Source organism: Apium graveolens, chromosome 4, assembly GCF_009905375.1.
Source record: "Apium graveolens cultivar Ventura chromosome 4, ASM990537v1, whole genome shotgun sequence".
Lineage (NCBI taxonomy): Eukaryota > Viridiplantae > Streptophyta > Magnoliopsida > Apiales > Apiaceae > Apium > Apium graveolens.
In genome coordinates this window covers 8776101-8920279 of record NC_133650.1, presented here as the reverse complement: position 1 = coordinate 8920279, position 144179 = coordinate 8776101, and the positions used below count along the sequence as shown (strand labels likewise).

At 35.1% G+C, this 144179-nt stretch overlaps 9 protein-coding genes and 2 non-coding genes across 14 annotated transcripts; 4 read left to right on the top strand and 7 right to left on the bottom strand.

Moving 5' to 3' along the window:
• The first annotated feature begins 52625 nt into the window (after nt 1–52625).
• Nucleotides 52626–58787, top strand: LOC141718290 (uncharacterized). The gene is made up of 7 exons (XM_074520675.1): nt 52626–52652; nt 52759–52811; nt 52894–52926; nt 53134–53447; nt 53569–53724; nt 57409–57466; nt 58457–58787. Exons 1-7 carry the CDS (start codon nt 52626–52628, stop codon nt 58785–58787), a joined length of 972 nt encoding a protein of 323 aa, XP_074376776.1.
• A 634-nt stretch (nt 58788–59421) lies between these two features.
• On the top strand, nt 59422–62522 carry LOC141717677 (uncharacterized). Its single transcript, XM_074519853.1, has 2 exons — nt 59422–59599; nt 61255–62522. Exons 1-2 carry the CDS (start codon nt 59485–59487, stop codon nt 62238–62240), a joined length of 1101 nt encoding a protein of 366 aa, XP_074375954.1. The 5' UTR covers nt 59422–59484; the 3' UTR covers nt 62241–62522.
• Nucleotides 62523–66794: 4272 nt separating this feature from the next.
• Nucleotides 66795–68960, top strand: LOC141718289 (uncharacterized). The gene is made up of 3 exons (XM_074520673.1): nt 66795–66803; nt 66920–66984; nt 68540–68960. The coding sequence occupies exons 1-3, from the start codon at nt 66795–66797 to the stop codon at nt 68958–68960; spliced, it is 495 nt and encodes a 164-aa protein (XP_074376774.1).
• Nucleotides 68961–70536: 1576 nt separating this feature from the next.
• Nucleotides 70537–75350, bottom strand: LOC141717676 (uncharacterized). The gene is made up of 9 exons (XM_074519852.1): nt 75201–75350; nt 74970–75044; nt 74553–74639; nt 72729–72785; nt 71820–71912; nt 71352–71424; nt 71145–71220; nt 70912–71002; nt 70537–70798 (listed from the first exon to the last, which is right to left on the bottom strand). The coding sequence occupies exons 1-9, from the start codon at nt 75252–75254 to the stop codon at nt 70679–70681; spliced, it is 726 nt and encodes a 241-aa protein (XP_074375953.1). The 5' UTR covers nt 75255–75350; the 3' UTR covers nt 70537–70678.
• LOC141722799 (small nucleolar RNA snoR103) lies at nt 73368–73471 on the bottom strand. The gene has a single exon (XR_012575801.1). It is a non-coding gene; the product is annotated as a small nucleolar RNA snoR103 (small nucleolar RNA).
• On the bottom strand, nt 73923–74026 carry LOC141722801 (small nucleolar RNA snoR103). The gene has a single exon (XR_012575803.1). It is a non-coding gene; the product is annotated as a small nucleolar RNA snoR103 (small nucleolar RNA).
• Nucleotides 75351–81163: 5813 nt separating the features above from the next.
• LOC141717675 (protein KINESIN LIGHT CHAIN-RELATED 3-like) lies at nt 81164–85311 on the bottom strand. Of its 2 annotated transcripts, none has more exons than XM_074519850.1 (3): nt 85012–85311; nt 82418–84462; nt 81164–81591 (listed from the first exon to the last, which is right to left on the bottom strand). In XM_074519850.1, exons 2-3 carry the CDS (start codon nt 84409–84411, stop codon nt 81381–81383), a joined length of 2205 nt encoding a protein of 734 aa, XP_074375951.1. In that variant the 5' UTR covers nt 84412–84462; nt 85012–85311; the 3' UTR covers nt 81164–81380. The 2 variants fall into 2 exon arrangements, with proteins under 2 accessions (XP_074375951.1, XP_074375952.1); XM_074519851.1 differs by having other exon boundaries at nt 82418–84458.
• A 2702-nt stretch (nt 85312–88013) lies between these two features.
• Nucleotides 88014–93764, bottom strand: LOC141717674 (serine/threonine/tyrosine-protein kinase HT1-like). 3 transcript variants are annotated; one of them, XM_074519849.1, is made up of 4 exons: nt 93463–93764; nt 92675–93067; nt 90518–90973; nt 88014–88581 (listed from the first exon to the last, which is right to left on the bottom strand). In XM_074519849.1, the coding sequence occupies exons 2-4, from the start codon at nt 93032–93034 to the stop codon at nt 88345–88347; spliced, it is 1053 nt and encodes a 350-aa protein (XP_074375950.1). In that variant the 5' UTR covers nt 93035–93067; nt 93463–93764; the 3' UTR covers nt 88014–88344. The 3 variants fall into 3 exon arrangements, with proteins under 3 accessions (XP_074375950.1, XP_074375949.1, XP_074375948.1); XM_074519848.1 differs by lacking the exon at nt 93463–93764 and adding an exon at nt 93200–93300 and having other exon boundaries at nt 92675–93073; XM_074519847.1 differs by having other exon boundaries at nt 88015–88581; nt 92675–93073.
• A 6521-nt stretch (nt 93765–100285) lies between these two features.
• LOC141717673 (polygalacturonase 1 beta-like protein 2) lies at nt 100286–102851 on the top strand. Its single transcript, XM_074519846.1, has 2 exons — nt 100286–100469; nt 100612–102851. The coding sequence occupies exons 1-2, from the start codon at nt 100326–100328 to the stop codon at nt 102427–102429; spliced, it is 1962 nt and encodes a 653-aa protein (XP_074375947.1). The 5' UTR covers nt 100286–100325; the 3' UTR covers nt 102430–102851.
• Nucleotides 102852–108579: 5728 nt separating this feature from the next.
• Nucleotides 108580–110523, bottom strand: LOC141716644 (bidirectional sugar transporter SWEET5-like). Its single transcript, XM_074518836.1, has 6 exons — nt 110286–110523; nt 110136–110172; nt 109728–109944; nt 109489–109650; nt 109283–109402; nt 108580–108968 (listed from the first exon to the last, which is right to left on the bottom strand). Exons 1-6 carry the CDS (start codon nt 110326–110328, stop codon nt 108840–108842), a joined length of 708 nt encoding a protein of 235 aa, XP_074374937.1. The 5' UTR covers nt 110329–110523; the 3' UTR covers nt 108580–108839.
• Nucleotides 110524–115030: 4507 nt separating this feature from the next.
• LOC141716643 (protein DELETION OF SUV3 SUPPRESSOR 1(I)-like) lies at nt 115031–116077 on the bottom strand. Its single transcript, XM_074518835.1, has 3 exons — nt 115958–116077; nt 115714–115816; nt 115031–115317 (listed from the first exon to the last, which is right to left on the bottom strand). Exons 2-3 carry the CDS (start codon nt 115808–115810, stop codon nt 115181–115183), a joined length of 234 nt encoding a protein of 77 aa, XP_074374936.1. The 5' UTR covers nt 115811–115816; nt 115958–116077; the 3' UTR covers nt 115031–115180.
• Between the last annotated feature and the right edge of the window lie 28102 nt (nt 116078–144179).

The window sequence follows — 144179 nt, the reverse complement described above, 5'->3', positions numbered from 1 at the left end:
CACAATGTGGAAGCTGGATCAAATGCACACTGTAAGATACACTCCTTCACATTTGGTTATGGATGACATTCAGAAATATGTGCAAGCTACATTTGGACCATCTACTGCTATCTCTAATTCAAGCTCCTCTACATAAGACTTTCAAGATCTCAAGACACAAGTGGCTTCTCTAGAGACCTAAAATGCCTCTCTCAATGCTCAAGTTCAAGCTTTGACTTCTCTAGGTAAAAAGTCAACAATCAGATATCAAAACCCTGGTAGACTCTCACAAGTATCACCAAATGCAAAATTATGTTGCTTTGGGAGCCATCATGGGGAAGCTCAACATACCAGTGCCCACACTACCTGAACAAATAAGGCCAGAAATTCCAACTCCCCTACTCATGCCTGTCACCAAGACTAAGGGGGAGATTGAGGCTAGGATTCAATAATCCATGGATGCTAAAGCTAAATCTAAAGAGCCTATTCAGGTTGGTCAAAGTTCTTCACATAATCAAGTCTCTCATGATGTTAGAAAAGAAAGACTTCTAAAGGCTCCAGAAGGACAAAATCAAGACCAAGAATTCAGTGAACTTCTTGCAGTACTAAGAATGTCTCTTCAAAATAACAACATGACCTACAAGAAAGTTTTGGAAAAGAACATCAACTTCATCAGGGCAGTGGTTGTAAAAATTGATGATTTCTTGGAGAAAAAGATTATTATAAATATCAATGATGAAGGTATAGACAGATGTCTTCTTCAGGCGTCTCTTCCAAATCTTAAAACTTTAAGAGCATCTGAACTGGATGTAATGATTGACAGAGTAAATCGAGTTATTCTAGAAGACACTCAACTTCTTTATGAGTTCAAAATTGCACATATAGCAGCTTTTCCTGAAGCTTATCTGTATCCAAACAAAGGAGTAGTCTACATCTGTCCAACAACAAAGAAATGCAAGCACTTCCTTGTTTCTAAAAACTGTGTCTGATCAAACATGAGGCTGATCATGACTTTGCAGTCTGATCTAAAGTATAAAAGGAGCAAGGAGATGATACAAATCCTAGACAGATATCTAACAAATTCTGATACCATGTTGCCACACACTCAATTCAATCTAAGGAATGATAAGGATGATGATGAGCAGAAAGATAATCAAATTTTTTTTGGCTCAAATCCAAGTCAAACCTCTAAGGCAACTGGTAGCAAGGATAAGAAGCAGGATGGGAAGAAGGATGGTGACAAGAAAAGGAGGGAAGAAAGGAGAAGCAAACAAAGGCAAGATGGCTCAGAACCACAACAAACCCTAAAAATCCAAATAACTCTAGCTCAACCTTCAAAGCCATCAAACTCAAACATCAACCCACTTCAAACCTATAAGCCTAAATTCCTATACAAACAAACTGCTAACACCTTTCTAAAAATACCAATCACATCAAGCCAAACATCTCTCAGGAAAATCACAAACTTATCTTATATCAAGCCTTCACTCAAAATTCACGACAAGTTTGTTGGGAGGAAACCTAAGAAAGCTAAGGATGTTGAAAAAGTACAAGTTAATGAAAGGGCCATCTGGAATTGTTTCAAGTAAAGTGATTTTCTACCTTTAAATTGGTGCATCTCAGATGAAGATTATTTTTAACAACTAGCTGAGGAAATAGTTAGAGTCTGGGTTGTAACTCTGAGGGAAGTAAGAATCTACTATGAAGATGGTTCCTTCACATTTCTTAGCAACAACTTAATGGACTCTTTCTCTCCCACAAAAATTAAAAGAGTGATAAGCTTACTAAAGGATAAGGTTACCTCTACAAGAGCATGGAGATCTGTTTTAGCTGAATGGTTAATTGCAAGGGAGGAAAAAAGAGCAAGGAATCAAGCTGAATATGAGGAGAAGAAGAGAAAGAATGATGAGGAGATTGAAATGTATATTAAAAGATAAGAAGAACTCAAGGCAAAAGGGATGAGCAGAATTTCCAAGGATGGAAGATTTCTAAATGTAAAATTTGGCTCATTCTCAAAATTAAGGATTGAAATGTTAGATGGTTATCCAAAGAAAGATAGACTCAAACTTATTGAAGCTCTAACAAGAACACCAATCATAGAGGAACTTGAAATTCTTGTATACCTAAAGGACCTCATTAGAGAAGAATCAAAAGTTCCAGTTTTTTTCTGATGAATGTAACTGCTTAACCTCAAGAAATCATCTGATGAATAAATGATGTATTTGTGTCATTTATATGTTTAGTTTAATTTTCCATTGTAACTTGGTTTAGTCTTGTTAACAGGCATGAATTTCTGTTAAGCAATTTTCTCACAAATTGGGGGAGATTGTTGTGCAAGACATTCCTATACTATAACAAGACTAAGTCAAATTGACAACCCTAAGTAAGTTGTATTGTAATCTAAGTTTGCATTTTGTATTATATCATTTAAGTCTGTAAAAATGTTCTAGGGCGGACTGGAGTATTTTTCTGTAAACAGTATCAAGCCTAAGAATCCTATCTGGAAGAAGATCAAAAAGTTCATGCCTCATAAGAATTATGAAGAAGCTTAGAGTTGAATAAATCTGTTTTGAGAAAAGTATTCTAAGTCAAGATCTCTACAAGTCATAGATTAAGTGCTATAGAGAAGTCATTCGAGAACTCCAGAATGACTTATAGAGAAGTCAGGAAAGCTACTAGAGAACTCGGATATCAACAAGCCAAATTGAAGACATGAAGATTGGAGATAGCGATAAGTCATTTCTTCACTTCTCACTCTAGAGATATCGACAAGTCAAAATATCACTAGAGATCTCTGAGATATCGACAAGTCAAAATATCACTAGAGATCTCTGAGATATCGATAAGTCTATTTGCCACTAGAGAACTCAGAGATATTGATAAGCCAAAGTGAAGACATGAAGATGAGAGATCTCGACAAGCTAAATTCACTTATAGAGAACTTAGAGACCTCTACAATTCAAAACAACTATAGAGTGATTAGAGATCTCGATAAGCCAATATACTTATCGAGATGTCAAGTTCTCTATATGCAAAACTGGAGATCTCGAGGTAAATCTCAAAGTACAAATTGCAGATCCGTTCAATATCCAAGATTATCAAGCAATTAACAATCTAATCAATTGGATTGACAAGTCTACAAAAGCAGCTTGAAGAGTATAAGATCAAGGGCCAAGATTAACTGGCAAAGTAAAGTCACAGGCGTGCAAGATTAGCAAAGATACATTAAGCCAAAATAGAAATATTTGATTATCCAAAAATAGGCTTTGGTACTTGCTGTTGCATGCTGTGTAATAACCAGTGTTTACTGTTCTATAAAGTAAACACTGGCTGCTTTGTTTAGTTGTAACAATTTAGATCAAAAAATTTGTATTCTCTCAAGGAAACAGCTAAGCTATTTATTATAAAAGAGCCTAGAAATTTTGTAGCAAGACTTTCTTAATTTTAATATAAAATAAGTGAGTTTTGAAGATCTGTGATCTTTATTGTTAAATGCTTAATTCCAGTATTAACATAGTTCACTATAAGATTCAATTTACTTTGTTCACCACTATAAACAAATCAAGAAAATCTCAAAAACACTTAAACACATTCACCCCCTGTGTGTTATTGATTACCTAACATTTCAGTTCATAATAATCATAATAAAAACCGTGATACTCTTTACATGTGTGAATTGAATTCCAAACACTACCATAATGAAAGTATGGGTTCTATGGTTTATATCTAACTGTTCTATTCCTAAATCTGACTTAGGAGGAACAGTGTTTATCCTTTTATTCTTTCTGCAAACAACAATAATATGATTAACACTACTACAGTTAAAACATGCATTTCTAGGTGTATTAGGAATGGGTTTGTATTTGTTCTTCGTATGTAAACCTACTTTTCCATTTCTTTTCTTTTTAGGTTGTTTCTCCTTTTTTCATCTTGACTTCCTTCAATTTTTGCTTAAGTTGTTTCTGAGTCATTAAACCAACATTTATTGATTTGGTATGAACTTGTTCACACTTATCAATTTTTAAGTTTGACTTAAATGTTGATGTTGGCCTTTTTTCATTTATTGACTTAAGAACATCAACACTTAAATTAAACTTAATAGGTCTTAACTGAGACATGTTCAGTTTTACCTTCTTATCAGTACTTATTGGTTTAATTTTCTCAATTTCTTTTTCATTTAACTTAATAGAATTAGATTTATCAGCATATCTTAATCCTGATCCCCAATAGCCATTTTTTTATTAAACCCAGAGTTATTTTTCCTGAATTAGTCCAAAGCTTAATGACCTCTCTTTCTTTAGCTAATTCTTTTTCAAGGTAAGCATTATTTTCTAATAGTTTTTCTTTAACATACAAAGCATCATCTCTTTCTTTTTAAGTTTCTAGCATGAAAATCAACTCAGCTTCTAGGTGATCATTCCTTTTCTTTATATCAGAGTTTTTAATTATAATCCTAGAATTTTCAAGTGTTTGATCCCTATAACTTACATGCAATGTTTTAAGATGTAGCCTTGATTCATAGATATCATCAGTATCAAAAGCAAGTGTAGTTTGAGGTACCTTCATCTCAGTAGTCTCAGCCTCACTATCAGCATTTGCCACGAGAGCATAGTTGACACCCTAATCTGATTCTGATGAATCATCCTGGTTCTTATTCTTGGTGATCAAGGCTTGTTTCTTGCCAGCTCTTGGCTTTCTGCGGACAGCTGCAAAATGTCATACTCCATCACAGTTGTAGCATTTTGTCTTTGACTTGTCATATTTCACAAATTTTGACTCCTTCTTATCGGAGTTTCTTCTGTAACTCCTCCTATCAGTATTTGAGGAACTAGAGCCTTTCCTGGAAAACCTTTTTCCCTTCTTGAAGTCTTTGTAGACCATTCTCTTGAAGCTTTTCATCAATAGAGCAGCTATTTGTTGAATGTCGTAATCATTGACATGATCACTTTCCATGTCTGAGTCACTTTCAGATTATGAGTCATCATCAGAGTTTGATGACTCAGTATCAAACTTTAAAATCATAGCCTTTCCTTTGAAATGGCTTTTTCCCTTAGCTTTCTCTCTTGGTTTTTCATCAACCTTCAATTTAACTTGTCTTGCTCTTGCTTCTTTTTCCCTTTCCTCTTGCTTCTTTTTCCCTTTCCTCTTGCTTCTTTGCTCCATTTCCAGTTCATGAGTCTTCAACATACCATAGATCTCATCTAGAGATATTTCATTAAGACCATAATTTTCCCTTATTGATGTGACCTTTAAGTCCCACTTTTTAGGGAGTTCAAGAAGAAACTTCAAGTTAGAATTTTCTGGATCATATTCATTATCAACCAGTGACAAGTCATTCATTAGATTGTGAAACCTGTCATAGATTTCAGTTAATGACTCATCAGCTTTTGAGTCAAAGTGTCCATACTCCTGAGTGAGTATTGTCCTTCTATTCTTCTTGATAACAATGGTGCCTTGACACTTGATCTCCAAAGTGTCCCAAATTTCCTTGGCAGTTTTGCATCCAATGACTCTATTGCACATTACAGTGTCAAGACTTCTATGCAAAATATGTCTAACTTTTGCATCTTTCATAATAGATGAAAGATCCTCAGGAGAACAATCCTTCTTCTCTTTATCAACCATCTTTTCCTCTTGGCCAGCAACAGCAACAACTAGCTTCATTGGACTGTGAGGACCATCATAAATCATGTTCAGATATTCAGGATTTGTTGCTTCCAGACACGTGGCCATCTCCATTTTCCAAATTGGATATTCATTTACCATCATAATTGGAACCTTGATAGCCTCATATCTACTCATGTTGTGGCTGATTTGATTTATGTCTTGTAACACCCCCAGATCCGGGGTCGGGGATCCGGGTCGTCACGGTCTTTCTTTCCACAATATCACTTCACTTAATTATAATAAATAACCTTATGCTGTGACCCCACACTAACACACACCACAACCCGTTATAGTCTCAGAGATGAAATTTAAATAAGTACAAGTCTTTGAATCCACAATTTAAAAGTTATTACAACCCAAAATGATTACTTGATAAATTTACAGTTAATTGTCATTATCTGCCACAAGTTATAATTATACATAATTGATTCTCAAAAGTAGATGGTCTGATCTACAATAGATCTACCTCTGCAGCTATAGCAGCTACAACATCAACGGGAAGACGCGGGACGCTTCCCACGCGCTTGCGCTGGGTCTGCTGGAGTCTGGCCATCTTTCCTAACTGTTGTTGTGTGATGAAGAAATAAAGCAAGGGTGAGCAGCAAGCCCACCAAAATAATATGTATAATGATTTACAAAATATGAGCCTACTCATAATACTCATGAAAGTCTTGGTCAAAAGAAATGAACCAAGTTTGATATCTTAATGCGATGAAGTCGCAAAATATTCAGTATATATACATATATACTTTTCAAAATATTGGAAGTCCTCTTCCATGCATAATATACACAAAGTTCCAGTGTATAACTGTATAAAAATATCGTTGCAAGGTGATCTCATATATCTAACCTTGTCTCAACGTTTTTCTGAAAATCTTTGTCATGCATAAGACAATTATTAATTAGATATAAGTTTAAAAGATGAGGTTACCAAATACCCCAATATACTTATATCTTTCCCAATACTACTTGAACTACCACCGTTCAAGTTATAATCAGTTTCAAAAGTTCATCACATAGATGAGACTACAAGACAAGATTTGAATAGATTCAATCTTTGAAATATTATTGAATGAAATAAAGTTACGAGATACTTTATTTAGTCCCGATATATATATATCCACATATATATATCTCTTAAACATTTCCTGGAACCTCTGTTATGTAAAGTATGAACAGAGTTTGAAACATCCAATGAATTTTGGAAAGGAAAAGAATTTTGGCATAAACCAGATATCTTGCTGATCAGGCAAAGATACCAATAAGTAACCTTTTCTACTAGTAGATGGATGAATCCCCCACCGGTCATCACCCTGGCCTCATAAGGACCTTGTGCTGGACCGCCACCCGGCCTCTTACGCGTTGATGGACTGCCACCCAGCCACTTACACAATAATAGACCGTACCCCGGCCTGTCGCTTATGCCGACTCAATTAGATGGGCTTACTTCCCGAACATTGGGCAAGTAATCAATTCATTTACCAAAACTGCAACCTCGTTGCGAATATAAAATACACCACAGAGCCGGATTCCCCAGGTTTTGAGCGAGTATTTAAATCCCCTTAAAAAAAGGAAGATCTTAAATATAAAAATAAGTTTTGGGATCCGCTCTAACTTTAAAAATCATTTTGAAGACTCGAAAACACTTTATAGAGTGTTTGGAGTAAAGCTGATTTAATGAAGTAAATCAGTCCCCAGAATATTTAGAAAATGACTGAATATTATTATTTAAATAATATTCCCATAAAGAATAATCTTTATAAAAATAATTGAAGTAGAAGTATTAAAACTTATACTTGAAACGAGTATTAAATAACCAAAGATATACTTATATGAAAGTATTATCTTTATTTGAATAATCGAAAATAAGTTTGATTATTGACATCTTATTCTTTAATAAAATAAAGAATATACCTCAGCAAATAATCGGAGTCATAGATCCTCAAATGAATATTCAAATAATATTCAATAAATAATATAAACTGAGTCATAAGCCTTCGAATGAATATTCAAATAATATTCAAATAAATAATAAAAGGAGTCATACGCCTTCGAATAATATTCGAAATAATATTCAATAATAAAATAAAGTTAAAGTTATCGAATAAACCTTATTCGATTAATAGTTTGGAAAACTATAACCATATATATATATAAATATATATATATATCCATATCCATATATACAAAATCTACTCGGGATCCTCGACTCCCGGTTTTAGAAAATATTTTCACCTTTGGGTCCCTATACTAAGGGTATATGCAAGTTACCGCTATTCTCTAGCATAGGTATTATCAACTGAACCAACAGATATATATTTCAAGAATATGAAACAGGCATGCATATATACCATATCACATGCTACAATATATCGCAAGAATTTGCTAAATAACCAATATGCATTTATCGCAAGATCATGCATATACAAATGTATACATCACAACAACAGTATAACGGATAGAATACTTGCCTGAGCGACTTGGGGTGATAAAAGGCTCGGGACGAGTCTGGTAACCTATAAATAACAAGTAAGTTGGAATTAAACCAAAATCACTTGTAAATCTTTACTTTAACTAACTTAGACTCTAACGCTTGTTTTGCGCTCACTGATTTGCTTAAGTCACTCGGGTACCCTCGGCTCCATCATTTTTAATAATTTAACCTTTACGAGTTTTAAAGCGATTCCTTCGCGAGTGTCTTACCAACTGCCTAACACACTTACCATAAATGTTTCATACATTAATTAACCCTTTTTGGTCTTTAACCTATGTTTCAAAGTAAGGCGAGGGAAAAAGTTTCGTTCGCGAAACGCCGTTACTTGAAACGGTCGTTTCTCCTAAACCGTGCATCGGAATCGAACGAACTACATATCAAAACGAATCTCGTAACATGAGCTATCTAAACATGGCAGTGGTCATAATCTAGCAGGGGGTTCTCGGGTCCTAATGCTATGCACAAAAACAGTCCAAAGAAAATCGGACGTTACGACGGCTATGTTTACGCGATTTCCAATATTATAAATCATTCAAAACCCTCCCAATTCAACCTCAAATCCAACATACAACCAACATCCATCCTTATCACATCATAACAACCCCAACCAATTCAATTTAATCATTTATACTTATGCCTAAGCTTAATTTAACCATACTTAAGTTCTTTTCATCAAAACCTCAACATTTACCATTCCATTTCACTACCATTTCAAATCCCAAACTCTAATCACAACAACAAGCTACAATATCATCCTACTAATCAAAATCATCTTATAATATATAGGAATCTAGGGTTTGGAGATGGTATACCTTCCTTGAAGTGGTGGGAGGAGCTAGGAAGCCTTAAGAAGCTTTGAGAAGTCTTAGGAAAGCTTGGATCTTCAAGAAAAACAAGAAAAACTTCAAGTTAAAAACTTGAAAACACTATTCATTGTCTTCTTCTTTGTTTAAATGAAGAAGATTGAGAAGGAATTAATGGCTTAAACTCATGATATAGTCCTAACTAAGCATGAAGATGATTAGGGAATTATCTTACCAATTTAGGAAGCTTGGATCTTTGATTTTGAATTTCTCCTCCATTTGCAATAGTAAAAGCCGAGAGCAAGCTTGCTTGGATGAGAGAATGGTTTTTGTGTTTTGATGAAAATGATTTGCTTGGCTTGGTTGGCTTGTTTTTTTGTGTTTGATTTAGTAAATTACCTAGTTGCCCTTGATCTTGTGTGGTTAAAAAGTCACCACATCTCCTTCCTTTCTTGTCATGCTTATGTCATCCTCATGATGTAATCCTCCCTTCCTTGTCCTCTTTCTATTGGTTGGATGACATCATTCCCACTAATCCCTTTGATTAACTTCCTAATCGTTTGCCTAATGACCGCTGATCTATTATACGGTTCGCTTAACTTTCGTTCTCGTTTATCGTTTGAAGGATCATACCCGGGATCTTATTACTTAGGTTCCCTTAACCTTTCTCAATACATTATATTCCTTTTTATGATCCTCTATTATAATCCTTTAATTTAAATCCTTTTTATCCTGTTACCTTATACTCAATTCTCTCCGTATCTTGTGGATTTTCGGGAAAAACCAAAGTGTTCGGAATTGGATTCTGACGATCTTTACATACACTTATATACTACATAGAGTACTAATAATATCCCATAAGATCAATAACAGAACCCCTACATAGCGTGGCATGAAAAGTTTTCTCGTTCAGCAAAAACACTATTCATAAGGGTTTCAAAATTTCTCAAAAATTGGGGTTATTACAGTCTCCCCTCCTTGAAAGGATTCCGTCCCGGAATCAGATAGAAAACAAATGGGGATACTTTCTTAGCATTACACTTTCTAACTCTCGAGTCAATTTTCCCACATTGTGGTTCTACCACCAAACTCTGCCTAGTTTGATAATCCTTCTCCTAAGCACTTGTTCCTTTTCATTCTATAACCCTTCGTGGTTGCTCCATATAGGTTACGTCGGGTTGCATATCTATGCACTCATATGCCTCTATTTATCTGGCATCTGAATTACACTTCCTTAACATTGATACGTGAAACACGTTACGACCTGCTACATGTTCGGGGGTAGGGCTAGCTCATATGCTATCTTCCCAATATGTCTTAATATATCCAAGGGTCCAACAATTCGTGGACTTAGCTTCCCTTTCTTTCCGAACCTCATCCTTCCTTTCCAAGGGAATACCTATAACAACACTAGGTCCCCCACTTCCTATTCCTTGTCCTTTCGTGTCAAATCAACATACTTCGTGTTCCTATCTTGGGCTACTACCAGCCGTCCTCTGATTAGACCTATTATATCCTTGGTCCTTTGGACCACTACTGGTCTGAGCATCTTGCGCTCTACAACTTCATCCTAACATAAGGTAGATCGACATTATCTTCCCTCAAGGATCTCATAAGGTGACACCTCGATAATGACATATGATCTATTGTTGTGATATAACTAAATCCGCGTTAAGTGATCATTCCAAATTCTTTCAAGTCTATTGCACAGACTCTCATTATAGCGTTTAGCATTAGAGCTTTTGCTTCTCAATACCCATTCTTTTCTAGTTCGTAATCGCTACAACCTTCCGTTCCTAATATTATACTAGTTATACTTTTGCTCGTTAGCGTTCTATAACCTTTTAATAACCACTTCAACCTTAGTATCACGAATGTGTTTCCATTTCGAATACTACCACAACTTTATTACTCCTTTTTCTGCTGTTTCTATTTCCCAAAGTTTGATCAATCATATAGAAGTAAAGGAATTTGTTGAGAGATCACTATGATCATGAACACTTGTTATATTGCATAGTTAGTACAGAAGGTGGCCAGCCTTTAGTACTTGACAAGCAATTAAACAATAGATGGTATCCTACTAGGCTTCTATCACACAGATAGATAGTCATTCGGCAATACCTCCCCTTCTGGAAGGGTTGTTCTTCTCAGATTACATGAAATGAAAAGAAGAGAAAAGAACGAACTGAAGAGAATTGTATATAAAAAAATATATATATACTGCCACAAAATATCTGGCTTGGAACCTACCTCTGAATTATAGAGGTTTGTCATAGGAGAACAAAACATAAACGTATTTATATCAGCATCAAGTATTATAGCATCGTATTTCCCATGCCTAAATATTTCTATTCCGTTCATCATTCTATGGACCCATGCTCTTCCTCGAGCTTATACACAATCACCTTTAAAACTCCCTCGACATCGAAAATCGAATCTGGGATCTCATTCTAGACCTCATCGTTACTAGAACCCATTTCTATACCGCAACCTTCTTCATATAATAATACGACTCTCTATTGATAAGAAAGAATAAATATACAATAGGTAGATACTCTACTTAATTAGTCTATCAACGATAACTTATACACTACCACGACCCGATTAGTGGTACTCAATCTCAACACCCATTCCAATACAACTCTCACGGTTGTAATCAGCTCATTACTCGCAGAATCATTGCTGCCTTACTATGGTCCACCACTGACCTACTGTCGTCATTCACTTTTCCATAAAATCTTAATATCTAACCATACGGAGTCCATACATCTCGTATCTAATTCTCCTAAGGAGTTAACATAACCACCCATCACAATTCATGAAGAACACTCCAAACTCTGACGTACTTTCATGACATGAAGTAGATAAAATTACAGAAGAGTTTCAATCAAAGCAACGATAGCAGGTTAATACCATTCTTAGTCATATGCCTTAAATAGAAGACTTAACTCAAAGGTTCGTTTAGTCCTTTTTGAAACATGGTCCTGGATTATTCTCAAGATAGTACCTCCTAAGATAGATAGCCCGCTCATGGCGATTACACGAATTAAACCTTTACCAACTACTATTACGGCTGGGTATTGCACAGTCATCAGAAGGAATGTCAATCTTCCAAACCATAATACAACCTTCAGCTTTTAACCATCATCACTGTATCCTTTGGCACAAGCGCCTACAATTATCCTTTTACCGTTAAAGTGTCGGCCACCTCTTTGGCCTTTCCTGATAGTAATAGTTCCTTACAGTCAATGTCATTTTAACCACCTCCAAATAAATTTTCTACCTTATTTCAATCACAGCTTATGTGAAAATGCTTTTCTTTAATATCTGATGAGTAAATAAAAAAAAATATCACCATTTTTCCATAAGTTATTGCCTCAATCTTTAGAGGCTAATCACTGTCAAGACTGACTCTCAATCATACTTAGAACATTTTTTTTTATCTTAAGTCCTAATTGCCCTGAACAATTTCGACCATTACTGGTTCGATCCATACTTTCTCGTGGTTTAACACGTGCCCCACTTGGCAACATTATAATTACATCATATTTTCTTTATCAACATTTCTATTCTTGAGAATTTTGAATATTACATTTCTCCTTGTAAAACCTCTAAGGTTATCCTTCAATCGTTCCTCCTGTATTCCCTAGATACAGGGCATATCAAGATACCATTTATTAATACCAGAATCATTGTCTATATACTTCTGAAAAATTTCTCCACTGATTCTTAAAGGTTGTTGTTACCTTAACCCTTTCCCAATCATTCTGTCAAAACTCATACTGTCCCTATTAAGGGTGAAATGCCAACCTTTATGCATTCCCCTAGGATTCATTTTAAGTTACCGATGTTCTATCCTTAATTCCACCTTTAAAAGGTACCTGCATCCTTCCATGGATAAATCAAGTCATATATCCCTGATAAGGGTGTCTTATTCAATCATTCCCACCTCGATAGTATATACCTAATTTCACAATGACATATGTATTCAAAATGGGGTCAATCAATATGGCCTCCAAAAGATAACAACGGTTGTCCGCTTGACTCGCCTAATTTGGTAACGATAACAAGGATGTTCTGGAGAATATTGGTCGTGTTCAACGTGAACTTCTTCTTAATAATTCCGTGTTTACTTTTGTTGTTTATCTCAACAGTCACCTCAATGTTGGGATATCTTTCATACCTGGCGTATCCCTTTCTGGGTATCAAGCCACCGGTCTTACACTTCACATTCTTGAAGGTCACTTCCTTCATCCAATTTTCCTAATTTCTTACGTTTTTGTCTTCTCAGTCTATCCGCGTCTCATTATTTATCCTTCGAACTATCTCAAGGTTTTCCTCGAATCCTCCCAACTTAAAGGGGATAAAATATACATAACTCTTATGCCTTCAACCATCAATTTTAACTCATGGTGAATCACCCTCATCCTGACGATTACATACTCTTCTATTTCTATTTCTACGAGTCTTTAGGGTTTCCTCATACCCAACTCCCTTATCATTCCTCAAACTCTCTTGCCTTTATATTCCTTTCTCTTATCGTTATTTCATGAACCAACACAACATAAGCATTGATTTCAAACATCCCGTCATTCTGGATTCGTGTCTTCAGAACGAATCTTGATAACTTTTACAACTTAGATTCATAATTCATCATACTCGTCTGCCTTTGTTCTGGCTCTAAAGCTTTTACACTATTCCATAACCTTGGGAATTACTTTCCCAAAAACAATTGGCTGAACTTTAATCAGTTTATTATAATCTCTTGCTCCGTGCCTTCCTTGGCCTTTCACCAGCAGGTGGTCTCTCTCTTAGGAGGGTGAGTGATAAAAACAGTCTTTTGTGATTCGTCAATCATTTAGAATCTCAAATGATTCCTAAATTTCCTTTAGCCAGGCTCTTGCCTCGATTGGGCCAGCTTGTTCCTTGGAACTCTGAGAGCTTAGCGACTTAGAGGTCCTGAAAGAATTTCACACCACATTGTTTCCTCAAGGTGGTGGTTGGGGATAATAGTCTAAGTTCTGTCTAGACAGGTCCATGAATTGCCGTATAGGAGTACCGTCTCGGGTCTCCTTTCCTTACTCGACTTTCTGTTTCCTTAGTATGAAATGTTTCATCCCACTCCCCATAATTGGGGTCATCTTTTAATTTAAAATCCTCATTTTCCACTCCATTATGTCATGGGTTCCTTCTATCTTGATGGCGACCTCCCTGACTATCACGTTCAAGGTTTGCTCTAAATCTTATTCCTCAAACTATGGCTCTCATCTAAGTTCTCATCCTTACGCTCTTGAACTTTCGGAACCCAAATTCTATAGGAATACCTCATTATTCCCTTATCATCTTTCTCTGGCACCATATACTCTTTTCCAATAATTCGGTCTCTATTGCAATCTCAAACAGCTTTTCGGTACCGGCTCCGGTTACCTTCACTACTATTTCCAAAATCTCTTATAAACTCTCCCAAAGACATTATCATCTTGAGTCTCTCCTTTTTACTAAGGGCATCAGCCACCACATTGGCTTTCCCCGAATGATAAAGAATCTCATAATCGTAGTCCTTGATTAGTTCTAACCATCTCCTCTGGCGCATGTTGAGCTTTTTCTTCGGGAAAATGTACTAGAGCACTTATGGCTTGTGCAAATCTCGCACTTCTCTCCATACAAGTAGTGCCTCAAATCTTTTAGGGCAAAACTATTGCCACGAGCCCAAGCTCATGGGTGGGGATATCAATTTCATATTACCTTAATTGTCTTGACGCAGACGCGATCATCTTGCTGTGCTAAGAAGCACCCTAATTCCTTATACGAAGCGTCAATACAAATCACAAAATCTTATTTTCCATCTGGCGATGCCATCATAGGGGCCGTCACCAATCTTTGCTTCAGTTCTTGAAAGCTGTTCTCGCATTTCTCTGTCCATTCGAACTTCTCAGTCTTACGAGTAAGCCGCGTTAAAGGGGGCTACTATCTTTACAAACTTGAACGAACCTCTGGTAGTGACCAGCCAATCCTACCTCTGGTAGTTGCCCTAACCATGGTCATCAATTCCTCAGTGGTCCTTTATTCATTCTTGTCAGTATCTTCCATGGGATCCTCCTCAGCAATTATCCCTTCTAGGACAACATCCTCAACCGCTATATCCTCAATATGAACATCATCCGATCCCGCGTTAGGACGCTCTATCGGATCCATAATCTGATCTCTAATAAGTAATAAAATATCATCGCGATGTTGCTCCTCAACCTCAGGGTTCGGAGTCCCGCTACCATATACGATAACGAACTACGCTCCTATCACGATATTTATAAGGGTTCCCATAAGGGTTTTAACTGTCAGTACTACGTTAGGTAGCCCGACTATGAACTTGGCAAGAGTTCTTATTATCTTAGTGAACTTATTATCTTAACGTCCCATCATCTCTGAGGTTTATAACGCTTAGCTCTGATACCATTTCTGTAACACCCCCAGATCCGGGGTCGGGGATCCGGGTCGTCACGGTCTTTCTTTCCACAATATCACTTCACTTAATTAATAATAAATAACCTTATGCTGTGACCCCACACTAACACACACCACAACCCGTTATAGTCTCAGAGATGAAATTTAAATAAGTACAAGTCTTTGAATCCACAATTTAAAAGTTATTACAACCCAAAATGATTACTTGATAAATTTACAGTTAATTGCCATTATCTGCCACAAGTTATAATTATACATAATTGATTCTCAAAAGTAGATGGTCTGATCTACAATAGATCTACCTCTGCAGCTATAGCAGCTACAACATCAACGGGAAGACGCGGGACGCTTCCCACGCGCTTGCGCTGGGTCTGCTGGAGTCTGGCCATCTTTCCTAACTGTTGTTGTGTAATGAAGAAATAAAGCAAGGGTGAGCAGCAAGCCCACCAAAATAATATGTATAATGATTTACAATATATGAGCCTACTCATAATACTCATGAAAGTCTTGGTCAAAAGAAATGAACCAAGTTTGATATCTTAATGCGATGAAGTCGCAAAATATTCAGTATATATACATATATACTTTTCAAAATATTGGAAGTCCTCTTCCATGCATAATATACACAAAGTTCCAGTGTATAACTGTATAAAAATATCGTTGCAAGGTGATCTCATATATCTAACCTTGTCTCAACGTTTTTCTGAAAATCTTTGTCATGCATAAGACAATTATTAATTAGATATAAGTTTAAAAGATGAGGTTACCAAATACCCCAATATACTTATATCTTTCCCAATACTACTTGAACTACCACCGTTCAAGTTATAATCAGTTTCAAAAGTTCATCACATAGATGAGACTACAAGACAAGATTTGAATAGATTCAATCTTTGAAATATTATTGAATGAAATAAAGTTACGAGATACTTTATTTAGTCCCGATATATATATATATCCACATATATATATCTCTTAAACATTTCCTGGAACCTCTGTTATGTAAAGTATGAACAGAGTTTGAAACATCCAATGAATTTTGGAAAGGAAAAGAATTTTGGCATAAACCAGATATCTTGCTGATCAGGCAAAGATACCAATAAGTAACCTTTTCTACTAGTAGATGGATGAATCCCCCACCGGTCATCACCCTGGCCTCATAAGGACCTTGTGCTGGACCGCCACCCGGCCTCTTACGCGTTGATGGACTGCCACCCAGCCACTTACACAATAATAGACCGTACCCCGGCCTGTCGCTTATGCCGACTCAATTAGATGGGCTTACTTCCCGAACATTGGGCAAGTAATCAATTCATTTACCAAAACTGCAACCTCGTTGCGAATATAAAATACACCACAGAGCCGGATTCCCCAGGTTTTGAGCGAGTATTTAAATCCCCTTAAAAAAAAGGAAGATCTTAAATATAAAAATGAGTTTTGGGATCCGCTCTAACTTTAAAAATCATTTTGAAGACTCGAAAACACTTTATAGAGTGTTTGGAGTAAAGCTGATTTAATGAAGTAAATCAGTCCCCAGAATATTTAGAAAATGACTGAATATTATTATTTAAATAATATTCCCATAAAGAATAATATTTATAAAAATAATTGAAGTAGAAGTATTAAAACTTATACTTGAAACGAGTATTAAATAACCAAAGATATACTTATATGAAAGTATTATCTTTATTTGAATAATCGAAAATAAGTTTGATTATTGACATCTTATTCTTTAATAAAATAAAGAATATACCTCAGCAAATAATCGGAGTCATAGATCCTCAAATGAATATTCAAATAATATTCAATAAATAATATAAACTGAGTCATAAGCCTTCGAATGAATATTCAAATAATATTCAAATAAATAATAAAAGGAGTCATACGCCTTCGAATAATATTCGAAATAATATTCAATAATAAAATAAAGTTAAAGTTATCGAATAAACCTTATTCGATTAATAGTTTGGAAGACTATAACCATATATATATATAAATATATATATATATATATATCCATATCCATATATATAAAATCTACTCGGGATCCTCGACTCCCGGTTTTAGAAAATATTTTCACCTTTGGGTCCCTATACTAAGGGTATATGCAAGTTACCGCTATTCTCTAGCATAGGTATTATCAACTGAACCAACAGATATATATTTCAAGAATATGAAACAGGCATGCATAAATACCATATCACATGCTACAATATATCGCAAGAATTTGTAAAATAACCAATATGCATTTATCGCAAGATCATGCATATACAAATGTATACATCACAACAACAGTATAACGGATAGAATACTTGCCTGAGCGACTTGGGGTGATAAAAGGCTCGGGACGAGTCTGGTAACCTATAAACAACAAGTAAGTTGGAATTAAACCAAAATCACTTGTAAATCTTTACTTTAACTAACTTAGACTCTAACGCTTGTTTTGCGCTCACTGATTTGCTTAAGTCACTCGGGTACCCTCGGCTCCACCATTTTTAATAATTTAACCTTTACGAATTTTAAAGCGATTCCTTCGCTAGTGTCTTACCAACTGCCTAACACACTTACCATAAATGTTTCATACATTAATTAACCCTTTTTGGTCTTTAACCTATGTTTCAAAGTAAGGCAAGGGAAAAAGTTTCGTTCGCGAAACGCCGTTACTTGAAACGGTCGTTTCTCCTAAACCGTGCATCGGAATCGAACGAACTACATATCAAAACGAAGCTCGTAACATGAGCTATCTAAACATGGCAGTGGTCATAATCTAGCAGGGGGTTCTCGGGTCCTAATGCTATGCACAAAAACAGTCCAAAGAAAATCGGACGTTACGACGGCTATGTTTACGCGATTTCCAATATTTTAAATCATTCAAAACCCTCCCAATTCAACCTCAAATCCAACATACAACCAACATCCATCCTTATCACATCATAACAACCCCAACCAATTCAATTTAATCATTTATACTTATGCCTAAGCTTAATTTAACCATACTTAAGTTCTTTTCATCAAAACCTCAACATTTACCATTCCATTTCACTACCATTTCAAATCCCAAACTCTAATCACAACAACAAGCTACAATATCATCCTACTAATCAAAATTATCTTATAATATATAGGAATCTAGGGTTTGGAGATGGTATACCTTCCTTGAAGTGGTGGGAGGAGCTAGGAAGCCTTAAGAAGCTTTGAGAAGTCTTAGGAAATGCTTGGATCTTCAAGAAAAACAAGAAAAACTTCAAGTTAAAAACTTGAAAACACTATTCATTGTCTTCTTCTTTGATTAAATGAAGAAGATTGAGAAGGAATTAATGGCTTAAACTCATGATATAGTCCTAACTAAGCATGAAGATGATTAGGGAATTATCTTACCAATTTAGGAAGCTTGGATCTTTGATTTTGAATTTCTCCTCCATTTGCAATAGTAAAAGCCGAGAGCAAGCTTGCTTGGATGAGAGAATGGTTTTTGTGTTTTGATGAAAATGATTTGCTTGGCTTGGTTGGCTTGTTTTTTTGTGTTTAATTTAGTAAATTACCTAGTTGCCCTTGATTTTGTGTGGTTAAAAAGTCACCACATCTCCTTCCTTTCTTGTCATGCTTATGTCATCCTCATGATGTAATCCTCCCTTCCTTGTCCTCTTTCTATTGGTTGGATGACATCATTCCCACTAATCCCTTTGATTAACTTCCTAATCGTTTGCCTAATGACCGATGATCTGTTATACGGTTCGCTTAACTTTCGTTCTCGTTTATCGTTTGAAGGATCATACCCGGGATCTTATTACTTAGGTTCCCTTAACCTTTCTCAATACATTATATTCCTTTGTATGATCCTCTATTATAATCCTTTAATTTAAATCCTTTTTATCCTGTTACCTTATACTCAATTCTCTCCGTATCTTGTGGATTTCCGGGAAGAACCAAAGTGTTCGGAATTGGATTCTGACGATCTTTACATACACTTATATACTACATAGAGTACTAATAATATCCCATAAGATCAATAACAGAACCCCTACATAGCGTGGCATGAAAAGTTTTCTCGTTCAGCAAAAACACTATTCATAAGGGTTTCAAAATTTCTCAAAAATTGGGGTTATTACATGTCTGGTGGTGGAAGGGGATTTTGTTGAGCTTCTGCCATTATAGATTTTTTTGTGGATCTTAAATTGTCTGTGTATCAACACATTTGCTCTGATACCAATTGTTAGACCTTTAATCAACTGCAGAGGGGGGTGAATACAGTTTGAACAATCAAATCGAAATAACAGACTCAACTGAAGGAACAATTTTTATTATTAATGGACAAAAACTGATTACAATACTCTCTCAAAGGATGAATAGATATCATTGAGAGCTACTAGGTTATGTGTATGATATATCTCTTGAATACAACTACTTAAAGTGTAAACCTAACATGTGCTTATATACTGCACAGCTGGATAATCAATCCAGAATATGTGTAACAATAAAATAAGGACTCCTAATACATATCCATCTATTGATTGCTATAATAAGTAAAGTCATACACCGATATATCTCTGCAAATTTTTCTTCCTTTGATATCTCCTGATTTCCAGATTGACAAATACTGATGTGAGTAAATCCAGATGAGAAAAGCTGATCAACAAATATTGATGGTAAATGTTGATGACATCATCTCTGTCAAACTCTGATATCAAATACTGATTGGTAAACTCTGATATTTAAACACTGATATCATCAATTTCTTCTAACACCAAATATAACAAGTTTCAATTACCGTACACCCATAAATATTTGCCCTACACAAACTATAAATAGTATGGACAAGTCTTTAACTCAAAGTTTACATCTACCCAAAATATCTACATAGTCAGAATCATCAAAGACTAAAAAGAAAAAAACCGAAACACTACAAAATATTTCTTCACTAAAAAGTGTAAACAATCATTGGGCATAAGCTTTTTCGAGTTATATTTTTACTACACTTCAAATAAATTATTAAGTATTGTATATTTTCTTTTCTAACAAAGCCCGTACTAAAGTTTTTTAAAAAATAAAAGTAACTTTTTTGTCTTTTTTATGATAAAATGAACAAAACTTTGTATATAATTTTAATAGCCATATTTTTTTCTTATTTTTTATTTTTTAAATATATCTACATCTATTTTAAAATTGAAAGATGAAAAAATTGATAATTAGACCACCTTAAGTGACTGTATATGATAACTTGTTAAGATCGGCGAACAAAATAATATACGGGCTCCATTTTAGTGATCAATTTAATATTTAACACACTGAAAATATTATAAAAATATTTGATGTTGTACCAAGAATATCATTCCTATTATATTTCGTTATCCAACACTTTGAGAAATATATTGTCATGTGTGTCTTGTAGTGCATACCGCTGACAAAAGTTGACAATGATAATGATTCCAGTATAAAGTTGAAAAAACAGAAAGATCCTGAATCGCCCGCAAAGATGGTTTTCCTTTTAATATAAAAAATATTATGTGTTCTACATCCATACTTTAGAACTTTGCATTTTATAATTTATTTTTCTTTTCGTAAAATATATATAAATATAATTGTATGTCATGGATAATTGCAATTTTAAGTTTTCGGTTTTATCCTACGTCTTGCACATTCAGCTTGCATGATGAAGAACATAGAAATTTCATTACAAAATGGATGTTTTTATTTAACATCTCACATCCAAAATGACAGTCGACGGGTATTTTAATGGGTACTAGAGAATGGCCCGTGCCTCGCACATGCTATTATGCTAGTTTAGTTATATAATAGAAATGTCATTGGAGTTAAAGTCATATTTGAGAACCAAACTAAACTTCTTGGTCTTACATTATAACAATAGTTATAGTCATTTTAACTTTAGTATTGGACTTGCTCTAACGTGTTCCGTTAAATTTTACATTATTAAATCTGTAAATTGATCGGGTATATCCAGTATCTCTGATTATGCCTGGCTCGTAAATATGATAAATAACTTTTTTAGTTTTATATATGATCAAAATCTGACGGGAAAATCATACTTAGATAAAATATGATCCTAAATACAAACACTTATATCCGCTCTCAAATTTTCTTTCATATTATTTTTTTATAAATGATCTTACCCTGAATATGATCCATGGTTCGTATTCAGTTACAACCCGAATGTAAATTATGTTTTGAGCTTTTTAGAAAAATAACTGATTCCAAAAATATTTTTACAAAGTTATAGTCACTTTTTTAAAAAACTTGCAAAAATACCTTTTTATTCATAACAATACCTTTTTCATATTTTTTTTTGCAAAAATACGATTTTCTACAATTTTATTCAACTAGATGCAATCTCGAAGAGTTTTTGCAACTCCGTGCAATCTTAAATGCAACAAAATAAACTCGATGCAACTAGTTGAGTATATGGTTGATTTTGGTTGCACCGTATTTTTACAAATATTTTTTGAATATTTTTGATAATTATTTTTGACTCATTACATTTTTATGTAAATAGAAATTTATAATTTGTTAAAACCTTATATTTTAAACCAATGATTATGTTTTACCCCCCCTTAAAATGAAAATTTTATAATCATATATATATATATATTTAATTAATCATATATTGAAATTTTTGATTTGTGATTTTTATACTCTTATAATGTTATCCCTATTTTAAAATAAATTGATAATTATATAATTAAAATTATTATAATTTTTTTTAATATTGATAGATCATATTCGACTCAGATTCGATGGATAACAAAATATCTAGTGAGAAAAAGAAAAATACGATATTGTTCCATATCCGATTTGGATACGGACTAACAATACCCATAATCGCTTTATGTTCGAATAAAATAATACTAAATCCAAATATGGACATTACAAACTCAATATTCTACACTCTCACTCCCAAACTCAAATCTCTTCCCCCCGTCTGATCAAACCCCAAACATATTATATCATTCTTTTCCACCTACAATTGACCCTCCACTTTCATCATATCGACCAAACCTACCTCATCTCTCATGGGAGGAGTATGTTACTTTCGAGAATGCACGAATAAAATCATTAAATCCTAATAAAGGAGGCGGCTCCTCCTCCTCATCTAAATTTCTTCATACCAACAATTGGCCTTGTCGAAACCGGTGCAAAAGCTTCCTTGTATCAGGCAAGGGAAAGCTATAGTGATGACGTTAGACGACCTACTTAACAATGATCACCACAATATCTCCGGCTACGTGAAATGTCGTTATTGTAAAAAAACCTACCCGATGACCTTTAATGTCTTGGAAAAGCTAAATGATTTGAAAATGTCTTTGGAAACTAATAAAGCACAGACTCATATGCAGCTTACTCCACAACATTTGGGTGTTCCTTATGGTATTTCGTGCACAATGTGTGTGGATGGAACTGTATTTCCTGTTGTAACAGCTGAAAAAAGAAAATTAATTGGTTGCTGTTTTTTCTTACACAGACTTTAGGTTATTTGACCGTTAATCAGCTACAATATTTATTAATTGGTTGTTGTTTTTTCATTGTTATTTTATATGTAAATTTCATTATGTCTTTATGTCTTTTGACTCTTTATTTATTATTGTCATAAAAGTAATGATCTGAAAAAAGGCTAAAAAATGATTTGTTTTTAAAATATGCTTTCAAAATATCGTTAATCAAGTCGCCACCTTGTTCATAACAACAAGCCCTTTTCATTTTCAATTTATCATTAACGTAAAAGTGCAAGGCACGAGCCTTCGTACTAAATCTTACACAGATAATTTATACAGACATGATTGCAAATTGTTTGTAGCAAAAATAAATTTGGATGATGCAATCATATTACTAAATGTCACAACCATTTTCTAAACCTGATATATCTATTAAATCTTTTTTAACAAGAAAAAATACTCAAATTTAAGATACAACTTGTATGTATAACTTGGAAAGTAGTTAACGATTCTCTGGCATCAAATTCTATCAGTTCCTACATATTCTCAAGTTTTGCAATCCTGTAGTCATCACCTTCTTTTTCCCTCTGTACCTCTACTTTCGTCCATATATATAAAGATCGACGATTAAGTGAAATTTAACAAACATTCAGGTTCTCATAGAATTAAATTATTGAATATTCTTTGTTGTAACATAAAATTTTCTCAACACCTTTCATTAGACATCCAATATTTTTAAACTGAGCAGAACTCAAAATTGACTAAGTAAGACTCAAAAGAATGACTTGCTGTTTTTAACTTTTCGACTTCAATCTGTATCCAAGTTCAAAATAAAGTCGTATGCTCATGATTTAATCTGGCTATTTAGGCAACCGGTTCATCTAAATGCATGAGCACAAAATTAATTTTCATAGTGCTTTTGGAAAAAGAACTATGATTTTATTTATTTTTTTGTACTGTTTCATTTTAGAAAATAGCTAAATTCTGTGATTTTGATTTTGAAATATATAAGTTATTTATAGAAATTCATAACTTTAATTACGTTAAAACAATAACGAACCATATCTTATAATTTTTTTATTAATTTACCATTTTTTCACTCAAACAACGAGGGCTATATATGTGGTATAACTCAATAATAATTTTAGATTCACCCATTGATATGGATAGAAAATACTTCCTAAAGACACATTAAATGTCGCATTAATTACACTTGGGATTTTTTTCAGATGTTCAGTACAGGCTTGTCTGGTCCGAGCTCATAGCAGACTCAAGACTACCCGTGTAGACAAGACCCATTAGCTGAGGTCATCAAGGTCCACAAACATAAGATGTTCACGGACTAGGACTAATACGGCTGGAATAGCAGAGACGTGTGTTCTAAACAGACTCAAAGTCCTACACAGAAGGTTCTGGAGTTCCTTCCCTTATAGGACTCCTAATTACCATCTAAGTTGGAGACTTGTCCACCAAGTCTCCCAACAGAAGTCTAACCCTAGACTCACCTCTATATAAAGGGCTCTACCCCTCAACCTAGAACTACATTTTTGGCTTGATTCTCTACAACACAGAGATACATAGGCATCTTGCAAGGACCGATAGTCCCGAACGTAATAGCAGCCATTAAAGCTCAAAGCTCACAAACCCTAACATTAAATACTAACGCATTCAGGTTTTTATTCCACAACATTTGGCGCCGTCTGTGGGAAAACTACAACAACTATGGTGAATACACGGAGCAGAAACAATAGTGGAATAGACACTCATGTCCCATCACGAACGATCACATCAGTGGTGGAAGTACCACCGCACTCAACCTATGCCTCCACCCAAGGAGGTACCCCGGTAGGGGCAACTGAGGCTGAGCCACAAGGGACGAATCCCCCGGGTCCTCAAGGGACGAATCCCCAATTTCAGTAGCTACATGCACCTACGAACTCTCAACCCGTTGGGTATGAGTACTCGACGATTGTGACTACTAACCCCCCTTACAGGATGCCTTTATACTCCGAAGTTAGAGGGAGTGGACACTCTAATAGGATTAAAGTACAAGGTTGGACGTCCGAATATATACGTGGCTTGGCTCATATTCTGGAGGATCAAGAATCCTATGGACCTTATACTGATAGAGACTCTGAATCATCGGATGATGATATTGCTCTGAGAAGGAGGCGTGCTGGCAAAAAGCCGATGGCTGATCCTGAGCAACGCCCCAGGATCACTCAATGGATGAACCCCCAACATGTTCAAGAGAGGATCAGGGCTCATGAAGATGAGATCCAAAGGCTGAAGCGTGACCTGGAGACGCATCTAGCCCCAAGACCTCCACTCGCTCCGAGGCGGAGAAATCATCCTCCAATCATAGACCTGGATGGTCCAATACCAAGAAGGGTTGTTGCCCCAAGGGCTGATCCAAGTGATCTTATGCCCCTAGGAGATCCTGATGATCCGAACCCACCATTCACTGATGAGATAATGAATGCCCGCATCTCAAGGAAGTTCAAAATATCCACCATCAAAGCATATGATGGTACTGACAACCCTGCTAATCATGTTAGGACGTTCTCTAACGCCCTATTTCTACAGCCCATGAACGACGCTATTAAGTGTTGGGCCTTCCCTCAAACCCTATCGGGTATGGCTCAAAGGTGGTACAGCCTTCTGCACCCAAACTCTATTGGATCATTTAAGGACTTGATCCAAGCTTTTATGAAACAGCTCATAAGTGGCAGAGTACACGAGAAGAGTTTAACCTCTCTCATGGGCATAGTCCAAGGAGCGAAGGAGTCCCTGAGAGAATATCTGAATCAATTTACGAAGGAGGCTTTGAAGGTCCCTGATCTTGTTGATAAGGTAGCTATGATAACCCCACATCAAGGGACTAGAGATGAGTTCTTTAAGATGTCCCTGGCTAAGCGCCCTCCCGAAAGCATGTTGCAGCTCCAGGATAGAATTGGAAAGTATATCAAGGTGGAGGAGAGTATGAAAAAGACGATTGTAAAATAATAAACCTACTGGAAATAAGAAGACAGATCAGGAGTATGATGCCAAGGACAAGTATCCACGAATTAACAAAAACTCTGACTCCTCCTCTTCTAAGAAGAATCAGCAACCAAGATTTACTGAATATGTGAGGCTGAACGCTACAATGAACCAAATCCTCATGGAAATTGAGAAGGACAAAGAGTTCAAATGGTCGAAGCCACTAAGGGGAGACCCCGAGAAGAGAGATAAGATTCGGTACTGCAGGTTTCATAAAGATGTTGGTCATGATACTGACGATTATAGGCAACTCAAGGATGAGATTGAGTATTTGATCCGAAGGGGAAAATTCAGACGTTTCACCAAGGGTGAAAAGGTTGGAGGCTAAAGAAGAGACAATGATCGAAGAGATGACGATCAAAGGGGTTATGATAGAGATCGTAACCCACATCCCCGGGGGCCAGTGATCAATATGATCTCAGGTGGACCTACAGCAACTGATTCTACAAGGAAATCCCGAAAAGCTTATGCGAGAGAAGTAATGAGCATAGCCGGAGAGCCATCTAAGCGTTCTAAGTCAGAGATGATATTTGAATTTGGTGACCCAGACCTTGAAGGTTTGAAATTTCCTCAGGATGATCCTCTGGTTATCACTCCGATAATTGGAAATTATCATGTTATGAGGGTCCTAGTGGACAATGGAGCTTTCGTGGATATTTTGTTCCATGACACATTCATAAGGATGGGCTACAATGATTCTCAACTAACTCCATCTGACGCACCCATCTACGGGTTTAACCATGTGGAATGCAAAGTTGAAGGAGCAATACAACTTCTTGTAACTATTGGGGAAGAGCCCATGAAGGCCAAACAGATGTTAAACTTTTAGGTTATTAAGGCGGCCTCTACTTATATTGCTATCATGGGTAGAACAGGGATCCATGTTTCTAAGGTTGTGCCCTCAACCTACCACATGGTACTGAAGTTCCCAGATAAGAATGGTATTGGAGGAGCGAAAGGAGATCAGAAAATGGCCCGCAGTTGTTATGTTGCAGCACTTAGGCCCGATGGAACCAGGGGTGGGTCCTCCACATAGAAGACACGGATGTCTGAGAGAACGAAGAACTGTGAGGGAAGCTAGCTGAGGACTTGGTCCCAATTCCCTTAGACCCCATGACCCGGAGAAGGTCATGCATATTGGGGCATCTCTGGACAAGCCCTTGATGGGCCAAATGATAACTTTCCTACAAGAGAACAGTGATGTATTTTCTTGGACAACAGCTGGTATGCCTGGGATTGACCTGAACCTTATAACTCATAGGTTCAACGTTGACCCAACCCGAAAGGTTGTGAAGCAAAAGAAGAGAACTTATGCTCCTGATATGCTGGAAGCCATTAATCAAGAGGTCGAGAAGCTTTTAGAAGATGGGTTCATTGAGGAAGTGCAATTCCCTGAATGGTTGATCAAACCCGTAATGGTTAAGAAGGCCAATGGGAAGTGAAGGATGTGCATTGACTTCACTAACTTGAATGATGCTTGTCCCAAGGACTGTTACCCCCTACCAAGGATTGATACCCTGATCGATGCCACTACTGGACACGAGATGCTAAGCTTTATGGATGGTTTCAATGGTTACAATCAGATTAGAATGCATAAGGATGACACCCCCAAGGTATCTTTCATAACTGACTTCGGTGTATTTTATTATCTTGTTATGGCTTTTGGACTTAAGAATGCAGGAGCTACTTACCAAAGATTGGTAAACAAGATATTTGCCCATCTAATTGGGAAGACCATGGAGGCCTATGTTGATGACATGTTAGTCAAAAGTCTAAGCAAGGTTGATCATATTAATCACCTCATAGAGGCATTTAAAGTGCTGAGGCACCACAAGATGATGTTAAATCCAGCAAAATGTGCTTTTGGCATTAGGTCTGGAAAATTTTTGGGTCACATGGTCTCTAAAAGGGGAATAGAGGCCAACCCCGACAAGATCAAAGACATCCTAGATATGGAGCCACCACGCTCCATCAAGCACGTTCAGAAGCTGACAGGAAGAATCGCACCTCTAGGGAGGTTCATCTCTAAGTATGGAGACAAATGTCTGCCCTTTTTCAAAACCCTTAAGAAGGTGGAGGACTTTGAATGGATAGCTGAGAGCCAAGAGGCCTTTGAACAGATAAATAAGTACATGATTGAAGCCCCATTATTGGCCAAACCAATTTTGGAGGACACTTTTTATTTGTAACTCACGGTATCTGAACAAGCCGTGAGTGTAGTCCTTGTGAAGGAAGAACGGAAGCTCCAGAAGCCTGTATATTATGTAAGCAAGGTGCTCCATGGAGAAGAATTGAATTACTCCACCAAGGAGAAGTTCACGATTGCTCTCATCACAACCTCGAGGAAGTTGAGACCATACTTTCAGGCTCATAAGATCGAAATCATGATGGACCAACCGTTGAGGAACATTCTTCATAGCCTGAAGGCTGGTGAAAGGCTCATCAAGTGGGCAATTGAGTTAGGAGAATTTGTTATCAAGTACAAGCCTCGAACAACCATCAAGGCTCAGGCCTTACCAGACTTCGTGGTCGAATGTACCATTAACGACCAAGAAGTCGGGGGACAAGAGATAGTAACCCCAGAAGGAGGAGAGAAAGAGAAGGATAAAGAAACAACCCTGAAAGAGTATTGGGTTCTCCATTTTGACGGAGCATCCAAAATAAAATCTAGTGGTGCAGGCCTAGTCTTGCAAAGCCCTGATGGGTTTATGATTGAGTATACTTTGAAAATGGATTTCCCAACTATGAACAATGAAGCAGAATATGAAGCATTGATAGCTGGCTTAGGCTTGGCTAGAGCTGTGAGGGCCAAAAACCTGAAGTTTTGTGGAGACTCAAGACTTGTAGTTGCTCAAGTTAATGGAGAATTTGAGGCCAAGGATGATACTATGGCCAAGTACCTGAGAGTCATAAAGGGAATACTGACTCAATTTGTTGAATGGTACACAGAACATATTTTGAGAGAGGAGAACACTACGGCGGATGCCCTATCTCAGTTCGCCTCATCTGAAATCAAGAACTATCCGAGAAGTATCTACTTCTAGGTCTTGAAGACCCCTATTTTTCATGTCATAAATCTGATAGCACCGATTGGTGTGATAAGCTGTTGGATAGACCCGATCAAGAGCCTGTTAGAAACTGGGTGGCTCCTCGACGATGCCCAGGAGGCATGCAAGCAGTCGATTAGAGCATTGAGATACTCATTGATTGAAGGCCTTCTCTACAAAAGGTCATTTGTTATTTCGTACCTGAAGTGCTTAAGACCTCTTAAAGCAGAGGATCCACTTAAATAAGCCCATGAAGGGATTTGTGGACAACACTTGGGGGCAGGGCCCTCGCTCACAAGGTAACTCAGTTGGGATTTTACTGGCCAACTATGCTAGCCGATGCAAAGGCTTATGTAATGAAATGTGACAGATGCCAGAGGCACTCTCCAATAGTGCGATAGCCCCCAAAAAGGCTTACATCGATCAGCACACCCATCTTTATTGCAATGTGGGGAATTGACATACTTGGACCATTTCATGTAGTATCGGGACAGAGGAAGTTCATTGTGGTAGCCATAGACTACTTTACAAAGTGGGTTGAGGCTAAAACACTAGCCAAGATAACCACCAAGCAAATTGCCCAATTTTTCTGGGAGAATGTGATATGCCGATATGGAATCCCACGCATCCTTGTCACGAATAATGTGAAACAATTTGATAATACAGAGTTCAGGGAGTACTGCGATGATGACAGTATAGAACTTTGCTTCACCTCGGTTGCACATCCTCAGGAAAACGGGAAAGCGGAAGTGGCTAATAGAATCATCATTGATGGACTTAAAAAGAGGGTCAAACGCTCGAGAAATACTTGGGTAGATGAGTTGATGCCTATACTATGGGCATATCGTACCACCTGTAAAGTGACTACTGAAGCTACCCCGTTTATGCTGGCTTATAGATGCGAAGCCGTGGTGCCCCTTCAAATCACACATGTATCCCCTAAGATCGAAGCTTATGAATCGAAAACCAATGAATAAGGCATGCGGCTCGCTCTTGATCTTATTGAAGAGGTCAGAGATGAGGCCAGCGCCCGCAATGCAGAGCATCAACGAAGAGCCTCCCTCTATTATAATAGAAGGGTTAAAGAAAGGTTCTTTTACCAAGGAGACTTGATCTTAAGAAAGTTTGAGGCATCAGGAGTTGAAATAAAGAAGAGCTAACCCCTAACTAGAAAAGGCTGTATAAGGTCAAGAAAATATTAGGACGAGGATCCTACAAGTTGGAAACCCTGAGCGGTGATAAAGTGCCTCATACATGGCACATTTCGAACCTGAAGGTTTATTATGTTTAGGAAATGAAAGACATGTTCCTAGTACATAGTATTAAATGAAGGAATAAGGTCGACCAGTGCACGAGTATCTAATGAATAAAAGTCCCGAAGGACCAAAGTACCGAAAATAAAAGATGAGTATGAAATCAAACTACAAATACAAGAGATCCTGAAGGATCATAAATCAAATCATGATGAACAATTAGGTTACACTCCAAAGATGTTCAAGTCCATGAAGGACCGCAAATAGATAACCGCTGAATAAAAGCCACACACGGAAAACTAAGCCATGCAATGCCTAAACACTGAAGGATGATCTATAGTCCAAAATCAGATGATTGGTCAATAGTGGAAACCTCAGAAACAACCCAAAGGCTAGGAAAGCCCCATCAATTTACCACATCCGGGTAAGAGCTATGAATAGAGCCAATTGACATGTTAACAGAGCGCACCTCATCATCATGGGTGTCCATCATCTTGAAAAAGTCTTCTGACAGTTGATAAACGCTAAGAGAGCTCTAGAATCCAATCCTAAAACTTTCTCTCAAGTTTCTTCATCAATGCTTCCAAGGCCATGTGCTCACTCCTCCATTTTGCACTCTTAGTGAAATAAGCTGTAAAGTAGGTGTTAGCCTAATAAGAAAAAGATATTAGAAAGTTAACTTCACGTAATGTATTTGGTCGACTAAAGTCTACACTACAGACTCCATCCTACCAAAGAAGGTTGATCAGCCTCCAGAGAAGGCCTTTGACCAACTGGATATCCCTCGGAAAGGGCTCCAGCAGACCGGCCTCCAAGGGAGGCCTTAAGCCAGCCAGGCTCCTCCTAAAATTTGAAGTATTGAAAGTTCTAAAAGGAAGAGATGTACCTAATAAAAGGCATGAGCCCCACACATCTCCACCTCAGGAAGCTGTTCGCCTAATTGGAACAAATTTAACCAATGGAAAATTATGAGGGAGAAAGGTACCCTCGACAGAGAAGCCTTTAAGGCCAGCTTTAACAAGCTTCCTTTGAATTGTGAGGACCCATCAAGAACACGAACATGATAGTTTATGTTCGAGTCCCGTCACGAACATGATCAAGACATGTTGTCCAAGAAAGAAAAAATGTTTCCCCTTGACCGACCAGAGGACGCCGAGTAGCCATCCATGAAGATCTTTGACCGTCTAAAGGGTCCTTGAATGAGGCCCCCAATCGACAAGGCACTCCTCGAATAAAAAAGAGAGAAAAAAATTCTAATCCATGACTTGATATTGAAAAGATTAAAGTTCAAGAACTTCCACGAAATAAGGTCCTGAAGGGCCAAGAAGCTCTAGACATTGAGGTTACGGCCGACCAGGGCCTCAAGGGCTTGGTCTCTATGGCCGACCAAGAGTCCTTGAAGCTGACTCCTCCACATGGAGGGGTTAGACCGACTAGGATATCCTTGAAAGAACGTCTACATACATATGGAACTAATAGGGATGGCCCCCAAGTGAAGGTTCCAAGAAAACCATGAACTAGAGCCAAGGGATGCTCCTGGTGAAGACAAGAACGTCCGCGGAAACAAGTTTCATGAAGAACAGAACGTTCACTAGAAAATAATCAGAAAAGCCTGATATAAAAGTCATTAGTCTTAACTGAGGATTGATTACACTAATCACAATGATTAGCCAAGCTTGTAAAGATTAAGACAAGATTAGCTTTTCAGCTGAACCCACGAGTACGAGAACAGAATGTTCTCCTCTTGACAGATCAGACTATCCTATAGAAGGCTCCCAAGGTCCATCTAGAGTAGCCCCGGCCGACTATCCAATAATTGGAAGGCATATGGACGACCAGGAGCCTCTGTAGTAGAGCCAAGACGGCCATAACTTGCATCTGGAGTATCCCCGAATGACCAGCAAACAATTGGAGGGCATATGACCGTCCAGGAGCCTCCGTAGTAGAGCCAAGACGGCCACAACTTGCATCCGGAGTAGCCCCGGCCAACCAGCCCACAAATTGAGGCTTTTGGCCATTCAGGAGCCTCCGTAGCAGAGTCATAACGGCCACAACTTACCTCCGTAGTCCGTAGTGGCCCTGGCCGACCAGCCCATAAATTGGGACCTTTTGGCCAATCAGGAGCCTCCGTAGCAGGGCCATGTCAGCCACAATTTGCTTCCGTAGTGCTCTCGGCCGACCAGCCCACAAATTAAGGCCTTTTGGCCAACCACGAGCCTCCATAGTAGAGCCAAGACGGCCACAATTTTCTTCCGTAGTGCTCCCGACCGACCAGACAAATTGAGGCCTTTTGGCCAACCAGGAGCCTTCGTAGCAGAGCCATGACCGCCACAATTTGCTTCCATAGTGCTCACGACCGACCAGCCCACAAATTGAGGCCTTTTTCCAACCAGGAGCCTCCGTAGCAGAGCCAAGACGGCCACAATTTGCTTCCGTAGTGCTCCCGACCGACCATCCCATAAATTGAGGCCTTTTTGCCAACCATGAGCCTCCGTACCAGAGCCATGATGACCACAATTTACTTCCGTAATGCTCCCAGACGCCCAACCACAAATCGAAGCCTTTTGTCCGACTAGGAACCTCCATAGCAGAGCCATGACGGCCATAATTTGCTTTTGTAGTGCTCCGGTCGACCAACCCATAAATTGAGGCCTTTTGGCCACTAGGAGCCTCCATAGTAAAGCCAAGACGGCCACAATTTGCCTCCGTAGTGGCCCTGGCTGACCAACCAACAAATTGAGGCCTTTTGACCAATCAGAAGCTCCTGTATGAGAGCCATGGGGCCTTTCAAAGTTGATCCGGAGGCCCTTTTGATAGGTCCTTTGGAAATTTCTCGAAAAGGATAACTCTCAGCACAACCAAGTTTCGTGAAGACTAGAACGTCCATGAGAACGAGTTTGTTGGAGAAAACAAAACATCCTACAAAGGAGCTTTGGACAAGTTCAATAAAATATAAGACTTTCTATAAGAACAAGTTCAATAGAGCACAGAACGTTTAGCAAGAACGAGTACAGAACGTCCACTAGGATGAGTACAGAACGTTCACTGAAACAGCCGCAGCAGAGCCATGAGGAACTCAAAGGCAACCATGAGATTAATTCCATGGACAACCAAGAACAACAAGGGCATGGAAAGGTATGTAGAAAACTTAAGCTCCGAGTAAGAAGTTAAAAAAAAAGTTGGAGCAGGCACCCCTGGATAGCACGGAGCAGGAGGACCTGCTCCAGTCTGACCAGAGGTGGCCGACCTCTAGTGGTCGAGTAGCCCACATGCAAGGGCATGTGGCCGAGCAGGGCCTTCTACAGCAGAAGGTTCTACTCGGCCCCGGTGACCCCCCTTCAAAAATTTTCAAAAATTTTGAAAAAAATGGAAAAAAATCAGAATTTTTTTTAAAATTTTTTAAATTTTCAAGATTTTAAGATTAAGCCCAGGTTAGGGCCGGTTAGTGAAATTAAGCCCAGATTAGGGTCGATTAGTGAATATTAAGAGTAATTAACCCAAATTAGGGGGAATTAGCTATTTGTATGATGAAATTAGCCCATATTAGGGTCGATTAACCCATTCACTCTTGTAATTAGTGTGACTTAGGGATGATTAGTGTCTTATGCATACTGATTAGTCTTAATTAGCCCCGATTATGGCAGATTAGCCTCGATTAAGGCCAATTAGTGCATTCTACCTTAAAATTAGGCTCTTTTAAAGCCTAAAAGCAGCTTGTACATGGAAATTAGCCTCGAATAGGGCCGATTAGCCCCGATTAGGGCCGATTAGCCCCGATTAGGGCCAGTTAGCAGCTTTCACCCTATAATTAACCTTGACGAAGGTTAAGGGATGATAAACGCTCGCTTTTTAGTCCCTTATAGTACCGTTTAGTGTTAAACATTATCCAAATAGGTTGTGCAAAGGACTTAAGTGTGTATACTCGCACTAGCAAGTCGTTATAAATGTGTAGGTCACTCCACACTTTATGATAAAATGACGATACCCGTGAAGGGACGACACCCATGAAGGGCCGACACCCATGAAGAGCCGATACCCGAGAAGGGTCGAAAGTAACCCGAGTCGCGATTAGACCATTATAACTTCCAGGAAAACTCGAGCAGTATTCACGGAAGTTGGGGGGGAAAATGATATGGATAGAAAATACATTCTAAAAACACATTAAATGTCGAGTTAATTACACTTGGGCTTCTTGTCTGATGTCCAGTACAGACTTGTCTGGTCCACCAGCTAAGGTCGTCAAGGTCCACGAACACAAGCTGTTCACGGACTAGGCCCAATATGGCTGGAAGAGCAGAGACATGTGTTATAAACAGACTCAAAGTACTCCATAGAAGATTCTGGAGTTCCTTCCCTTACAGGACTCCTAATTATCATCTACATTGGAGACTTGTCCACCAAGTCTCTCAATAGAAGTCTAACCCTAGACTCGCCTCTATATAAAGGGCTATACCCCTAAACCTAGAACTATATTTTTTGCTTGATTCTCTACAACACAGAGACACATAGGCATCTTGCAAGGACCGATAGTCCTGAACGCAAACCCTAGCATGAAATACTAACGCACTCAGGTTTTTATTCCACAATACTCATAGTAAATCGTATATGATTTCAATAGAAAGTTAAATTTTTAAGTAATATTTTATACTAGTTTAACATCATAAAAATGATTAATTTGTTATATCCATGCATGTTTAAAGTTGAAGTCTATTTTTGTTAGATATATTTGAGATGTCATGTCTAATATGATTTGTGTTTAGTTTTCAGAATTTAACAACGGGACAAATCAGGACTTACTGAAATCAGGACTTACTGGAAGTCAGAACTTAATATCAGAACTTAAGGTCATATCAGAACTTAAGTGCTGGAGGACTTAAAATTAAGGAAGGAAGCTGATTTACAGTAGAAGATCGAGACTAAATAAAAGAAGATATGCATGGAAAGATTTAGAAGACTGGAAGACTTATAGAAGATATCTGATTGATATATTTTAGGAGATAGAATTATATTCCATATCAATTAGAAGTTATCTTGTAACTGTGTACTATATAACCATAGACTTTGGGTTTACACTATATGTGTTATCATTATCGAGAAGGTTATACATTGTAACCTAGCAGCTCTTAGTGATATTTGTTCATCATTAAGAGAGAACAGTTCCATTATAACAGAGTTTATCTTATTGAATATATATGTTTACTGTTACTTGTGTTTAAAATCGATTTGATTGTATTAAACACTGTATTCAACCCCCTTTTACAGTGTTGTGTGACTTAACAATTGGTATCAGAGCTTATCTATTAACACACATACAGTAAAGATCCAAACAATCATGTCTGAAGAAGCACAAACTCCAACCAAGCCCACCAAAACTGAAGAAACTCAAAAGACTCAAACCCACAGTCGATATGAGACTATTAGGGTTCCCATACTGAGACCTTCTGAGTATCCCATATGGAAAGTGAAGATGGCTATATTTCTGGAAGCTACAGATCCAGAATATCTTGACAGAATTAATGAAGGACCACATAAGCCTACCAAGCTCTCTATTGTAGTTGTTGATCAACCAGCAAAGACCATACCAAAGGAGAAAGGTGAGTACACAGCTGAAGACATCTCATCTATTGCCAAGAATGCAAAGGTAAGGCATTTGATGCATAGTGCCATTGATAATGTCATGTCAAACAGGGTAATACATTGCAAGACTATAAAGGAGATATGGGAAGCTCTGAAGACAAGATGCCAGGGAACTGATGCAATCAAATAGAACAGAATGACTATACTCACTCAAGAGTATGAGCACTTTGACTCAAAAGTTGATGAGTCATTAACTGACTTATATGACAGGTATGTCAAACTCTTGGATGATCTGTCACTGGTGGACAAGGAATATGATCTTGAAGATTCAAATCTAAAATTCCTTTTAGTTCTTCCTAAAAATTGGGATTTGAAGTCTACTACCATAAGAGACAACTATGACCTTACTGAAACTACTCTTGATGAAATTTATGGTATGCTCAAGACTTATGAACTTGAGATAGATCAAAGGAGAAAGAGGCATGGAAGAAAGTCAAGGACAGTTGCTCTTAAGGATGAGGAGGAATCTCCTAAAGTTATTGCCTCAAAGAAGGGCAAAGAAAAGGCTCTCATCATAAAGTATGATTCAGAGTCATCATATTCTGATAATGATGATTCAAAAACTGAAAGCTTATCTGAAATGGATGCTGATGAAGAGATGATAAAATTGTGTGCTCTTATGGTGAAGGGTATCACAAAGATAGCCTACATGAAATTAAGAAAGGGAAAGAAGTTTTCCAGGAAAGGTGTAAGTTCTTATAAGAAAGGGTTCAGAAAGTCTGAAGGCAAAGGTGCAAAGCCTGACAGAGGAGACAACTCAAATATCAAATACTACAATTATGGTGAAAAAGGCCACATAGAAGATCGAGACTAAATAAAAGAAGATATGCATGGAAAAATTTAGAAGACTGGAAGACTTATAGAAGATATCTGATTGATATATTTTAGGAGACAGAATTATATTCCATATCAATTAGAAGTTATCTTGTAACTGTGTACTATATAACCATAGACTTTGGGTTTACACTATATGTGTTATCATTATCGAGAAGGTTATACATTGTAACCTAGCAGCTCTTAGTGATATTTGTTCATCATTAAGAGAGAACAGTTCCATTATAAGAGGGTTTATCTTATTGAATATATATGTTTACTGTTACTTGTGTTTAAAATCGATTTGATTGTATTAAACACTGTATTCAACCCCCTTCTACAGTGTTGTGTGACTTAACAATTGGTATCAGAGCTTATCTATTAACACACATACAGTAAAGATCCAAACAATCATGTCTGAAGAAGCACAAACTCCAACCAAGCCCACCAAAACTGAAGAAACTCAAAAGACTCAAACCCACAGTCGATATGAGACTATTAGGGTTCCCATACTGAGACCTTCTGAGTATCCCATATGGAAAGTGAAGATGGCTATATTTTTGGAAGCTACAGATCCAGAATATCTTGACAGAATTAATGAAGGACCACATAAGCCTACCAAGCTCTCTGTTGTAGTTGTTGATCAACCAGCAAAGACCATACCAAAGGAGAAAGGTGAGTACACAGCTGAAGACATCTCATTTATTGCCAAGAATGCAAAGGTAAGGCATTTGATGCATAGTGCCATTGATAATGTCATGTCAAACAGGGTAATACATTGCAAGACTGTAAAGGAGATATGGGAAGCTCTGAAGACAAGATGCCAGGGAACTGATGCAATCAAGAAGAACAGGAGGACTATACTCACTCAAGAGTATGAGCACTTTGACTCAAAAATTGATGAGTCATTAACTAACTTATATGACAGGTATGTCAAACTCTTGGATGATCTGTCACTGGTGGACAAGGAATATGATCTTGAAGATTCAAATCTAAAATTCCTTTTAACTCTTCCTAAAAATTGGGATTTGAAGTCTACTACCATAAGAGATAACTATGACCTTACTGAAACTACTCTTGATGAAATTTATGGTATGCTCAAGACTTATGAACTTGAGATAGATCAAAGGAGAAAGAGGCATGGAAGAAAGTCAAGGACAGTTGCTCTTAAGGATGAGGAGGAATCTCCTAAAGTTATTGCCTCAAAGAAGGGCAAAGAAAAGGCTCTCATCATAAAGTATGATTCAGAGTCATCATATTCTGATAATGATGATTCAAAAACTGAAAGCTTATCTGAAATGGATGTTGATGAAGATGATAAAATTGTGTGCTCTTATGGTGAAGGGTATCACAAAGATAGCTTACATGAAATTAAGAAAGGGAAAGAAGTTCTCCAGGAAAGGTGTAAGTTCTTATAAGAAAGGGTTCAGAAAGTCTGAAGGCAAAGGTGCAAAGCCTGACAGAGGAGACAACTCAAATGTCAAATACTACAATTGTGGTGAAAAAGGCCACATATCTCCTGACTGCAAGAAAGGAAAAAGTGACAAAGGCAAGGCACTTATCACAAAGAAGAAAAGCTGGACAGACACTTCAGATTCTGAAGATGAGGTGAACTATGCCTGGATGGTAAATGCTGATAGCAGCCCTGAAACTGCTGAATTGAAGGTACCTCAAACAACTTATGCTTTTCATACTGATGATATTACTGAGTTGAGATTATATCTTAAAACCATGTTTATCAGTTATAGAGATCAGACTTTAACATGTGAAAGATTAACATCTGAAAATTCTTCTTATAAAAAGAGAAATGATTATTTAGAAAAGGAGTTAGTTGTTCTTCATCAAACTAAGAAAGAAAAATATGATGCTTTATATGTTAGAGATGAAGTGTTAAAATTGAATGAATCTCTAAGAGCTGACTTATAAAAAGAAAGAGAGATTATCATAACTCAGACTAACTCTGGGAGATCAACTCATAATTTATTAAGTAGTGGAAACTGGAAAGAGGGCTTAGGTTATTGAGATGATAAAAGTGAAAAAGGAACTAAATAAATTGAGTCAATTGTTGTTAAACAGACTACTAAGCCAAAGGTAAACTTGCTAAGTTTGTAGCAAAACTGTAAAGTCTGATTCTGAAAAGATGAAACCGTCTGTGACAGAAGTCAAAGATAAGTCAACTTTTGACAAATTAGAACAGTATAAACCAGCTGAAGTCAACATAGGCTTAATGACAAAGAAGCAGCTTAAGCATAAGTTGAAAAAGACTAGGAATGTCAACAAGGTAAAGGAAGCTAGGATAAATAGGAATGGAAAGGAAGGTGTGAATAAAAGCAATAATTATATGCCTGTTCTGAATGCTCCTAGAAAGAAATGTTATAACTGTGGAAACTCTAACCATCTTGCTTCTTTTTGCAGGAAGAATAAGGATATAAACTCTTTACCTCCTAGATCAGGAGTTAAGAGTCAGTATGTTAGGTTTAAGCCACAAAATCCTTGTTTTCATTGAGGTAGTTTATGGCATTCCATTTATACTTATAAGAAATATCATAGTCTGTACTATGATTATTATCAAATAAAACCTTCTTTAAAGAAAGTTAGTATTATTCCTTCTAGTGTAAAGTCTGATGCAAAGTCTGATATAAATTCTGATAAACAGCATGTTAGCATAAACTCTGAAATTAAATCCGATGCAAATGCTAACAAACTTAAAAAGGCTAGAGGATCCAAGCAAGTTTGGGTCTTTAAAACTAATCATTAGTGGTCTTTGTGATTGCAAGGCAACAACAAAAACATCCTAGTTCTTGACAGTGGATGTTCAGGACATATGACTGGAAATAAAGCCCTGTTATTAGACTTTGTGGAGAAAGCTGGCCCGGGAGTTTCTTATGGAGATGGCAATATGGGAAAAACTCTGGGATATGGCAATATCAATCTTGGGAATGTCATCATTGAAACAGTAGCTCTTGTCTCAGGACTTAAACATAATCTGCGAAGTGTGAGTCAAATCTGTGACAGAGGTTATCATGTGGATTTCATTGAAGAACATTGTGAAGTTGTAAGTAATTCTACAGGCAAAGTGGTTCTGAAAGGTTACAGGCATGGTAACATTTATAAAGCCAGTCTTTCAACAAGTTCTGATGGTTCTGCAATCTGTCTGTTGAGTAGAGCATCAATTGAAGAAAGCTGGAATTGGCATAAAAGGCTCTCTCATTTAAATTTCAACAACCTAAATGAGCTTGTAAATAAAGATCTTGTGAGAGGACTACCAAAATCAGTATTTGTTCCTGATGGCCTTTGTGATTCATGTTAAAAGGAAAAATAAAGAAAATCTTCTTTCAAGAGCAAAACTGAATCTTCAATTCTTGAGTCTTATCACCTATTGCATGTTGATTTATTTGGTCCAGTTAATGTCATGTCTATTGCAAAGAAGAAATATGCTATGGTTATAGTGGATGAGTTCACAAGGTACACTTGGGTGTAATTCTTGCACAAGAAGAATGAAACTGCATCTACTCTAACTAATCATGTCAGACAGCTGGATAAGTTGGTCAAAGATTCTGTTAAAATTATAAGAAGTGATAATGGCACTGAGTTTAAGAATTCAATCATGGAAGAGTTCTGCAAAGAGCATGGAATCAAATAGAAATTTTCTGCACCTGGAACTCCACAGCAAAATGGAGTTGTAGAAAGAAAGAACGGGACTCTCATTGAAGCTGCATGAACTATGTTTGATGAAGCAAAGCTACCAACCTACTTTTGGGATGAAACTGTGCAGACTGCTAGTTTTACACAGAATACAACACTCATAAACAAGCATGGAAAAACACCATATGAGATGGTGAAGAAAAAGAAGCCAAATCTGAAATATTTTCATGTATTTGGATGTAAGTGTTTTGTTATTAAGACTCATCCTGAACAGCTGTCAAAATTTGATCTAAAATCTGATGAAGGAATTTTTATTGGATATCCACTTTCCACAAAAGCCTTCAGAGTCTACAATTTAAGAACAAGGGTTGTCATGGAATCTATCAATGCATCTTTTGATGATAAGAAGATTACTGGACTTGAAGATTTCAATGATCATGATCAGCTGAGATTTGAAAATGAAGATTTACATTCTAATTCTGTAAATTCTGATGACTTAAACTCTGAACCTGTAAGTTCTGATGGGTTAAGTTCTGATGTCATTGAAACTGTGGTAACAACTCCAAAGAAAAATGCACCTGCCCAGGGGGAGTAAGCTGAAGATCCTACCACAACTCAAGACTCTCAAGAAGCATCAGAACCTGTCACTGGCTCTTCAAGTTCTGATTCATCAAGTTCTGATGAGCCAAACTCTGTTAATTCTGGAAACTCTGATTCTTCAAATCCTGAAGAATCTAACTCAAATTCTGAAGTCTCAGAGAGCATAACTACAGGGGGGACATCATAAAATGTTGATGGAGATAGCTTGGATCATGGGGGAGGATTCAGTTCTAGAAATCAACTTCCATTTGCAAGGAAGTGGACCAAATCACATACACCTGACTTAATAATTAGAGATCCTGAAGCAGGTGTCAGAACAAGAACTGTAACATCAAATGAATGTCTCTATCATTCTTTTCTATCTCATACTGAACCAAAGAAAGTGGAAGAAGCTCTTCAAGATGTTGATTGGGTGCAAGCAATGCAGGAAGAGTTAAATGAATTGGAAAGAAATAAAGTCTGGACCCTAGTGCCAAGACCAAAGAACAGATCAGTTGTTGGAACAAACTGGGCGTTCGGAAATAAAACTGACAGTGATGGCATAATTAAAAGGAACAAAGCAAGGCTGGTTGCTAAAGGCTACTCTCAATAGGAGGGTATTGATTATGATGAAATATTTGCACCAGTTGCTAGATTAGAAGCCATAAGAATCTTTTTGGCTTATGCTGCTCACAAAAAGTTTAAAGTCTTTCAAATGGATGTGAAAAGTGTTTTTCTCAATGGAGAATTGGAAGAAGAGGTATATGTTGAACAACCTCCAAGCTTTGTAGATTCAAAATTTCCAAATCATGTCTACAGGCTTGACAAAACTCTTTACGGCCTTAAGCATGCTCCTAGAGCATGGTATGAGACTTTAGCTCAATTTCTTCTGGAAAGTGGATTTCACAGAGGTACAATTGATAAAACACTATTCTACCTCAACCATGGAAAGGACTTACTTTTGGTATAGATATATGTTGATGATATCATATTTGGTTCTACAAATGCCAAACTCTGTGAAAGGTTTGCAAAGCTAATGCAGTCAAGATATCAAATGAGTATGATGGGAGAACTTAGTTATTTTATGGGACTTCAAGTCAAGCAAAATGAAGAAGGTACTTTTATCTGTCAATCCAAGTACACCAGAAATTTACTGAAGAAATTTGGAATGCAAGATTGTTCAACTGCATCCACTCTCATGGCCACTGTAACCAAGTTAAATAAAGATACTAGTTCATCGGTAGATATTACTAACTACAGAGGTATGATTGGCTCTTTACTCTATTTAACTGCAAATAGACCTGATATCATGTATGCTACCTGTCTTTGTGCAAGATTTCAGTCTGATCCAAGAGAACCTCATCTAATAGCTGTGAAAAGAATTTTCACGTACCTCAAGGGTACATCTGATCTAGGATTGTGGTATCCTAGAGAATCAGATTTTAAGCTAATAGGCTACTCAGATGCAGATTTTGCAGGATGCAAAATAGACAGGAAAAGCACAAGTGGAAGTTGCCAATTTCTTGGAGGCAAATTAGTTTCTTGGTTTAGCAAGAAACATAAATCAATTTCCATATCAACTGCAGAAGCAGAATATATTACTGCAGGAAGCTGTTGTGCACAGATTCTTTGAATGAAGAATCAGTTACTGGATTATGAGTTAGAATTTTCTAAAATACCTATTTACTGTGATAATCAAAGTGCTATTGCTATGACAGGTAATCCAGTTCAACACCCAATGACAAAGAACATCAGCATTAGGTACCATTTTATAAGGGAACATGTGATGGAAGGTATAGTGGAATTGTATTTTGTTCCAACAGATCAACAACTAGCAGATTTCTTCACAAAACCACTATGTGAAGCTACTTTTACAAGACTGGTAAATGAACTTGGAATGGTTTCAGGTTCTTTCTCTAAATCTGCTTAGTTTTTGTTCTTATGCATCAGACTTTATGATCAGTGTTTACAGATTATCTTATCTCCATGTAATCTGTTCTTAAACCGTTAATACATTAAATGATGATTGTTATCTGTTGTGGATCTATATACTCTGATAGTGATTTGAATATTCTGTGACTATTTAATCCAATGAGGATTACTGTGCTAGATGCTGACCTAGTAGTCTTTAACATACGAGAAATCCCATGTTTGAATTAGTTGTTGATGTGGAAATTCATTAACACAAGCAAATTCTGATTTTGAGCTTAGTTAAATTTACTTTGTGTATCTTATTACTAAGTCACAAACTAGATTCTTGCTTCTTATCTGTAAAATTATGATGTCAGTAAATCTTAAGGATGAACTAATTGCTTGATAAGCCTCACTTATCTGAAAAAAAAGAAAAGAAAAGAAAAGAAAATTAAAGTCAGGTACTCCTTTGAGATCAAGAGTAAATATGTGGAAGGGAAGACCCAAGTACATTGTTGGTATTAAGTTATATGCATTAGAAAAGCAAATAAATTTTTTTTGGTGACTTTTCACATTCTCTGATTACTGGAGAAATACTCTGATAATAGCATAAATTCTGATAAGCAGTTGTGACTCACTTACACTGAGAAGCTACTGTAAAAAGGAAATTCAAAAAATGCATAAAATGAGAACAAACAGTTGAGGTGGACTCATGCACAAATTTATCCTATAGTAGACTTCATTATTAATGATAGATTTTAAGCACTTTTCTTAGTTATGCCTTATTTCTAAGATGTACTGAAGTTTATCAGACTTTAATCTTTATTTGATATTTTGCTAATGCATACACTATCACTCCATATGAATGATGAAAATTACTGTGGTGATTAAGTTATTTTTGACAAACAGTTAAGTGTCATTTGCATAAATTCTGAGGACAAGTTCTGATGATTAAACTCTGAAAAAACAAGTCAGTATTTGTATGAAGAATCACAGAAAAAGACATTCACTTTTTGAGTACAGAAGCCATGTTTAGATGACTGTTAAAATCTGATAATAGTCAAATTCTTATATTAAATCCTAATGGAAACTCTGATTCTTACGTGGCATTATTCTTTACTTGACTTATTTGTGGTAAATACTGTAACAGTCATATTTAATCAAAATATAATTAGGTGAGATAAAAACAGTCATAATCATTTGGGTTAGTGGTAAACGTGTTTTTCTTGAAAAACTGCATATGCACGTTAATTATTGTTTATTTCTCGTTCCCACTAACTCTGCTTTAACTATTTACTGGATGACGGGTGTACAAGTGTCAGTTTTACTTCTAAAAAGGACTAATGATTGGAGAGAGTATATATATAGGAGTTAAAAGATTTTCTAATCTTTTACCTACTTTTCTATTCTTAATCTCTCTTATTCTCTCTCTCTAATATTCTCTGAAGCTTTTTCATACAGGACTTTTATCAAACACCTTGTGCACAATATATTTTATCACGTATATCTTACAGAAATGGCACCAAAAGATATTATTTTCAATGGAGCGAAGTTTGTCCCCAACAATTACTTGGCTATTCTTAGCAAAAGTGAAGCCCCATCAGATCTTCATTTCGTTCAGGACTTTCTCGCTTACTCTGAGATAGGTTATGCACTGACCCAACCAGACACATTCTCAGGAACTCAAATGCTGGGATTTTGGAGGTCAGGCGTGTATGATGATGGTGGTGACAATGGGTCCCCAAATATTGTCTAACTACAGGGGAAGATGCTCATGTGGTGACTTTGGCCATAGTTCGACAAGCATTCCATCTGCCAGAAAACTGCACATATTCAACAATTAAAGAGCCAATTCTTCAATAGCTAATGGCCAATCTGGGCTATGAGAAGACTCTGGCGAAGCTGGGACAGTTGAAGAGACCTCACATAAGGAGGGAATGGAGCTTCTTCTTCAACTGCATCACCGGGACTTTTGCAAACAAGTGTTCAAATTTTGATGCAATCCCAATACTCAGTCAACAAATCGGGTATGTTATCATAAATCAAACACATTTTGATTATGTAAATGTTGTTTTAGGCTTTATTGGGGATAGGATGACAGAAGATAGAAACACTGTATATTTTGCTAGATTCTGTCAGCTTATTTATAGTTATTGTTGTTCTGATGCACCCCAATTAGCTAGTGAGTTAATTGAACCATTTAAGCTAGCTAAGAGAGCTTTTACTGACTTATTATCTGCTGATAATAAGAAAACTATTTTGAGACCCCTCCAAAATCCCATATCAGTCAAACAGTTTTTGGTAAATTCTGTTCCAGCCACCTACACTGCCTTATATCCTGATGTTCAACCATCCCAACCTCCATCAGAACCTCCAACCACTACACAACCAACCACTTCTCAACCACAACCACAACCTACCATCAGGACATATTTCAAACCAACACAGTCATCTCAACTTCAACCATCAGCACAAACCATCAGACCTTCACCTTCTAGGCAAAAGAGAACAAAGTATGTTCCTCAGCCTTCACAAAAGAGAAGGAAAATGATTCTCAGGGGTGAATCTGATAGTGAAGAGGAAGCACAGGTTCATGCATCAGAACCTGTGATAGATGAAGCTGAAAATTTAGTTTTTCAGAAAGATAAAGTAGCTGAAGGGTCAACCCATCAGGTAAATGCTGCAGCTGAAGGTTCTGATACTTTGAAGAGGAAAAGAACTGCTAGTTATGATGATAAAGGAACTCCTTCACTGTCAAGAAGATTGAAGAAAATGAGGGCTAAAAGGCATTTGGCTAAGCCTCCATCAGAAGATACTGAAGAAGCTGAGGAAGGAGATCAGGAATCTCTGATCTCAAAAGAGCCAATTATCATTGAATCTCTGCCACCTCCAGCTAAAGACCAAGACACTATTACTGATACAGTGGTTACACCTCCAGTCTCTCCTCTTCATGAAGATGTTACTGTTGAAGATTCAGACTTAAGTCCTGAAATTAACATCAATAGGCTGCACATTCCTACTATTATGTATTTGGAAGCTCCTACAGCAGCTCAGACATCTCCAACTCATTCTCCAATTTTAAATGCTGATGTTGAGATACCATCTACTCCAACAACACTTGTTCTGGAGATAAATTCTGATGCTCAGAATTTAGATGAGATTGTTCCAGAATCTCCAGTTGCTTCACACACTCTAGTACTGTCAGAAGATAATGAGTCTTCCTCAAGTTCAGAAGACAGTATTTCTGTTGATACTCCTGCTCCCATATTAGGAAAGGAGGCACTAATTGAGAAGTTTGTTGAGCAAGATGCTCTTATTCCTTGGTAAGATACTCACAGAGGTGTGGAGTGGACCAAGAAGTGGAATGAAACTGATTTCATTCCAAGCTCCAAAGTATTGACAGAATATATTGGTAAAGCTGATGAGTTGCTCACTAATGCTGATTTCATGACACGACTCAAAGTCACAGCTCTGTCTACCAAAAATCTTCAAGGTCTACAATATGCTACTCAAGAAAAGGTTGATAAGCTTCTTGAAAAAGCTGAAAAGCTTGATATGGAGACCAAGCTTGACAAAAAGAGGTTTATCAGGCCTATTTCTGAAAAGGTAGAAGCAATTGAGAAAACTCAAGAGAAGCAACAGGCCCCAATCTCTAAGGTCCCGGCTAATCAAGCTTCTCAACAGGCTCAATTGGATGAGATTCAATCTTCAGTTGAACTTCTACTCTCACTCCTACTATCAGATGATGCCAAAAAGGGGGAGCAGATAGTTAAGTCCAAATGCTCAAATGATCAATTACTGAAGAAGAAAGATGATGAAGCTGATGACCAGGGAAACCCTAGCAAGGGTAAAGGTCAAGTTCAAAGTAAAGAGCAAAGCAACAAGGTTTCTTCAAGGACACTAATTACTGAAGCAAGCAAATCTTCTACTCAAAAGAAGACAAGTTCTAAAGCTGCTCAAACTCAAAATCTGATAGCAAGTACTAATACTCAAAATCTGATATCAAGTTCTGATGAGCAAAGTCTGACAAATCCTGATGTTCTGATACAAGGTGGAAGTCAAGATTCTCAAAGGTTTATGCAAACTCTGAAGCTCAAGGGGAAGCAGACTACTGTCTACTACAAGGATCCCAAGATTCAGACAATTGATGAGGAAATTGCTAGAAGATTATTTCTGAAACATAATCCATGAATGGATTTAAAAAATCTCAAGGAGGAAGAAGCTAGATTTAAAGCTGAAAAGAAAAATCTAAAGCCAAAAACTTCTGTTGCAAAGAAACCTCCAAGGCCTAAGGTAAAAGGCATTGTGATCAAGGAAAAGTCAAATACTGAGGCATCAAAGCCCAAGACAAGATCACAATCTGAGATTGATCCCAAAGACAAAGGGAAAGGAAAAGTTGATGAACCAACCAAGCCACTGGAGATGAAAACTCCTCAAATTCTGATAAAGCCAGTGTGCAAAATGGTTCAAGTTACAGATGATAATCTTGATGAAGATAAAGATGTTCAAACTCTAAAAAGAAAGAAGATTTCTGAATAATCAAAGACAACCTCTGATAAGGTTCAAGTTGTTCAGAGTGAAGAACAACAAGCTATAACAGAAACAGCAAGTTCTGATAAAGTCATCAAGTCAATCTCTGACAGTGCTCAAGTTGATTTAGACAAAATGGAAGTAGCTGATAAAAAGAAACTTCTGTGGAAAAATGTCAAACCATCAGATCCAAAGAAAATCCAATTGTTGTCTATATTCATGACTATTGGGTTAAATTCTAGAGAACCAAGAGACAGGGTTGGACTAGGTTCTGATGAAGCTAAGATAAAAACAGGAGTTGAAGTTGCTACTAGAGATCCATTTCTATTGACTGACAGATCGCTTGAAGATGTTACACAGAAACATCTTGATAAGGTTATCTCTGTTCAAGTGGTACTAGATGCTCATGACAAGCACAATGTTAAGGAAAATCTGATTCTATTTCTTGAAGATGGAAGGACATATTAGATGTCAAAATCAGATGTGCTAAACAAATCACTGAAAGAACTTCAATTCTTTCATTACCTTTTAGAGGTAAAGTCTGACATTACCAGGAGATGGTCAAACTTCATATTGAAGACCATCAGAGATAAAGCTAGAATTTCTGGTTCAAGAGTTACGGAATTCATTCCTAATATTGTTGAAGATGATGGAAGTGAAATTCCAATGATGAAGAATTCTGCTAAGATTGAAATGATACTGAAAGAGAAATGTATGTGCTACAATGAAGATTCTTCTCATCCTAGGGTAATAAGACTGAATGATGGTTTAAAAAGAAACCATATCTCTGCTTTAAGGACTGCAATCTATCAGATTGGAAGTCAGAATGAAGAGATGAAGCAAGTCAAGACTACAATGTCTCAAGTCCTGAGGATTAAAGAAGAAAAGCTGATATCAAGCTTTGTCAAGAATCATCATGGATTCAGATTGACTCAGTAAGATTTGTAAAAGCTACAAGGACTGTAAGTTGTAGTTAGTTATCTAGTTAAACTCTTATTGCATTTGTACTTAAATATTTTTGACATCATCAAATCTATTAACTTGTATATTTTGCATAATTTACAAGTTGGGGGAGATTATTAGATATATTTGAGATGTCATGTCTAATATGATTTGTGTTTAGTTTTCAAAACTTAATAACAGGACAAATCAGGACTTACTGAAATCAGGATTTACTGGAAGTCAGAACTTAAGGTCATATCAGAACTTAAGTGCGGGAGGACTTACAGTTAAGGAAGGAAGCTGATTTACAGTAGAAGATCGAGACTAAATAAAAGAAGATATGCATGGAAAGAGTTATAAGACTGGAAGACTTGTAGAAGATATCTGATTGATATATTTTAGGAGACAGAATTATATTCCATATCAATTAGAAGTTATATTGTAACTGTGTACTATATAAACACACACTTTGGGTTTACACTATATATGTTATCATTATCGAGAAGATTATACATTGTAACCTAGCAGCTCTTAGTGATATTTGTCCATCACTGAGAGAGAACAGTTTCATTGTAACAGAGTTTATCTTATTGAATATATCTGTATACTGTTACTTGTGTTTAAAATCGATTTGATTGTATTAAACACTATATTCAACCCCCTTCTATAGTGTTGTATGACCTAACAATTTTCAACTAGGATCGTCATTATAGTAAATCACCCAATTAATTTATTCATTTTCATATAATAAGATAAACAAACTAACTTCATTGAAGAATAAGCTAGTAAACAATGATAAATCAATGACGCACGAAATGACTTCTATTCTGAAATAAAAATGTAAAGAAGAACAAAAAAACCAAAAACAGAAAGTAATATGTAAATAACCACTTGAATTCTAGTCCTAATTCTCTTTGTTGGGCCACATATAACTAAGCTACTTGTATAAATATCTAAACAAGTTTAGATTGATTTCTTTTCAGTGGGTAATGAACATCCCCGTGTCTAACAATGTCTTAAAATTTCTTTAAAATAAGGTTTTCAACAGTCTAAGAGAGTAAAAGAAATAACTAATCAATCAAGTGGTTTTCTTTGGGTACAAATAAAAAATGCAATTCTATTCATACACATGTTGCATGATAAACCAGCTGGTACCACCAAACTGAATATGTCCATTTTATTATATATCTCAATTGTGTAGTTTTCAATATGATTGATCAACTTTGCTGCATTTTGCTAGATATTAGGTGATATCTCATAACTTATTTTACAGCGTCGACATTTGACAAGACCATTAATGTTGAAAATATCACGATTTGTGGTATGCTAATTTGACATGATTCTGTTTTCCTGGTCTCTAAACCATGGAGGCACAACAGGAGCATGTGGAGGATGAGGGATGACATGAGCAGGAGGTGGAAGAGGATCGGAGGCTTGCACGTTAATAGCTTGATGAATATTGAAGTCTTGAAACTGATAAGCAGAAGATGATCCGGAGCCCCCTTCATTCAAGGGTTCAAGAGGAGAATTATCAAATAGCAAATATTCTTCCAGTGAAGAAAAAGTTGGTTCATGATAAACTTGAACAGACGACGGAAAAATTAGAACTACAAATGAACAAAGCCGAGCTAAGTTCTGTCCGAGCCGAGTCGAGCTTAATTTTTTAAAAATAATCTAAGTCGAAAGTGTTTTTCAAACACGACTCATTTATGAACGAGCCAGGCCCGAACTGAACACGATTTTGTTCACGAATGATCGACTTGAGCCGAACTCGATCCGAGTTGAGATGTCCACTAATAGTTCGCATTGATTTTTCAATCGACCAACCTTAAATCATAGTTTATAATTTTACAACTTGTATCGAGATCAAATACTAGTCTTATTTTACAATATATACGTCACATACTACACTTATTTTTTAATCTATATCATTTAATCTTTCAAGATGAGTTTTATGAATATATCCAATTTTATTCTAAATTGTTGTGACATTTGAAACTTTAGAAATCGTACATTACTTTTTAAACTGTCGATGTCAAAATTTTATAATGTTGGGGTGTTTTACTTAGATTTGATTTATGTAAATTATAAGTTATTTAATTGTGTTTATGAAAATGTGAAAAACTGGAGAAAAATATATCATTATAACAATTTTTGATTATTTTCCATACGAAAAACTAGGTGTTAAATTTAGAAAAATAAAAAACAATTCTAAAATAATTAAATTTATTAATAAATGGTGAAAATGTACTAATAAAAATATTTAAATGATTAATAATAATTTTTTATTTATAATATTTATAAACTTTTCCGGGCCGACTCGAGTTATTGAATTCGAGCCGAGTCTGAGCTAAACGTGTCGTGTCCGAGCTGAAAAGACTAAATGCTCGGCTCGGCTCATTGACTCATCTGAGCCAATTTTTATGTTCAAGATGACATGTTTAGTCGAGATAAGTTCACTTAAATGACATGTGTAAAATATAAGGAACGACTCTATTTATTTACAGTCCTGAGTAAAATACAAGGACATGTGTGAGAGTGGGATGGTTTAAGAAAAGTTGGGGTGAAATTGGGACTTGGATCGGTTTTCAAAAATGGCTAGGAATTTGACCCTGGTTGTCATATATAATATTAGAGACGACTCTTGAAAGCTTTATTCGTAGAGTTGCCAGAGGTGTAGACACGAAAGGTGGTGGTATTATCCTATAATGAACAGAGATCCGGAGTTGGGGACACGAAGCCAACCAGTATTATCCAACAATGGCTATAGAAGTACGATCTTGGTCCTAGTGGCTGTCTTCAGGCCTGACGAGGACGTCAAGGGAGTTTAAGTGGTGGAGTTTGTAACACCACAGTCCCACATCGAGGAGATTTGAGACCTTTATTTAGTTTATAAGACAAAGTACTATTATTATGTGCACCAAAAAATCATGATCTTTTGGGGGCATGTGATGGGCTTGTTGTTTACCCATCTTGGCTGCATTTGGTCCAGTATGCTTTGACTTATTTCGGACTCAGAATCGGGACTTGACCTGATTTTTTAAAAAGGTCGGGATTTGACCCGGGTTGCCACAGAGATGATCCAGAGCCTCTTTCATTCAGGGATTCAAGACTCGAACTCTCGAATAATAAATGCTTTTCCAGTGAAAGAAAATCTATTTCATGATAAGGACGTGTGTGAGAGCGGTAAGGATCAAAAAATGTTGCGGTGAGTTCGTAGCAATACGAAAATTTTAGGGTGGGTTGAGAGTTGGTGGTTGGAGGTAGTATATGTGTGATAGGTTGAGTTGAATCTTGAACTGACAGTGGATTTAAATAAAAATAAGGCTAAAATGGATGAAAAAAGAGAAGAAATGGGTTCATTGGCACGTACAGAGATAAATGTGTGTTAAGGATTGGTGGCGGAACAGTTGTGATCGACGTTTGAATGGTAAGGCCTGAAAATACCTAATTCTAAAAGGCGTAAAGAAAGAAGTGTCATTGAAAGTTTAGTTACCCCTCTCAAGTTTTGTCCGATATATGTTGACATATTAATTAAAGAAACTCACCTAAAATCACTGGGTTGACAACTTTAGAAACAATTATCCATCACGTTAGTTTAAATGAAAGTTTAGTCATTTTTATGCAGAAAAATATATTGTTACAGCGTGCATAATCTGGCTTCTAGCTTTAAACAATATTTTTCTTCATAACATATTTTAACTTAATATATATATATACAAATTTTTAGTTTAAAGTTAAAAGTCATTTTAAGCTGAGGGTTTAAATCCACAAATAACATGTTTGTTGATATACTTGGGAAAAAAGCAAAGATAGCTTCAATTGGGTTCACGAAAGGCTAGAAAAAAAATTTGGTACAGGAGCATGGTGGCAAAAGTTCCCACTGAATAAGCTCTCATCTATTCACACCACTGTTTCAGATCATGATCCTATATTAATTGATCTTTTGAATGTGTCTTTCTCAAGAAAGCAATTCCGGTTCAAATTTGAAAATACGTGGTTGAAAGAGCCTACGTTCAATGATGAAGTCTCTATTTATTGGAGGAATATGCCAGCTTTGCACCTTCTCCCTAAGCTGGTCTATGTTTCTACTTTTATGGCCAAATGGGGTCGTAACTTCTTTCACAAATTTCGTGATAAGGTTAAGAAACAAAAGGAGTTAGTTAATGCTTTAGTGGATAAAACTGATGAGGCCAGTGTTCAAACTTACTTCGTGGAGAGTGATAAGCTTAATGACATTTTGATGCACGAGGAAATTTAATGGAAGCAGCGGGAGAAAGATTTATGGCTAGCTGAGGGTGATTACAATTCTAAGTTTTTTCATGCTTCTGCATCCATGAGAAAAAAAAATCACATAGCTTTCCTCCAAGATGATAATGGAGCGTCTGTCTCAGATCATGATGGTATGTGCTCAATTGTGAAGGACTATCTCCTTACTGTGTTTGTAGGGGACTGGAATATTTTTCCAGCAAAAAAAGTGATATAGAGATTGTCATTACTTCTTAACAGAATGTTGATCTTATAAAAGATCTCTCTTATGAGGAATTCTCGGTAGCTGTGAAGTATATGCATCCGAACAAAGCTTCAGGTCCGGATGGTCTTAATCCAACTTTTTTTCTACACTTTTGGTCTTTAATGGGATAGGCAGTCTTCAAATGCTGTAAGGCGTGGCCGCAAGTATGTTCATTTCCAGCAAATTTAAACAACATTAATGTCATTCATATTCCAAAGAAAGAAGGTGTTGACAGTATGAAAGATCTACTCCTCATTGCTCTTTGTAATATGCTTTACAAAATTGTGGCTAAAGTTCTAGCAAACCGTTTAAAAAAGCATCCTCCATAATGTGATTTCATAATTTCAGTCAATATTTGTCCCATGACGCAGCATCTCTGACAATATATTGGTAGCATTTGAAGTTCTCCATTACATGAAAAGGAAGAATAGTGGGTCTGACGATGAAGTTGCTTTAAAGTTGGGTGTTAGTAAAGCCTACGGTCGAGTAGACTCGAATTTTTTGAAAAATCGAGTACAGAGGATGGGTTTTTCTAGCAAGTGCATTCAGTGGATGCTTCTGTGTGTTACAACAGTGTCTTATAGCCTCTGTTTCAATGGGTCAAATATAGAGTCAGTAACTCCTAAGAGAGGTCTCCGACAAGGAGACCATCTCCCCCCTTACTTATTCCTCCTATGTGTCGAAGGTTTGTCATAATCTATCTTAAGAGTTGTAAATGATGGGAGACTTCACGGTTGTAAGATCAGTTCCTCTAATCCTGTTGTATCTCATCTCCTCTTCGCGGATAATAGTTTTATATTTTTCAGGGCTTCAAGAGAAGAAACTTTGGTTATTAAGGAATTTTTTGAATGGTTATGAGAAGCAATCTGGCCAGTCAATATATTTTTCCAAGTCTGGCATTTATTTTAGTGTCAATGTGCGGCTGGACAAACAGGAGAAGCTTAAGGATATACTTTTGTTAGGTATGAAGTGCAACACAAAGGGGGGTGAATATGATTTCTTGTTTTCTTGATAAATCTTTGAATGCTTGTGGCTCTTGGAACTTAACAACTAGATAAATTTTTAGTGATAAAGAATTAACTGTAAAGACACAAGTAATTTATCAAAAAAACACTTGATTTGTATTGAATCAAATTTGTTTGTGCTACAAATCTGTGTTTTAAAAAAATAAGAACTCAGCTACTTCTCTTGAGAGAATACAAGATTTTTTAAATCTGTTTGTTACTTTTAAACCAAGGACCCGTGACATATTTTATAGATCAATATGCACGGTTTACATATCTTGTACTAAAATAGACTAGCACATTTTCTAAAGCTCGTTTGTCTGTTTCTATTTCTAGTGTAGCATTTCTGTGTAGAATCTACTAGGTCTGTGACCCTCATTTATCCAGTTCATCTTGGCCCTTGATCTTGCATTCTTCAATCTGCATTTATAGGCTTTCCAATTCAGTGATAGAATTATTTGTTGACTGATAATCTTGGATCTTCAAGTTGTCTGTATCTAAATTTTGAAGTTGTTTGTCGAGATCTCTTTTATTGTATAGAGATGTCACATATCGATAAGTAAAATGACTTATCGATATCTCTACTACTTGATAGGTGTTATGGCTTGTCGAGGTCTTCAGTTCTCTACAAGTAAAATAACTTGTCGATATCTCTTATTCTCTATATACACTTTTTGACTTTTCTGTACAAGTAGAATGACTTGTCGATATCTCTATTTCTCTACAGGTCTATTTTGATTTATCGATATCTCCAGTTCTCTACATAAACTTTTGACTTGTCGATATCTTTTGGGACTTCTCTACAAGCTATTTTGACTTCTCGACATACATCTATATATTCTTTGATTTGTAACTTGTCGATATCTAGTTTAGAACATTTTTTCTAGAACTACATTATTCAACTACATGCTTCTTCACTTCTCTCTGAGGCATGATCAGGATTGATCTTCTTACAGAGTTTATTCCTTAACTTGATGGATGTTCATAAAAAAATCCTCTAGTCTAATCTAATTAGCATTTTTACAGATTCAAAAAATACAAATACAAAATAAAATAAGATTATCATACAACTGATTCTTAGGGTTTTCAAGTGACTTAGTCTTGTTATATACATACATGCCTTGCACGAAAACTTTTGGTGAGGATTGACCTGAGCAACACAAAATACCTGGGACTACTTGCACTAATATGTCGTTCTAAAGAAGCTGTCTTTAACTTTGTGAAAGACAAGGGCGAATGGGGTTCATAAACCTATATGGTTTCAATTTGGCCCTTTTAGGGAAACATTGCTGGAATTTTGTGAATAGACAAAATGCTTTAGTTTCAAGAGTTTACAAGGTCGGATACTTTCTGAGCACAAGCTTTTTTTAAGCCAAGAGAGAAGGTGGTCCCAGTTTTATATGGTCTGGTATCTGGAAAGCAAAAGAAAAACTGAAGATTGGGGTTTTAGGGGATGTTCAGAAAATAGAAGCGTTCAAGGACTGCTGGTTGAGCAACAAACATGACTTCGGGGTTGATCTAGATCACCTCAATATATTGAGGTCTGACAGAGTATGTGAGTTAGTTATACGAGGTACTAAAATATGGGACGTAGATAAATTCAAGTCGCTTTTCAATGAAGTGATGCCAGAGTTATTTTAGCCGTAAGAATCTCTGAAATGATTTGTTGATATCTCTTATTATCTAGTATATGATAACAAATTTGAGGGATATCTCGATATCCCTCAAATTTAGTATATGATATATAGGAAAATTATCAGAAATATATATATTTTTAAATTTATTTTCAAAAATTATAGTAGCATTAATTCAAACTTACATTCAAGGACATTGTCTCTGGATTTCATTTCTTAAAATACGATTTGCAACTTTTGAAATTCAAAATTTTGTTTCAATTTATGAAAAAGTTGATTTATGTTGTATGAATTGCATTTGAAAATTGTAAACCCGAATCAATTATAAATCAACTTTCAAAAATTTAAAATAAAATAACATTTTAGATCAGAGAAATTACTGTTTCAAAAATAAAACTTAAGAAATCATATATTTAAAAAAATATTTTATATAGTGATATTTTTTAAAAATAAAAAATACAATAATACTAGTTTAAACTTAGATTCACAAACCATGTCTTTCGATTTCATTTCTAAAGATACAATTTGCAAATTTTACTATTCAAAATGTAATATTTGTAAAAACCCCGAAATTGAACTTTGGCAATGTTAGCGACATAAGTCACAAAACAACCGTGATATACGCTCATTCGAATCCCCCTAATATTTCTACTCCCTAGTTTAAAATTCGAAAAATTCGATGTTTTTGGTTTAGGCATTTGAAAATGAGGAAAATTTGAGTTGCTTTTCGGACTTGGAACCCTCCTACCAACAATCGTCCATTATACGTCGATGACCCACTCCCTCCCGTACATTACTATCAAAAAATCGATCATCAAGGTCATTTCGAATCCCATTTCAATTCTATTTTTCCCCTTCAATTTAATCAACTATTTAATTTGTTTTTTTATTTTTTATTTTCAAGGATCAGTGTATTTGTCTTGTTTGTATGTATAGTTCTGACATTTGTATGTATTTTTGTGTATTTCTTGATTTTTTCACCAGTAACTAATTGAGTGATTTAATTGTAACTTGAAGTTTACTAGTTTATATGTTGATGATTGTATGATTGATGTTATTTTAGCAATTTTTTTAGGGTTTTTAATGCTCTTGTTGAGTTGTTACTGTTATGGAATGAAGTTTACATGATTTCGTATTTCTGTTTTGGTAATTTGGATGTTTAAAGTAGGGAGTGATTAGAATGTCGATATTATTGTCTCTCCTTTTTTGTTTATGTATTTGTCGCTATTTTAAGTAAAATGAGTTGAGGAGATTCGGTTTGGTGGTTGATTGTGTTTTTGTTGACTTATTTTATTCGAATCCCCCCATTTCTATACTATTTGATTATTATTTTTAATTTTAAGGATTAATATATTTGTCTTATTTGTATGTATTTGTGTGTATTGGTTGATGTTTAGTAATTAGTTAAGTGATTTAATTGTGTTTTTATACAACTAGACTTAATTGTAACTTGATGTTTACAAATACTAGTTTATATGTGGATGATTGTATGATTTATGTTGTTTTAGCGAATTTTTAGGGTTTTTGATGCTCTTGTTGGTTGTTACTGTTATGGAATGAAGTTTACATGATTTCGTATTTTCTGTTTTGGTAATTTGGATGTTTAAAGTAGGAAGAGATTAGAATGTCGATATTATTGTCTCCCCTTTTTTGTATGTATTTGTCGCTATTTTAAGTAAAATGAGTTGCGGAGATTCGGTTTGGTGGTTGATTGTGTTTTTGTTGACCTATTTTAAGGACATTGTTTGTTTATCATATATGAAGAATTTATAGTTGCGTTTTTCGGTATTTTGGATGTGTGGCACTGGGGCTGTTTCGTTGATTTGGTGTTTTGCGATTTTAGCGTTGTTATATTATGGTTATGTTGATGATCATGGACTGTTCTGGAATGATTTTTACTCGATTTTTTATTTTTGGTTAGGTGATATAGATATTATACAGTATGGACAGACTAAAAATGTTGATATTTTTATTTCTTGTTTTGCTTATGTTGTTATCACAATTTCAGGTGAAATGAGTTGTGGAGATTTGACTTTATTGATTCTGTCCTTTTTACTTTATTTCAGGTAATGACATATTTTATAGATCAACATGCATGGTTTACAGATCTTGTACTAAAATAGACTAACACATTTTCTAAAGCTCATTTGTGTATTTTTATTTCTAGTGCAACATATCTGTGTAGAATCTACTAGGTTTGTGACCCTCCTTTATCCAGTTCATCTTGGCCCTTGATCTTGCATTCTTCAGGCTGCATTTGTAGGCTTTCCAATTCAGTGATAGAATTATTTGTTGACTGATAATCTTGGATTTTCAAGTTGTCTGTATCTAAATTCTGAAGTTGTTTGTCGAGATCTCTTTTATTGTGTAGATATGTCACATATCGATAAGTAAAATGACTTATCGATATCTCTACTTCTTGATAGGTGTTATGGTTTGTCGAGGTCTTCAGTTCTCTACAAGTAAAATGACTTGTCAATATATCTTGTTCTCTATATAAGCTTTTTGACTATTCAGTACAAGTAGAATGACTTGTCGATATCTCTAGTTCTCTACAGGTATAATTTGATTTATCGATATCTCCAATTCTCTACATAAACTTTTGACTTGTCGATATCTCTTGGGACTTCTCTACAAGCTATTTTGACTTCTCGACATACATCTATATATTCTTTGATTTGTAACTTGTCGATATATGGCTTAGAATATTTTTTCCTAGAACAACGTTATTCAACTACATGCTTCTTCACTTCTCTCTGAGACATGATCAGGATTGATCTTCTTACAGAGTTCATTCCTTAGCTTGATGGATGTTCATAAAAAAATCTTCAAGTCTAATCTAATTAGCATTTTTACAGTTTCAAAAAATACAAATATAAAAAAAATAAGATTATCATACAACTGATTATTAGGGTTGTCAAGTGACTTAGTCTTGTTATATACATGCATGCCTTGCACGAAACTTTTGATGAGGAATGACCTGAGCAACACAAAATACCTGAGACTACCTTCACTAATATGTCGTTCTAAAAAAATTGTCTTTAACATTGTGAAAGACAAGGGCGAATGGGGTTCATAAACCTACATGGTTTCAATTTGGCCCTTTTAGGGAAACATTGCTGGAATTTTGTGAATAGACAAAATGCTTTAGTTTCAAGAGTTTTCAAGGCCAGATACTTTCTGAGCACAAACTTTTTCCAAGCCAAGAGAGAAGGTGGTCCCAGTTTTATATGGTCTAGTATTTGGAAAGCAAAAGAAGAACTGAAGAATGGGGTTTTAGGGGATGTTCAGAAAATAAAAGCGTTCAAGGACTGCTGGTTGAGGGACAAACATGACTTCAGGGTTGATCTAGATCACCTCAATGTATTGAGGTCTGACAGAGTATGAGAGTTAATTATACGAGGTACTAAAATATGGGGCGCAGATAAAGTCAAGTCGCTTTTCAATGAAGTGATGCCAGAGTTATTCTAGCCGTAAGAATCCCTCGAATGACTTGTCGATATCTCTTATTATCTAGTATATGATAACAAATTTAAGGGATATCTCGATATCCCTCAAATTTAGTATATGATATATAGGAAAATTATTCGAAATATCTATATTTTTAAATTTATTTTCAAAAATTATAGTAGCATTAATTCAAACTTACATTCAAGGACACTGTCTCTGGATTTCATTTCTTAAAATATGATTTGCAACTTTTGAAATTCAAAATTTGTTTCAATTCTTGAAAAAGTTGATTTATGTTGTATAAATTGCATTTGAAATTTGTAAACCCGAATCAATTTTTATTCAACTTTCAAAAAAATAAAATAAAATAACATTTTAGATCTGTTTCAAAAATAAAACTTAAGAAATCATATATTTAAAAATTATTTTACATAGTAATATTTTTTAAAAATAAAAAATACAATAATACTAGTCTAAACATAGATTCACAAACCATGTCTTTCGATTTCATTTCTAAAAATACGATTTACAAATTTTGTGATTCAAAATGTAATATTTGTAAAAACCCCAAAATTGAACTTCTCCCTGGTTTAAAATTCGAAACATTCGATGTTTTTGATTTAGGCATTTGAAAATGAGGAAAATTCGAGTTGCTTTTCGTACTTGGAACCCTCCTACCAACAATCGTCCATTATACGTAGATGACCCACTACCTCCCGTACATTACTATCAAAAAATTGATCATCAAGGTCATTTCGAATCCCTCCATTTCTATACTATTTGATTTTTTTTTTTATTTTTAAGGATCAATATATGTGTCTTATTTGTATGTATCTGTGTGTATTGGTTGATGTTTAGTAATTAATTGAGTGATTTGATTGTGTTTTTATACAACTAGACTTAATTGTAACTTGATGTTTACTGATACTAGTTTATATGTGGATGATTGTATGATTGATGTTGTTTTAGCGATTTTTTTAGGGTTTTTGATGCTCTTGTTGAGTTGTTATTGTTATGGAATGAGGTTTACATGATTTTGTATTTCTGTTTTGGTAATTTGGATGTTTAAAGTAGGGAGAGATTAGAATGTCGATATTATTGTCCCTCCTTTTTTGTTTATGTATTTGTCGCTATTTTAAGTAAAATGAGTTGCGGAGATTCGGTTTGGTGGTTGATTGTGTTTTTGTTGACCTATTTTAAGGACATTGTTTGTTTACCATATATGAAGAAGTTATAGTTGCGTTTTTCGGTATTTTGGATGTGTGGCACTGGGGCTGTTTCGTTGATTTGGTGTTTTGCGATTTTAGCGTTATTATATTATGGTTATGTTGATGATCTTGGACTGTTCTGGAATGATTTTTACTCGATTTTTTATTTTTGGTTAGGTGATATAGATATTATACAGTATGGACAGACTAAAAATGTTGATATTTTTATTTCTTGTTTTGCTTATGTTGTTATCACAATTTCAGGTGAAATGAGTTGTGGAGATTTGACTTTATTGATTCTGTCCTTTTTTACTTTATTTAAGGAATTGATTTGTTATTACCGTATATGGATAGGTTATGGTCCTGTTTTTTGTTAATTTTGATTTGGAGCACTGGCATCGTTTTGGTGTCCTACTCGATATGCTTACATCATTTATAAATGACGTAGACTTAATTAATATAGATATTTAATGCTTAAAGTGAGTTGCGGAGATTCGGTTTGGTTGATTATGTTATTGCTGACTTATTTTAAGGACTTTGTTTGATTATCATGTACATATGAATAAGCTATAGCCTATAGTCCTGTTTTTCGTTAATTTGGATATGTGGCACTGGGACCGTTTAGTTAATTTGTTGTTTTCCGATTCTTGTGTTATATTATGGTTTTGTTGATGCTCACTGTTCTGGAATGATTTTTACTTGATTTTATATTATTATATTTAGGTAATATAGATATTTTTACCATGGTCAGTAGAGAGAGACCTAAATGTCGATATTCGTCTCTTGTTTAGCTTACGTTGCTATAGCAATATTAAGTAAAATGAGTTGTGGAGATTCGATTTCGTCGATTTTGTTTTTTCCATTTAAGGACTTGATTTGTTTTTATGTATATGAATAGTTTTAGTCCTGTTTTCCCTTATTTTGGATGTGTGGCGCTGACACGGTTTTGGTGTCTTAGGATGCTTTCAGTTATTTATAAATGATGTGAACTTTTTAAAGTGAACTTTTCTAAACTGATACCTCGATGTTTTATTTTATTGTGTATGAAATTTTTGTATCTGGTAGAAGAGTTGTGTCTTGGTAAAGATATTGTTTTGAGCATTTGTTTCAATATCTATAATTATCCTGTTGCGGTTAAAGTCATGCTGATGATATAACGTTGTAGCTTGTTTATCACTGTCATTTTGCCCATGCAGCGATCTTACAGAAAACTGAGCTTCCATTGGAGGAAAAGTATAGCCTTCTAGGTGGGATTCCGTGGTGTAGGGTTCTTGCTGCTCAGAATGATAAAAACTGCCATGAGAATGTGCTAAAATGGGATGATTCTGCTGCCAAAGAAGCACTTTCTAATGCACATGAGCGCTTGTTTGCCATGATTAATAGCGTGCCTTGTGAGCATCCCTTGCCTGATCCGGATATGTATATCGATAATATTGATTGGAACCTAGAGATTGATCCTGGCTTGATATTAGAGATGGAGAAGGAAAACCGCTATCCAGATGAAGCTGAAAACTCAACCAATAATAAGATATCAGGTTGTAATGATAAGAAGAAAAGTGCTGTTGATAACCCTTCGGAATATCCTCGCTTGGAAGATAATGTGGATGTAAAAGTTTTAGCAGGGAGCTGGAATAAATGTGGCGATTCTCTAGATTTGAAGAATACTATGAATTCGTTGGAGAAGATCGGTAATGAGGCTTTAAAGGACAAGAAACTTAACGAGTCTAGCAATGTGTTAGATCCTGGTGGAACTTCAAATTGCAGGCAATTGACAAATTGTGGAAACAATTCCCAGAACTCAAAATGGCCAACCAGTCAAAATAAAGACATTAAAAAAATTGACTCTGGAATGCATTCTCGTGCTTGTTGCAAAAGAGAAGAAGATCAAGATAATACACAGTGGCGTAAAATCCGGAAACAAGGAGCTGACTCTGAATCACAGCAGTTTTTGGGGAGGAGAAGACCACAGACCAGATATAACCTGAGGCCACTTAATCAAAATAACGACATTGAAAAAGTTGACTCCGGAATGCATTCCCGTGCTGGTCTCAAAAGAGAAGAATGTAAAGAAGATAAGAAGAGGCGTAAAATCCAGAAACAAGGTGCCGACCCTGAATCACAGCAATTTTTTGGGAAGGGAAGACCACAGACCCGATATAACCTGAGGTCGTGTAATCATTAGAATATACTATGTCAGGCACAGTGGTAATTTTGAATGAAGGTTAGACTAGATCAGACTGTACTGTACCCTTTTGTCGCAATAGGAGTATGTGAGTATCTTATAGATTTTGAACCGACAAGTAAATATGTTACTTGTTTAGCACTTTGGTTTCTCTTTCGGTAATGTTCTGCCCTCTTGTACTGTAATTAGATTTTTGGGGATGATATTGCTATGTTTTCCTTTTATCAGGAAAGAAAACCTTAAATGACCATCATGCTATCAATTTTCTGAGTTTTGCTATAATGCTATTGAATGTGCATGCATTTAGTAAACATGATTTATCTTTTTCTTGCTTGTTGGAAATGCTTGTTTAAATGGATGCCACTAGCTTGACTGTTGATTATAAACATATATTTGCACTAGACAATTTTTTTTTAAAAAAAAAAAATTGTACTAGTAAAAAGAAGGCGCACATTTGATATTTAGTGTATATATATATGTATATTATATATTTTTAAAAATTTAATTATTTATTTATTCCGTGTACTTTCGTTCCGTGTCGTGTATCTATATTGAAAATTCAAACCCGACACTAATTATATTCGTATTTTTTAGTGTTCGTGTACTTTCGTGTTCGTGTACCAAATTTTCGAACTCAAACACTAATTATTCGTGTCGTTTCGTACGGTGTTCACGTGTCATATACCAGTATTGTCAGGTATAGTTCAAATAGATCACCCGAAATCCCGAATTAAATATAAATTGCAATAAACTTATGGAGCTCCTTCCAGGACTCTGGTTATGATCGGAATGATAAATAGTGACGGTTGCGGAAAGTGGATAAACTCGGGAACGCCGGTTATCTTTTATTTTGAATCACTTTACGAGCAGTGAATAAGTTTAGAGAACTTTTATTGAACTTACGAAGCAGCAAAAATAATACAGTAATTCATATTTTTCTTCCAAAATTATGCCATTTTGTGTTTGTACATGAACAATAAATCCAAATTGTAAAATGATACTTTTATATATTTGATTAAAACAGTTCGAAACTCAACACATGTTATTGTCTTCAACCCTTTTCCCGGATCAGCTCTCTTTCGTTTTACAGGCCTTTAGTTTCCCGCGCTTGTCATTTGTTTGCAGTTTGGGCCGCTAATTGGGCTATACTTCTATCTTTGGGCCTCTTAAGTAACATTCACAACGCGAATTAAAATAATGGTCTTGACCAGTTTCTTTCACGCGAATAAAAAAAATACTTTTACTTCTATTATAAAATGTAAAAATAAAAAAAATGGTATTTAGTAAAATTTGTTTGAAAAACAGTTTTTAGATAATTATTTGTCAGCATAAATCAGCATAAAATTCGGGGATTCACTCTAATTAATTAATTTATAATAAATGAGCATAAAATACGTAAAATTTGAGATGTGGTACGTTTAACATTATTTAATTAGTAAAAATATTACCAATTAAAACATCAAAAAATATAAATTTGGGAATAATATGATATTTATTTTAAAATTCCTAGCATATATAATGTAGCCGCAAGAATTAAAATTTTATGATAACTCAAAACTTCCTTTTCCTGCACTTAACTTTCGTATACAACCTCGTGAGTCATTACCATTAAAATCTCAATACGTTGTGATTTTATATTTTTATGATATAAAATGACTACTCGGAAGGTACGGGCTTCTCGTAATCAGTGGTCATATATAGACTAAATTTCAAAATTGGGGGACAAAGTGTGTATCATGGTGTAGAATGGTGTATAATGTCCGTAAACGTTTTTTGGGACGGAGAGAGCATAATTCATCGATATAATAGAGGGAAAATGTATGAACTCAATTCTCCCCTCTACTAAATTATGTTTGCTACTTAGCTGGCTAGACCATGATCATGAACACTTCAATGATACGAGAAAATAATCGCACTACTAGGGCCTCCAATAGCTACAGGCAATAAAGCAAAACCGCTCAGAAACTTACGGACTCTAGTAAAATATCAAATATTTGAGATTTTTTTTTCTTGATTAAACATTAATTCTAAGCTAAAACAAACTCATCCACGCAAGCTGACATAAAACGAAAATATGATTCAAAGTTTAAGTTTAAGTTGAGTATGAGCCGAACCAAACTTAAATGGTAGCTGAACTAGATTAGACGCGCCAAAATTCAATTCACACTCTACAAATCTGTACCAATGTTTATGGTAGGTGTCTAACACCAATATTATTTTCCAAGTTTACGGTGGGTGTTATATTATGGGTGTTTGAAAAATTGATTGACTCGTTAGGCGTAATATTAGCGGTATTAGAAAAATCAGTTGATTCAGATGAGTATTTGGGATGAATACTCAGAAATCGAAGATGAATCGATTCAAATTTAAGCAAATATTCGACCAATTATTCGAATGCTGAAAATGAGTACTTGAAAATTGACCGATTACTCAAATTTTGAAGACGTAACCGACTAAACCCATTTTCCGAATTATTACTTCAATATTCCTTCTAGATGGTTACATTTACATCACCATCTGTAGCAATTATTTTCACTAATCAAAAATAAAATAATAGATGATACATAAAACTATTATTCACTTATCAATAATCGCCGCAAAATAAGAAACAATTAAACTTGATGAGATAAGAGCGAATTCAGTTAAACCAAAATTTAAGGTAAATGAAAGAAAAGAAAGCTCCAACTATGTCCTAGAAGTATTTTAAAATATTAGAACATCTCTCATTTGCCCTATTTTTAAAACTGGCCAAGAAGTGCCTTATTTCACTTTAAATGATAAAAAATTCATATTCCCTCTTTTATCACATACTTCTTTTTTTTCAACCCTCTATATTTTTTTTTATCGTAGCTAATCCTCAGCCGCTACCCTTCGGGTGCGCACTGGGTAAACCCTACGGGCTCACGCAATAGCCTGCAAACCACGTGAACCAAGGTAAACCGCATTTAAGCGACAGGCTCTGACTTAGGAGGTATAATCATAAATTCTCCTCCCGTGAGATTCGAACCTGTGACCAAGAGGACAATTTTCCTCTCTTTAACCAACTGAGTCAAACTTTTACGGGCCCCACTATATTTATATTTCAAAGATATAATAATATTAATAATAATAATAATAATAATAGAGCATAAATATAAAATTTGTTGTTGGAGTACATGTCTACAAATAATATCCTTGTTAGAATATAATATTTTATAATATTTATAAAACATGTACTAAGACACTTTGAACTTCCTCTATGGCTCGTTTGGTAAAGTGAATTTCATTTAAAATTCTGAATTTGATCAAATATGTTGTTTGGGAATTTGGATCTAGATTTGATTTCAAATCCAGAACATTCAAATATTAATATAAACATAAAAATTTGAAATGACAACTCAAATCATGTCATCTGAAATAAAATGGAAATTTTCAAACGCGCTCCTAACAAATTTCGAAACAGCCAAAAAACTATTAACAATGAAAATTTATGTAGAGTCCAGATATCACAAAACTAAAAGCAGCTTGCCTATCAAGATTTAGCTGTTGGATCCGTGTTATTTTGTATTGCAAATAATATGGTACTCCCAAAAGTGCTTCCCCTTAACTGTAAAGCAAAACTGGCTTGAATAACAAGATGAGAAGAGCTTTTGCTTTGCTTTGTTGGTTTACTGTATTACGTTAGCTGTGTTTGTCTAGATTAACATATATTTTTAACTATTCACACATTTTTTTGGTAGAGACAGATAGGCAATTTAGTAATTTTAAATGTGTAAAACAGCATATTGCCATATTCCACTAAAAACAAAAAATTTACAACTACCAGACTATGTTGATTAGAAAGGAGTTGGCAATATTAACAAACTATGCTTCTAGAAATTAATATCCACTTTGTCAAATGATTAACTCCAATAGATTTATTTCTGGAAAAGAAAAACATTGCACAAAAAGGTCCGTACCGTCTCTATTTATAAATTGAAGTTTCAGTTAAACATTTTTATTCTGAAAAAAATTAAAAAATTATTATTTTAATTATTAGGTCAAAGTACTTAAAACATGTGTAAAAAAGTCGAACAACATAGGGAAAAAAATAGAAATAGCATAACTCCTTCGTCTCTCCAGATTATTTATCGACATAAACTCCGTAAAGTATGTTTTCCTAGATAATTTTAAATAATTATTTTTTAAACAGGAAAAAAATAAAAAATAAATCATAATCTATAATTTTATAATAACCTTAAAATACGTATATTAATTATAATTAAAAATTATGTAAAAAATGAGCGAGAGACATGCTAATCAAATTCGATATAAGCGTGTACGAGTGGCACTATAAAGTCTACGGGAACAAAATTATTAGGAAAACAACCTTTCTTTTCTCAATTATAAACAACAAGTAGCAATTATTTTTTCTAAATTTTTTGTTTTTAGCTTTGACCAATTTCAAAAATTGTTTAATATTCAATAAATACATGATATAATGTTTAAAGACTTTTAATGTAAAACTTGAGCCTCATCTATCTATGTCTAATTGTCTATATTCTATAGACACACGTTTCTGCAGAATAATCAAAGATGTATCAGGTACGACGTCATGTAATTGGCTTTAAAATCATTAATGAGTGACGTCAATTTAAATAAATTCACACTCGTAAAACAATATACAATACAATATTTACTTACGTATATTAATAATCTAGAAGAAGCAAGTTGTTGGCGGTCGTGTGGTTAAAGAGGAAGATAAACTTGGGACAACCTCAGCCATGTAATATTATTACAATTCATAAATAGAAATTATTATTATTCTGAAAATCTAAATTCTAGAACTTATAATTACCTGTAAATTACCTACATCTAACACGTGTAAAGTAATGAGTATGAATAAAATAAATGAAGAAGTGTAATCTTTCGTTTTCTCTTTTGTGGGTAAAACTTTGTATCCACGCAACCATCATCATCATGTGAAATCTGTGCGCCTCTCTGCCCCAATAAAAAGTACTACCTCGTCCCAATCATTTCTATACAAATGATTCGGACACGGAATACAAGAATTTCATTAAAATAATATTTGTTTTAATAAGGTAGTGAGATGAAAAAAAAAGAAAAATTATAATTTAGTGAAAAAAAGTATATAATTGGGTAAAGTAGTGAGATCAATCAATATTTAATGAATAAAATGAGTGTAGTGTAAGAAAATAGTGAATGTGTTTGATTTTTATATTATAAAATTATTACTATTTTTGGTAAATTTGAAATATATAAATTTGAATGAGACTTTATTTTAGAAAAATTAATTACCTATTTTATTTCTGTTTCTTTCTTATTTAAAAATATATTCTTTTTATATCATGTTAACCAATTAGGTTTCTTTCCCTCAAAAATGAGTATTTGTTCTAATAAATCTAAAATAAAAATTAATTTACCGGCCACAAACATTTTATGTTATTTATAAAAAAGAAAACTGGGTCTAAAGATGTTCTCGACCAAATTACTTGAGTTCAAGTCATTTTATAATGTAAAATTGAAGGACAAATTTGTAAATACAAACACAATCCCTGTATTTACACATTTATTTTCTTTTAACATCGTGCATGTATCCTAGATCTCAGACCATCAATCCCTTTGTAAAAAATATAGCAATAATTTCACTTCTAGAAAATGAAGTTGTTTAACCATATATATACAACTACAATTAAATCTATATATTTTATGAGAGTATTTTAAAATATTTGAATTGTATTATTCACTAAATAGGTAGTGGATGTGTGTATAAATATCCAGCTCTCATTTTGTCTGTCACTAGGAAAAAAACAAGTATTGCATTTAGCTTTCGGTCCTTCCAATTTCATTTCTAAACAACTTCTACAAACTTTCCTTTACATTTTCTCTTCATCCTCTATAAACCAACAGTTTTCATTTACACATAGCTCAATGAAAATGCAGTCTTTAAGCTCCGCCAGCTTCAACAGCTACTCTCCCTCCAATAAGCTCTCAGAAATCGCTGACAGAGTCGTCAACGAATTCCAATCCACCGATGATTTCATTCTCGAATACACAGATTATAACCATGACAAAAAATTTGTGGCAAATAATAATAATAATAATCAGCAACAACAAGATGAATATGAAGACGAAGAAGATGAAGATGAAGGCGAATTTGAGTTCCCTCAGGCACCTCTATCTCCAATTCCAGCTGATGAAATCTTCTCCAACGGACAAATCCGTCCTGTGTATCCACTCTTCAACACCGAATTAGTATTCGGGAACGTTCCGAATACTAATTCGGTTATTTTACCTAAACCTAATAAATCTTCTGCTAGGTTACCTCTGGGAAAATTATTTATGGAAGAGCGGGCTAATTGTTCATCATGCTCGTCCTCTGAATCGGATGAGCTGGACGGAGTTCCATCGGAGACGTACTGTGTATGGAAGCCAAACACAGGTGATAATCCTCGGGAGCTTCGTACGAAGAGCAGCTCCACGGGTACTTCAAAGAGATGGAAGTTTCGAGCTCTTTTACATAAAAGTAATAGTGATGGAAATGACACATTCGACTTTCTAAATGCAAAGAAGGAACTCGAAGCTGCCCGAAAAGAGACAACTGCGCCGCAGCAGAATTTAACGAAGAAAGTTCCGGTGAAGGAGAATGATGTACGGCGATCTTACTTGCCTCACAAGAAAGATTTGGTTGAACTTTTCTTTAGCGTCAATGGTGTTAGCAGACACGTTAACCCTTATTGATCAGGATTTGTTTAAGTCTGTTTAAGTTAATTATTTTATTTTATTACACTCTTGCTAATTGTTGCTATTTTTATTTATGATTACATAATATGTAATTATGAATTGTAGACAAGATGTGTGCATATATAGTTATAGTTTTTTTGTAAAGATTTTATATCTTTTGTGTATGATGTTTGAACTTTGAACCTGTACATGGGTGTGTTTTTTGGAATATAAAATAAATTTATTAACGTGAATGGCATGTGATGTGAGTATGAAATTGTTTTGTTTTTAATCTTCTCGCTTACACCGTCATTTCATTGTACCAAGAACTAAGAAGGCAGCAAAAATGATGTTTGCTGAGTTCTTTTCCATCATCTAAAGTTGTACCAAGGACAAGTTACATAATTGTAACTTCTACTCTAAATCATTTTAATCCTTGGATACAATTTCAAAATTTACTGAAGAAATATAGAGAAATTTGAAATCGAGGAAGATACTAATTTATCAAAGTTGTTTATTTTTCCGATATTCATTTGTCGAGTTTCTACTGTGACCTCCGCTCACTGCTCGTGCCTCGGGTCATGCCTAAAACAACTTTCCGGGCGATGGTTGAAAATCGACAGTTATAAACAAACACATTGTCCATTCTATCCGGAAACAATAACAGTGGTTTAAAAGGATAATTTCTATTCATTTTAACTGGAACTTACTGGAAGGTTCACAAGAATCCAACTGGACGACCTATGTCTTATCTGCAGGAGTCGTTGTATCATGCCCCATGTTCTTACTTTATACAACACCATCTAGATGACTATTGCTATCACAACTTGGAAGGCACCGTGTAGGCGTGTAGGCAAGCCAAACTTATCAACATTCACAAGAATATTGAAATACTAATGACTTATCATCACAATGTTGTGAGAAACCAAAATGTTTTAATTTCAGTCAAGGGAAACAAAGAGGAAACCCAAATGCAAGATAAAGCAGATATGACCTTTCTTCCTTCCAAGGCAAAAAACGAAGACTGGAGAAAATAATACAGAAACTACTTTTCTTTCCCCTATTTTCTTGTCAAATACTTTGTTCAAAACACAGACTTACGCTTTCCTTCCGGAATATGGGCATCCTGGGGATGAATCCCCACCAAAGTTAACGGTGTCAGTTTAGAAGACAGAGGCATCTTCTTCACATGCCGGTGGGGTACAATGTCAAGTGTTGCAAGAACATATTTACCGGGCAACAGGCAAACTGAGGAATCATATAAAGCAGCATATGAACAAGACAATGCCTGTTGCAAAGGGGAAGTGTAATTCTGAGCCCACATGTAGGATACTCTTTCTTCCAGCTGTACAAGTTATAACAGTGACTTCTAGTCGTAAGTTATAATTTAATACTTGTAAAACCTCCGCTGTAGTTACACTATTAAATTCCACGAACACCATAACTATCCTCAAAAGCGTACTTTACAGCTCATACCAAAATCTGTCTTATGTCCTGTAAAACTGGGCACATTACAAGTAAAAACACTCAGTGGACACGCCAGCACAACTATGGGTCTTAAAGTTTAAACTTTCTTAATTTTCTCTCAACAAAATTTTCAGGAAGAACAATGCCAAGTTAAATCTTATAGTTCACAAAGCCAAAGAACGGTTATTGTTTCTAAATATAACCTGCTCTGCACATACTTTACATATTGTAAACTGAAATTAAAGCTAATACATGAATGTTGCTAGTTCCTACTGCGTTCTCTGGAGCAGTTTGTCTACCATAAGTTTTTGCTGCACACCTGTCAAAGTCTCAGAATTCATGATTGCATTTGAGACGAGGATAACAGTGGATGGAGATGCAGCATTCACCTGAAGCAAGAGAGAATTCATAGACATTATTTAAGGAGTGAAATTATGCTCAAATTAAACAAAAATTTATTGAAATTTGAAAACTAGAATATCATAATTGAAGAGTAATGTACCCAAACGCGGCCATTTAATCCAACTGCAATCTCAAACGAGAGCTTCTTGCCAAGTGCTTCAAGAACCGGACAAGCGGGAGAACTCAGCAACCTAAACAATGAACCTCATATTTAATCAAATTATTGAGATTTTAAACTTCAGACAAATGTCAGAGTGATATTCTGTTCATCCAGAAAAAAGTACAAAAATAGGATGCTGCACAAGTTTAAAGCTATGGAATGAAATATCTCACATTCGTGAAAGGCCTGTTGATGATTCAAACATGTAACCATCTTTAAGTGGCCCAAATTCTGCTGCCTTCCCACTCGCTAAAAAATAAAAAGTGGTTGCAACAAATTACATGTGAGCAAAAAGGACCATAGCTTCTGGGAACAATGAATTACCAAATTATATAATATAATTAAAGTTACAAAAATTGCAGATGCAAATTAACACTAACCATCCATGCATGCAAGTTCCGGGTTCATGCCGACATTGGCCTTGACAACACGAACATATATCAGTGTACCTACCTGCAACAAAAATCCTTTGCCAAATAAGATAAGGCCTCTTCAGCACATAATGTGCAAAGAGTAAAAATCCTCAGTGTAATGCTATACGACTAAATCCTAGCCTCCACTTAATTCACTGTTCTTAAATATTTCAACATCAGTACAGAGTACAGAGCAATATGCTCAATGTACAAGTACATTTTTTTGATGGCACCCAAAGTACACATTCGGTTGTTTCTTATGGAGTTATTTAAGAATAAAACATTAAAAGCGAAAATTATTGATGAAGCATTCCCACCAAAGTCATTATTCAGATGTGTCTCACATTTCCAAACTTTAAAGATAAACAGTAACATTAAATGTAATTATCTAGGAAATATACGGCATAAAAATACAATCACGTGCAGGGATTGCACCTCAAATTTGGGGATATTTCTCCTAGTTCCTCCCTCAAATGCAAGAACAGGTAAAAATGCCAATGCAGGCCCTTTTATGTCCACAAGAAAGTTCTGCATGTCAAAAAACAGTCAGGAGAGGTATAATAAATTCATTTAGTAGTACATGCACCTACTTTTTCAATATAATTCCAGGAAAATAACATTTCGTCTTAAAACCAAAGCACTCGTAAACATGCTAGCTACCTCCCTAGGAGTGGGAGTGTTGACCCGGCTGAACTTGAATTTATTTTTTAAAATATAGATCATTAGAAAAAATAACTGAAAAACTAATATGACCCCACTTAATATAGAATACAAAAGTTCAAGCCTACTTAGTTATGTCCAAAATAATTCAAGTAAATTCTAAGCTTTGACATAACTTTTAAGTAAGATTTCTAATTTTTTTAAACTATTAAATATTTTACTATTAGTCACAATAAAATTTATAGCTAACCACCTGCTCCAAAAATACATGAAGCATAATAATCAAATTGAGGAAATTTTAAATTAAAAAACTGCAAGTAATAGGAGATAACTGCTGCTAGTAAACAATCATGAGAGAGTATATAATGACAATACATCTTTTTTGCATCAAAAATGAAAATCCAATATGAAATTGTAATTAGGTGTTGAAAATTATGATCCCGCCCCGCCTAGAACAGTCATGTTTGACTGGGCTTACATGCAAGATAAAATTAGCTTACATGCAAGATAAAATTAGCCAGCATAAATAACAAGATCTAGACTTTATAATGTACACACTCCAACACAGGGTCCTAACTGAAAATTAAAAAAAAAAATCAAAGAATGCTGGACATTTTGCGCTAAAAAAAATCAATAAAGATGGATGGGTATAACTTATAAGCAGATACCGTTAGAATGGCTTACATCAGCTTTCTGATCCACCACAATTCCAAGAACAGTATCTCCTGCAGAAGGCACATACTGTAAAAAAAATTATCAAGATAATGATATACAGGTTAAAACTATCTAACGTATATACCTTATAATTAAGAAACAGAAACAAGGTTAACAGATTTGGAAGTTTACAAATTTCCCCCAATACTTTAGTGAAGTACCTATTCAAATTTATTAGCCAAGTAAATAGAACCACTACTAAGAACTAAAAATATGGAGAAGACTAGAAGACTAATACAGAAGAGAAGGGTATACATCTTCACCGAAACAACTTGATCCAAAAACATAAAGCCTGAATTTTGGATATCAAGACAAGATCATATGCCAAGGGAAATACAAGTAATCATACTCCACAAGGTAAGAGAAATTATATACCGCAACATATTAACATGCATTGGGCAATATGATGAACAGTTAGATAACAGTTTATGCGACCGTGAGTGTTCAACAAAGTAAAGATCATTATATGTTGCTAGGGAGACAAGGTCCCAATTTTCACATCAATTAATTTTCTAGAGCGCCAAGTAGATCAAATTTACAAGTCCTGATTAAGTAAAATCATTTGATTTGTAAATATGTGGGTTTCTTAAATACTTTACTGACATACCAAAATGTATGTAGGTCCTTTGTGGGCACTCTTTGCTTATTAAACACCCACCTAAAGCCCACGTATCAATGTTTGTCCATATTTACAGCAAGTACACATAGTTCAAGAGCACTGCCAAGAATTAGGACAATGTCTAAGTTCTATCAAAAGAATGAAATTTCATTTTAATAAAATAATCATATTATATAAACTTTAATTATAATATATCAATATAACACTGTTCCTGGTCGCTCATAATCTATGAAGCAAAGTCTTGATAGTCATATTTGATAGAAGTACACATTTTAAAAAAAAAATTAGGTTTGTCTATACTGCATAATTTCGCGACCTGAACTCCTCGAAAGATAGAAGCCTTTACTAGCTGACATACACATGAACATATAATGGAATATCAATGTACAAATCTGCTCCTTGTCTAAGATCAACAATTCAGCAGAAGTGGTAATAAAATATGAGATTATAGGGAAGCAAAGTTTCAAGTGACAAGAAAATAAGATAATAGAATATTCTGTTGTACATAAACACGTGAAGCCATATTTTCTAAGAACTGAACATTAAAATGTATGCAAGTCCTTTGCAGGCATTTTTTGCTTATTAAATGCCCACCTAAAGCCTGCATATCACTGTTTGCCCATATTTACAGCAAGTACACATATTTCAAGAGCACTGCCAAGAATCAGGACAAAGCATATAACTTTCCGTCGGAAGATTAAAAATTTCTTCAATGTCACAATTATGCTATTTTACTAAGTATTCTGTGGGAGGATAATATTGTTAGTAGTAAATCATAATCTATACAGAGAGTGGGCACATAAGAATATAGGTTCATATCCTATTGAAATAATTTAGCAATCATATTTATTGGAAACTCATAAGCCTTTACTAGCTAACATTCAAACGATAACCTCATAACCTTATATATGATGGAACACCAATGTTCACAAAACGCTTCATTGTCTAGTACTAACAGTTCAGCAAAAGTGTTTACTTAATATGAGAAAGACGGGAAGCAATGCTATAGCCTATAGGCGTGGTATAATTACAATGTTAGACTAAAGATTGTAAATTTTCAATAGATTATCGACCAGAAGCAGATGTTGGCCGTGCTACTTTTAGTTACTAATTGCTCATACACCTAAAAGTATATGGACTTATAAAATGAGTACGAGTAATAGCAAAGTACTAACCCGTTTCTGGGAGCTCTCAATCCAATACTTGTTTGGCTTTGAAAACCTCAGTGTACCAGCTTTCATGGCAGTTACTGAATCACAGTCCTAAAACACATAACATACAAAACTAAAATGTAATCGTTCATATTTAACAAAGAAACCAAGACAAACAACGTAACCTAAATAAGTAAACCTCAAACAAACTAGTAAAAATATCTATTTAGAGCTAATAGACAAATAATTTCATGCCGCAAATATTAAATACAAACACACCATTAAAATTGGCAAACGCCTCGAGCATTTTTCAACAGTTTACGTATTGGTAGGCACACAAGCAACTTAAATTTCGATATTTTCTGTAAATAAGCTTCGAATAACGCAATTGAGCATGGCAAACACACATACAAACACAATGCGATTAGTAATAACAACAACCTGACGGAGACCGCCGCCGAGCTTAATAGTCTGGTTAGACATGGAGGAGAGGTCCAGCACAACATCTCCTGGTACCTAATTTCAACAAAACACATTAATCACTCTAATTTATACATATTATTTCAATTATTCAAAATTGCAATTACTTAAAAAGACACACAAATGTAGGGGGTAATTAAATAATAATACAAAATTACAGTAAATAATAAGGGTTTTAATTGTGTTACTTACAACTGGTTTATCGATGTAGCTAGTTGAATAATTAGCAGGCTTAGCGACTTCCATCTCTTCGTATAATAAACATACACACGAACGGCGTGTTTTGAGCAGAAGAGGTGCGGCGCTGGGAAGGTGGGTTTAATTGATCCAGATTTTATGGTTTTTTGTGGTGGGCTTTGCTTGTTACTGTGGGCTTTTTAGTTTGGGCTGTTTTTTGAATTGGTCCTGGTTTGTTTAACTTGTTCTTCTTTCTTTCTTCTTTTTTTTTTGGTCGATAAACTTGTTGTTCTTCATTCACAAACAATAAATTATTAAATTTAACATGATTTAACTTTTTTATTTTTTTAACATGATTGGATGATCAATTGAGGGGTTGTGAGTTTTTTCCAAATTATTAAATGAAATCTGTTTTAATTTTGACAAAAAAAAAAAAGATTTTTTTTGATAAAGCTATGCCTAAATTGTATATTTTTCGTCTCCTATTCAATACTCCCTCCGTTCCATCGAGTTTTTTATATTGGGGGACGAAAGATCAGCATGTATTATAAGGCCTCCCGTAAAGCAAGATTTTTTAAATAATTTTGAATATTCTTTCTTTTAAATTATATATAATATTTATAATTTTATATAAAAAAAAAATTTTAAAATTAAATTACTGATCTATACTTTATAGTAATCTTAAAATACGTGACAAACATGAGTAAAAAATACATATGTAAAGAATGGAGGAAGTATGACTTAAATCGACCCCAGGGGCAAGAAAAAACATATGTCAAACACGCTACAAAACTTGTTTAAAAGTTAAAATTTCATGGTGGTCGAGAGTCTAGACATGTGCAACTTTAAGTTTATGCTATTTTTTAATTTTTAATCAAGAATGGTTAAGGGAAAACTTTAACAATATTCTAAATTGTACTCAATAAAGAAAAAAAATAAGAAATTGCACATGATTTATTTAATATTATGATATTCATTAAAGAATTTTGTCTAAAATTGTGTATAATAAATAGAACACTTTAAAATTACCCTAAAGTTGTATCCAATTTACATATCATATTTTGACTTTGATAATATTATTTTAGTGTAATATGATAATCAGTTGCGATGATATCATGTCACGTTTTGAGTTTGATAATATTATTTTAGTGTGACGTGATACATCCGAAAAATAAGTCATAAAAGAATGACGATCGGAAAAAATAAAAATCTGTTGTAAAATATTAGCTATAACGGTATTATATCGGACCTCTGTAAAAAGTAAATAGAGCAGATAGCAGATAGAGAGATAAAGAAAGCTGAGCAACGAGAGAAAGAAGCAAGTTGCTTGGATGTGTTATGTCCATTACCGGATGAAGGTATTTATAGGCAGGAGAGCAAACAAGAGAATTAAATGCAGTGCACCAATTCCTTTGCACGCCTAACTTTACTATTCTTTTACATGCCTAACTTTATTATTTACTATTGACTATAATGTCAATCTATTATAATACTCCCCTTTGATTGTCATTATAGTATGGATCATAAATCGCCTCGTTAAAACCTTGTTAAAGAAAAAAACTCAGCGGGATAAAAATTTTGACGAAGAAAAAAGAGTACAATCTCCCATTTGAAAAACTAATTATTCTCTGAATTTTGTTGTAACAAATCCTTGAGTCGACGCATTCCGATGTTATGTCATAATTTTTCATATGTTGAATTCGGTAATGATTTCATGAATAAATCTGCAAGATTGTCACATGATCGAATTTGTTGTACATCAATTTCACCATTCTTTTGAAGTTCATAAGTGTAGAAGAATTTTGGTGAAATATGCTTCTTTCTGTCTCCCTTGATATATCCTTCCTTGAGTAGGATTTCTTGTGATGTCTGGTAATCCACATAATTCTGGAATATTCTTGATGATAGACCGCAACCAAACACATCCTCTACTGGTTTCATGAATTGCAATGAGTTCTGAGTGATTTGTTGAGGTTGTCACTGTAGTTTGCTTCGTGGATTTCCAGAAAATGACTACACCGCAATATGTAAATGCATATCCAGTTTGTGATTTGCCAAAATGAGTATCTGGAAAATATCCAGCGTCTGCATATCCGATCAACTGAGATGTTGAGTTTTTCGGGAAGAATAATCCAAAACCAATTTTTCTAAGAAAATAACAAAATATATACTTGATCGCATTCCAATGTATGTCCATCGAAACATAGCTAAATCTAGCCAATAAATTCACGGCAAATGCAATATTTGGCCTTGTATTATTTGTAAGATACATAAGTGCACCAATTTCTCCAAGATATGAGATTTCAGGACCAAGAACCTTTTCACCATCTTCTCGTGGTCGAAATGGATCTTTATCAGATTATAAAGATCTAACCACCATTTGAGTAGTCAATGGATGAGGTTTATCCATGCAAAGTCTGTTCAACATTTTTTCTGTATATGTAGATTGGTGGAGGAAAATTCCTGATGACAAGTGCTCGACTTGTATACCAAGGCAATATTTTGTCCTTTAAAGATCTTTCATTTCAAACTATGTCTTTAGATATATGACAACTTCATCAACCTCTGTAGTTGTTCCTACAAGGTTTAAATCATCCACATGTACATCAATAATCACAAAATCAGATTGTGATTTTTTGATAAAAACACATGGAGAAATTTGATTACTAATATACCCATTCTTTTGAAATAATGACTAAGTCTGTTATACCACATACGGCCAGTTTATTTCAGTCCATACAATGAACGTTGAAGTTTAATGGAGTATATATGATGAGATTTCTTGAACTCATCCATTTTTAACCCTTCCGGGATTTTCATAAAAAATCACTATCAAGTGAACCATACAGGTATGCGGTAACGACGTCCATAAGATGTGTTTCCAATTTTTCTTTAGATGTCATACCTAATATAAAACGAAAAGTAATTTCATCCATCACTGGCGAGTATGTCTCTTGATAATCAATGTCAGGCCTTTGAGAAAACCCTTGTGCTGCAAGTCGGGCTTTATATCTCATAATTTCATTATTTTCATTTCATTTTCTCATGACTACCCATATATTCCCAACAGGGTTCACACCAATTGGTGTTTGGGCAACATGTCCAAATACTTCTCTTTTACACAATGAATTTACTTCTGTTTGGATTGCGTCTTTCCATTTTGGCCAGTCTTTTCTTCGACGGCATTCATCCATACTTTGTGGTTCAGGATCATAATTTATGTTTACATCCAATGATGCGGAATACACAAATACATCATCGATTATGGCTTTACTTCAATCCCATAATTTCATATCATGCACATACTTTATTGAAATTTCATGATTGTTTAATCTCGTATCTTTAGGGACTGGAATCTATTCAGGAGATAATATCACTTCAGGGATATTTGCTTCTTCTGGAGCATGTGCCACTTCAGGGGCAATGTTCTTTATTTATTTTTTTCGTGGTGCAACATCTTTTGCACCGACCGGTCTACCACGCTTCAGGCGTGGCTTTGATTCTGTAACCAATTCTTTTGTATCTGATTTTTAAATTGGTATATCTATTTTAGCTGGAGTGTTTACTGCAGGTATATGAGATTTAGTTATATTTCTAGAATCGATAAATACGTCAGGCATTTGGTTTGCGATATTTTGCATATGGATAATTCTTTTAACTTCAAGTTCGCACTGACTGGTACGTGGATCTAGAAAATATAATCATGTTACATTCCATGTTATTTCAGGATTAACTTTATTTGAATGTTTATCTCCCCCTAAGGGAGGAAACATAAACTCGTCATAATGACAATCTACATATCCTGCGGTAAATAAATCTCCAGTCAGAGGCTCCACATATCTAATTATAGATGTGGAATCAAAACCAACGTAGATACCTACTCTTTTTTGAGCTCTCATCTTCGATCTTTGTGGTGGAGCAATCGGTACATATAACACTTCCGAAAATTTTGAAGTGAGAAATATTAGGAATTTGACCAAGTACCAGTTGTAGCGGAGAATGTTGGTTATAGAAAGTTGGTCTAATCCTAATAATATTAGCAGCATGAAGTATTGCGTGACCCCAAATAGATTTAGGTAATTTTGCTTTCAACAACATCGGTCTTGTAATAAGTTGGAGTCTTTTGATAAAAGTCCTGGCTAACCCATTTTGTGTATGTACACGAGGAACTGGGTGTTCAACTAAGATTCCTACAGACATGCAATAGTCGACAAAGGTTGCAGATGTGAATTCACCGACATTATCTAAACGAATTGACTTAATGTAATAATTTGGGAATTGAGCTTGTAATTTGATTATTTGGGCAAGTAATTTTGTAAAAGCATCATTACGAGTTGAGAGAAGATAAACATGAGACCATCTAGTTGAGGCATCGATTTATACCATGAAGTACCTAAATGGGCCAGATGATGGGTGTATAGGTTCAAATATGTCGCCTTGGATCCTTTATAGAAAAGTTGGACTTTCAAGCCGAACTTTAGTAGGAGATGGTCGAGTAATCAATTTTCTTAAAGAACATGTTGAACACGGAAGGTTATTGTTGGAAAGAACTTTAAAATCTTTAAGAGGATGACCAGTAGAATTCTCTTTAATACGACGCATCATAGAGACGCCAGGATGACCTAATCTTTCATGCCAAAGTGTAAAAGATTTTGGATCTATGAGATTGGAAGCATTGACATTGTGTGACTTAATAGTTCTAATTTTCATCATATATAATCCTGAAGAAAGTGAGTGAAACTTTTCTAAAACTTTCTTGTTGCTGGGATTACTAAGAAGATATTCTCTATCAGCCTCAGAGGTAGTTTCAATGTGAAAATTGTTGAGTCGGATATCTTTAAAATTAAGAAGATTTCTAGTAGACTTACTAGAATATAATGCATTTGGGATGTGCATGTGGGTACCATTAGGTAGAACGACAGTAGTTTTTCCAAAAGTTTCGATTATATTAGATATGCTGGAAATCGTTCCGACTTGGAGCTTCGGTTTTGGTTATTTGGGTAAAATATTTTCGGTTCTGTAGAATCGTATGAGTTGTATCACAATCAGCAATGCATATATCTCCGGAATCCATTCTTCTCAGTTTCGGCAGAGTTTCGTGCTGATAACGTGTTGTAAAACACTAACTATAACAGTATTATATTGAACCTCTATAGAAAGTAAATAGAGCAGATAACAGATAAAGAGATAAAAAGAGCTGAGTAATGAGAAAAAGAAGTAAGTTGTTTGGGTGTGTTATGTCCATTATCGGATGAAGGTATTTATAAGTAAGAGAACAAATAAGAGAATTAAATGCAGTGCATCAATTACTTTGCGTGCCTAACTTTACTATTTTTTACGTGCCTAATTTTACTATATACTATTGACTATAATGACAGTCTATTATAACAAAATCCACTGTACCAATAACCAGATATGTTTGGTAATTCTATGAATTTAAAATTTACACACCGACATCCCATCCATGTCAAAGAAAAGATTATCCTAATCTGATCTGATGTTGAAGGTAACTCAAAACAAACATTAGAGAAATCAAAATTGGACAAGACAATCTAGAACCAAATGGGCCATGCGTCCGAGAAAGTAAATTAAATGACCCAACCCTTTCAATACCTTAATGATAAAAGTGACTCCCCGATTGCTTTTACATTTAAAGCTAAGCATGTGGCCCTTTATGAGTTGTGGATTACACCTGACAATTTTACACATCATTTTAGCTGGACTTGTTGATCTGGACTTGTCCAATCATAAAAGCCTCAACCAGCCATTTCCAGACTTGCTCAAGTACTACTACTAAATCATACTAGCCAGCTAGCTAAATCAATCTTAGCTTCAGCTAATCATAGATGAATGATTAATCTGTTAATCAACACACAACATTCTAATCATCCATTTTTAAACAATGATTTCAGAATGATCAACACGATTTAGCATCACAGTTGTGCCTACAATTATTATGATGATTAAATAACACAACAAAATGCATCAATTATATGATAACAACATGAAATCAATATTACAATAAAACACCAATAAAAGTTATTACAATCAGCCTCACTATCAATTGACCATACCCAACCAACCCAACCTCTGTACCTTGTTGTATTTGCTAGTATGAATAGATATGTTTATATAATACATCATCTCTCAACAAAAGAAAAAAATAAGAATTGTTTTAAAAAAACACCATCTTTGTCATACTTTAATGCCATCACCTTTTATTGCATGAGGGTTGGCATCAAGAAGGTTTTCTAATGATCTGGCTTTTCTATTACGAACCCTTCCCGCCTCCTTCAACAGCTCTGCCAGCCTCTTCTTCTCATCATCCACGTCAGGATTTGCTGTTCCGAGCTTTTCCTCCCTCATACCAACAACATATTCCAATAATTCAATTGCTTCATCCAGCCTGCACAAAGATTTCAATTGACAACAGTGAGATTTACGAGGTTTAAGAATATTTAGTTGTGATAGGGGTAAAGAATCTAGAGTTAAGTCTACATCATACATATGCACACTATTTAGTGACTCTGACAAGTACCAGTTATCATTGCAAAAAGGTTTTAGTTACAGTAGAAAGCTCCCGCATTACCCGAGTTAAAGAGTATATGGGTAAAGGTCCCTATGTAGGTAACCTTACTATTATTTTCACCTGTCATCTGGTTAAATTCGCACCAGTTTGTCTGTTTTTTTTCTTTTGAATACAGGTTTATTTGCCACAAAAATTAATTTCGTGTGCAGCAATTATGCTCTTATTTGACCAAAATAAAGGCGAAGCCAAACAGGCTTTTCAATTGTTATCTGGCTTAGTCTAACTACAGCCGCAGAAGTTATGCAAAATAAGCATAATTAGTATAAAAAAACATGCATAATGGAATTCTCGATATTAAAAAAGTTTCTTCATAAAATTGTGCCTCTCAAAGAGGATATATCTTAGGCAAGTGGTGTGTGATATTTTTTTTTTGTTTTGCTAATTAGGCAGACTTGTGTATCACCTTCATAATCAAAACACTCCAAATACTCATTATCAATATAGTGACCCTGATCAATTTAAAAAAAAATCCCCTTGCAGATTGTCCCTGAACTCAAGTGCAGATTATGAGAGTGCACTTTGACACTTAGACAATGATAATTAATCAATGTTACTCATAAAGTACAATATTTAATTACACTAGGATAAAAACCGGAACACTGTAACTTTGTTTAAGAATAAATAATGAAAAGAGAAGGCATACCTTCCTATAGCGTCATAAGTTCCAGCAAGATTGCTGTATACCCCAAGTGTTTCAGGATGATATGGTCCATATTCTTGTTCCAAAACATTTCTTGCTTCCTCAAACAATTCTGCAGCCTCTTTAATAGCATAACGCTGCACACAGGTGAGGCCCATTTGATTAAGGGCAATCCCGAAAAAAGCAGATTTTTTCTCTCCACTTGCTCGAAGCTTTGAAATGGTATTTTTAAAGGACGTGTATGATTCAGAGTAGTTCCCTAACATGTAGTAGATGACTCCCATCTGAGCCTCAATACCAGCAATTAAGTTTTGCTGACCAGGGGCATCATTATATATCTTTAATGCCTTCTTCAGCAACTTAAGGGCCTGATCAAGCTCATTCATCGACTCATAAATAGCAGAAACATCAGTAAGACCACTGGCAATCTCCTCCAGAGGGGTTCCGGGTAAGGGCTTCTCATAGATTCGAAGAGCATTCTCACAATAAGATTTTGAATCCTTTATTTTTCCCGTCTTGTTATACAGGTCAGCCAGACGGACAAAAACTGAAGCAACGGTTGGATGGTTCTCTCCTTTAGTAGACTTGAAAGATGTGAGTGCCTTCTGATATGCAAAAACAGCCTCATCGTACCTAGACAAAGATAAGTATGTGTCTCCAATACTTACATCAACAGATGCAACCTCCTTTTCTTGCCCATTGGCCACCATGGCCATGCTTGCAAGAACCAGATGCTCAAGAGCAGCTTCATGGTCTCCCTTAGTTTCGCAGATAAGACCCATAAGCCTCCTATCAGCTGCCTCTTCGATAGAAGCTGGTGAACCGTTATCTCTGTGTATATCTATAGCCATCTGACAAAGCTTCTCTGCTTCATCAAATTGCAATGCTTGAACTTGAGCTTCAGCCAAGTACCTGCACGTCTCACCAACTCTTGGATCTGTATCACCCATAACCTGTCTCTGTACTTCCAAACCCATCGTATAAGACATGATCGAACTCTCAAACTGACCCACCATGGCATAGGTATCTCCAAGTTGCATGTGACCAGCAAATTTAGCAAGGGCATGCTCCTGACCTTCTTCAATTACAGGAATCTCAATGGAATGCTCCAGAACGGGAATAGCCTCGGTGTACTGACCCAAGCTACAGTATATTGCAGCAGTCACGTGCAAACACATGACTACATCTAAGGTTGGCTTCCCATTTGAACATTTTTCGAACGATTTTGCTGCACGAAGTGCATATTGAAGAGCTTTCTGAGGATTATCACCAGAAGATATCAAATCCCTTGCTTGCTTAAGCAAAAAGGGCCCAAGGTCCGGGTTTTCTAAACCCGAATCAGATGAATCATCAGCTCCATTTTGAGATGTTACCCCTCTGAGAGATATATTTTTTTGTTTCTTAGTAGAGCTGCTTCCACCATTTGGTTTCACTAATATCTTATGATTCTGCTTATCTAGAGGAGGTTTTTCTTGGGGGCTTCTGCTCTTGGGACTTGATGTTGCATCAGACTCTAAATTCAAGTTAGAAGCTTTCTTTGAATTAGAAGACGAAACAGATTTTTCCTTTGATTTCTTCGACTTTCTACCTGCAGAGGAACTCTCCTTCTTCGAACCGGAATCACTACGAAAATCATCATCTTCTACCTTCTGCATCCCTACTTCTTCTTCCATTATCTCCACTTCTCTCATCTCGCCTCCAACAAGATGTCGGAGCTCAGAATCAATTCTAGACTCTTCACCATCGGATCCAAAACTCCGCCTTGATGGTGATTGGTCAGAACTCTGCATCTCGCAAACATTATCATACAGATGCTCAATTGAAGTGTCAACTACCTCATCAACTCTATAACCATTTCCTTCAGCCCGAGGGCTTTTCGGACTATTTACAGACTCATCTGCTATCGAGTTCTCTTTTAAAGGTGTGGAATTTCCATTCTCATTTGGTTGAATTGCTACCCCTTCTTCCTCTATTTCACCCACAACAACTCCAGGCATCTTTTCTTACGACAACCAACAAAAAATCCGTGTAATCAAATAAACGCCTTCCTATATTCACCACAAGAACATCACAACAATCGCGCAGAAAAAATTAAAATACATTGCAACATTTAAGCCAACAGATCATACCTCACAATAGATACACACAAAAAGAAAATGCCAGAAAAACAGTTCAGGTGCCAATTTTATAATAACAAGTAGGAGACAAAAGGAATGATTCAAACAGTAAAAACAACAAAAAAAAACCTAATAAGTAATGCCAAAATCTTGATTTCTAAAATTATACAAACATCATTTATGTTAATCATGCCAATTAATAAAGTCAAGATACAAACTTTATTACAACATATACACAGATCTTCACATAATTATTAACATGGACTTTAAAATCAGCTCATTTACAAAAAATCACAAAAAAAATATGTTGAAATCAATAAACAAAACAAGAATCACAAACCCAATTAAGAAAAAGCACTAACATACATAAATAATCAAAATTGAAAAAACATAACAATATGCAGCTGACTTGTTGAAAATACTATAAATAAAACAAGATAATTGTAAAGAAGCAAAAACAAAGAAGAGTTGAGAGCATACCTTAGAGACAACCCATGAAAGAAGAGACCTAAAAGCTTAAATTTTGTAAAATAGATACAAGAATATATATCTATCTTTTTGGTGGTGGTCTATGAAGGTGTGTTGATGTAAGAGAAGAGGAGGGGAGAGACTTTTAGAGAAGCTGGAGGGCACAGCGGGAATTTAAAGAGAAATATGTATATAATATTATATATTGAGAGAGAGTGGGAGAGAGGGAGAGAGAGAGAGAGAGAGGGAGAGAGAGAGAGAGATTTGTGTGTGTGTCTGAGAGAGAGAGGGGGGGGAGAGAGATTTAAAAAAGGAATGGATTTTATTACAGAGGTGGAATGTCAGAAGGGAAAGTAGAAGGCGACTTCTCCCCAACTCGCTCGATTTATTTTCTGTTTCTAGTGTTTCGCTGTAATTTTATTACGTGTCATTTTTTTATTGGTTTATTTTAGAAGCTGCCAAATCAATCGCATTTGTTGTTATTTTTATTTTTATATTTGTATTTGTTTTACTAATTACAATTTAAGGTGGTAGAAAAAAAAATTAAGGTGGTAGAAAAAGAAGAATGTAGGGCAGAAAGTCATGGTCATGAGGTCTACTCTTTACTTGCTTATCAATTTACAGTGTGTTGCAAGATTTCAAACATCTTTGTTCCAAACTACAAATCCTGTGTTTGTCATTAGCTTCCTTAATCTTTCCATTTTAGAGTGAGTAAAGTAAGTACTTTATATTGTGTGCTTGTTATAGTTCACGGATGATTCGGTGGAAAAGTTATTAATTTACCTCTAGTTTGATTAAGAGTTTGATTTTTGTATAATTAGAGGGTTTTTGAAAGTATGACGGGAATAAATTTGAGAAATGAGAACGTAAATAAAATGAAATTCCAAAATTGAAAAGATTCATCATTAAGAGTGAAAGAAGTTTGCATTTCACTTAATTAAATTACTAATGTAAACACTATTACATGGGTTAAAATTAGGATTCCGGAACTTCATTAATCATTAACTATCTTGTAAATGTAAAAAAAAAATTGAAAAGTTATGCCTTAATGCCGATAATTGTTAAAATTTATTTAGAAAATGCGAGATGCTACAATTACAACCATACTCATTTGTTACAAGTTTATAAAAATCGAAAATTAATTGCACCTACGGTATTAAAATTGAGTAGCGCTACAAATCCAAAATTGAGTCAAAAAAATAGTTCCAAAATAACGTAGTATTAATGATCTGTCATTTTGAATTATTTCAATTAGATTCATTGATTTAAATATATATGGTCATTTTTATTGATTGTGAGGTGACCAGTCAAAACATGGCACGGTACATTTTGGAACGATTTTGGCAACCGATTTTGGTTACCTAGCATTTTTCATGAAAATTTAAGTATTTATCCGAATATTTATCGAAATTAGCGAATCTTCGTAACGGTCTGCTTATTTTACATCAAAATAGGGAAATATTAAAGTACAAAATTTTTGAAATATGAAAGAAAAAAATGTTTACTAAATTATTTATCTACTTTTGCTTGCCTTCTACATTTTACTTCCACCAATTCAAAGACTCTTGCTCTCAAAAAGAGAATAAAGACACCAAAGAAATGATAACTAGAGTTAAAAGAGGGGAAGATAGGGCATGAGGAAAAAACCACAATCTCAAACTACAATATGTAACCCACTAATTTGATCGTTACATGTTACCCAGGCCACAAAGTAAGGGCCTTTTTGACACACTCAAACTACAACACCAGGTGGTCCAAAATTGGCCCAGCTCTCGCTCTCTTCTAGTACAAAAACACTGTACAAGAGTACAATATTTAAATTCAATACGGTCACTCTCACTCACTTAACATTTTTTTTATTATTCGGATAGGGACTTACCCTCAGAGACCATACGTCCCCACATACATGCAAAAATTTACGAGAAAACAAAATTAAAAACTCTATCATGTCACTTCATATGTTAAATTTGATTCACTTGCTCAAAAAAGACTACTGTTTGAAGACGGATTTAAGACGCTATTACTCTGCGACAAAAAGAAAAAAAAAGAGATTATTATTCGGGGAGTATTACTTCCTCTATCCCTCTATGATTGGGATCGGAAATTCGATACTCATTTTAACGTTACCTTAAAACATAATTTCATTAATTATTTTAATAATCTTTTCTTCTAAATAAAAATTTGATGTTTAAAATTTACTTTAGAAAAAATGTAAAAAATAAATTATGAAAATATACCTTATATTTAGCTTAAAATGCTTCATGAAAAAAAAATTGTACAGAAATCGATAAGAACGAAGGGAGTATTTACTTGGGAAACGCATAATATATATATATATATATATATATATATATATATATATATATAAAAGAGTATTGCTATCTTCCCCAAAATTTTTACCAAGTAACGTAACTGATACATTACTTATTTTAATTCGTGAGCGCATATTAATGCACGCGGGTCCCATCGTAGACGCATATTAATGCATACGGGTCCCATTTATTATTAGGAAGGTTACTAACTATTCAGGTGACAGATCAGATTTGGGGAAATTTTGGGGTAAAAATTTGGGATTTATAACATTTTCCTATATATAAATACCAGCGAAAACCGGAGTAGTTAAATATGTGAACTGGAAACTTGGATATTACCTAAAGGCTAAAGTAGCATAGTTTTAAATTTGCTTAGGAGTGTAAGAAAGGATGAGCTTTGCACTGCTCGAGGTTGGACTAGCTTGGGTATCCTATGATTATGCATCTTATACAAGCCAGATTATACATCTAATCTGCATTATACAACAATTATTTGATAATGTAGGCTACCACTTACCCAGCTAATCTATATTCCATATATACAAACCATAGAACCCCCATCCAAGAAAAGTTTGAAGATTCTAGTTCACTCTGTCTGCTACATCTACATGTCCAGTAAAATGTTACTGCTATTCAGTTACCACACAAAAAGATCCCAATTAACTCGGGCCAAACTCGAGAGTTCAGTGCAGAAGCAGAACTCTTGATGCAACAATAAAATCTAGAAAAGAGAACACATAAAATCATACTAGTGCATAATCAATACATTGACATAACCTGAGTTCCTTGAGTGCAAACATCTTCATCCCAACAGCTTCATACCATTTCCCATACAAATATTGAGAGAAATCTAGAGCTAGCATACAAGCACAGGAATTATCTTTACTTAAGACCTACTCCTGATTGTGAGAAGATGGCATACACACAGAATAGTTTAGAGCTAAAACGACTAATGATCTGTATTAACCTAAAAAAAACAACCGACAAGCAGAACAAGATAAATCAGCATCACAGATGGTTGAAAGAGGACTTCTTAAGCAGTTTTACTGGTACTTGTCCACTTAGGAAAGAAGCGGCGTACTGTTTGATGCTTACTAGGTTTGTAGGATGAGAAGAACTCCGGGTCCTGCTCGAGAGACTTTTCAAAGCTTTCCAAGGTTGTGACAATCTTATTGAAATCTGGCCGCTCCCTAGGATTACTAGCCCAGCACTGGTTAATGAGATGTTGTAATACAAAAGGGCATGCAGGGGGCACCGGGGGTCTTGCATTCTATCCAGAATAACAAAAAAAAAATAATTAATGTAGGAAGATTGGAAAAAATGATGTAGCAAAGGAAAAGAGCCTACATACCGTATCTGTATAGAGTATATGCCAAGAATCTGTATAGAGTATATGACAAGATCCATTAAATTTCAATGTGCCTATAGTCTATAGATCATCAACCTAAATACGTTCAAGGAGATTGAATTGTGCAACAGTGCAAGATGAATATAAAATTAACCTAAACTAAAACAGAGAACAGAGAAATAATGTTTTCAACTGATAAGTCAAGTAGTAACTGATGAAAAAGTAATTAGTCGTTCAGTAGCTGGAAGCAACTGCATGAAATGTTATATCAGTGGTTTTCTATTTATTATTTTCTTCTGTATCAAGCTTCTACCTCAAAATCACAGGAATGTAACAAGCAAGAATGACCATCTTGGTTGAAAATTACGCAGAGTCTATAACATGCTTGTGTTATTGGAGCATAATGACTAATGAGTTTGGCAACACAATCTATCACCGACTAATTATTATACAATCACGCATTTCTACAAGAGCGAGGTCCAGACGACAAGTGTCCATCTGAAGCCTTTTTTCATAAGCAGATCATCTTCACATCAGTGATCTCAAAGAATACTGACGTGTCACAGTAGTTATCTGTGTAGCTAGCAATGATTATTAAGCACAAGTTTCAAGATATCAATTTTCAGTTTTGTCAAATAGACTACAGCCAGATTGATGGCAGATTTAATATTTAAAAACATAAGGTGATGATTGAAGGTTGGAGTATGACATACAAATTAAATTCCAGAATAAAATCAAAGAAGCATTAGCAAAAAGTGTTCATTTTACTCATGAATATATCAGAGAAGTGATTTGTGACAAAAAGAGGATACTCACTTTTGACTATGATAGTTCTGATATATTTTATGTTATGCAATAAGATACAAACCACGTTATCTGTTTCTTATATCACCAATGCAACTGCAAAGACTGACCATAGCTTTTCTGTAATTTATTTCCATATTTTTAACACTGGTTAAATTGGATGTACACAACTTTAAAGCCACACTAAGTAGACACAAGATGTAGCTACATCAGGTAGATAATATGGAAGTTCCTAATCACTTTGCAGAGGAAACCAAACCATGGCATGCAACTACAGAGAACAGAGCGTCACAAACACAACAACTATCTCCGAGTAACCTTGACTAGATATGCTTAATTTATCAAAAACTCATATTCAGTTAGAATTTCAATCAAAGAGATTATAATTTAACATAAATGTATAGAACTCCCACGAGAACTCCTACACACAATAAAACTCATGCAATGCTTTACAGATAAGAAGTGCCTTTAGAATTTTAGATGCTAAAAAATATTTTTGAACATTTTTATAGCAACATCGTGAATCATAAAAGCCTTGGCATATTCTTATTCGAAAATCTTAACAACATTCATCCAATTTTTAAAGATGGCTGTTGTTCAGGATTTCCAATAAGAGGCTGTTGTTCAGGATTTCCAATAAGAATCTGCCAAGGCTTTTATAATTCATGATGTTGATGTACAAATTTGCAGGGAAACCGTCTTTTAGCACCTATTTTTTTTTGAATGCATTTCTTGTCTGTAAAGCATAGCACAAGTTCTTCACCTGGAGAGCCTAATACATATTTTTTTGCTCTAAACATTAGCCGTTATGGTTGAGACTTCATCCAAATGTGTAACATAAAAATGTGAAGGTCATAAGGGTGTAGTGACGAAAGAGATTGATAGCTTGACTCATAATAAGTTACATATATGAAATCAAAAAATCTGAATAGGTTACTTACATAAGAGCTGTGTATCATGCCAACGCCAGGTAAATGCATTCATTTCAAGTTGTTCCAACATAGAAATATAGTAAACAGCAAATTTGCATATGATCATAAAATATTGTGAATACCTTCTGGCATACTGCAAAAGCAGCTTGCTCTGGAGTCATGTTGTCAAATGGTGTCAAGGCAGTTAAGAGCTCCCAAAGGACAATGCCAAAACTGTAAACATCAACTTTCTTCGTCTGGGCCTTTCCTTTGATCATTTCAGGTGCCATCCAACGGTAAGTACCAGTAAATCCCTTTGCACTCCCGCATTGCGATTCCAGGCAGGAGATACCAAAATCTGCTAACTTAACACACATATCTTCACCAAGGAGCAAATTCTCTGATTTGAGATCCCTGTGAAGCACTCCTTGGGAATGAAGATACTGCATTCCTCGTGCAATGTCTATAGCAAACTTTAGAACTAGGTTAATGGGAAGTGAATATGGTTCCTGCTGATGGAGATATGCTCTTAAGGAGCCCCCTGCCAAGTATTCAGTTATGATGCAAAACACGGGGGCTTTTTTACAAGCTGCAAAAAACTGCATGACCGAAGTGCAAAGAATAAATAGCCACCCTTTAAAATAAAATAAAAAATATCAAGTTTCATTTTCATTACCTTGAACAACACAGCACATTAAATGGTGGTAAAGTGAACTTCTAGTGATGGAACGTGGAATTCAGGGCATTCTATATGAGGTTTATAGTAAAGCAAGAATCCAGTTAAGTATATTCTAATATATAAACCACATAAAGTGTTACAATATGGATTTATTCTGGTTCTACATGAAAAGTCATCAATGTGCCAGGAGTTATTAGCCTATCGTCTTCGTCACAACTGTAGCTGATGGTTCTAAACTCAACTACAATAATTTGAACTGGCAGGATACACTTCTTGCAACAGCTTGATCAGAAAGACATTTGTTTAGTTTTTGAAGAAAAAAAACATTGATTTGACAGTGGTATAATTTTTATTTATATGATGTGCAATATACACTTGCATTTATGTAAAATTCTGGTATATATAAACCAAGTTTTAAGCAATCGCAAGAGATAAATTTGTAAAGGTAAAAAGCTCTTATAGGCGGCACAAAAGAGGTAATCTGTTAACAGACTATTTAAGAAAATGCCAGCTCATAAAGTTTACAATAGTCACTAAGCATAGGAAAAATTTTATAAAAAAGGAGCTTGAGGGTTCGGTCACATCTAAACATCCTTGTTTCTGGCAGTTATTTCAAAAAAAAATGATCACCAGAAAAATGAACAAAAATTATCTGAGGAAATCAAGATACGTGCGAGTATAAATACGAGGTATATCATTACATACAGGTATACATAGAAAATGACAGTGTTTGCGACACAAGTCATGATACACCGCGCATTGCGCAAAAGGTCTTAATTACTCAAAAGTCAAAAGAAATTGCATGAGAAACACAGAGAAGAGGTGGAACAGATATAAATAGTCGGGCTTTCTTTTCTATATGCATCACATGTAAAACGACAGCGTTTAAGATACCATTAATGATACACCCGCGCATTGCGCGAATGGCCTTTTCAAAATAAATTTGAGCCGGCGTTCAACATACTATTACACTAAGAATACACAAATTTTATTAATAATAAAAACATAATACAAAAAGAGCGGACTTCCAAAACATTTTAGCTGGTGAAGGTTTTTCTAAATAAAGTGAAAATATTTACAAATCAATAGATGTAGGTTAATAGTTATAGCATAACTACAGATCAAGAGAAATTATTTCACCAGTATAATTGAATCAGTTCTTATGTCAACCACAGACATAAGAACGTGTGCCAAAAAGGAGAAAAGAAGGATTCTATAAGTTAAAAGAAAATCGGCGAGGTAGTATATGAAAAAGTCCATCACTTTAAAAAAACAATGTAGGTCAATACTTAGTAGGGTATATTCAGTTGGTGCGTTACTGGGGGTAATTTCTGAGCATATAACTTAAATTTGAGAAGTTCTTGTCCTCAAAAACAGAACAGTTAACATGCATATAGATAATTGCAGATCTTGTCCCCAACTTAACTGTATCCTTCGTTAGTCAATACAAGAATCAAGGCAAATCAAATATTGAGAAACGTAAACCACATATCTGATAGAAGTAATTAAAATATCTATGCTTTACAAAATACAATGTACTTCTACTTCAAAAATCCACAATGAATATCATACAATACAAGATTCACTAAACCACAAACGAAACGTACAACAGATGGCTTACAGTGATGACATTAGGATGTTGCAGTCGAAACATCATAGAAACCTCGGAATTAAACTGCTTCTCCAGAACAGCAGCCAATTCGCCATCCTCCTCGGGCTGACTAATTAGCTTGATAGCAACATCTCTATCCTTATATACTCCTCGATAAATCCTACTATGACGACCAGAAGCAAACTTACTCCCTATAAATAGCTGAGACATATCAGCACCCCATTCTTCTTCTCCGTCCCCTTTAATTTCCGCACCGGACGAAACTAAATACTTGGACCAAGAAGCAGCCCTGTTGTATTCGCCTAGTGACAATGGCCTCTCGAGTCTAGCATTGTTGGCTATTTGCTTAAAACAGTTTAAATTCTTCATTGTCAATCAACAAATTCAATATCATCCACAAATCTGAACCTAACATATACATAAAAAAATAAAATGAATATAAAAATTCAAGAATCTTTAAAATTTAGCAAATGTTGAAATCTAAAAAGCTTTAAATTGCAGTGACAATGATAAAAAAAACATTAAAAACTGAACCTTTGAGGAGCTCAAATAAGCTAAGCTGAGCTCTTGAAACACTATCAATTCATGTTTATATGATGTACATCTTAGTTAGCTTCAAATCGGTTAAGGCAGAGGGGGAGAGAGAGAGAGAGAGAGAGAGAGAGAGAGAGAGAGAGGGTTATATAAAAAATAAAAAAACAAAATGAAAATCCAAGAATCTATAAAATTCAGCAAATGTAAGTATGCAATAAGCTTTAAATTGCAGTGCAAATGATAAAGAACATTAAAAATTGCACCTTTAAGAAGCTAAGCTGAGCTGCTGAAACACAGTCAATTCATATACTATGATATAAAATCAAGTAGCTCCAAATGGGTTAAAGCAGAGAGAGAGAGAAGTTGATGTAGTAAATAAAAACTAACAGTGAGGAATGTAAAGTACATCTACATCCTGAAAGTAGCTAATCGTAGTAAAATTAAGTTTTTCTGTGAAAATTTTAAGATATGGGAGAGAATCGTGGGGAGAGAGAGAGAGAGGAGAAACTTGGGAAGTATAAGTCGGTGTTGGATGGTGGTACGGAGTGTGAAGGTTGGGATGATAACAAATGTTGTTGGTACTTATAATTATTACACATTTTTGGCTTTTTATAGTAATGGGGGAGGATCTACTTAGGAGGGGACAAATTGTGTATACGCTTTGATTGTGACCTCTTTTCTATTTTCCCCTTTTTCTATTTCTATATTTTCTTTCTGTTTAGTTTTACAATACGGATTATACTTTCGTGGAAATGGAAAAAAATTTAAATTCAAAATGTTCGTCCAGTCCGGTCCGATCCGGACAAATTCAATCCGCGAGAAGTCAGGTCAGACCCGTGAATTTTAACGGGCCACATAATTTTAAAATAGGGATTATAGTTGCAGACATTATTATTATGTAAATTTTGATATTTGTTAAATGTAAAATAACAAAAATTTTAAGTTATTCTCCCATTAATTTTATTAAATTAATTTGCATTTTCTCCAGAAAGTTAGGGTCATTTAATTAATATTTTTCAAAAATTATACTTTCTCCGTAATTTTTTAGTTGTCACATTTATTTATTTTATTATTATTATTATTTTATCGTAGATAACCCGCAGCCGCTACCTTCGTGTGCGAACTCGGTAAACCCTACTGCTCACGCAATAACCCGCAAATCACGTGAATCAAGTTAAACCGTATTTAAGCGACAGACTTAGGAGGCATAATCATTAAATTTTACTTATTAAGTAGTCAAATTAACCAATTTTTAACCAAAAAATAATTATTACTCTTATATTATTGTAAAAATTAAAAATTATATATTAAAATAAATTATATATATTTTTAGTAATATATTTTTTTATTTTATTTAACTAAAATATTTTAGTCAAAATTTGTTAATTTGACCACACAAAACAAAAATTATCAAATTTGATAACTAAAAAGATAATCAAATTTGATAACTAAAAAGACGGAGGTAGTGATCCATAATAAAAAATGCAATTGATTTTTGTCGCATTCGATTAAAGTTTAAAATTACTTTTAAAAATTTGATATTCCATTCAGTTTTACTCCTAACATTTTTCAGGTGACGATTCAACAAATATATCTCAATTTTATAATGATAAACTTCTTAATATTCTTAACAATTCAACAAAAACTACAAGGCAAATTTATACAGTTCTTCAAATTCAAGTCGAGATCGAATTGCTTAAAAAACAATAAGTTTTCAAGTTTGGGTCGAAGCTACACATCCAACTTGGATTCAAATTCGAAAAGATATCATATTAATTAAAGTATAATAAATTATAATCTTTAACTTCCAATCCTAACATGATTCTGAAACTGCCCGTCTGTATAAATACATTACACCTGCACAAGAAAACCCATGTATTCTGCAAGACAACATTACAACATTAGTAAGTAGTTTAGTCTGTTTACACAAAAAAACATGAGTAGTTTGGATATGGAACATTCAATAGATATCTCATATACACCGTCCCTGCGCCACCCACAAACGTGTGCAGTGGATGTTATAGTCTCAGAAACTCATAATATTGTAGCAGAGGTTTCTCCTGGAGATTTTCATGTACTCGACACCGAAGGCTACCCTGAAGAATACTCGATTCCAACTATGTTTTTCTCTTTCGCTGACCTTCATTCGAGTACGTACGAACAACAACTTTCAATTTTGCAGCCTTGCATGCACCCTGAGACAAGACAGTATTTGGCAGAGACTATAGTTTAATACGCGATGAACCTGGAATCTCAATGTGCAGAAGATGATCTTAATCTTGGTTTTGTTGTTGATGCAAGACTACATGTGGAATATTTTCGAGTAGCAGATGAAGAGGAACTTGCACCTTATAGGCTTTTTGATGAAATGGATCATGTTGAAGATGATATGGATGATGATGTTGAGGATTATGTGGATGATGAGGGGGCAAATTTTAGGTTTAAAGGTGTGGAGAAAGGGATATATAGTGGAGGAGATGGCAAAGAAGAAATAGTTACTTGTTCTGTGTGTTTGGAAGACTTGAGCTCTGGGATGGAGTTTAATAGACTGCCTTGCTCCCATATTTTCCATGCCAGTTGTATTGGACCTTGGTTTGAAAGGAACAGAAGTTGTCCGAACTGCAGAAATAAAGTAGAAGACAAGGGCGGTGCTGTGGTTGCGCTTGCAACACTCTTGAGAACTATGAATGATAGAGGAAGACAAGTTTGATGTGTTCTTAGATACTTACTGGAAATCTCTTCTTGAAATTTATTAGTGATGAATCTTTCTTTACTTTGGGTTGATGAGATGTTGATGATGTGCTACTACATTTGTGTTTTAGCTAAAAATTATTATTGTGAATCTATGGTTGAGATTAGCCAGAGCCATTAAAAAAATAACTCCAGATATGACTGAATTGGTTAATTAGACTTGCTAATCATGAAGACAAAAAGACTGGTTAATTGGATTGAATAAGGATATTTTAGATACCTGTTTTAAGAACTGATTTACCTCATGTTTTAATGAAAATTAAAATTTACCTTATGCCGTAAATGCAGTCATGGCAAATTCTTAAAAAAGAGAATTCTACCAAGCAGAAGATTCAGATATGAAAACAGAATGTCAGAATGTAGCAAGTACCTTCTGGCATACTGCGAAAGCGGCCTGCTCTGGAGGTTGTCAAATGGTGTCAAGGCAGTCAAGAGCTCCCAAAGGACAGTGCCATTTGTGGACATCAACTTTCTTTGCAAGGCCTTTGATTTGATCATTTCAGGTGTCAAAGATACTGCATTCCTCGTGCAATGTCAATAGCAAACTCTAGAACTAGGTTCACATAAAAGATCATGTTTCTTTTGTATTACCTTGAACACTAATCACTGTAATTTCAAGTGAGGTAGTCTTCTTTCCATTGCTCGATCAGATGCACTTTTGTTTAATTTGAAAGAACAGAACACATTCATTCAACGTTAACACCGGTATTTATGTAAATGATGTGCATTACACACACATGCTTTTATGCAAGTATTTAGCATGTACAAAGCAAGTTACAAGTAATCAAAGGAGGTATAATGGTTGAAAGTACAAAGCGTTTCGGCAGGCTCAGAACTACAGAAGTAAAGCGTTAGCAGGCTGTTTGAGATCGATACTAGCCCATAAAGCTTACAAATTTCACTAAGCAAATGAAATAAGTTTACAGAAAAGGAGCTTCAGTTTGTGGCCTAAGTTCACATTTTGGCAACCTTGTTTCTGACAGTTAATTCTTAAAGAAATGTTCACCAGAAAATAAACCAAATATATCTAAGAAAATTAAGATGTGTGCGGATGAAGTACAAAGCACATCACTACACATGAACATATAATACTTAAAAACAACAGTGTTTAGACACAAGAAATGATCAAACCAGTTTAAAATCTTCATGGTGATAAGCAATTTTGATACTCACTCAATGTCATCTACTAATATGAACCTAACATATAAGCTTTAAACTTCCCAGCAAATGATTCACAACATTAGAAACTGAACCTTTCAGAAGCTTCAGTAAGCTACGGTAAGCTGCTGGTAAGCTGCTGAACACTGTGTGCTGTTTTTAATAAAAAAAAAAGAGTCGTGTTAACCCAAATATCTTCCCCAAAAATTTTATCAAATGACGTGGGTAACTCATGGCTTATTTTATTAATACATGTGGGTCTCATTTTATTATTAGGAAGGTTACCAACTATTCATGTGACACATCAGATTTGAGAAAATTTTTGGGATAAAAATTTGGAATCTATAGCATTTTTCAATAAAAAAATAGTACGATTTTGAAGTTTGATTAGGGAACCTTGTTGAAATGGTTGATTATTGGACACAAAATTGTTGATTAAAAACTTTTTTCTATAAAAAAAATGGTTGTTTAACTACAGTATAATAAACATAATTATAAATAATCTAATTCCGATAAAAAAATATAAATTATATTTTTTGAAAAATAAAACGTAATTTTTTGAGATATTACTAAAAATACTAGTACTTTTTTTGAGAAATAATCAAAATACTATTTATTTTTTATTTTTTTGCGATTTTGCTATCTTCTGAAAATATTTGCAAAAATATGATGCATCAAATAAAGCAGTTATGCAACTAATTGAATCGAGTCGTAGAAATCCATCGAGCTTACATTTGGTTGAATCGAGTTTCAGAAAAATCATATTTTTGCAAATAAAAATTTAAAAACTTATCATTGCAACTTTTTAAAGTAATAATAGTATTTTACAAAAGTCCTTCGTGGGCTTTGCTATTTTTAAAAAAAGCTCTTTTAAATTTTTTTTTACAATTTTATTATATTCATAAAATATTTGTCCGCAAAATACGGGTTGCAACTAAACATAACTAGATGTGTAGCCTTTTTTCTTAATTTTTTTGAAAAATTACTGAAATTAGTTTTGGTTGTTCAAATTTACTTTAGTTACATTCCGAGTTAAATCAAGTTGCTATTTTTGCAAAAATAATTAATTATTCTATTTTTGTAAAGAAAAAAAATCTGGGAAAAACGTTTTGCACCGAAAAATATAAAGGTTGTATTTTAGAAAAACTCTCCAGTTGTTTTAATCTCTCATTAAATATTTATGATTTATTTACTTACTAACGTTATAAGACTTTTATGGGGCACGGCCCAATGTCAATTTTGTCCTTAATGAAGATTCTAATTATTACTAATTAGAATATAATTGGAGATTACTAAACTAATTGGACAAGGATTCTGTCCTAGATTGCTTAATTATGCAATGTTATGAATCATTGGTTGCTTAATTATTATGCAATGTTATGAATAATAGGTTAGTATATAAAGTCTACGATACAGTTTTTGGTAGAGAGAATAGTTGAATATCGGAAGAACTTGGTTTCTTGCGGGTCAAGATTTATATTTCGGTTTTCTTGTTGATGCTAAATTAAATATTCGATATTGCCGAATGGCGAATGAGGTGGAACTTGTAGAGTACATGCAGTATAATGATGATCCTATGGACATAGATTACATTGTTGATGATATGGACATAGATTATGCTTACGATGACATGGACATAGATTCGGTAGAGGATGAGGAGGATATCGATAGTGTTTACGATGACATGGATGATGACGAGGCGCATCCGAAATTTAAAGATGTAGTTAAAGGGAGATACAAAGGAGGACGCGGCAAAGAAGAAGTGATGACATGTACTGTGTGTTTGGAAGATTTGATATTCGATGTAGAGGTGAGTAAATTGCCGTGCTCACATATATTTCATGGCAGTTGTGTTGATCCTTGGTTGGAAAAGAAAAGAAGTTGTCCTAACTGCAGAAATAAACTACAAGGTTGGAACAAAAACAATTATGATGATTTGATTACAAGAGTGCGGAGATATGCGAATGCTACAGTTGGAAGATCCGGCGGATACCAAAGCATGCCTATTCCTATTGTGTTTCCCGGCGGATACCAAAACATGCCTATTGTGTTCCCCGGCTGAGTCGAATCAGATTTAAGCGAGGTTGAAGATGAGTACTCGGAAAATTGGCCGATTACTCGAATTTTGAAGACGTGGCTTGAGTAGATCCAATTTTCAAGTTTTATAACCTTGATATATAATATATCAGATTTTTTCGGTATGTGTCTATGAGCACGTGCCGAGGGCGGAAATTTATATGATTGTCTTAAGAGAAAAAAACTGCACCCCTTAGCAACAGTCAACAGATGATGAAACTGCAGAAGTTAGCGCATGTGCCGAGCGATTATTAAATAAACAAACAGATTGAGAATATTAGTTTTGTTTCTACACAGACATAGAGTATCATATCTTAGTGTTGCCCAATAAACAAGACTGTGGAGTTGTGGGAAAGAGATATAATGTACCAATTTTATTGTATATTGTTAAACATGTATACTTTTTTTATATATAAATGGACTCAGACGTTCAGAAACAGTGGATGCAGAGCATATGTAGCAATTTGAATCGATTCTCTTATGTGCACGAAAATCAATGTAGAAAAAGAAAAGAACAGGGATCAACAAGATGACAAATAAAAAGCAGAAACTTGGTTGTCAATTGGCACCATGTGGGAGCTTTTCTGCATCCCGCTTAATTACTTTAAAGTTCTTTCAATAATCTTGTTTTAATTAGTTTAATATTCGTTACATCAAACTTCACTTCCCATGACTATGAGCATTTTCCCACACATGGTGTTTCAAACTAAGTAGCAAGTAGGTAGTCCTTAGTCCTTACCCACCCGGGGGACGGAACGCTATCTTCAGAATTAGTCGAGGTGCGTATGAACTTTGTAATACTTCGTTCAGAAAAGTTGAGAGTTCGATTTTAGGCAATGCTGAAGTACATGATCTGATACAGTTTAGAGGACCAAAATTAGAAAAAACAAACAGTAGGTAGCATATATACTTGTAAATTTGGAGATTTGTGTCTGGGCTATATACAATTCTGACTCAAACCAACCACTTGTGCTCTTTTCTATTACTGATTCAGTACTTACTTTAAGCTTTCATCTTGAACATTTGACTAATTACACATTTAATTAATACAAGTACTAGAAAAATAAAGGAAATGAAAATGTGAAAATGAAAAGGAGATGTATGCTTTCAAAAGAAGGAACTGTGTGTCCTTATATACTCTATGTCCACAATGTCCCTTCTAAGCTACTGCTACAATCCAGTGCAGATACTTACAAATCTAAAGCATACGAGAATGAAGCTCAACAGCACCTTCTTCTTCTTGTTGTTATCGATAATCTCGATTTTCAGCTCTACTGCTTCTGCTGTGAGTATCTTGGCCTTAACTTGTTTTCGATATCAGTTATTCTCTGTTTTGTACCGTTGTTCGTATAATTTAACTAGATTCTTTTTTTGGAATATTTGGATTTGATTTTTGATACAATGCTAACATGTAATGTGTAATGCAGGCTCCCTTGTTATCAACCGATGAATCAATTAGCAAAGAAAATCCGTTTACCGCGAAAGCCTCACTGATCCGTTACTGGAACAAACAAATCTCGAATAACCTTCCTAAACCCGATTTCCTTCTTTCAAAGGCCTCTCCGCTCTCAGCTGTCAAGACAGCCTTTTTTTCGAAACTTGCAGCTTCTAAAACTCTTGATTCACACCTCTCCTCCTTCTGCTCTGCCGCAAACTTATTTTGCATTCACTCAAAACACACTCCTAAAAAAGATGACAATTCACATTTCGCATTTTACTCTAACAAACACTTCTCCAGCTACGGGGCCTCACGTGTCTCTGGCGATGACAGTTTCAAGAACTACTCTGCTGGACTCAACTTCGCCTCTGCCTCATTTGCTAGTTACAGCCGTAGCTCAACTGATCATAAAGAAGGCTTCTCTAGCTACGCTAAAGATGCTAATGTCGCAGGCTCCAACTTCTCCTCATATGCAGCTGGCACCACGGGAGGCTCCGGTGTGTTTGACAGCTATGCATCGACTGTCAATGTCCCGGATCTTCGTTTTGCTTCCTACAACTCGGATAATAATAATCACAAGCTCACGTTTACCAGCTACGTTGACGATACAAATTCAGGTAATGAGGCCTTCATTAGCTACGGTAAAAAGGGCAATGCTGGCCCCCTTGAATTTACAAATTATGGTACTACGTCAAACGTTATTGGCTCGACATTCACAGGGTATAGTGAGTCGGGTAATGCAGCCAACAATTCGTTCAAGGGTTATAGCTCCGATGCTAATAACCCTAGTAACAATTTTAAGGCATATGGTATCGGTGTAAATGGTGGTACTGATAGTTTCTCTAGTTATCGTGATGGCGCCAATGCTGGTGCCGATACGTTTCTATCTTATGGAAAAAATTCAAATCTGGAGAAATCAAGTTTTCTTAACTATGGAAAAACGTTTAACCAAGGCACTGATACATTTAGAGAGTACGGGAAAGGATCGCATAATCAGTTAACTGGATTTAAAGTCTATGGTTTGAATACTACGTTTAAAGATTATGCTCGTAAAGGTGTTACATTTAGTCAGTACACAAGGCCAAGTAGTTCTAGTAACGCGTTTGTTAAAAAGGTCGCGGGTAAATCTGAAAACAAACGAGGTTTTTCGGGTAAGTTTTTTAGGGAGTATATGCTGAGGGAAGGGAAGGTGATGAGAATGCCTGACATCCGGGATAAAATGCCTGTTAGGTCGTTTTTACCCCGGGTGATTTCGTCAAAGTTGCCTTTTTCAAGCGATGGACTAATTGAGCTTAAACAAGTGTTTGGTGCTACTGACAATTCGAGCATGGAGGGCGTGTTGGTAAACGCCCTCGCAGAGTGTGAACGGGCTTCCAGCCCGGGGGAGACAAAGCGTTGTGTTGGTTCCGTGGAAGATATGATTGATTTTGCAACTTCTGTGCTGGGACACAATGTGGTGGTGAGGACTACTACAAATGTTAATGGTTCCAAGAAAAACGTTATGATCGGCAAAATCAAGGCAGTCAATGGAGGAAAAGCAACGATATCAGTGTCGTGTCACCAGAGTTTGTATCCATATTTACTTTACTACTGTCATTCTGTCCCGAAAGTGAGAGTCTACATGGCAGACATTCTCGACGTGGACACGAAAGCTAAGATCAATGACGGTTTAGCTATCTGTCACGAAGACACGTCGGCTTGGAGTCCAGGTCACGGTGCTTTTGTGGCACTGGGATCAAGTCCCGGGAACATCGAGATCTGCCACTGGATCTTCGAGAACGATATGTCCTGGACAACAGCGGATTGATCACGTTTTGTAATAGATTTGTTATATTCAGTAACGTTCTTTGTACGTTTTCATTAGAAGAGTGCTTCTATTTTTGTAATATCATTGTTCAAATAATTTCAAAATTTAAGCCCAGTACTGGTTTTTTAGTTATAGCATTCTAATTTGAGAATGAAATGAGCTGTGATGTGTATGTGTTTGCTATACTCATTGCCGTAGCTTTGAATGCTTTTTTAGCAAGTTCATGTGTACACTAAAAGCAAAAAATAGAATGATTTTGAATGCTTCGATTACTATAACTTTTGCTGTTCAAGACCCTACCTTTGGGGCTCTGGAACTCCAGTACATTCCCTGGAGTTTAAGCTTAGCCATCAAGCGTTCAAATTTTAGTATAAACATGTGCCTCGAGATGAGCGTCACATGAAATTAGGGAAAGAGTAATGCTACGTCCACAGAAACCAGTACATAGGGCTTTTTCATTCTTTCTCTTTACTCATATAAGGATTGTTTTCTTGCAAAACATTCTTGAATGTAGGGGTAAGAATAAAGTAATCCCCTAGAAGGACAAGTTGAGATAAAGCGTGCATGCAAGTCTTATCTGTTATGGTCAGGTGCGCATGCATTTGTTAGTACCACTGGCTGCCTTTAAACAAACTCCTAATCAAATCACCGAAAACGAACAATGCTGGGCACAATTATTAGTGCCACACCATGCAATATCTGCAAACTAGTGTAGGATAAAGAAGAGAGCATGCATAATTTACATTCCAATACTCAGTTGTCCGCGAAAGCACGAATGCAGTTTACGGAGGATCATCTTGAAATAATTGTGTAGCGTGTATTTTTGACGAATGTCTGGGTAAATTAGTGTTCAGTAAATCGCAGGCGCAAGCTATACATACCGCAGAAGATGCAGCAGGCTGAAGATGATGATCATGTATTCAGAATCCATTATGAACAACATGTGCAACATTACCTAGTTGCACTACTACAGTCTACACATTCGTCGATTAGCTTCTTCATAGGCACTGGATCAATTATTCAGAAAGCCCAGCACCATGCCATCCCATAAATTAGAACTACTACTTGTGTCTACTTGACAAGTGGAACAAGTGAACACTAGATACCAATTTTGTTATCTGACACACTTGTATTCAACTTATATTTTAAAAGATTTTAACCCGTTAATTATGATCGACTAATTTTTTTAAATATTGTTGTTGATTTCCTCTTTTGCTAAATTAACTACGAAATTTTGAACATTCATACATGAGAGTATTGGGACCATGTGAATTATTCATGCGAGAAACCAAGTTTAAAGATTGGGCATCTAACAAAGCTACATATAGCGTGGGAATGCTTTTTAAAATTGAAGATGGTTATTTTTAGGGTTAATTACATTTTGTATCGTGGTTATTTTAATTGTCAATTTGGTATTACTAGTTTCACTATTTATATTTTGCACCCTGTAGAAGTTATGGCGCTGCAAAATGCACATTTTTGACCAATTAACGTTAAAGTTGACCGTTATCTACTAAACGGTAGAGGCATATCAAACATTTCGGTGAACATGATGAACCCTTGCCTCCATTAAAGAGAGTAGCTCTTGCGAGGCCCAAAAAAGTGAGGAAGAAAAATATGATATTGTGTCTACCTAGAGAAAATAATTCAACTATGCTCAAGAGACAGGTTACTAGCCTAAGATATTCTAACTGTAATGAATGGAAGCAGTTGTCCAAAAAAGATATAACAAGTTTTTACTTTTTCATTGTTGGAAAGTTATCATTCACATTACTTATTATTTTTTTTTTTTGCAAAAACTTGAAGGTGAATTCACCTGGCAACCAAAACCTCCAAAATGTTCTTATTGCAAGGAGGAGGGTCATAATTTAAGAACATGCAATTCTCAGGTATTATACTGTAATCTTTGAATGCAAACTTTTAGGTATTCTTTTCACTTGTAAGTTGTAATTGTTTTGGAAGTATTTGAAGAAGATATACATGAAAATTAAGAGCAAAGACCAGGAGGTATAGGATCAAACTTCCTTCAAGAAAAATTTGTCAAAGCTTCAGCAATGACAAAGAGACATGTATATTAAGAGAACTGCAACAAAAGGCCTGAACCAGTCAAGCATTGAGGGGCTGTAAAACCATTTAAGGCACCAACACAAGCAGATTCTTCAGGGGTGAAATCATTTAAGAAAGATGATGTCAACTTTACTACACTAGAGCAGTTCAAGCTGCATTCAACAAGAAGACCTTGGGTAAAAGGAAGGTTGTTTAACAATTTTCTGCTACAATTATTGGAACTGAACTGTTTTTGCGATATTGGAACTGAAATCTTTTGTTGTTAGACTTTATTTTGTGGTTGACATGATTGTGAAAACAGTATTTATCTCCCTTTTGCGCTAAATGTACAGTTAAATCTCTTTAAAGTAATAGGGTCGGGACCAAGAAAAAATATTACTTTTATCGAGTTTATTACTTTACCGGAAGTAAAAATACATTTTGTTCATTATGTTGAAACCGGAGAAAAATATTTACTTTATCGATTATTATTTAATCAAAATTTAACTATATTACTGAATTTGGCCGGAGCATATATATCAGTTTCATCAGATTGTTTGTTCTCCATTTATATTTGTTAGTTCTCTATCCTTTTCAGTTTCATCTGCTTTTTCCCATCCAAAGAAACGAACAACATTCAATAAATTTGATTCATAAACATGTTTTCGGCTGAAATTATAATAAAGAACATAACACATGACTTAACACATTCAACTTATTTTGCAACTACATCACATCTAAATCTCCACTCATGCAAACTCAGTACACTAAAATTGCAAACCAAGTCATAATTTCTTAAATTTGTTTTTCCCATACCTTTCAAGTCTAAACAGATATCTTCATCTTCATTCGAACAAACCTCACTACTATACACCTCAGCGCACTTGTTTTTGAACATTTTCAAGGTGGTTAATCCTAAACAGTAAACCTGGTATGATAATTTTTGCATGCTCGCCCAAAGGAACATCCAACCATCAGAAATAGCGACATCAATCACATGACAGAAAATGGTTTATATAGATGGAAGAGAAGCAGAGGACTGCTGCACGGGTCAACAAAATTGAAAACAATTTTACCCTCTAAAACCATTTAAATATTAGGAGATTGACACAATTAAATGCCGGTTTTCTTTTATCAATTCGGTCCATCTAAAGTAGGATCTGGTTGGAGTTGGTAAACCTGTAAACCCAACATGAGACTAATTTGAAAGGGAAGTTATGAGTTATATTATTTTGGTTATTTTGGAAAATACGGTTATTAAACAGCTAGTTGACAAAATATGGGTAAATTAACATTACATTTCACAATTTAATTAGGCACGTATAGATATTCAAAATAGGTTAGGCTCATTTTTGTCTTGAATGAGGGAGAAACTATACTTAGAAATAAGGTTAATTATGTTTCGCATTTCCGTGATTATTTTAATTATCACTTTAATATTACTAGTTTTATTATTTGTACTTTGCACCCCGTAGAAGTTATGGTGCTGTAAAATATATCATTTCGTCAGTACTCTATTAAATATGAACGTAAGTTTTAAAATTGTAGAGGGTAAAATTGTTTTCAAAATATTGCGGGCTATATTTTGGAGACAAACTCTTAAAACGATTTTTATAAAACCATTAGTCATTAAAACTGACAAAATCTATTAACATCTCTTTTCTTTGATAGTGACACATCAGGCAATAGCCGCCTCCCTCCTCTGTCCTCTCTTCTAGGGTTTGTCAATTTTCAAGTAAATCGAGGGGCTTTTACTGGTTTTCTCCGGTGGAAAACCCCAATCCCTTCATTTTTTATTTTCGTTGATTTCTTTTCAATAAAACCCAATTTTTTTGGATATTTGTATGTCTCTCCTCTTGGAGTATGTTTCTGTCTCTTCTTTTGGAGTGTTTGTTATGTTTTTACTTAGTTATGTTTGTGTTAATCTGGCTACTTTGAAAATGATTTATGTGGTTTTGTGGGAGATCTGTTTTTCGTGCATTAAATTTGGGCTGGTGCCGATTATTACAAGAGCTTACTTTTCACAACTAAAATGTGTTCATCTTTTGAGATCTTTCACCCTCGGCTTGTCTATTACTGGTTTTTGGCATGTAGATAGCTTGAGTGTTTCTGAACATTGGGTTACATGTGGTGCGTATGTGAAGGTCATTTGTGATATTACTAGTTCTAGGATTGGTACATGTATGATCGATCAGGAAGCCATTTTAATATTTTTTCATTCAAAGAATCGTGAGATTCATGATATTAAACAGTCTGAAAATATAAGCGACTATTTGTTTAGCTCATTTATTTCTTTAATTCTGGCTGTGTTTTTTTCGATGGAAGTTTTGTTTCTATTGAAATTAAGTTGTAATTTTGGTTGATGGAATTTAACAAAAGCATTTTGTCAAAAAAAACTGACAAAATCTGAGTCGAACTGGTGTATGATCTGTAGAATTGAGGCACAAATAAATAATAATTTTAATTGAAAATATTTAAACCGATTAGTAAAACCCCTGTTCGGCTAATCTCATGGACTCGTAGTTAGTGAGACAATGGGCCGTAGTTTTCTGTATGGGCTCGTTCGTCATATCAAGCCTGTACGAGATGCTAACAATTTCGTTACAGGATTTAAAGGATTGAAATTGTAAGCAAATTTTATTTAATTTAGATTTAATGTAAAGATATAAGGATACTGAGACATCCGTAAAAAACAAATAGATTATATAATCCTAAAGAATCAAATAATGTTTCAATATCTTAGAATTTAACAGGTTTATATAAAACATTAATTAAATACCTTTGAAATTTCAAGGATAGTCTAAAATGCTAATTTAATACCACGTTTTCAAATCATTAATAAATATCCTAAGATTTTAATGAATTTTTGAAATTCTAATAGAATATTTCTAGATCTCAATAATACAAAATATAGATTTTAAAACGATGACTAAATACACACCCTCCATATAGGGAGGGACACAGGGGCATTTCGACGTCAGGGAGTGATATTACGGATCCCCGAATTCGCTACCAATCCTTGAACGCGCCCAATCCCGAACAGAGATTATTTTCCACTTGATTCCCATCCAAACGGGGAACGGGAATCCCCACGAGAATTTGATTTTTTTTTAATTACCAAAATTATTATATATTTTATAGTTTTTAATAAACAACTAATCTACTAACTCGTAATATATAAATATATTGATATTATCCATAGATTTTAACACCAAATCATTTTAAAATTGATTTATATTACAAATAAACAATAAATTAAAAATTATTAAAAATTAAAATGTATTATATTATAATATAAAAAATTGATCAATAAATTATAAATTATTCTAAACTTATAACAATATTATAATTGCTCTATATTATTAATCATTTATTTATTGTAATATATACACACACATACATACATTACATTCGGGATCGGAGCGGGGAGACGCTAATCCCGACCCTCTCCGATCCCCGAAAATTATTTTAAAACTTTTCTTGTTCCCCTTCCCGCTCCCGAAAAATTCCCCCAATCTCGATCCAAGCGGGACAGGGATCGGATCGGGTTCCGGCGCTACTCTTATAGCCAGTTTAGATATAGTTAAAATATTCCTTATTACCTAAATTTATTTATTATTTTAAATGAAAAGTGAATATTTTAAATTTCTTTTCTCCTTAAATACTTTTATTATTATGAGTAAATTATGGGCTATCAAAAATACAAGAATATATAGTTAGTATAAATCAATTATAAACTTTTAACAGCTAATATAAAATTACAAAAATAACTTAAATTGTTCAGAAAACAAACTTCAAACTACTACTAATTTCAAAATTTTGAGCTTTAGCATGTGTTAATTAACCTAACTATCTGCCAAACCATCTTTACATACTAAGTAGAGTTTATGGAAGACAGAAACATATGCCAGTAAGTCGGTTTCAGAGGCCAAATAGTTGGTTCAAAGTACTACTATACGTGTCTAGTGAGTTAATTGTATTGATCTATCGACGTAGTTTCAAAAAAATAAAAGCCAAAAGCCATGCAGCTGGAACCGACGATGTGATAAATGGAATTTACACTAACGCCGAATGTCAACGATACGAAAGTACAAAAACACGATATGAAAGTATAAAAAATAGATTAGTTTTAGGTTCAAATGAAAGACCGAAAAGTCTTTACCACTTAAGTAATCTCATGCGATGAGTGCATATTATTCAAATAAAATAATTTTTTGATTCATCTCTCTCAACTGCAGAATTCAAGACTTGTGTACAGATACACAGAATCAGTAAAGCCTATAGCCAAACCAAACAAGATAAAAGTAATCTCCAGCATTACATCATTAGTCTTATACATTCAAACTATAAATGTAAACTGGAGATCAGGGAGTGCTTTCAGACATTTGAACAGATGATCTTTCATATTCCTCTTCCCAGTTTGTTGTTCGATAAAACCAAGCGTATAAAATAAGCTGAACTGCTCCAGATATCGCTCCTAAACCATTGGGAATCTGCAGTTTCACACATTTCACATGTTGTAACTAACTCAATAATTACCCCCCTCCCCTGATCACAGTTTTGCTCCCGAGTTTTTTTAAGGGAATGGAGTAAGTTATAACGAGGTAAAGTACTTTAATCCCACTTTTGGAGTGAAAGTTTGTTAAATTTTCATTCATTACCACTTACTTTCGCTCCTTTTAAAAACTCGGGAGTACAGTTATAAATGCAAGTAAAACTACTTTACTCACCCTTCACTTACTTTCGTTTCTATTTAAAACTCGGGATCAAGGGTAATGTGTACAGAATTGCAGTTCAATTAACTTACCAGAAGATAAGGATCAAACTTAAGCAATGCGTAAATCGTCCAAATTACTCCATTCGAAAAACTAGCAACTGACAGAGCAAGCGGCATGTACTTCACACTCTTGGTCTTTATCACACGTTTCTGCATCCCATGCATGCATCCATTCATAACACAACTCTAATTCTATACTGATTTTGCGTATTGACGAGTAATTTAAACGTACGTACCATGACACTCAAGGGTGATATGTACATGATTATGTTAAAGACGATACTTATCAACCCAACAAGCATAGCTCTTCCATGGAGTGTAGGTAATGCAAGTATGGTAATAGCCACCACCACAGCGAAGAACACAGCTTCTATCGTAAGAGCGATATATATCTTTTTCTGCAGAAACACAAACATTCATTACAAACCACATTCAATCTAACCAAAAACTAATCGGTTGAGTCATCGATAAATACCCGTGTTGCCCAATTGCTGTATATGATGAAGATAGTAACGTAAATGATTTCAAGCACAAAACCAGCACCATTGATTGTAAGCACCAAAATATCATCTGAAGTCACAAATGGCATTCCGTAAAACGACCACATCGCGCAGTTGAGCACTGTCGCCACATATGGATGTGGTTTGTATTCTTGCACCGATTTGGCTTTGATTATTTTCTGAAATGTTGGTCTGCACTCAAAAAAGAAAGTTTTTATTCAATTAACTTGATCAACATTCAAATCATAATGAATGCGTACTTGGCGGCATATGTACATTCAAATTATAATAACTACGGATTCGTCGATACTTTTATATTAAAATCATAATGACTGCATACTCGACGGAATATATACAGATCCATCCTAAAAACATATACTTACATGGGGGAAAGAAATAGGCAAGCAGATATGAAATTTCCTGCACACAGAGAAAAGATAAAAAACATCAGAAAAAAAAAACTTAATTACAAATATGAAAGTATGAGCACACATTTCAAAATGAAAAAAAGAAAAGTTGGTAGTAATAATTACCTATGATACCAATAACAGTTCTTGCGACTCCGGTACCCGTCATCTTCGTTTAGGATTCGCAAATCGTTACTTAAAAATTTGCAAATTTTTAAACGATAAAAGTATTTGCAGAGATCAGTTAGAGATCTAAGTTTTGTGTGTGAAGGTGAGATATGTGAAGAAGAAGAAGAAGGCAAAGTTATTACGAGAAAGAGCTTTTTGCTCGAATTTTATGGGTCACCATTGGAATTAATTCAACTTATATAAGCATCTCGTGTGACTCTTTATATACACGTTCATAATAGTTGGGGGCCCCAGGTATGTTTTGCTGTATACCAATGATAGGAGAACATTTGTTATCAATATTTCTATCTGATATTTGATGTTATCCTAAGGTTAAGGTAAAGTTTAGGAGTAATTACTTTGTGAACAAAATGAGATATAATTACTGTTACCTCGGTTTCAAAATATAGGTTTATTTTGAATTATGACTAGTCAACTTAATCATATTTTGACTGAAACTTACATATATCATGTAATGGAAAAAATAATATATCATTAGAAAGTATATTTAATTTATTTTATAATATCAATTTTAAATTTTAAAAATAATTTATAGATACTTTTTAATATTTAGTTAAAAAATGATCAAATTAAAATGAACATGTAATTAGGGAGGAAAAGGGGCTTTATTTGGTACATTAAGAATTTATTTGAGCTTTAGCTTTCTGAAACGAATTACTAGTTTTTCCAAATCAAACTTCTCATATTATTATTTGGTAATTAGCATATTAAAGTAACGGTTTATTTCCATAAAGTTAATTTTGAAAAAAGTTAAATGAAGATATTTTTTCAATTAGATAATTATATCCTTATGTCTGGTGAAAATAAAAAAAAATTGAGACATCTGTTTATCAAACAGTTTTATTCAACAGTTTAATTAATTAATGAATTAAAATGATTAATTTAGTGGTTAATTCAATCCGCTACAGTTAATCGCATCAATCGAACATAGATAAAGCAGAAGTTAATTTATGATTTAATAATATCTACTACTATCAATATAATTAACACTGAATTACTTTTTTATTTATTTCGTGAGATTTTGAATGATTTATGAAAACTACATTTAAATATTTTACTAGATTCTCCATCTGTTAGAATTCACCTAAAATTAAAATCAACAAATTCATAAATAATTATCAATCTCCTAAATTCTAGATTAAATATACCAGTTATAATAAATAATAAGAGAAGAGAAAATTCAGAAACTACGTGCAAAGATTATCTAATTACACATAAGAGAAAAAAGACACAAACAAATCAAACCCAGGTTATTGAGAAAATTCAGAAACCGAGGGAGCAGGAGAAGATTGAGATCGAAGATGAGGACTAATTTGGTTTGATCATGTTTATGTTCTTCACTTGGTAGTTAGTACCTACTGCTCCCTTGTCCCAATAAATTCTTAATATTTAAAATAGAGTGTTTGATACGCATTTTAAGACTTTTATATATTATAGTTAGATAAATTATTTAAAAAAAAATCATTTGAATTAAAATTAAATGTTCAAATTTTTATTCAAAATTAGAAAATCTTAAAAATAAGTTATGGAAAGACTTTAAATGCATGTCGAAGTCTCCATTTTAAATGTTAAGAAACTATCGGAACTGAATGTTAAGAATTTATCGGTATCATGAAACACAAATTACATGATGCTTATTTCCTCTTCAGATACGACCGAGAACTATTTAAACAACACGCATGCTAATTGTTAAGAATCCTTAAGGTACAGGGCCTTAAAAGATTAATATTCCTTCAATCTGCCTAATTAAAATAGATTGTATATGACAGTCATATTCAATTGTCACCTATAATATCCTTGCAGTGAATTGTCTTCTGTCCTTACATTGATACTATCAGACAATCATCTCTTCTAAGTTCTATCCTAACACGGAGTTGTCCAGCGTTTCCTGGATGAGAGGTAAAGTAAAACTCCTAATTCTTCACTATGTATCTCACTGTTCATGATATAGGGTTTTATAAGTTCCAGTAGCATGAGTCTCAGAACAATGATTGTAAAGAAGACAAGTCAGGTTTAGGAAGTATGCACAACCTAAAGAGAATAATGTTCCAGAGGCAAACATTGGTAAATCTCAACATGTACTGAAAGAAGCGCAAACAAGGATATACTAACAGTTAATTTCAGTAAAATTTCTTTGGTAAAAACTTCAACTAGTTTCGACATCAATATCGATTTGCGAACTTCCTTAGAGGTTACTACCTACGTGCGGTAAAAAAAAGCTCAGGGACGCTGTTCTGAATTTACTTTATCTGCCAAATTTCAGCTGATAACGGGAAATATATGGGAACTAGTCGACTACAACTTGGAATATATTAAGGATCCTTGTCAATCTAGCGCCCAAGGATATTAAAAAAATTTAAAACTAATACATAACAGGAGGGCCAGGCCAACATAATAGTTCAATAAGACAGAAGACTAATTAGGGGCGTTTAGATCGTTAGTTGGAATGGGATACGGGAATCGGAATGAGAGGTATGGGAATGGGAATGACATGGTATCCTAACGGGTAAGTAGGGAATGATTTACCCATTTATTAGGAATGAAGTTCCCATTCCCAATCACCAAATTATTAATCCAAACACTAACACATGAGATTGAGGTTCCAATTCCCATTATAACCGCACTCATTAACCATGAACCAAATGACTCCTAAGACTCATATTCTTGTACTCATCAGCTAATTTAAATAGGCTAAAGCTGGAGTGTTTGGCCAGGCTGGAAGCAAGCATAATAGTATCCTAGTTCCTCCAAAGCCATTAACAAATGACTGGACATCAGATAATTAAGATATGGACAGAGATGCTTAATCAAAAGTTTTCTTAATTTTGTTTACATATATGTATAGTCTTCACTGTCCTTATTGCGTGCTATTTTGTTCATTTTGCAAATTCTCCAGGGATCTGCCTATTTACGTGAGTGAACTTGTGTTCCATATAAAACATTAACCTTACCAAGTGTCAGAAACCCCATATATATTGTAACAAAACTAGTAAATTGACCTCTAATTACGAGACCATTTTAAGTAACAAGGCTCACATCCAAAATTATCAAGTTGAAACAGTTAAATATTATATTCAACAAAAGCATCCACTAGAGACTAGAGTAAAGGCATTCTGTTCCCATATTAAACTACATAAACGGAAACACTCTAAACCCTCTCTAGCTAAGCAAATTATCAAACCAGTACTTAGCTCATTCACTCACTTCTTGTCAATCACCAAATTATTAATCCAAACACTAACACATGGGATTTGAGGTTCCGATTCCCATTATAACCGGACTCATTAACCACGAACCAAACGACTCCTAAGACTCGTATTCTTGTACTCATCAGCTAATCTGAATAGGCTAAAAGCTGGAGTGTTTGGCCAGGCTGGAAGCAAGCATGATAGTAACCTAGTTCCTCCAAAGCCATTATAATTAAGATATGGACAGAGATGCTTAATCAAAAGTTTTCTTAATTTTGTTTACATATATGTATAGTCTTCACTGTCCTTATTGCGTGCTATTTTGTTCATTTTGCAAATTCTCCAGGGATCTACCTATTTATGTGAGTGAACTTGTGTTCCATATAAAACATTAACCTTACCAAGTGTCAGAAACCCCATATATATTGTAACAAAACTAGTAAATTGACCTCTAATTACGAGACCATTTCAAGTAACAAGGCTCACATCCAAAATTATCAAGTTGAGACAGTCAAATATTATATTCAACAAAAGCATCCACTAGAGACTAGAGAGTAAAGGCATTTTGTTCCCGTATTAAACTACATAAACGGAAACACTCTAAACCCTCTCTAGCTAAGCAAATTATCAAACCAGTACTTAGCTCATTCACTCACTTCTTGTCAGTTATAAACAAATTATAACTGACAACCAGCAAATCATAGGATGCGAGGAAGTACTTGGTTTTATCAGTCTGATCACAAGTATCTCGCCTGGACTATAAACAAATCAAGACACCCCTACTAAATCCCCTTTTTTCATTTACGAACTTCAACTAGTATCGCAACATTGATTTCAAACTTCCTTAAATGTTACTACCTACATGCGGTAATATTGAGCTCAGCTCAGGGACGCTGTTCTGAACTTGTTATTTCTGCCAAGTTTCAGCAGATACTGGGAAATCTATGGGAACTAGTTAACTACACCTTGGAATACTTATATTAAGGAGCCCTGTCAATCCAGGGTCCAAGGATATTATAAAATTTCAAAGCTAATACAAAACAACAGAGCCATGCAAACGTAATAGCTCAATATGACAGAATACTTCTATTTTCATACTAATCAGCATCAGCTAATCTGAACAGACTAAAGCTTAAGTGTCTGGGCAGGTAGCAGGCAGCAGGCAGCAGGCATTGATCCCTAGTTCCTGCAAAGCCATTAATAAATGACTGGACAGCACATTATAAAGATATGGATTATGGACAGAGATGATTCATAAAAGTGTTCTTAATTTTGTTTAAATACATGTATACTCTTCGCTATCCTTTATGCCTGCTATTTTGTTCATTTCACAGGGTCTCCAAGGATGTACCCTATGTATCTGAGTAGACTTGTGTTCCAGAAAAAACATTAACCTTATCAAGCGTTGGAAACCACATAGATATATTCCAACAAAACCAGTAAACGGACCTATAATTACGAGAAGATATAAAGTAACAAGTCTCACATCAAAAATTATCAAGTTGCAACAGTCAGACACTATATTCAACAAAAGCATCCACTAGAGTACAAGCATTCATCCAACCAAATTAAACTACATTAACGAAAACACTCTTAACCCTCTCTAGCTAAGCAAATTACCAAACCAGCAATTAGCTCATCCACTCACTTCTTCTCAGTTGCATTGTTCTGCAACTCCTTCTTTAGCTGCAAAGAGAAATCATCATTGACATCATCATCATCCCAATCATCCTCCCATTCTTGTGTCACATCCGTCCCTATCTCGTTCTTCTCCCCAACCTCTGCCATCACAATATCCCTATCAGTAAAACTAAGTAACACGACAGAACACTAACACAGAATTTTATCAACGCTATTATCTAGTTCTTTCCTCAAACTCCACTATTACAATAACACGACACAACATTAACACAACAATTTATCTAAACCTACTATCCTAATTAATTATATCCACATACGCCTCAGTGTTACAAACACAACAATACATCAAACACAGCAAACTATTATTCACAATTAATTTAATAACGCCTCTCGCCCTAAAACATTATGTTTACTAGGAATTATCGATACGAAAACTAAATTGAAAACAGTAGCAATAAAAATTAAAATAGAAACACAATGCGATTTTACGAGTAACGAAAAATTAAAAATTGGGGGAAAAGTAGGGAGAGATAAACCTAGACCGATTTCGAACTCTTCGAACTCATCATCGTCTTCAAACAAGTCGATTTTCGCAGCCTCTTCAACTTTATCCTCAACTTTTGTTTCTGCCATTACAATCTGCAACAAATATCAAATAAATAACTCAATCGTACAATAAAAAAATTGAGGGCTTAATTAAACCCTAATTTCATATCACTAAAAAACAGATACACACAACTATATTCACAATTATATTCATAAAAGAGAAACTATACTTACCAAGCTTTGGTTGTGCGTAAAATTATTTAGTACAATACAGCTATTTTGCAGCTGAGCGGGAGTTTTATAGTTGCTCCACTTTGCAAGAAACAAAAACAATGGATAGGTACTAGCTTTTATTTAAACGACGTCGGTTTTGGAAAACTTGATAAAATTGTTTTACATTTTTTTTAATTTGAAATTCTAATAATCGTTTTTAACTTAGTAGGGTCAAAATCAACCAAGTTTGAGTTAAATTAAAAATTATAAAAGCAAGATTTTGACGACAATAATTGAGGTATTATGTAGTCATCTCACAAGGACCGTGCACTCTTAAAAAGTGAAAACATCCATTAAAATTCGAAACTCTCAAAATTTAGTATTAAAGACAAAGAATACCCTCTTTTTTTTCAAAACATTTTTTTCACAACATTTGGCGTCAGAAAAACAACATCAACATACTTGGAAGAACACAAAACAAGACATACGAGGAAGTAACGGCGGCAACACAAACAATTGTATTTACCATCGAGATTCCGACACACTGGACCTACTCCACTCAAAGAGGTTGTGGTTCAAACACCTTGGACAAATCACCGACTTCTACGACCAATTTCTCAAGGGATGAATCCCCAAACTCAGATGTTAAACGCTCCCATTAACACCCAAGCTCCTGGGTTCGAGATGTCAACATTTGTGATTTCAGGAATTACGAACCCTGCTAATGGAATGCCTTTGTGCCCCGAAGTTGAAGGGAATGGTCTCTCACAATATGGAGGAGGACGAATGACCCAATACATCTAAGGCTTGACCCCCACATTTGAAGGGCGTGATTTTCCTAGTCCTTACACGGAGGAGGATTTTAAACCATCAACTGGGGAAGACGTAGCTCCAATAAGGAGACGTGCTGGCAGGGAAACTGAACCAAGTGGGCGCCTTCCATCAGAGGACTCAAGAGACGACTCCTCAGAGTATACAAGAAATGCTAAAGGTTCATGAAGCTGTTCTCCAAAAGCTGAACATGATTTGGAGAAGCGACAACCAAGGCATATGTTGAATGTTAGAGAATCAAATGATGCACCCCTATCATAAATCCGGAAGATCCACCAAGGAGAGGGAGGGTTGGAACCCTTAGGGTTGATCCCTGATCCTAATGACTTAATGCCTCTTGGAGATCATGATGATCCAGCACCATTATTCACGGCAGAAATCATGAATACTTACATTACGAGCAAGTTCAAGATGTCGTCTATCAAAGCGTAAAATGAAACCGGTGACCCGATAAATCATGTAAGGACGTTCTCCAACCCTCTATTATTTTCTCAAACTCTGGGGGCATGTCTTAAAGATGGTACATCTGTCAACCCTCAACTCAATTGGTTCCTTTAGAGATCTCAATCAAGCTTTTATAAAGTAATTAATAAGTGGAAGAGTACACGAGAAGAGTTTAGCACCTCCCATGAGTCTCAAAAAAGAAGTAAAGCAGTCTTCGAGAGATTATATGAACTGATTCACAAATAAAAATCTAGATGACAAAGTGGCAATGATAGACATATAATAAGAAACTAAGAATAAGCACTGCAAGATAAATATGGGTTATTGAAGCAATGATAAATACGGCTATTAGATTGACGATTTGGAGGTTTCATGTTGACGATTTTGCCGTTGGGAAAGAGACCGATTAGACTGACTGATTTTAGAACTAATGAATTTGTGGGTGGTTGGTTGAGAAGGTGTCTCGCTTATTGCAGGCTTTATTACTCTGGTCCAAGATTAATTATATAAGATGATTATGTATGGATTTATTTTGGATATGTATCAAATAAGATATCCGTGTACTATACTTAAAGTGTTAGACTCACTTGACGGAAGTACCCACCTTGTAAAAATGTTTGAAGTTCACGTACATAAAACTAGAGTTTTTAAAATTTTATATCTCAAGTGGTCTGGCACATAAATGATATGTACACATAGTGCACCTTACTCAAATATTAAAGACCAAAAAAGAGTAATTTATACAAGATAAATCACCGAGTCGTAGATAATTGAGTTTCCAATGGTGGCGGATTCATAAAAATTGTTAGTGGTGCACTAATATATATAAGAAAGTTATGTCAAATTTGTAAAAATGATTATCGATATGATTAATCTTCTTTTTCATCTTTATAATATATATTTATAAAATTTTAATATATGATAGCTGTAAATTCGATTTTTCAAACAATCTATCTTCATCGAGACCATGTAAATAGAAATAATACGGGGGCACTTAACTTTTTGTATTAGGAACACTTGATAAAATATATGCATTTATATTATAAATTATTTATATAAGTTATTTAAATAAAAATTAAGAAACACATATTTCCGTAAGCATTTATTTAAATCCGTACTTGGTTTTCACACTGCTAATGGAAGAGTTATCGAATATCAAATTATTGACCCAAAATCACTCTTCATAACCAACCCACCTTCCTCAATTTGGACATTTATCGAATCAAGATATCTGACATTCGTCTTACATATATCAAAAAACCAATAAGATAAAATCATCAAACGATGTCAGTGGGACCAAATAAAATACCAAATTTACTTCCAGCTCAAAGACATCTCCTTTTATATATTATAAGGGGACTGGGGCAAATTGAGTCAACAAGACTAGCATGAATTTATGACTTTACCCTTATATATTGAAAATTTACAAAAATGACACTCTAATATGATTTGTGCTAAAATAAGAAAATTTTGTGTGCCACTAAGAATCGAACCCCTAACATTCTATCATATTAGAAAGTAATAATCATTATGCTACAAAGATCTTTGAGTTCATTTTCAAACTCTAATTAGATAAGCACACTATCTCTTTCTGTCATATATTCTTATATTATTTTAACTCTGTGCACATAAAATGTTAGTTATATTTTTATATAATTCCATTTTTCCGGTTTTCATAGTTTTACACATAATTATAAATTCATTCATCTTTTATAAATTTTATTACCATTAATTTTTTATGATTAAATAAATGGAAAATATATTTTTTAATTCTATAATAATATTTTTATGTCCTTTATTTAAATTAGTAAATTACTGATAGGGGTGTAAAATGGAATTAAACCGAACAACTTCATACTCAAGTTTGAGATCATTTTACTTTGTAGTATCTATATATGAATTTAATCTAGTTTGATTCGAATATAATGTAGTCTCAAGAGATTTTAAAGTGAATTGGAGCAAGTTTTATATATTTCCTTGTCCTAACCGAATAGTCTGTGATGCCTGAGATCCTTGGAAAATATTATCTAATAATGTAAAATGTGATTTTTTTATTTAAGTTTTATTTAAGTTTTATAATATTTTTTATTGTATCAAAAATAACTCCATCAACCATTCTCACTTCTTCAAATGAACGACAACTTTTTTTCCTTAAAAAAACATTCTCAAGAAGAATAAATCATTGCCTGTTGCATGTACTTTGTTGAGCCTACCAACAACATCACCCCTTTTCGGAGTTTCCGCCTGTTTTCATGTGGCATCCAAGTAAAGTGAGTTGGAATATTGGAATATCTGTAGTTGGTAGCAGATGGAAATTCCTGATTTCCTATTAACCAAGCTTCAAGCTTGGTCCTTCTGGACTCAGCTTCATCACAAACATCCCATAATGGAACTCCAGACTTAAAATAAACATACTTGATGCATGTCAAATGAACATGTTGACATTCAACTGTTAGGTAATGAATATAACACAGAGGGGGGTGAATGTGTTTGGACAATTTTAATGCCTTTTTGATTTATTAAACTTGGTGAACAAAGCAAACAAGAAACGTAACAATATTATGCTAACTGAACTAAAGATAGTGCACACAATATTTCAAAACTCACTTAATTTTATATAAAAATCAAGCTAGTATTTTGCTACAAATTTCTTGGTTCTTGGTGTGTTAAGAACTCGTCTTCTCTCTTGAGAGTTACAAGATTTTCTAGATCTATTTTGTTACTCCTAAAATAAAGCATCCATTATTTATTTTATAGAACAGTAAACACTGGTTGTACACAACATGCAATAGCATGTACTAAACCCTACTTTAAGTTAACTAAAACTTTCTATTTTCGGCTTAGTGTATCTTTACAAATCGTGCATGTCTGTGACTTTACTTTGTCAGTTAATCTTGGCCTTTGATCTTGTACTCTTCAAGCTGCTTTTGTAGACTTTTTAAATCAGTGATTGATTTGTTTGTTGATTGACAATCTTGGATCTTTAACTGCTCTCCATCTTGTACTTGAGTTTTATATCGAGATCTCCAGTTTGTCATATAGAGAACTCGACATCTCGATAAGTATAATGACTTACTGAGATCTCTTATTACTCTATACCTGTTTTGACTTATCGAATTCTCTGAGTTCTCTATAAGAGAATTTAGCTTGTCGAGATCTCTAAATTCTTGCATGTAGAATTGACTTGTCGATATCTCCAAGACTCCAATCTCCATGTGTCGATATCTCTGAGTTCTCTAGTGCAGAAATGACTTGTCGATATCTCAGAAATTTCTAGTGATATTTTGACTTATCGATATCTCTGAGATCTCTAGTGATAATTTGACTTGTCGATATCTCCAATCTTCATATCTTCATTTTGGCTTATCGATATCTCTGAGACTTCTCTATAAGTTGTTTCTTGACTTCTCGATAAGTCATTTTGGAGTTCTCGAATGAATTCTCTATAAGACTTAATCGGTGACTTGTAGATTTCTTGACTTAGAATATTTTTCCCAAAATAGATTTATTCAACTCCAAGCTTCTACATCTTTTCTCTGAGGCATGATCTTCATGATCTTCTTCCAGAGTTTATTCTTAGGCTTGAGACTGTTTACAGAAAAATACTCCAGTCCAATCTATTTACATTTTTACAGACTTAAGTAATACAATACAAAATACAAACTTAGATTATCATATAACTTACTTAGGATTGTCAATTTTACTTAGTTTTGTTATAGCACAGGCATGTCTTGTACAACAATCTCCCCCAATTTTTGAGAAGATTGCTTATCACACATTAATGTCTGGTAACAGGACTAACCCCAAACTACAATGAACAATTAAAACTTTACATACAACTTGACATAAATACATCATTTAACATTGAGTGGTTATAGAAGTTTTAACAAGTGCATTCACATAAAGTCCTCATAGCCTGGCTCATTTCTAATGAGATCCTTAAGAGTTACTAACATTTTCATTTCTTCTATAACTTCAGTTTCTCTTAAAGCTTCCACAAGCTTGAGTCACTCATCTAATGAATAACCATTTAAGTAACCAGCTCTAAATCTAGAGTATCTGCCAATCTTTATGTTCAGAAAATGTCCATCTTTGGAAAGTCTGCTCATCCCTTTTGCTTTAAGTTTATTTGATCTTTTCTCAATTCTTGCAAGTTCTTCTGCATACTTTCTATCTCTTTCTTCCTTTTTAGCCTTTGCTCTTGCATCTTTATCATCCCTGTCTTTCACCCATACACAACATATAGCTCTCCAGAACCTTGTGATTATATCCTTATCCTTCATTAAACTGATCACTCTTTTGAATTCTGTGGTTGAAAGTGTGTCCATTAGGTTACTGCCAAGTAAAGTGAAATAGCTAGCATCAAAGTATATTCTGATTTCTGTATAGGATACAACCCAGACTCTGACTATTTCTTCAGCTAGCTGTTGAAAGTACTATTCATCTGTGAGGCACCAGTTTAGTGGCAGAAAGTCAGATTGATCATAACAATTCCAGAGAGATCTTTCAGTAACTTGCAATTTATTTGTTTTTATCCCAACAGATTTAAAGTGAATTTTGGTTGGTGGTTTAAATGAAGGTAGGTTTGAGATTTTTTTTAGGCTAGTTTGGCTCGTAGTGATTGTGATTTTTAGAAGAGAGTTTGCAGTTGGTTTATATAAGAATTTTGGCTTTGAGGTGAAGGATAGTTGAGTGTTTGAGCTAAAAGGTTTAGTGGGTTGAGCTTGGTTGATTTGGATTGGTGGGGATTGTTTTTGTGGTCCTGAACCATCTTCCTTCTTCTTCTTTCTCCTTTTATCTCCTTTATTCATCTCATATTCCTTCCTATTCTCATCTCCTTTGCTCTTATCCTTCTTCTTATCTTTGCTACCAGTTGCTCTTGAAGATTGACTTAGATTTGAGCCAGAAGGTTTTTGCTCATCATGCTTTTCCTCATCATCATCCTTGTCATCTTTTGAGTTGTTAATTTTTAGATTTGGCAACATGGTATCAGCATTTACAAGATACCTATCAAGAATCCTTATCATCTCCACATCCTCGGCCTTCTTGCTCCTTTTGTACTTAGATCAGACTGAAGAGTCATGATCAGCCTCATCTTTGATTTGACACAGTTTCTAGAAATAATGAGGTGTTTGCATTGTTTGGTTATTGGACAAATGTAGGACACCTCTTTGTTTGGATATAGATAGGCTTCAGGAAAAGCTACTATTTGTGCATGTTTGAGCTCTTTCAACAGCTGGGTGTCCTCTGGAATAACTCGATTTACTCTGTCAATCATTATATCCAGCTCATATGCTCTTAAGGTTTTGAGATTTGGAAGAGACACCTGGAATCATCTGTCCACACCACCATCATTGATATTCACAACAATTCTCTTTTCCAAGTAATTATCAATTTTTACAACCACCGCCCTAATGAAGTTAATGTTCTTAGCCAATGCTCTTTTGTAGGTGATGTAATTATTTTGAAGAGACATCCTCAGGACTGCAAGTAGTTCACTGAATTCTTAATCTTGATTTGGTCCTTTTGCAGCCTTGTTGAGTCTGTCTTTTCCCACATCTTTAGAGATTTGAGCTTTTGAGGAACTTTGACCAGTCTGAGTAGGCTTCTTTGACTTACCAGCATCCCTGGATTGTTAAATCCTAGCTTCTACCTCCCCTTAGTCTTGGAAACAGGTATGAGTAAGGGAGTTGGTAATTCTGGCCTCACAACCTCAGGAAGTGCAGGCAATGAAATGTTGAGCTTGCCCATGATGGCTCCCAAAACCACAGAATTCTGCATTTGTAAATGCTTGTGGGAGTCCACCAGGGTCTGTATGTCTGCATGTTGGCTCTGCACTAGGGTAGTGAAAGCTTGCACTTGAGCTGTGAGTTTATCATTGGAGGATTGCAGAGTTGAGACTTGACCTTGAAGAGCTTGAATTTGGAGATTTGTAGATGTAGAGACATGTTGTTGAGAGCTTGAATGAATAGAGGGACCAAAGGTGTCTTGCACAACCTGTTTGATACCCTCCATGAGAAGTGCTGAAGGCTCATTCTGCTTTGGTGGAGTTGATTCAACTTGAGCTTTATATTATTTGAGTTTGTTATTTGTTGTTGAACCACCTCATGCAGAGCAATGAAAGACTGTCTGAGATTTTGACATCTTTTTCCACAGAAGTCAAATCAAATCTTTCCATTTGGTCAGCAAAATGTTGAAATTTTGAAGTGACCTTGACTTGAGAAGGTATGATCTCATCCATCTTCTCTCTCACCATCTTCCTTACTTTGTCTTCATGACCAACCAACTTTAGTTCTAGAGCCTTACCAAATAGGTGAAAAGCCTTGAGTTGAGCTTTGTAAACTTTAGTGATTGCATCATAAACATCTTGTGGAGTCAGGGCCTTGGCGTTACTTCCCATAATGGTGACATATTCATCTCTAAACTTAGTCGAGACCTGATCCATCTACCAAGCAAAGTCCTTAGACAACCAAGCATCTATATTTCCATCTTGCTCAGCTTCATTAACAATTTTCTGCTTCTGCTTTTCAACTTCTTCATGGTATGTTAGCAGAATGACTTGATAATCTTGATTGCACATATCTGAAGTAAGCAAATGCTGTATAATGTTGGTTAGTCCAGAAATCTACACAACAAGAAGATCATCTATTGTAGTAGGTTGAGTATTAGTTGTCTGTAGCCATTGGGAGATGAGGTGTGGTTGTTGAGGTTGATAAGTAGAAGGTTGATTGGTTGGGTGAGAAGTTGATAGAGTAATAGAACCACCTATGACAAGAGTCATAATTTGACTCACAGTTGGCATTATGGTTATGACAGTGTGTTGTTCTCCACTTGTGGTGGGAACCTCCAGTTGAATTGGACGGGATTTGGCTGGGTTACTGTCATGTGCACCAGCCTCAAACCCTTGTGCTTATTGCAAAACACTATCACATGAATATGATGTTCTTGCCTCTCCCATAGCAGGGTTATTGACAATTGTACTCCCAGCTTCAATTGTTAGAGTAATTTCAGCTAGGATTATGAGGGGAGTTGTTCCTGTGACAGGAACCTTTAATTGAATTGGAGAGGATTAGATAGCTCCCCCTCAGGAGTACTACCCTCAAACCTTAAAGCCTGTGAAGGATAATTTGCACATGAAGGTGCATCTATAACCACCATGGGGTCTTTAGTAAAAACTGATGAATCCCCCATGTTTGTGATGGTGTCATCAAGGTCTGCCCCAGCTAGTAGCCTCTCACCATCTAAATTTGGTGTTTGGGTGGTGAGCAAGGTTTCTTGAACCAAGTCACTTGAGTGGGATTGCACTTGAGAATTAGATTCAAGTGTTGTGTAAGAAGAAGAAATTTCAGAGATAAGAACTTGATCAGAAGTGAGTGTTGGCAGCTCCCCATGAATACTTGAGGGAGCTTCAAGGAATGTGCTCTCCTTGTGTGTGCCATCCTTATTTCTCCTTCCATACACTTGAATTTGTTCAAGTGATGGTTGTGCAGACTCAGTAAAAGGTGCATTTGGGCTAATGCTCTTTTCAATAGAGATACCCTGTTGAGAGAATGTCCCTAGAGTTTGTTTAAGTCTCTGTGTTACAACTACATCCTGTTGGGAGGATGTATTTTAGCCTTCTTTGGTTTTATGACCAAGGGTGACTCTGTTGGTGTTTGTTCCTCACTACTCTCATTCATGATTGTCAGGTTTTCCTGCTTTCTCTTCTTTTTACTCACTTCACCCTTTTGAGAGTATGAAGTGATTGGTTTCCTAGTTTCTAGTGGTATAGAAGAAGTGGTCTCAGCTTGGGAAGGCCCCAGTTGGTTTTCCTGTATTTATACTTCTACAGGTTCAAGGACCATAGTTGTACTAGATTGTGCATTTGATCTCATGTCAGGCATGGAGTAAGGGTAAGTCTTAAATCTCTCCATCATAAATGGAGTGATTTTTAGACTTACAGTTACCTTGTTCTTTGTAGTAAGTGAGCCAAATATAATTTTGGACACTTGCTTATAATTGCCTATTTTTGTGATGTCTATATTATTAAGCAAATGTATGTCTGATACTTTATGATTTTAAAGTAGACATAATAAATCTAGAAAAGAAAATTTCCTTACCTCTTGCAGCTAGGGGAATTGTGAGCCTGGTAGCAAGTTATTCCTAGATCAATAGACCAACATTCAAGTATCTGTTGTGGGCTATTGAGAACACCAGCTTCTGCACCACACTTGAGATGTCATATCCTGTCTTTCTCCAGGTGAAAGCCTTCACTATAGAATCAAACACAAAAGACCATTCCCTCATCAAGTTTGTTCTGTTCAGACTTGATAGGTTGATCCTTCCACCATAGTTGATGAAGTTCATGAACTCGGCTAGCTCATACTGTGTTGGCACCTCCACCAGATTTGCAGTTGGAAGACCCAAAGCTGCATTCACATCTTGCTCATTGAACTCTAATTGTTGGCCTCCAATTGAACAGGTCACCATCATGGATACAAAGTTGTCATTCATAACTGTCCTTACTACAGCTGTTGTCCAGAACTCATGCAGGACATCCAAGTACAGGATTGGGTTAGCAGTTAAAGCACCTGCAAGATAAGATTCAGACAAAAATTTGACAAACCCCTTAAAACTATCAGGGGCTTGGTTAGCATCAGTAAAGGCAAGGTAGTTGGTTCCTTGTTTGGGGATTTTAGCTTTCAAATATTGAGTGCCATTGTTGTTGAGTAAGAAGGAATGGGTAAGAAAAATGAGAGAGAAAGAGCTTGAAACGAGAGAGAAATCGGTTTAGAATTGAAAAATCTAGGTCACTTAGAGTTCTCGAAGGCGTAAGTGTGTGTATGTCGAGATGTCTGAGTATTTATAGTAAAATCAAATGACTTATCGAGAACTCAAAAATAAACACTTGGAATTTGCTTATCGAGAAGTCATTTTGAAAAGAAAATTACATATCGAGAAGTCATTTTAATTTACTCTTTTAGAGAACTAAAATTGACTTGTCGAGATGTCAAATAAATACTCAGTTTGTCCAAAATGGACTGAATTGTTTCCAATTTTTATGTGAATAAATCCAAATAAAATCAGAATGATTTTGTCAAAAGTATTTTACTAAAATAATTTATTGAATTAAATTATTTTAGTTATGAGTTATTTATAAGTCTAAAATTATACTTGTAGAGAACTCTGTGAGTTAACACTTATAAAGAACTTTACAATGATTTATCGATAAGTCATAATAAAGCATATCGAGAAGTCCCCCGAGAAGTCAAAAAATTGACTTATCGAGAACTCACTCGAGAAGTCTTAAAATGACTTGTCGATAAGTTAATTAGACTTATCGAGAACTCAGTTTGTTAGATATATTTGATAATATCATGTCTAATATGATTTATATTTAGTTTTCAGATCTTACTTAAATAGGATAAATCAGTACTTAACTGAAATCAGCACTTATACTGAAGTCAGAACTTAAGTCATCAGTACTTAAGTTTCAGGAGATATTTATCAGAAGATAATATCATGACTTAAAGGGAACGTTCAGATAAGGAAGGCGGCTGATTGAAAGGAAAAGAAGATCAAGACAAACGTAAGAAAAGATATGCATGAAGAAGGAATTCTATGAAGAATAGAATACTTGGAAGAAAAGATATCTGATTGATATATTTTAGGAAGCAGAATTATATTCCATATCAATTAGCGATTATCTTGTAATTGTGTAGTATATAAACACAGACATAGGGTTTATACTATAAGAGTTATCATTATCGAGAAGATTATTCATTGTAATCCTAGCAACTCTCGTGATATTTGTTCATCACTGAGAGAGGACAGTTCCATACTGTAACATAATTTATTGCTTTGAATAAAGTCTATTTTCTGTTACTTGTGTTATTAGAATTCGATTTAATTGTGCTATACACTGTATTCACCCCCCTCTACAGTGTGTGTGACCTAACAAGTGGTATCAGAGCCCATCTGTTAACATACAAACATTTTAAGATCCAAAAATAATCATGTCTGAAGTAGAAACTCCAACTAAGCCCACCAAAATTGAAGAACCTCCAAAGATACATATCCATAGCCGATATGAGGCTATTAGAGTTCCCATATTGAGACCATCTGAATATCCCATATGGAAGGTAAGGATGACTATGTTTATGGAAGCTACAGATCCAAAATATCTTGATAGAATCAAGGAAGGGCCTCACAAACCAACCAAGCTCGCAGTTGCAGTTGCAGGTGAAGCAGCAAAGTCAGTACCAAAGGAGAAGAGTGACTACACTGCTGAAGATATCGCATCAATTGCTAAGGATGCTAAGGTATGAAACTTACTGCATAGTGCCATTGATAATGTAATGTCAAACAGGGTAATAAACTGCAAGACTGCAAAGGAGATATGGGATGCCTTGGAAACAAGATGTCAGGGAACTGATACGATTAAGAAGAACCAGATGACAATACTCACTCAAGAGTATGAACACTTTGACTCAAAGGCTAATGAGTCATTGACTGATTTATATGATAGATTTGTCAAACTCTTGAATGATTTATCACTGGTTGATAAGGAGTATGATCTTGAAGATTCAAACCTTAAATTCCTGTTGGCCATTCCTGAAAGCTGGGATTTGAAGGCAACAACAATAAGAAACAACTATAATCTTGATGAAATGACTCTTGATGAAATTTATGGGATGCTCAAGACTCATGAACTTGAGATGGAACAAAGAAGCAAGAGGAAAGGAGGAAAGTCAAGGACAGTTGCTCTTAAGGCTGAAGAAGAATCCCCCAAGGCAGCTACCGCAAGGAAAGGCAAGGGTAAAGCTCTCTTCACAAAGTATGATACTGAGTCATCAAGTTCTGATAGTGATGATGACTCAGAATCTGAAAGCTTACCGGAGACAGATGCTGATGAAGAGATGATGAAGCTGTGTGCCCTTATGGTGAAAGGAATCACAAAGATTGTATACAGGAAGTTCAGGGAGGGAAAGAAGTTTTCCAGGAAAGGTGCAAGTTCTGATAAGAAGAATTTCAGAAAATCTGAGGGCAAAGGAGGAAAGTCTGACAGAGGAGATTATACAAATGTCAAATGCTACAACTGTGGTGAGAAAGGCCACATATCTCCTGATTGCAAGAAAGTGAAGAGTAACAAAGGCAAGACTCCTGTCACAAAGAACAAAAGCTGGACAGACACCTCAGATTCTGAAAGTGAGGAGAATTATGCCTTGATGGCAAATGCTGATATGGCAAGTGCTGAAAGCAGTTCTGAAGCTGCTGAGTTAAAGGTACCTCAAACTACTTATGCCTTTCATACTGATGATATTAATGAGTTGAAATGATATCTTAAAACCATGTTCATTAGCTATAGAGATCAAACTTTAATATGTGAAAGATTAACTTCTGAAAATCTTGCTTGCAAAAAGAGGAATGATTATTTAGAAAAAGAGTTAGTCATGTTCCATCAAACTCAGAAAGATAGAGATGATGCTTTCTATGTTAGGGATGAAGTGCTTAAAATGAATGAATCTCTAAAAGCTGAGTTAGAAAAGGAAAGAGAGATTATCAGGACTTGGACTAACTCTGGCAGAACAACTCAGAATTTGTTAAGTAGTGAAAACTGGAAAGAGGGCTTAGGTTATGGAGACGATAAGAATGATAAAGGAACTGTAGAAATTAAGCCTATAGTTGTTAATCAAAAATCTAAGTTAAAGCCTGTTAAGTTTGTAGCTGTAAAGTCTGATAATGAGAAATCAGAAGTTAAAAAGGAATTAACTTCTGACAAACTAAAACATGAAAAGATAACTGAAGTAAACGTAGGCTTAATGACAAAGAAGCAGCTTAAGCATAAGCTGAAAGATGTTAAGAATGCAAACAAGGTAAAATCACCTAGGAAAAATAGGAATGGAAATGAAGGTGTGAATAAAAGCAATGATTATAAGCCTGTTCCTGATGCTCCTAGAAAAACGTGTCATAACTGTGGAAGTTCTAACCACCTGGCTTCTTTTTGCAGGAAGAATAAGAACATAAACTCCTTACCTTCAAAGTCAGGAGTTAAGAGTCAGTCTGTTAGATATAAGCCACAAAATCCTTGTTTTCATTGTGGTAGTTTATGGCATTCCATTTATACTTGTAAGGAATATCATAGTCTGTACTATGATTATTATCAAATAAAACATTCTTTAAAGAAAGTTAGCATTGTTCCTTCTAGTGTAAGTTCTGATTCAAAGTCTGATAGTGTAAATTCTGATAAGAAAAATATTAACATAAACTCTGATGCTAAATCCGCTGCAAATGTTAACAAACTTAATAAGGCCAAAGGATCCAAGAAAGTCCGGGTCCTTAAAACTAATCATTAGTGGTCTTTGTGATTGCAGGGCAACAGGAAAAACATCTTAGTTCTGGACAGTGGATGTTCAGGACATATGACTGGAAATAAAGCCCTGCTATCAGACTTTGTGGAGAAGGCTGGCCCAAGTGTTTCTTATGGAGATGGCAACATTGGAAAAACGTCGGGATATGGCAATATCAATCTTGGGAATGTCATCATTAAAGAAGTAGCTCTGGTCTCAGGACTTAAACACAATCTGCTGAGTGTTAGTCAAATCTGTGACAGAGGTTATCATGTGGATTTCTTTGAAGAACACTGTGAAGTTATTAGTAAATCTATAGGAAAAGCTGTCCTGAAAGGATACAGGCATGGTAACATCTATGAAGCCAAGCTTTCAATAAGTACTGATGGTTCTGCAATCTGTCTGATGAGTAGAGCATCAATTGAAGAAAGCTGGAATTGGCACAAGAAACTCTCTCATTTAAATTTCAATAATATAAATGAACTAGTCAAGAAAGATCTTGTGAGAGGACTGTTAAAGTCAGTATTTGCTCCTGATGGCCTTTGTGATTCTTGTCAGAAGGCTAAACAATGGAAATCCTCATTCAAAAGCAAGACTGAATCATCAATTCTTGAGCCTTATCACCTATTACATGTTGATCTATTTGGTCCAGTAAATGTCATGTCTATTGCAAAGAAGAAATATGATATGGTCATAGTGGATTAGTTCACCAGATACACATGGGTGTATGTCTTGCACACAAAAAGTGAAATTGCATCTATCTTGATTGATCATGTCAGGCAACTGGATAAATTGGTCAAAGATTCTGTGAAGATAATAAGAAGTGATAATGGTACTGAGTTCAAGAATTTGATAATGGAAGAGTTCTGCAAAAACCATGGAATCAAGCAGGAATTTTCTGCTCCTGGAAGTCCACAGCAAAATGGAGTTGTTGAAAGAAAGAATAGAACTCTCATTGAAGCTGCACGTACAATGCTTGATGAAGCAAAGCTTTCAACCTATTTATGGGTTAAAGCTGTGCAGACTGCTTGTATTACTCAGAATGCAACACTCATTAACAAGCAAAGAAAGACACCATATGAGATGGTGAAGAAAAAGAAGCCAAATCTGAAGTATTTTCATGTATTTGGATGCAAATGTTCTGTTCTTAAGACTCACCCTGAACAGCTATCCAAATTTGATCTAAAAGCTGATGAAGGAATCTTTGTTGGATATCCACTTTCCACAAAAGCCTTCAGAGTCTATAACTTGAGAACAAGAGTGGTCATGGAATCTATCAATGTCTCTTTTAATGATAAGAAGATTACTGGACTTGAAGATTTCAATGATCATGATCAGCTGAGATTTGAAAATGAAGAATTAAATTCTGATACTGAAAATCCTGACAGTCTAAATCCTGATACTGCAAACTCTGATGGATTAAACTCTGATGTTACTGAAACTGTGGTGACTACGCCAAAGGAAGATGCACCTATGCAGGGGGAGCATACTCAAGATACAACCACATCTCAAGAAGCATCAGAACATACAACTGGCTCTTCAAGTTCTGATTCGTCAAGTTCTGATAAGCCAAGTTCTGATAGTTCTGAAAACTTAAATTCTGAAGGATCCAACTCAGAGAGCATAGTTTCGGGGGAGCATCAGAAAATGTTGATGAAGATAGCATGGATCATGAGGGAGCATCCAATTCTAGAGAAAACCTTCCATCTGCAAGGAAGTGGACTAAATCACATACACCTGACTTAATTATTGGAAATCCTGATGCAGGTGTCAGAACTAGAACATCTACTTCGATTAAATGTCTTTACAATTCTTTTCTTTCTCAGATTGAACCAAAGAAAGTGGAAGAAGCTCTTCAAGATGCTGATTAGGTGCAAGCAATGCAGGAAGAGTTAAATGAGTTTGAAAGAAATAAAGTCTGGACCCTAGTGCCAAGACCAAAGAACAGATCTATTGTTAGTACAAAGTGGGTATTCAGAAACAAAACTGATAGTGATGGCATAATTACAAGGAATAAGGCAAGGTTGGTTGCAAAAGGATATTCTCAACATGAGGGAATTGATTATGATGAAACATTTGCACCAGTTGCTAGATCGGAAGCCATAAGGATATTTTTGGCTTATGCTGCTCACAAAAAGTTTACTGTCTTTCAAATGGATGTGAAAAGTGCTTTTCTCAATGGAGAATTGGAGGAGGAAGTATATGTTGAACAACCTCCAGGCTTTGTAGATCCCAAATATCCTAATCATGTCTACAGGCTTGATAAAGCACTTTATGACCTTAAGCAAGCTCCAAGAGCATGGTATGAGACTTTAGCTCAGTTTCTTCTGGAAAGTGGATTTAACAGAGGAACTATAGACAAAATACTATTCTACCTCAACCATGGAAAAGACTTACTTCTGGTTCAGATATATGTTGATGATATCATCTTTGGTTCTACAAATGACAGACTTTGCAAGAAGTTTGCCAAACTGATGCAGTCAAGATATCAAATGAGTATGATAGGGGAACTTAGCTATTTTCTGGGCCTTCAAGTCAAGCAGAATGAAGAAGGCACTTTTATTTGTCAAACCAAGTACACCAGAAATTTGCTGAAGAAATTTGGAATGCAAGATTGTTCAAGTGCATCCACTCCCATGGCCACTGCAACAAAACTGGATAAGGATACTGGTAAATCAGTAGATATTACTAATTACAGAGGTATGATTGGCTCTCTACTCTATCTAACTGCTAGTAGACCTGATATCATGTATGTTACCTGTCTTTGTGCAAGATTTCAAGTAGATCCAAGTGAACCTCACTTAACAGCTGTGAAAAGAATTTTCAAGTATCTTAAGGGAACAACTGCTCTGGGATTGTGGTATCCCAGAGAATCAGATTTTAAACTAATAGGTTACTCAGATGCAGATTTTGTAGGTTGCAAAATTGACGGAAAAAGCATAAGTGGAAGCTGCCAATTTCTTGGAGGCAGATTGGTTTCTTGGTTTAGCAAGAAACAAAAGTCAATTTTCACATCAACTGCAGAAGCAGAATACATTGCTGCAGGAAGCTATTGTGCACAGATTCTTTGATGAAGAATCAGTTACTGGATTATGGGTTAACATATTTTAAAATCCCTATTTACTGTGATAATCAAAGTGCTATTGCTATGACAGGTAATCCAGTTCAACACTCAATGACAAAGCACATCAGCATTAGGTACCACTTCATAAGGGAACATGTGGATGAAGGTACAGTGGAATTGCACTTTGTTCCAACAGATCAACAACTAGCAAATATCTTCACAAAACCACTATGTGAAGCTACTTTTACAAGATTGGTAAATGAACTTGGAATGGTTTCAAGTTCTTTCTCTAAATCTGCTTAGCTTTTGTTCAGATGCATCAGACTTTATGATCAGTATTTACAGAAATTACTCTCTTTGTGTATTCTGTGCTTAATTGAAAATTGTTTAAGTACTGATTGCTGGTTGATGGGAATTTCTAAACTCTGATAGTGAACTGATTGTTTCTGTGACTATTCAATCCTATGAGGATAACTGTGCTAGATGCTGACCTAGCAGTCTTTAACATACTAGAGATCCCATGTTAGAAGTAATTATTTATGTGGAAATCTATGACACAAGCAAATTCTGATATTGAGCTTAGTCACGTTTACTTTGTCTATCTTATTACTAAGTAAAAAACTAGAATAATGCTTCTCATCTGTTAAGTTCTGATGTTAGTAAATCTGATGGATGTACTAAGTGCTGATAAACCTCACTCATCAAAAGAAAAAGTAAAAGAAAAGGGAATAAAAATCAGGTACTCCTTTGAGATCTAGAGTAAAAATGTGGAAGGGACGACCTAAGTGCATTGCTGGTATTAAGTAATATGCATCAGAAAAGCAAATAATTATTTTTCTTGGTGACTTTTCACACTCTATGATTACTGGAGAAATACTCTGATAATAGCATAAATTCTGATAAGCAGTCGTGACTCACTTACACTGAGAAGCCACTGTAAAATGGAATTTCAAAAGATGCATAAAATAAGCACAAAACAGTTGAGGTGGACTCGTGCATGAACTCATTCAAAAGTAAACTTCAGAATAATGATAGATTTTTAGTAAAGTTCTTAGTTATGCCTTATTTCTAAGATGTACTGAAGTGAATCAGACTTTACTCTTTGTCTAATATTTTGCTTAATGCACACACTTACACTCCATATGAATGATGAAAATTAATGTGGCGTTCAATGTTGTTTTAGATGAACAGTTTATGTGTCAGATTGCATAAATTCTGAGGACAAGTTCTGATGGAAGTTCTGATAAATAAGTTCTGAAGAACTGAAATCAGAATTTGTGTGAAGAATCACATAGAAAGGCATTCATTTTTCGAGTTAAGAAATTATGTTCTGATGACTATTAAGTTCTGATATAAGTCTAAGTGCTGATATTAAATTCTGATCCTCTATTTGACTTATTTGTGGTTAAAATCTGATACAGTCTTATTTTAAATCAGAATATGTACGGGTGAGATGTTAACAGTCAATACAATTAGGGTTAGTGGAACACGTACATGCACAGTAATATTTACTTGTTTCTTGTGCGCATTAAACTCTGTTTTACACTTCCAATGACTGTTTTTCTTCTTCCCAGTCTAGGGAGATGAGGTAGAATTATTTCTACCTGTCAGCATTAAATTTCTTTGCGTCTCCTGGCATTCTATTGCCTATATAAACCAACACCTCAAATCAGCCTACACATCATTTCTTTTCTCATATACTCACTCTCTTTTCCTTCATACCAACACAATCATGGTCAACTACAATATATTTTTAAACTATGAGACCTTCAACATGGAGTTGAGCTGTGAGGACTGGCAGCAGGAATGGCACGTAACTGTCATTCCTGATGAGATTTGGGACTCGGTTCCCCAGGAGGTTCTCACACACCTCCTGTTCTTTTACATGGACTACAATCGCCATCTGGAGCGATTGGAAGAAGAAAGGCTGGAAGCACTCCGCCAACAAGAGCGAATCATTCGACTCGCTATTCTTTTTGTAGAGAGTCGGAAGAAGAAATAATTTGTTTTCTTCTTCCTGTTTTTCTTCATCGTCAGCTTTGTCCGGCTTCTTAGCCAAGGACAAAAGCTGTTGATGCTGCAGTTTGTAGCTTAGGACAGTCTTGTAATGTTCTGATATAAATTTCTATTTCATGAATGTATTCTCTTAATATATTAATGGAATTTTATATTTTTGCAAGATTTTGTCTCTGAGATGTTTTAAATTCTGCTGCATTTTTAAATCCTGATATATCCATATTCCGATGACCATTTTAATTACTGATATAAATTAAGTTCTGATTTTAAAATATCAGTACTTGTTTACTTGATTTATTTTTTTTGGTCATTCTCACACTTGAATATTTTTACAGAATATTGGTTTTGCAGTGAAAATGATTAAATAAGTGGGAACAGTTTAAATTTTGAATTAAAACTGACTTACCTCAATTAATGGGATTACCTGGTAAGTGGAACGGTTTTTCCTTGAAAAACTGCACGTGATAAGTAATGATTACTGTTTTCCCGTGCCCATTAATTATTCATTATTGCTGCATGTCTGACAGGTGTCCAACGGTTATTTTTTTAACCATGTATAAGTAAGAGAGAGAGAGAGAAGATTATACAATCTTTTATTTACTTTTACACTTTATCTCTCTTTCTTTACTTTTACTCTCTCTCATCTCCTGACATTGGTTTTCATATAGACATTTTATCAAATACCTTACAGGCAACCTTAATTCTCAATTTTTTTTCTCATGGCACCTAAGGGTTTGATTATAGATGGAGCCAAGTCCGTTCCCAACAACTATGCTGCAATCATAAATCATGATGAAGCTCCATCTGAGTTGCACTTTGTGTAAGATCTTCTGTCACACAGTGAAATTGGGTATGCATTGACCCAGCCTCAAGTCATTTCCAGCCAACAAGTTCTAATGTTTTGGCGAACTGGACATTTTGATAATGGTGGTGCTACTGGTACTCCCAATATTGTTTTTTAAGTCAATGATGTTGAACATGTGGTAACTCCTGGAACAGTTCGTAAAGCTCTACATTTACCAGAAGGATGCATTTTCTCAACACCGGAGGAACCAGTTCTACAGCAGCTCATGGCCAATTTGGGGTATGAGAAGAGTTTGGCTAAGCTTGGACAGTTGAAATGAGCACATATCAGAAAGGAATGGAGCTTTTTCTTCGACTGCATCACTAAAGCCTTCGGGAATAAGTGTTCTAACTTTGATGCCATTCCAATAATGAGTCAGCACATCGGGTATGCTATTATTAACCAAACTCATTTTGATTTTGCAAGTGCTGTGCTAGGATTTATTGGGGATTGGATGACAGAGGATAGAAATGTAGTTTACTTTGCTAGATTATGTCAGCTTATATATATCTTTTGTTGTGCTGATGACCCTCAACTAGCCAGTTCTTTATTTCCACCTTTTAAACTTGCAAAACGGGCTTTTAATGACTTGGTAAATGCTGACCTTAAGAAAACGGTGGTTAGACCTTTACAGATTCCTCAGTCTGTAAAACAGATGCTGGTAAATGCTGATCCTCAAACCTATAGATCTGTTTATCCTGATGTACAACCTACCACCACATCCCAAACACCACAACAACCATCAGAACATACCACTCATACATCTATACCTCAATCCTCTATCAGAACACATCTCAAACCTTCACAGATAGCTCAACCTTCATCATCAGCACATACTGTGAAGCCTTCATCTTCCAAGCCCAAGAGGACAAAGACTGTCCCTCAGACACCACATAAGAGAAGGAGGATTGTTCTGAGAGATGAGTCTGATAGTGAGGAACAGGTTTCTGCATCACAACCTGTTGTTAAAGAAGCTGAGAAGGTCCCTTCTCAGAAGGATTCTGGAATTGGGGGATCTAAGCTTCTCAAAAGGCTTAGAAGAATGACTTATGCTGAACCTCCCAAGGAATCCCCACCTTCAAAGAGATATAAGAAATAGAGAGCTAAATGGCCAGCTTCAGATGATGAGGAAGCAACAGCTAAGGAAGGAGATCAGGAATCTCTGATCTCAAAAGAACCAGAATTTGCTGAAGCTACTGCACTTCCCTCTCCATTGTCCCCAACTCAGGAAGCTGCTACTGACAAGGTAAACACACCATCTGTGTCTCCTGTACATGAAACTGTATCTCCTGTAGACCCAGGCACAAGTGCTGAAATTGATATTCACAACCTGGTTGTGCCTGAGATTCTCTACTTAGAAGCTCCAATATCAATTAATCCATCAACAACACCTTTTACTGATGCTACTCAAACTCTAGAATTGTCTACAACACCTTCTCTGTATCTAGATGTTGATGATCAGAATATAGGTGAGCATCAGGATATGGCTGTTGATCATAACTTGGAAACAGATCAGCACTTAGAGGATGATGCTGAAGCCTCAATTGCTTCTCATACTGTTGTTTTATCAGAAGATGTTGATTCTGTCAGTTCTGATGCTTTAAATGCTGATACTACTGGTGATGCTGCTATTAATGCAGATGCTGATGCAGCTGGTCCTTCAGGACATGCACCTCAACAAACTGTTCATAAATCTGAACTAGTTAAGAAGTTTGTTACAAGAGTAGCACCAGTACCTTGGAGTGAAACTCCTAGAGGACAGGAGTGGAATAAGGAATGGAACTCAGTTACCTTTGTTCCATCTGAAAAGATTCTTGATGAGCACTTGGCAAAAGCTGATGAAATGTTAATTACTGATGATTTCAAGACACAGCTTCGAGTCACTGCATTGAGTACTAGACATCTCCAAGGTCTCCATTCAACAACTCATGCAGAGTTACATAAAATTCAGGAAGAATTGCTCAAGTAAGAAACGACTCAGAAAATTGATAAGAAAAAATTCTTCCAACCTACCTTTGACAGAGTTGCTTACATTGAGAAGACCCAAGAGAAGCAACAGTCTCAGATTGATGATATTTTGAAAAATCAAGCTTCTCAGCAATCTCAACTCGATGAAATCCAAGCCTTAGTGGAATTGCTTGTCTCTCTTCTCTTACCTGCTGATGCCAAAAAGGGGGAGAAAGTAATTAAGTCCAAATACAAAACTGTTAAGACAATGAAGGGGAAGGATGATGAAAAAGATGACCAGGGAAACTCTGGAATGGGTGGAGGTCATGGTCAAGGTAGAAGTTTCTCATCAAGAAGAGCTGAAATTACAAGTCACAAGACAAGTTCTGATGCTGGAAAAAGAATTACTTTTGCTACTGGTAAAAGGATAAGTTCTGATGAGCTTTTGGATCTTGATGAAGAAATATCAAGACAGTATTTCTGAAAGAAAATCCAGGAATGGACTTTGAGAGTCTGATGGAAGAAGAAGCTAGACTTAAGTCAGAAAAAAGTCAAATCTAAATCTGAAGCTTCTGTAGGTAAAAAGAAACTTCCAAAGGCCAAAGGCATTGTGATAAAAGAAAGAACAAATCCTGAAGCAACCCAGGCTAAATCACAATTGCAGATAGATCCAAGGTCCAAGGGCAAAGAGAAAGTTGGTGAACCTATCAAGGTTTATGTGCCTCCTGTGGATGAAGAAATTACTGTTGAAGATGCTGATCTTGCTCTGACTTCAAGAAAAATTTCTAAGACAATCTCTGACATGGCTCAAGTTGTTCAGAGTCAAGATATAGTTAGTTCTGATATCTCAAAGAAGCAAGTAACCTCTGACATAGCTCAAGTTAACTTGATATCAGAAGATAAATCAAAGGAAACCTCTGACATTGCTCATGTTAAACCTTCAAAGTTACTCCTACCAGGATTCACCAAAGCTAAACAGACTCAACCTTTGAAGACTGTTGTAAGTGGTTTTGAAGCAAGAGTGGTTACTGGAAAGGAAGCAAGAGATAAATCTGGATTGGGTAGTGCTGATGAAAGAAGAATACAGAACACAACCAATGATCCAACTTCCTTAAGTGAACCAGGTATTGGAGCAACTCCTGAAAGATTGAATCAACTAGAATCTGTACAGATGGTTTACCATACCTACTTGAGAGAACACATCTTGTTGTACTTCATGACAGATGGTTGGGTTTATCATATAAGGGAAAATGCCATTCCACTGAAGTATTTTGAAGAATTGGAACATGTATTATTCTTACTTCAAGTGAATGACAAAATAACAGAAATGCTGCAAACTATTTGAAGAGTCAAATTCAGAGACAGAAAAGGCTTTATTCTATAAAGTCTGACAGCACATATCTTCCAAAGTACAGAGATCACAAGGGTGATATTGTTGAGATGAAGCCTAACTCTGCTAAGATTATAACTACCTTTCTGGGTTACAAGGCTGTGGAATTCAATCTTGAGTCTGACAAGGCGTATTTGATCAGACTGGATCAGGACATAAGGAAAGCTAAAATTAATGATCTCAGGGCTGCAATCTTTCAAACTGGTGAAGATTCTGGAGAACTTAAAGATGCTAAAAGGAGGATGATTGATGAACTCAGATATGCTGAGAGATGTTTGTTAAAGAACTATCTAAGAACAACTCCTGACATCAGAGAGATCAGAAAGTGAAGCCAAGTCAAGATCTATAACTGCTCAAATTCTGATATGAATACAGACTGAAGTTGTTATCAGAAGTTAAAGTTGGTAAAGCTTTAAGGACTGTAAGTTGTAGTTATCAAGGCAAATTCTTATACATTTGTACTTAATGTTTTTGACATCATCAAATATCTGTTAACTTGTATATTATGCTAATTTACAAGTTGGGGGAGATTGTTAGATATATTTGATAATGTCATGTCTAATATGATTTATGTTTAGTTTTCAGATCTTACTTAAACAGGACAAATCAGTACTTAATTGAAATCAGCACTTATACTGAAGTCAGAACTTAAGTCATCAGTACTTAAGGTTCAGGAGATATTTATCAGAAGATAATATCAGGACTTAAAGGAAACGTTCAGATAAGGAAGGTGGATGATTGAAAGGAAAAGAAGATCAAGACAAACGTAAGAAGAGATATGCATGAAGAAGGAATTATATGAAGAATAGAATACTTGGAAGAAAAGATATATGATTGATATATTTTAGGAAGCAGAATTATATTCCATATCAATTAGCGATTATATTGTAACTGTGTAGTATATAAACACAGACATAGGGTTTATACTATAAGAGTTATCATTATCGAGAAGATTATTCATTGTACCCCTAGCAGCTCTCGTGATATTTGTTCATCACTGAGAGAAGACAGTTCCATATTGTAACAGAATTTATTGCTTTGAATAAAGTCTGTTTTCTGTTACTTGTGTTATTAGAATTCGATTTGATTGTGCTATACACTGTATTCACCCCCCTCTACAGTGTGTGTGACCTAACACAGTTCTCTATATACTTTTGATCACTTTGATTTTGCCTTGTGCTAATTTTACATATTGAAAATGCAAATCAACATATGGACAATTTTCTCAGAATTGAAAAATTCCAAGCTAAATTTTTGAATTTTGAAAGATAAATATGCAGAGATTTCTGAAATATTTATAATTCATATTTTAGTTAATTTTTAATTAATCAAATGAATTTTGATTTATTAAAAATTAATCTGCTGCAAATCATTAACTGAGTTCTTGCCTTAGGATGAAGAATTTAACACACCAATTTCACGTACAAGTCTAGTGAAAGTTGTTTCATCCAAAGGTTTAGTAAAAATGTTAGCTAATTGTTTTTCTGTTGGAACAAAAATGATGTAATAACCCCAATTTTTGGAAATTTTTGAAACCCTTATGAATAGTGATTTTGCAGATTATTGCTGAATAAGAAAACTTTTCATGCCACACTATGTAGGGTTTCTTTTATGGATATTCTGAGATTGTATTGGTACTCTATATGATATATAATTTTATGTAAAGATCGTCTGAATCCAAATTTGAACCTTTTGATTTTTCCCGAAAATCCACCAGATATCGAAAGAATTGAGTATAAGGTAACAGGATAAAAAGGATTTAAATTAAAGGATTATAAGAGAGGATCATAAAAGGATTATAATGTATTAAGAAAGGTTAAGGAAACCCAAGTAATAAGATCCCGGGTATGATCCCTCAAACGAGAAACGAGAACGAAAGTTAAGCGAACCGTATAACAGATCAGCGGTCATTAGGCAAACAATTAGGAAGTTAATCAAGGAGGTTAGGGATGATGAGGTCATCCAACCAATAAGAAGAGGGCAAGTAAGGGATGATGACATCATAAGCATGACATAAGCATGACATAAGGGGAAGGAGGTGTGGTTGATTTAAAACCACACAAAGTTCAAGGTTAGAAAGGTAATTAACCAAAAACAAAACAAAAACAACCAAGCTAAGCTAAACAAATCAAAAATACAAAATCATTTCATTTCTCCCGCATTTGCTCTCGGCTTTTCTCCATTTCAAGAAGAAAAATTTTCAAAATTCAAGTTCCAAGCTTCCTTAATTGGTAAGTTAATTATCTAGTACTCATTATGCATAGATATAGCTATCCTATGAGTTTAAGCCTCCAAATCATTCACAATCTTCTCCAAGAAATCAATGAAGAAGACAATGAATAGTGATTTCAAGGTTTTTAACTTGATTTTTCTTGTTTTTCCTTTAAGATCCAAGCATCCCTAAGACTTCTCAAGGCTTCTTAAGGCTTCCTAGCTACTCCACTCACTTCAAGGAAGGTATAACATCTCCAAACCCTAGCTTTACTTTGTATATTAGGATGATTTTGATAGTTATGGTAAAAGAGTAGATTGATGCTTGTTGGTTTATAGTTTTGGTTGGAATGGTAGTGAATTGAATGTTGAAATCTTATGGTTTGGTTAAAGGACTTAAGTATAGTTTAAATTCAAGTTTAAGAATAAGTATAAATTGTTAATATTGAGTTGATTGGGGCTGTTATGATGTAGTGTGGATGGATGGTGGTTGTATGAATGAATTGGGATTGATTGGTGGTTGAATTGGAATGGTATAAAATTGGGAAATCGCGTAAACATAGTCGTCGTAATGTCCGATTTACTTTAGACTCCTTTTGTTCATAACATTAGGTCCCGAGAACTCCCTGCTAGTTTTTGACCATTGCCATGTTTAGATATTTCATGTTACGAGCTTCGTTTTGATATGTGGTTCGTTTGATTCCGATGTACGCTTTAGGAGAAACGGCCGTTTTAAGTAACGACGTTTCGCGAACGAATCGTTACCCCTCGCCTTACTTTGAAACCTATGTTAAAGACCAAAAATGGTTAATTAGGGTATAAAACAATTATGTTAAGTGTGTTAGGCAGTTGGTAAGACACTTGCGAAGGAATCACCTTAAAACTAGTAATTATTAAATTATTAAAAATGGTGGAGCCGAGGGTACTCGAGTGACTTAAGAGAATCAGTAAGCGCAAGGCGAGCGTTAGAGTCTAATTTGGTTAAAGTATAGATTTACAGGTGACTTTGGTTTAATTCCAACTTATATGTTGTTTATAGCTTACCAGACTCTCCCCAAGCCATTTATAACCCCCAGTCGCTAAGGCAAGTTTTCTACCCGTGTAACTGTTGTTGTGATGTATATGTGTATATGCATGATCTTGTGATAAATGCATATTTGTTATTAGCAAATTCTTGCGATATATTGTAGCATGTGATATGGTATATATGCATGCCTGTTTCGTATTCTTGATTTATATATCTGTTGGTTCAAATGCTTATTAGTTGCATAATACCTATGTTAGAGATAAGCAGTAGTGGCGTTTACCCTTAGTATAGGTGACCCAAAGGTGAACATTTTTCTAAACCGGGAGTCGATGTTCCCGAGTATAATATATATATATATATATAGATATAGTTTTCAAAACTATTAATCGAATAAGTTTTATTCGATAACTTTATTAATGAATATTATTTGGAATATTCATTCGAGGACTTATGACTCCGTTTATTTTATTTAATGAATATTATTTGGAATATTCATTCGAGGACTTATGACTCCGCTCATTTTATTTAATGAATATTATTTGGAATATTCATTCGAGGACTTATGACTCCGCTTATTTTATTTAATGAATATTATTTTGAATATTCATTCGAGGACTTATGACTCCGCTTATTTTATTTAATGAATATTATTTGGAATATTCATTCGAGGACTTATGACTCCGCTTATTTTATTTAATGAATATTATTTTGAATATTCATTCGAGGACTTATGACTCCGCTTATTTACTAAATAATATTCTTTATTTTATTAAAGAATAATGTTTCGATAATCAAACTTATTTTCGATTATTCAAATAAAGATCATACTTTCGTATAAGTATATCTTTGGTTATTAATATTCATTTCAAGTATGGGTTTTAAAACTTCTACTTTAATTATTTTTATAAAGATTATTCTTTATGAGAATATTATTTAAATAATAATATTCAGATATTTTCTAATATATTGGGACTGATTTATTTTATTAAATCAGCATTACTCCAAACATTCTTAAAAATGTTTTCGAGTCTTCAAAATGATTTTTAAAAGTTAGGGCGGATCCCAAAACTCATTTTCAAATTTAAGATCTTCCTTTCGAAGGGGATTTAAATACTCGCTCAAAACCTGGGGGATCCGGCTCTGTGGTGTATTTTACATTCGCAACGTGGTTGCTGTTTTGAGAAAACAATTTGATTACTTGCCCAACGTTCGGGAAGTAAGTCCATCTAATTGAGTCGGCATAAGCGACAGGCCGGGGTACGGTCTATCAAAGTGTAAGTGGTTGGGTGGCAGTCCATCAACGCGTAAGAGGCCGGGTGGCGGTCCAGCACAAGGTCCTTATGTGGCCAGGGTGATGACCGGTGGGGGATTCATCCATCTACTAGTAGAAAAGGTTACTTATTGGTATCTTTGCCTGATCAGCAAGATATCAGGTTTATGCCAAGGTTTTCTCCTTTCCAAATTCATTGGATATTGCAACTCTGTTTATAATTTTCATAACAGAGGTTTTCAAGGAGTGTATGAAATGTATATATATAGGTGTGTATATATATATATATATATGGACTTAATGAAGTATCTCGTAACTTCATTATTTATAATGATATTTCAAAGATTGAATCTATTCAAGTTTTATCTTGTAGTCTCATCAGTGTGATGAACTTTTGAAACTAATTATAACTTGAACGGTGGTAGTTCAAGTAGTATTCGGAAAAGATATAAGTATATTGGAGTATCTTGTAACTTCATCTTTTAAACTTATATCTAGTAAATGATTATCTTATGCATGACAAAGATTTTCAGAAAAACGTTGAGACAAGGTTGGATATATGAGATCACCTTGCAACGATATTTTTATACAGTTATAAACTGGAACTCTGTGTATATTATACATGTCAGAGGATTTCAAAGATTGGGAAAAGTATATAGTACATATACTGAATATTTTGCGACTTGGTCGCGTTAAGATATCAGCTTGGTTCATTTCTTCTTGACCAAGACTTTCATGAGTACTATGAGAATGCTCATATATTGTTAATCATTATACATATTATTTTGGTGGGCTTGTTGCTCACCCTTGCTTTCTTCTTTCATCACACAATAACAGATAGAAAAGATGAACAGGACCAAGCTCCCAATT

What these genes read in the sequence shown, in the direction of transcription:
- LOC141717675 (XM_074519850.1), bottom strand. Translation starts at nt 84,411, where the DNA reads ATGCCTGGAGTTGTTGTGGGTGAAATAGAGGAAGAAGGGGTAGCAATT. An exon ending in ACTTATGACGCTATAGGAAG is followed by an intron (nt 81,592 to 82,417) that starts GTATGCCTTCTC and finishes ATCTTTGTGCAG; the next exon opens with GCTGGATGAAGCAATTGAAT.
- LOC141718289 (XM_074520673.1), top strand. An exon ending in CTTGGGACAACCTCAGCCAT is followed by an intron (nt 66,985 to 68,539) that starts GTAATATTATTA and finishes ATCTTCTGCTAG; the next exon opens with GTTACCTCTGGGAAAATTAT.
- LOC141716644 (XM_074518836.1), bottom strand. Translation starts at nt 110,328, where the DNA reads ATGACGGGTACCGGAGTCGCAAGAACTGTTATTGGTATCATAG. An exon ending in AACTGTTATTGGTATCATAG is followed by an intron (nt 110,173 to 110,285) that starts GTAATTATTACT and finishes CTCTGTGTGCAG; the next exon opens with GAAATTTCATATCTGCTTGC. An exon ending in ACAGCAATTGGGCAACACGG is followed by an intron (nt 109,651 to 109,727) that starts GTATTTATCGAT and finishes GTGTTTCTGCAG; the next exon opens with AAAAAGATATATATCGCTCT.
- LOC141718290 (XM_074520675.1), top strand. Translation starts at nt 52,626, where the DNA reads ATGGAGCGTCTGTCTCAGATCATGATG. An exon ending in GAATTCTCGGTAGCTGTGAA is followed by an intron (nt 52,812 to 52,893) that starts GTATATGCATCC and finishes TTAATGGGATAG; the next exon opens with GCAGTCTTCAAATGCTGTAA. An exon ending in TAAGGATATACTTTTGTTAG is followed by an intron (nt 53,725 to 57,408) that starts GTATGAAGTGCA and finishes TCACAATTTCAG; the next exon opens with GTGAAATGAGTTGTGGAGAT.
- LOC141717676 (XM_074519852.1), bottom strand. Translation starts at nt 75,254, where the DNA reads ATGGAAGTCGCTAAGCCTGCTAATTATTCAACTAGCTACATCGATAAA. An exon ending in TGGTGGATCAGAAAGCTGAT is followed by an intron (nt 71,913 to 72,728) that starts GTAAGCCATTCT and finishes TTTGACATGCAG; the next exon opens with AACTTTCTTGTGGACATAAA. An exon ending in GATTAAATGGCCGCGTTTGG is followed by an intron (nt 70,799 to 70,911) that starts GTACATTACTCT and finishes CTCTTGCTTCAG; the next exon opens with GTGAATGCTGCATCTCCATC.
- LOC141717677 (XM_074519853.1), top strand. Translation starts at nt 59,485, where the DNA reads ATGAGGAAAATTCGAGTTGCTTTTCGTACTTGGAACCCTCCTACCAAC. An exon ending in TCAAAAAATTGATCATCAAG is followed by an intron (nt 59,600 to 61,254) that starts GTCATTTCGAAT and finishes TTGCCCATGCAG; the next exon opens with CGATCTTACAGAAAACTGAG.
- LOC141717674 (XM_074519849.1), bottom strand. Translation starts at nt 93,034, where the DNA reads ATGAAGAATTTAAACTGTTTTAAGCAAATAGCCAACAATGCTAGACTC. An exon ending in AACATCCTAATGTCATCACT is followed by an intron (nt 90,974 to 92,674) that starts GTAAGCCATCTG and finishes TCGGTCATGCAG; the next exon opens with TTTTTTGCAGCTTGTAAAAA. An exon ending in CTTTTGCAGTATGCCAGAAG is followed by an intron (nt 88,582 to 90,517) that starts GTATTCACAATA and finishes TATTCTGGATAG; the next exon opens with AATGCAAGACCCCCGGTGCC.
- LOC141716643 (XM_074518835.1), bottom strand. Translation starts at nt 115,810, where the DNA reads ATGGCAGAAACAAAAGTTGAGGATAAAGTTGAAGAGGCTGCGAAAATC. An exon ending in AGAGTTCGAAATCGGTCTAG is followed by an intron (nt 115,318 to 115,713) that starts GTTTATCTCTCC and finishes TTGTGATGGCAG; the next exon opens with AGGTTGGGGAGAAGAACGAG.
- LOC141717673 (XM_074519846.1), top strand. Translation starts at nt 100,326, where the DNA reads ATGTCCACAATGTCCCTTCTAAGCTACTGCTACAATCCAGTGCAGATA. An exon ending in TCAGCTCTACTGCTTCTGCT is followed by an intron (nt 100,470 to 100,611) that starts GTGAGTATCTTG and finishes TGTGTAATGCAG; the next exon opens with GCTCCCTTGTTATCAACCGA.